This window comes from Neolamprologus brichardi, unplaced genomic scaffold (assembly GCF_056152115.1).
Source record: "Neolamprologus brichardi isolate AB-2024 unplaced genomic scaffold, ASM5615211v1 NODE_ptg000038l+_length_1369362_cov_1, whole genome shotgun sequence".
NCBI lineage: Eukaryota > Metazoa > Chordata > Actinopteri > Cichliformes > Cichlidae > Neolamprologus > Neolamprologus brichardi.
Genome location: NW_028270040.1, coordinates 812,501 through 921,107, shown reverse-complemented (window position 1 = coordinate 921,107; position 108,607 = coordinate 812,501). Strand labels below are relative to the sequence as shown.

Here is a 108,607-nt window from a genome sequence, read left to right as displayed (position 1 = left end):
TGATGTGCTGTGGAGACGCCAAGAGGGAGCAGCTGAAAGAAGACGCTTTCCTTTAGAAAAAGACTGCAGTGACATCTGTGGTCTGACAGCATGGAGGAATTTTATAGAGTCAACAAGTTGCCCTGCTGTGGTGTAACAAAAGCAATGAAGCTGATCATAAGGATCAACTTCTGTTCATCAGACAGGAAAACACAAAGACTTGTGTGTAAAACAGACATTTGTACTTTCTAAGGTTTATGTGACTTTCTGGGAATGCTGCTTTTATTTTACAGAGAACTGATGGATCATTAGGATTTTTTATCTCCTATAAGATGCTGTGGAGCGCCTATGATCGCAGGCGAAGGCACCATGGTGATGTACCCCAACAGGAAGTTGTTAGTCTGGTCGGAAATCTATCACAATAAAGTGTTCGGACCCAGTGGCACAGTGTTGTGTGCATGATGTGAGGACGGACTTATTATCTATTTACAAAAGACACACACACACACACACACACACACACACACACACACACACACACACACACACACACACACACACAGCGTGAATCCCCAGGTGTCTGTTTATTAACACATGAACACTTTACACTTCTGTCACTGTTCAACATCAACAGCACGTCTGATTTTTTCTCATCCAAATGGAAACACAAGTTCATCACAGCACTTCAAATACACGTTCCCATAAAACCAAACACAGGGATGATGAAAATCCAGCCCAATAACAGCTGTGGTGATCAAACCAACATGAATGCCGACTAACGGCTGACTAAACCTTAGATCTCAGACACACTCAGGAGTTGGAGATGCTGGACACTGATTTCAAACCATTAAATAAAAGGCTAAAGAAACAAAGGACGGTCCTGAAGTCTATATGTGATATTATCTTCCAAGCTTTGAAACAATCAGAGGTGACAGAGTTCCCTCTTTAACTGGTTTACAGCAGGAAACACAGACGGAGCAGGTTACAGCCACACACTAATTCAAACCAAACATTCACTTTAAAAGCTGCAATGAGATTCTAATTATAATGCTGATATCACATGTTAAAGATGCTTTAATCTTGAAATACGTGACCTGTGACTCATCACAGCTGAGGTGTTGTCACTGCACGAGCAGGATCTTCAGTGGGGTCCCAGAGAAAACTCTCCCAGTAATCACGGTCAGTTCCCACGCTGCGTGGAATCAGTCCTGAGAGTGCAACAGTGAAACGTGCTGTTTCATGTGCAGCAACAGCCTTAGTTTGTGATCTAAACTCTCAAAGATGTGCATAAAGTCTTCTCTGATATGTGAGCATGTGTGACTGGACTGGCAGAGTATGTGCCGATGCATCACAGGTGATGTACGGGGACGAAAAACAAATGCTTGTTTAAAAAGTTAGAATAAAACAGTGAGAACCTCGTCACTGTGTAGCAGGTGGACGCTGACAGGAATGATCAGAGTCGTGATCGAGCAAAGAAACATCGCAAAATATCTGGATGTTGTCTCACTGAGTCAAAGTTACAAAACCTGTATTTCCAGTCAGCCAAAGCATTTATCATGAGCTGTACCCTGTGATAAGACATCTGACACATGTACAGCGGAGTAGTGCTCCACCACTGGGGAAACCGAATATTCATGCTGAGCTTTATCAGTTTAGATTCATTTTGGGTGTAAACGAGCGATCGCAGCGCCGCCCGGTGTTAGGGCCAGATTTAATGCTAGTGTGAAAGCTTCTGCTGGGGTTCACCAAAGAGGGCGGAGCTCCACGTTCACATACGAAGCTGCCATCAGATCATTTCAATGACTACCTGCAAAGAGCAACACAGACGACTGCAGCGAGGTGTGTCCTCACAGAAATACTACAGTGCAAGCAGCACAGCAGCTGATGAATGAGAGCAGGTGGGGCTCGGGTGGAGCTCGGGTGCAGCTCGGGTGCAGCTCGTCTCCAGAGGAGAGAAAGATGATCCAGGGAGCAGTGAGCTGTAAGCAGCATGTGAGAACTGATGACGACACAGACAGACGACTTCATGTCCTTAAATCCAGCGAGACGCGATCATTTATTTACGTTTGATTATATATAAACTTGTGGGCGCGCCTGACCCATGATGCACCTCTGCACACACATAACTGCTGCATATGAAAGTATATTCAGCTTGATTTGACCTGAAAGTGTTTGGACTGATTGTGTGATATCTGTGTTTAAATGCAAAGACCAGGTTTGTGGGGATAAGCCCGGGAATGCGCTTCACTTCACAGGACTAAACTACAGCTCATACACAATAAAGTTTCACAAAGTGCCACCAGGGGGAGACAAACACTGCACTGGGGCTCATGCACGCCCACACAAACACAGAGGGACCACTGGAGACTGCTGGATGGGCCGAGGCCGATCACTCGTCGAATCTTCCCTCCAGGATGCTCTCGAACGAGAAGGGGACAAACTTGAAGCCCTGACCCGAGTAGAACTTGTTCTGGAACTCGACCCTGAAAGAAACAGAGAGAAGTTTGGTTAAATATCCACAAGCATGTTAAAGCCTTTTTAGACTAGTCAGAAGCTCCACATGTCTCCAGCGTGTGCACCCAGAGCTGGTTCCTGTCTGTATGCCGCTCGCTTTAGCCCCGCCCACAGAGGCTGTTTCTGTACTTGTGGCTTTAAATGAAACAAGCCGCTGCTGCCCACACCCTTCCCAGCGCTCTGCCTTTCCAGCCATTCCCAGCAACGGAAAAGAAGATAAAACTCAAATTGGGAGTTTGGATTGGATCTAAATGCAGACACAATGTTATTTATATAGCAACAGTGCACAGCAACAGGAGGGAGAAAGCCCCGGTGAAGGATAATTACCCACAAGCAGCTTTGTGATGTTGGTCAGCAGGAGGAAAGAAGTGTTTATGTTATTATCAAAGCAACCTCAGCAGGAGGAGAGTGGACGAGAAGCCATCTGAGTTTTGTTTGGGCTTTAAAGTCAGTGACAGTTTGGTCAGAGATGATGAACGACCCGACCAATCAGCTCTGAGGGCGTTCTCACAGCTACAGCTCCTTTACTTTGGTCCAAATCAGCTGATGAGCTGTAGTTGCACAGCGTACATTCACTTCCTGCCTAGCTGCAGTTTGGAGCCGTACCATTGTCACTTTGTACTCATTAATGTCTGTGTGTAGAGTTATTTTGAGGGGGCAGCGAGTTGACGCTGTTATACAAGCTGCACACGGACTACTTTACATTGTATCAAAGTGTCATATCAACAATGTTGTGATGAAAAGATAACAAAATACTTTTTCTCACTTTTGTGAGATACTGTGTGTAAAGCACGATCTGATATCCTCGTGTTGGTGTTGTTCCCAGATCATCATACTAAATGTTGTTCCAGGATCAACATTGCAAGTGACCAATCAGAATGTTGTGATGTCATACTTTTGCGACTTCGGGAAAAACCGGCGTAAAACAAAAAACTGTACTTAAGCTGCGAGAAACCGCCTTTGTCCGCCGATCAACGGACCCTAACCCTGACCCTGACCGTTTAATAAACGCTAAGCAGAATTGATATTGTCCTTGCAACATTGGAATTTCATAAATGCACGAATGGGTTGGTGCGCAAAAGAATAACGTCACAATAATGTGATTGGTCACTTGCAATGTTGAACCTGGAACAACATTTTCATGATGATCTGGGAACAACACCAACACGACGATATCAGATCATCCGCGTGTACAGGGACGTTTAAATGGAGGAACACGCCCTCAGATATTTATGATGAAGCAATCAGGTGCATCAATAAGCTGACAGCAAAGCTATTGTTCCAGAGACGACTCCTTCTCCAAACATATTCTTCATGCACATCTGCTCTGTTTTAATCTGGGACCTTCTGGTACCGGTACAATCGTTGCATTGCTCTGACTGTTGCAAACACTGCAAAGAAGTCTAGAAACCTGCAGCACGTGTATCGTATGACCTCAGAGCTTAAAACATCACTTCTGTTCAGCACAAAAACAAGTGAGGATGATAAAATTCATCTGTGTGTGAGGCAGCGCACATTCCAGTAAACCTTCCCACACAGCCGCTGAATTATTCCCTGACCAGCAATGTGAGGATGATCAAAAGTGTGTGTGTGTGTGTGTGTGTGTGTGTGTGTGTGTGCGCGCGCTCTACAGGCGTTAAAATAAAATGATGAAGCAGGTCAGTTTGAGACTTCATGTGTTTGATACGTGGAGTTCAGAACAATCAGCTTGTGAGCATTTGAAGGACCTGACGATTCGCTCCGTGTGACTCGTCACAGTATCCAACCAGCCGCTGTGTTTTTTCCACAGTTAGGATTCTGAAAGCCTGCGGCCCTGACAACCCGTGATGACTTCATTTAAGAGGAAAAGCTAAGATGGTTGCTGGCCTCGGTCAGCGAGGGAGTGCCCAGGAATGTTTCCCGGCTGTGGCAAATATTTGGCCTTCCAGAGATGTGAGAGGGCAACAGAGGAAAGAAACTCCTCTCGCCACTCTGCTGTGGAAACGGAGCAGATTCCTGAGCCTGACGTGCGCGGCGCTGTGTGGACTGTGGTGTGTGAGTGTGTTTGTGCAGCTCCATGTGTGTGTGAGGCGTGGACAGCACAGCACATGGAGGCTCACTTTGAACATCAGTATTTCCACTCAGTCACTCAGCTGTGTGAAAAACACTCCGGTGCTCCTTCTGAAGCTTACAGAGGTGTGCTGAGCCGACACACTGACGCTTCATCTGTGTGTCCCTGTGGGTGATCGAAGAAGAAATATCTGAAGCTGCTCCAGATACAAACAAAAGTGATGCACAGACACGGCCCAGGATGCAAGAGAAACACAAAACATCACAAACTCTGACTTCATCGCCCGTCTGTGGCTGAGCGTAGGGATGTGGCTCCAACGTTAAATCCACACTTTCACCTTCAGCTCTCTTCCACAACCTCCTGCTTCTTCCTTCTCTCACCTGTGAATAAAACCCTGACATACTTCAACTCCACTAGCAAACCCACTCAGTGGGCACTCCACTGAGGACCACAGCCTCACACGTGCTAACGCAGTACTCGGGTGTGAACCGCCCACTGTGACCAAGAGGTCATCAGTCAGAAACAAGTCGACTTACTGCAAATCAAACTAAGGACACCACACACTGCAGACAGCAGACGCTGTGACATCACCGTTACTGTCAACTCTTCTGGGGATGATGCTCGTGCACGACCGCCTTCAACACCTAAAGTAACTGAACATCATGATGTGATGAAAAACTAGTTCATGCATTTATTACTTCCAGGCTGGACGACTGTAATTCATTATTATCAGGATGTCCTAAAGACTCCCTGAAAAGCCTTCAGTTAATCCAAAATGCTGCAGCAAGAGTCCTGACAGGGACTAGAAAGAGAGAGCAGATTTCTCCTGTTTTGGCTTCCTGTTAAATCCAGAATTCAAAATCCTGCTCCTCACATACAAGGTCTTAAATAATCAGGCCCCATCTTATCTTAATGACCTTGTAGTACCATATCACCCTATTAGAGCACTTCGCTCCCGCTCTGCAGGCCTACTTGTTGTTCCTAGAGTATTTAAAAGTAGAATGGGAGGCAGAGCCTTCAGTTTTCAGGCCCCTCTTCTGTGGAACCAGCTTCCAGTTTGGATTCAGGAGACAGACACTATCTCTACTTTCAAGATTAGGCTTCAAACTTTCCTTTTTGCTAAAGCATATAGTTAGGGCTGGACCAGGTGACCCTGAATCCTCCCTTAGTTATGCTGCAATAGATGTAGGCTGCCGGGGATTCCCATGATGCATTGAGTTTTTCCTTTCCAGTCACCTTTCTCACTCACTATGTATTAACAGACCTCTCTGTATTGAATCATATCTGTTATTAACCTCTGTCTCTCTTCCACAGCATGTCTTTATCCTGTCTTCCTTCTCTCACCCCAACCAATCACAGCAGATGGCCCCGCCCCTCCCTGAGCCTGGTTCTGTTGGAGGTTTCTTCCTGTTAAAAGGGAGTTTTTCCTTCCCACTGTCGCCAAAGTGCTGCTCATAGGGGGTCATATGATTGTTGGGCTTTTCTCTGTATCTATGAAGCGCCTTGAGGCGACTTTTGTTGTGATTTGGCACTATATAAATAAAATTGAATTGAATTGAATGTGTACCGTTCAGACATGCTGGGAAACAACGTGTTTCTGTCACGTATCCTGTGGCCTGCTGAACAAACTCTCCGTGTACGAATCACGCAGCTCTCACAGATCATGACGCGACTGAAAAGCCAGAAGTGCCAACATGTAAGAAACATTCATTCATTGATGGACGAGGACCAACAGATGTTTCCTCCATAAGTGCAGATAATCATCATCTGTGACATCATAGCTTTGCTATAACAGGTCACACACACACACACACACACACACACGCACACACACACACACTTAGATTATGGGGATGACATAATATTGGAGGCTGCCAGTGCTGCCTCTCAGCTATGGTATGAATTTGAAAATCCTCAGTGGTTTTCAGAGAAGTTGACCTTTGACCTCTTTAGATTGTGGGGATTCAAAGTTGTCCCGTCACCTTCTTCTTAAGTTGTCATATTCACTTCAGGCTGCGCTCAGCAGGGGGTCGCCGTGGTGAGCGCCCCATGTGTGCGGTACACAGGTAGGACTAGACAACACAAGCCGAGTGTGGATAAAACACAGCTGTGCTGGAGCAGCGTCCACTTCAGCTTCTTATACAAATCAGCCTGAGAGGAAAGGCTGAGCATTAGCACTGAGCCTCCGTCCAACAGAAACACTCAGGCCATCCTCTGAACAATGACGTAAACTCTGTGAAAGCAGAAGGATTAAAGAAAATAAACACAAAGCTTTCACAGAGCGCTCCTCTGCCAGCCTGAGCGGTGCTTTGGTTCAGCCCATAAACGACTCTGTGAAGCTGACAATGATCTACCAGCTCAAACACGTGTGGACAGGAACTCAGCACCTGAGTCCTCCAGATCTCTGATGAGCTTAGTTTGACTCGGCTCACCTGTGTCTTGTTTCCACAGCTCCGCCCACTCTCGTTACCTTGTGTGTGCATTTAAGCCCTCAGTTTCCACACTTCCTTGTTGTAGTGCCAGTGTGTTACCCTGTGAGTTTTGCCCACTTGCTACCAGGACTTCTACCCGACACAGTAATGTAATTTCATCATTAGACGATGAGTTAAAGTTATCGTGCTGTCGTCTGTAAGTCTGACAGTTTTGTGCGACTCGTCCACGGAGCCGCCGCACTAAAACGCACCAGATCCTCCAGCACGCAGACGTCAGTGAGCATGACAGGAAAGACTAATCAGCCACAGCTGTCCAGCACTACAGTCCCCACATTACAATGCATGCTATCAGAGTACAGGTGAGCATCCACACAGTGCCCAGAGAGGATGCACTGAAGAGCTGCGGTGGATAAACTAAGTGGCGCCTCAGAGGTGCTTCCTGCTGCGCCCGCTCTACTCGACAGGACGAGACGTTCTGGAGACACCGGTGTCCATTTCCCTCACAGCCAATGATCACGGTTTCATGTCATGTGCTCTCTACTGGATCATCTGTCACTTCCACCACCTCCTCATAGGCCTCTGCAATATTCTGTGATTTTCAAAATAAGCTTCCTCACAATCAGCTGAACTACAGTACATTCATTTTTAGATTTATCACCGAAGCCCGGGGTCGGCAACCCGCGGCTCCGGAGCCGCATGCAGCTCTTTAGTCCTTACAGTGCGGCTCCGCGTGGTTTGGGAAAATAAATTAGAAGTATTTAGCTGAAGTGTATTTTATTTGTGTTTAGTTCTTTTTTAACTTGTAGTTCTAAATTGGAAGATTATTGTGATTTTGAAATATAAAAATAAAATTACATCTTATCATTTTTTCATCGCTCAAAATAAGCGTCACACTCGTGGAAGCCTAAACGCCGCATTTATCGAGACGTTCAACCCCAGGTAGGCCAGTTATGGATGTTCGGATCCACATTATGTCAGCAGCTCCACCGTGAACTATGTTAAAACAAACACGCTCACGCCTCACAGACGACAGCTTACAGTAAAGATAAAAGTGACTCGTACAGCCTGATCTGCAGGCGCTGTGCGCAGAGGTTCAGGAGCAGAAGTCTTATTGTAAACATATCACGGCAGACCCGACGATGTTTCCATGAACACGCTTTTCAGCATCTCTTTATTGACCACTGTTCACACACGGTTGCTGTACGCATACAGCCGGCTGTAGCTTTGCAGCTCACAGCCCGACACACAACAACACAACAGCATAGATGGCACGGACATTAAGGCAGCGAGGCGTGATTGCGGGTGCCGCTCAGGTGCGTCCGCCTCCCCTGCAGCGCCGCTGCAGACCACGCCCCACCACACACATTAACCAGCTAAAATACATATTTAAGCTGAATTTTGCAAATATCTATTTTTTTTAGCAGCATTGTGCTTTTTTTCAATTATTTTTTTTAAAGTCAGGTCAAGGCTCCAAAAGCCCAAAGGAGATATGAGGGCGGCTCACAACAGTTTTTGTTTGCTGGATCATTTTAGTTCAGCTTTCCTTTTGTTATATTTCTTTAAGAGTTCAAAATGTGTTAATTACATAAATAAAATGTAATTTTCTCTGTAACTTCATGGATTTAAGCAACACAGCTTAGTTGTTCTGTGGATTCTTTTAAAAAGCAGTTAAAAACTTTTCTGTTCAAACAAGCCTTTTGTTGATCTACGTATTTTATATTCTTTACATTATTTACATTTGATCTTTTACATTGTGTATAATGTCTGTTGATTGTATTGTTTATTTTAATATTTGCAGCGCTTTGTGACTGCCTGTCTGTGAAAAATGCTTAATAAATAAACTTTACTTACTTTAGTTGTTCACACAAAGCATAAAGGTAAAAACAATATATACAGTGTTATCTTCATTTTAGATTTCAACAAGTATTTGTGGCTCCCAGAGTTTTCTGTTTTCTTTTGCGTGGAAACAAACGGCTCCATGTGGCTCTTTGGGTGTTAAAGGTCGCTGACCCCTGACCTAAGCAACCATAGACGTGTGCTGCAGCGTGCAGCTGCCAGCCAAAGCACGATTACACTGCACAGCTGAAATATTTCACTGTTGTGTAATGTTTGACATTTGCTGTTTGTCAGTGTGGTTGGATTAGCAGGGCGGGGTGCGTGCTAGGAGGCGATGGAGCTGCAAGGTGTGTGAGGTCCTCTGGAGCTCTGTATGATAACAGTTCAGTTTGAGAAGGTCCGAGTCTGCTGGGATTCCTCATGAGTGTGTGTGTGTGTGTGTGTGTGTGTGTGTGTGTGTGTGTGTGTGTGTGTGTGTGTGTGTGTGTGTGTGTGTACGGGTATTAACATGTTCATGGGGACCACAAATTGGTGGTTTACTATACTTGTGGGGACAAACAGGCCTCGTGGGGACCAGGATTTGTTTGAAGCATTTTTGAGACTCAAAATGTGGTTTTAGTGTCAGGGTGACATGCATGGAGCTGCCTGTGAGTGGATATTGTAGAGTAATCATCTTATGATGGAGTCTGTGCTGATTCAAACACATAAACACTGGACTGGAGTCATTCTGCAGCTGGTACAGTTATCAGGCCTCAAACAGGAAACCTGGGAGACTTTTGTAAAGACGGCTCCAGCAGATTTTCAGAGACTTCTGACAGTAACACCGTGTGACTGTTGGTTTTGTCTTCATTCAATCATAAATCAGGGGTGGCAAACTTCCAGCCCAGCAAAGCTGCAGACAGACAACATTAGGAGCTAAACAAAGCGATGCTGGTTTTTCCTTTCAGCCGTTGTTCATCGTGGAGGACAAAAGCTCAAACTTGTCTCTGAGCTCATGTGTGTCCTCTGCTCGTAGCAAACACATCAAAATGGGGCTTTTATGCAAACACTGAATACAAAGTTACAGTTCAGTATCGAATAAAACAAAAACTGTGTGTGTCACACCGACACAGACGGAGCTTCGCTGGTCCAGATCACAAAGTGACAAAGTGACAAAGTGACTCCCCGTCACAGATTCTCTGTATTTGCGTGTAAGTGTGACTCTAACCAGTGCAGACGCAGGGCATGCAGGAAGGCTGACAGCCCCTCCATCACGAGCAGGATGGCGACCGTTAGCACGGCGAAGAAGGCGAAGATGATGGACAGGCCGAAGAACCCGCCCCCGCTCCGGGAGGAGAGGCCGAGGTGCATCACCATGGACCAGAGGACCTCTGAGAGCTCTGTGCAAACAGGTTCACAGTGAATATCCAGCAGCAAACAACATGACTCATAGTTCTGTTTCTCTGTGTGAGAGTCGTCACTCACGTGCATGAGCCAGGCTGAGGGCCCACAGGCGGAGGTAAGAGGCTGTGTTGGAGATGCACCCCAGGCAGTACTCTATGGTGTGGATAGCCTGGTGGACGGCTACATCGCCGAAATCAAACTGTGGTGAGAGAAGGAACAGCGTGAGCACAGGAGTGTGTGCATGCAGGAGGTCGAACCAAACGTTGGCCCAGTTTCTCTTCAGATGAACTTCCTGAACGTTTTCACGTGTGCTCTCACAGCAAATGTAAACTGTTTTCAGGCTTCAGGACTTCTTAGTGGGAGAACCATCAGGTGCATGCAGCCCCATACAAATAATCCTGTCTTCATGATGATGACGAACTCTCTGACCTTGTTCTTTGGATCAATGTTTCATGTTTCATTGTTTAGGATCGTAAATGTCGTTTAGGAAGCAGAGCATGCTGCAGGGTAACCTTTGTGTATGTAGCAAGAATCCCTCACACATGCTGTGTAGCATAACCCAGCGAGCATGCTAATCCAGAGAGCTGGGAAACAGCTACTTCTTTTATGCAGCTGAGAGCTGCTTTGACCTTTGACCTCTGCCTGTGACTTCTCTCATCAGCTTTAAAACAAAGTTCTTCGTCCACAGCCAGATCACAGCTCAGGGAGGTGTTTGTTTATTGTAAAGCCCGCGCACTTCCTCCATTCTCTCCATCCTGGAGCGAGGCTAGCCTTTCCTGTACGGAGCGAGCAGGGAGGGGGGAACACGGCAGTCAAACGCTCCGTGTAGCTTTTGTTCGGTTGTGCTTGGCGCTGGTCTGGTTTCCTCTTTCCATGCTCCCCTTTTGTTTTTGGATCAGACAAATGGAGTTCATGGAAGCAGGAGTCATTGTTCCCATTCAAAGGATCACTAATGAGAAACAGAAGAATGAATGCTAGCACGCCATAACGGCACAAAACACTGAGGCCAATGACTGAAAACATTTCCGCTGATAGTGGAAACAAAGGTAGACTTCTGCTCAGGTGACAGCTTGAAATTGAAGCTGTACCTGACTGACTGTGGACGCAGCTTCAGGGGCAAAGACTCCTGTGGTTGTGCAGAAGTACAACCAGATGGGTTTTAGTGAAAACTGACCCTTGACCTGTTGCTCTTTGATCTGGTCACAAAGTAACAACTGTTGCTTCATCTTTTCCCAGTTACTGGATATGGATAAGGTTGGTGGTTTGATCCCTGCCTGCTCCAGTCTGCACACCAAGTATCCTTATAAAGTGCTTTAGAATAGAAAAGCTCTACATAAGACACCTGTCACAGTGCGAGAGGCTTTTTCACTGTCATGCAAACAAACCTTCAGTCATGCACGCCTGGCAGCTCAGGACTAAAGCATATTTAAACAATTCAAACATGAAAAAAACAAATGAAGCAAGCCAGCATTCAGACATGCTCAGGAAACGTTAAACTCTGAATCTTACCGGCTCTTCCTCTGAGTGCTTGAAAGTAAGCAAAGGTGAAAGGTCAGTGGTGCGATCCACAATCAAATCTTTCAGAAGTTTCATCACCAGATTTAATGGGACATGATCCAAATGAGGAAGTGTGTGGAACTTATCAATAAGACGTCTCGCTCTGTAACCCGAACACAATCATTCAGTTCTGTCATGTTTATGATGTTTATGATGTGAATAAGAGCTCAGGTTTGTTCCCAGAATGCTTAGCTCTCATACACGACTGTTATTCTGTGCAGGTTTTTAAAAAGTGACGAGTCCCTGAACTAAAATTCAGATATTACAGTCATGGTAAAAAGAAGTGACACCTTTAACATCCCTGAATCCACCTCAGTGAAGAGCACGGGACACCTGCACCGTGTCATTACTCATCTAACCTGAAACACTCTTCCTCCCACTTCATGCACACATGTCTTAAGGTCCCACCACAGCATGTCCGTCACTGACTGGGCCATTACGACACCTCCAACACCTGCTGACCCTGTGTCATCTGAGCTCAGGCTGCAGAACAAGCTTTATGGTTTTTTGCTGTCTCTCTGAGCATTGCATGGACTTCCACTTTTAGGAAGACTGTGGCTTTGTGTTAACATACAGCGTAAAGCTTGAAGGCCAAGTTCTGCTTCACAGAGGTGGTCACACCTGCTGCTACTTCACCTGCTAAAGGCTGAACTTCCTCCACTCACTGCTTCTGCAATTTAGCTTCATTCTTGTCAAATAATGACACGGTGTAATATGTCACATGCTGAGGTTGTGTTTACCTGCTAAGGCCAGATGATTCTGTATCATATGGTGATGTGTAAAACCTTTAAAGTGGGTGTCCTGTCTTCTTACCATGACTCAGTTTCCCCAAAGTCCAGACTTTAACAGGAACCTCCCGTCTTTGTGTTTCCTGTCTGAGCCCTGGTGGAGTGATACGCAGAACCAGCTTCCACACTTCAACTTTAACTCGACTTCCAAACAGGAATGTGAGAGTTGCCTGGACCCACTGTGCTTTTCCACACGGTTCAGAGGTTTGATTCTCATTAAATCATCAGGATCTACAAGTAATCCTTTTAAGGAAGCCAGACGGACCTCCAGAGAAAGTCCCAGAACATCACATGTTTACTTTGTGAATGGATGATAAATGCAGCCTTGCTAACTGTGCAGTGTTAGCAAGGCAAAAACACTCAAGATTTATTATGAAGAGAAGCCAGAGACACCCGACCCCTGTGTCACTGACTGAAACAAAGAGGGTCGCTCATATTTATGTTTCTGAAATGGAAAAGCCATCTTTTTTCCCAGTGTCTAATATCTCTATAAAGGGATATTAGTGTGCTTATTTCATCCATTTGCACCTGAAATAAGCAGCCATTGCTCTGTATGTGCTATCTGAAACGTGGAGCTGCATCTGGTTAAATGGCAGTCATGCAACGTTTTGTGCTTTGTGACCTCTGTGGGAGCCCAGGGAATAGTCAGAGCCCGTATGACGCTGAAAGCATCATTCACATCACAATCCTACTAAAACATATATTCACAGCAGATTCTGAGAGAGGACAGCATGTGGCAGCGATGAGACTCACCTCGTCGCCTTCTTCTGAGTGCTGGGAGAGCTGGTCGTGGTCCATGATGCCAGCTTCGTCTTCTGTGGGCCCGTTGCCCACCCGCACCCCTCCAAACTTCTGCGTGCCCTGTTGAGTGAGTCCGGTGCATGATGAGGACACGCCTGTTTGCTCTAAAGACTGCTCTAGATTCTCTGCAGGGGTTTCTTCCCTCTTCTGTGACTAGATACAAAAGCCACAAGAGCTGTGTCTAGCTTAAAGCAAGCCTTAGGATGTTTCCTTCTTAATTTACTCCAATTTGTAAAACAGGACACCCAGAAACCGAGACAAAATAGATTTACCAGCTTATCAAGTATAACGGTTCAAATTTCAATAAGCAATCGTTCACTGGAGAGCAAAATAGTCTCACTGGTTCAATCACAGCTGAGCACAAAGACCTGAAGACCCGTCCAGCTAACTGTAGCTGCACAGATCTCATCATCATCTTATTCTAATAGCACTCGTGTGAGATTTACAACTGCTGGGAAACAAATACTGAAGCATGGCTAAAAGCGTTTTTGTGACCTTGAAGTTATCTTAAATTTGAAAAGCAAAACCTGCAGTTTCACCATGTGTCCAAAGGCTGTGTGATAGTATTAGCTAGCTGTAACATAGCTAACCCACATGAATCTGGGAAGGTGGTTTAATGTGACAGCACAGCAGTGCCAGTCACCTGGCAGCAAGGTTGTGGGTTTGAATCCACTGGTGCCTTCATGTTAGCTTCATAAGCTATTTTAAACTGGCTGTCTGTGTCAGCCCTTTGAGAGCTTGGCGAACCTCTTGGCCTCTGGGTCAAGAGGAAAACTACGGTGTCATTTGACTTAGACTTAGATCCTCCTGCGCCGATCGGCGCATCGGGCGACAAGAGAACGCCATCGAACTCGGTCTATCGCGGCAGTTGTTGCTTCATCCCATGACAGTTCGACTGAACATAAATCTTCAAGGAAAGTCCTCCTCCATGTTATTTTAGGTCTTCCTCGCCGTCTCTTTCCATTCTTCGGGTTCCACAGAACCGCGACACGGGCAGGTCTCGGATCCGGTAGCCGAAGGATGTGACCGGCAAATCTGAACCGACGCTTGGTGACTTGGACATGGAGCGGCTCTACTTCCGCACGGCGATATACTTCTTCATTGGTAACGCGATCCCGATATGTGATCTTGAGCAGCCATCGAAGACAACGTTGTTGGAAAACGTCAAGATGGCGGTTGATCTTTGCAGTTGATTTCCAAGTCTCCGCTGCACACAGTGCCGTCGGTATAACGATGGTCTTCAGGAGCCGCAGGTTCCTGAAGACCATCGTTATACCGACATGTCATTTGATAGTTGGGATTTTCTCTGAACGATTGTCTTTACCTTACAATATAACGAGGCGACTGTTATCCTGATTTGGAGCTATATAAAAAAATGAATTGAACAATGTGGCTGAATCATGTGACAGCTGTGTTCTGCTGATAATGACCACTGTTTTCCACTAATGGTCAAATGTCCCTTTGACCAGACTGATGGGAAAAAGTCCTTCTTGTGGCTAATTTGACCAAATTAACTGAAACATCAGAAACGAGCTGCAGAGACAGTCGAGTTTCTGATGAGCAGTTTGGATCATTTTGGCTCGTGCAAAACAAACAAACAAACAAACAAACAAACAAACAAACAAACAAACAGTGACTTATCTGTCAGAAAGCAGAGCTATCCACAGCGTGTGACTAACAGTCGTTAGTGAGCGACCGTGCACTCACGCCACACTTAGCCTGTCACGTCCACTTTGAATGGCGACAGTGAAAACACTTAGTCTGACACTTCATAACTGGGTTCACAGCCCGATGGCATCAGTCTTTATGATCTATGATTGCAGCTAGCTGGCTAATCTTTTCTCGTTAGCTTAAGTAGTCACAAGTGTTTGTTTAGCCCTCTTCAGACAGTTTGTGCTGTGCTGCTGTGCTGAGAGCCGACTGTTTGTTGGTGTTAATAAATAGAAACTCCTTTTCTAAACTAATGTTTGCCATAGTGTTGCTTATTGGCCGTCTTCTCCCAGAAGAGAAGCACTCAGGCAAAGTACTGTGTAGTGAGAAACAGCCCTGCTCCTAAACATAGCAATCAGTGCAAACTAAGCCAGTTAGGTCTGTTCAGACATTGTTGATAAAAACCTTTAAATACATGCAAAAGTCCACAGTCACCTCTCTTACAACGTGTGAGCATGTATAACACTGCTAAAGCTAATCTGCTCTGTAAAGATCAGGCCCCACATTTACAGTTATAAAGAGTCTTTGTGAGGTTTTAGCTCTGCTGATCTTCAGTGGAATAAGATCCATAACCAGTGAGAGATATGAAAGCTCCAGGTGGCATATCTACCAAGGTAGCACTCGGTAATGGTCGTCACCATTTTGGATAGAAAACTGCCAAATATACAGTTAAGACAACTGAATCAAAGTATCATCGAATTTTAGGGTGTCCTTTGTCTGTTGAGTCGTTATCGTACATTTCTCGCCAAAATATCAACGTTTCCAAAGCTGGCTTTAAGCAGTTTTCATGGCAGCACAACCAACCACGTTACACAATGTGCATTGAAATGAATGACAGGAGTAAGAAAACAAAAGGTTATATCAAAGGTAGTAACTTAACTTAACAGTAATGAAAGATAGAAGTAGGGTTCTAGTTGTGGTCAGATGCACATACCAGGTGCTTTTTCCACAGGTGCTGACGCCGAAGCACCATAGTTTTCACAATCAGCATACAGGGAACACATGCAAGGGCAATCAGCACCAACAAAACCTGGATCGCCATCTAAAGATTCAAAGAGAGAGGTTAATTAAGAAATGAGCAGTGTACAAACAGGTCTTGGTCTAAAACAGAACCTCAAACTGCAATTACAGAGCACAACATAACAGATTGACAATGAAACCCACAAGACTTCAACATACGAGCTCTGCTGTGCTTTAAATGATTAAAGACCCAACACGCTCTAATCGATCACATGTAACTAAAAATAACAGAAAAAACTACAACTGCTGCCAGATCTTCACCTTCATCTTGCAACAAGAACTGATAACTAACGAACAACTAATGTTGTTAAACAACAACTTGTAGTGGCAGATATCCAAGAAAGGGTCTCCAGTATGAAGAGTTGGACAGAACCAGGCCCCGACATGGTTCACGCCTACAGGCTGAAGAAGCTGACTGCACTCCACGAGCGCCTGGCAGCACAAATGAACCAGCTGCTAGTTAACGAGGGACACCCGGAATAGCTAACCGAAGGTCGGACGGTCCTGATCCTCAAGGACCCCCAGAAGGGAGCGGTCCCCTCCAACTACCGACCAATAACCTGCCTCAGCACCACGTGGACGCTCCTGTCAGGCATCATAGCGGCTAAGACGAACAGGCACATGGGTCAATACATGAGCACAGAAAGGGGCAAGAATACCAGAGGCACAAAACACCAGCTGCTGGCAGACCAAGCAGTCAGCCAAGACCAACTGGACTGATTACAAGGAGGCCCATGACTCAATGCCCCACTCCTGGATCCTGGAATGCCGAGAACTGTACAAGATCAACAGGACCTGAAGAGCCTTCATCAGGAACTCAACGGGGATGTGGCGGACAACACTAGAGGCCAACCTCAAGCCCATAGCACAAGTCACCATCAAGTGCGGGATCTGCCAAGGAGATGCTCCTCAGGCAGCAGAAACCTAAGAAAGAGGAGGAACCATCATGGAAGGACAGGTCTCTGCACGGTATGTACCACCGGCAGATAGAGGAGGTGGCTGATATCCAGAAATCCTACCAGTGGCTGGACAAAGCTGGACTGAAAGACAGCACAGAGGCTCTAATCATGGCAGCACAGGAACAAACTCTGAGCACAGATCCATAGAGGCTGGGGTCTATCACACCAGGCAAGACCCCAGGCTGTGTAAAGATGAGACAATCCAGCACAGAACAGCAGGGTGCAAGATGCTAGCAGGCAGGGCATACATGGAACGCCATAACCAAGTGGCCGGCATAGTGTACAGGAACATCTGTGCCGAGTATAACCTGGAAGTCCCGAGGTCACAATGGGAGATGCCCCCAAGGGTGGTGGAGATCGAGCAAGATCCTGTGGGACTTCCAGATACAGACGGACAAAATGGTGGTGGCTAACCAACCGGACATAGTGGTGGAGGACAAACAGAAGAAGACGGCCGTAGTGATCGATGTAGTGAACGACAGCAACATCAGGAAGAAGGAACACGAGAAGCTGCAGAAATACCAAGGACTCAGAGAAGAGCTCGAGAGGATGTGGAGGGTGAAGGTGACGGTGTCCCAGTGGTAATCAGAGCACTCAGTGCAGTGACTCCCAAACTAGGCGAGTGGCTCCAGCAGATCCCGGGAATAACATCGGAGATCTCTGTCCAGAAGTGCGCAGTCCTGGGAACAGCTAAGATACTGCAGACCCTCAAGCTCCCAGGCCTCTGGTGGAGGACCCGAGCTTGGAGGATAGAGCGCCCACAGAGGCGAGCTGGGAATTTAATGTTTTTGGTTTTTTTAAATGAGAAAATCCTGAATAAATTCAAACTTGTGCACTGAATGATTTTTTTAGTCATTAAAGATGTATCCCATGCTGAAAAAACAACTCAAAGGAATCATTAAAAGCCAAAATTACCATGATTTTAAGCCCCGTAATGAATGTATATACCTGACCCCAACTGTACCACTACAGAGTTTCACTAACAACAAAACATCCGTGCAGGTTGTCCATGTTTTAAGGTAGAACTGTTGTAAACTGTGTTATAGCCAACAAATGAACCCCACTAGGTGCCAGCAGCACAACCATCATACTGAGAGGTGAGAATGATAAAGAATTTCAAATTATACACACACACGAAACAGGAAATGAAAAATTATCACCTCGATTTAAAACTGCAAAAATCAACAATTTAAAACTAATTTAAATGGTAAACCTCGGCATACTGACAGAAGGACACGACCTGCACCTTTATGAGATGGTATCAATAAGCAAAGCTCAAACTGCTCCAAGCTGCTGTGTTTGTTTTGTTCTACAGTGAAGCTTGACCTCAAGTTTCTGAGGGAAAGTAAAGCACACTGAAATATCTGTTTGCTCTGCAGAACTGCACGACTCTAACATGTCAGTGTGACGGGCTATGTCAGGAGAGGGCGGGCAATGGGAGGAGCACCTGTCCCTCGTAGAGGCGTTTGTTGGTGGGGTCACCGTAGTTGAAGAGACACATGTTGATGAAGTGGATGAGCAGGCTGGGAGCATCCTTGGACGTCTGGGCGGTGTAGGCTGTCCACTTGTAGAAGATCAGCAGGGCAAGGTAGCCGAACAAGCTGGTCATGAAGACAATCTCTGGGATGAAGCCCAGGAAAATGTTCAGAGGCTTCTTGAAGTACCTGCAGCGCAGCGAGGTCACACATGAACAACAGAACAGCATGGTGCCTGTTTGAAAATGATCAGCTGTGTTTGAACATTCAGTATCAGCCCTCAGTGTGACTCTTACAGGTGGTTGAAGAGGCTGAGAGAAACTCCAAATATCATGTGGATGATGCCCAGGATGACGGACATCTTCATCTTAAAGGAGTTGAGGAAAGTCAGCTTGTTGGTGGCAATATTCCAGATCTGCAGAGAAAAATTTGCCGTAACGATATAACTTATGATATAATTGACACTAGACAAAATACTTTACAACTCCACAACTTTATTCGTGCAAAAATAAAAAACCATCAATGTATTTTCACTTAAACAAGCAGCTGTTTTTATCTGCATTAAAGTTACATAAACATGTAACAGTGCAAATTCTTTGCTGACAGTTTAACCAAAAAGCATTTCCAGTGGAAACTGGCCGACATATCCTCAGCATAACCATGTATAATATCCACAAAACTTAAAAAGAGGTTAAACACACACAATACGGTAATATTATGTTGAAGCACAGTACGTATCACTCCGCGAGGCTCCGCCTACGATAGCCGTAATGCTCCAACAATCCATCAAGCGGTGCGGCTTCGTAGCTTAGCAAAGTCGTACTAAAACATTTGACAGACTTTCGAGCGCCGTGCACATAAAATCGTCTCGAGGTCAGTAAACACAACCAGAGTTCATACATAAGGCACACGGGATTATAAGGGGCTCTGTCGACTTTCAGAAAAATCAAAGGATTAATTTTAAGTGCCGTATTTTCCAAACAACACGGTAATAACGACGGCCCGCTAGCATGCGCTACCAAAAATAGTGCTTTGTTTTGTATCTGACGGACGAAAGCTAAACCAGTTCCACACCAGTGAAGTTGCAGCATTTTTACAAACCAGTTCAGGTTCATCTGTTTCACTCAACGATCCACTTTCACCCTTCTCATTCTGTGTCGCCGCCATGCTTTTGCCGCCATGTGCGTATGTAAACAAAGGCACTGCGCATGTGTGTTTTACCCATATTCTATCGCCACATCTCATTTTCTTATCGTTGCCCAACATTATACTGGTATAATACAGTATAAACGGTATGATATGGCCCAGCCCTACTGGATACTGAAGTTTCCTCCGACAGGGTTCAGGGGCAGGTGACTCATTGTGTCACACGGTCTCACATCTGTGTGTTTAATCATCTCTGTAGCACAGTGAGGACCGACAGCTATGGAGCTCTGACAGCATCGATTGTTGCTTGGCTCACAAACTGGATTATTGGCATTCCTATCACTGATTTCACCAGCCCAAGATGAAATGAGCAGGTTGTCGTGCACTGGAGACAATTAGAGCCGGTAATTTGATTTAGTTGTGATAGTGAGTACATGCATTGTTTACCGGGTCAATTCCGAGTGGATAAGGTCCACCGAACACGCCGGGAATAGCAGGATCTAACTGGAGAACTGCATTTCCATCAAGAGTCTCAGACCTGGGACAGAGAGAAGGAGAAGAACTACAATACATGCTGCAAGATGAGAAACAGTTTAGAGCACGAACCTGCCACACACACACACTGGCCACTTCATTAGTTACACCTCGCTAGTAACAGGGTGGACCCATATGATGACGTTGGCTTCCCGTCTTACTTTGACAGTCAGTTATCTTGTGTTTTGTATAATTAGCTTTGCTGCATTTAAATTCTAACTCTTAAATATGAGAGTTTGTTCAGAGATGCTCTCCTGCATGTTATTAACTTACTTCCTATTAGCTCTGACATCAAACAGGCATTTTCACCAAAGAGCTGCTGCTCACTGAGATGATCTCAGCAGACCGTCTGACACAACCATGCCGTGTTCAAAGTGAGTGATTGGCTGATTAGATAACTGTTAACAAGCAGCTGAACAAGTGCTCCTGACTACAGAAGTCTCCTTTAGGTTCCTACAGGCTCACATGCTGAACTGGATTACATGCATCAGATTCGTTTTTTCCTCTGAGGCTGTGTTTGTGCCACTCGGTAATTTTAAAGGTTTAGCTGTCTAGCTGTTTAGCTACGTCCCAGCTATAGCCGGGTCGTAACAATAGCGTTTTCAGTTATTTCTTGGAGACTGAAGTAAGTTTAATCTTCGAGTTAGCTGCTTCGAGTTAGCTGCTTCGAGTTAGCTGCTTCGAGTTAGCTGCTTCGAGTTAGCTGCTTCGAGTTAGCTGCTTCGAGTTAGCTGCTTCGAGTTAGCGCTGGGGATGACATTCAGTACTGGTTTTGGTCTGGTAGTGGTCACAAACAGGAAAAGTGGAAATCTAAACTTCATTTGTGATGCAGAAAAACTGGAAGAGCCTGAACTCACGTCCAGTTGGCTCCTTTGGGGCCGAACATGGGCCTGACACTCCAGCCAGACCCAAACATGTTGAGTGACTTAGAGAAACAGTCGTTGTAAATGACGCCTGTGTAGACGGAGAAGATGCCCATCAGGAGGATGATGTAGCGCCCAGCAAAAATCATGTTGAACATCTACAGAAGCAAACAGAAAACACTGGAATATGATGCTTCTGCTCACCGATTGAACAACCAGGATTTACTATGTTGGATTACTTCTACGTGTTAACGTACCTCATTGTCACTCTTCTGGGCGAGGAGGCGACTCTCTCGAATGACCAGGTAGAGGGCAGCACAGGTCATCAGCAGGCCGTGGCCCATGTCACCAAACATGACAGCAAACAGGAAGGGGAAGGTGATGATGGTGTACGGAGCTGTAGGCACACAGGGATCCAACAACCATCATTCAACTCTGCTGCTGAAACTTGAAGCAAATAACACATTTTACACACAAAGTAACAAATCTTTGTAACAGAAGCAAACTCGCTCTGTTCGTTTGGTTGACACTCGATTAGTTTGGCCTGAACACTGAACTGCTGCAGAGTCCAGGAGAGCTTCACATTCACCGCAGTCACAATCACACGTTTGAATGAACAGTCATTTCAATATGACCTGGATTGATTTCCCGGTAACTTCCGATGCCGTAGGCGTCCACAATATTCTGGAAGCCTGATGTGAACTTGTTGGTCTTGTTGAAGGTGGGTGGAGTCTGTTTGGTCTGCATCCTGTTTAGGATGGAGGGCACTGTTGATCCGCTCCTCTCCTGTGAAATAAAGCCTCGTTTAGAAAACCTCTGACTGGACCTCAGACCTCAGTGAGCTCCTCATCCAAAGGTCCACAGACCAGTGAACTTTGTCTTTACAGCTAATCAAAGCATCTCTCAGATACTGTCCTCATCCAACTATCAGCGGTCCCCAACCCCCGGGGGCTCGTTTGGTACCGGGCGCGACAATTGAGGCTCGGGTGTGAAATTTATGGTTTTGATCATTAACTCGGTAACTTGGTCCTATCGTTTTATTTTGTTGCATTTATCCGCAACACCTTAAAGGCCGGTCCGTGAAAATATTGGTCTGTGGTGCAAAAAGGTTTGGGACCGCTGAGGTAACTTATTAGTCTAAACAGGGAGATTCCCCGTCAGCTGTTTGTTGGCCTGTGCCAACTTAAATGTAAAATATGACATAAAGAAGTGTTTTTCTAACATTTCTTTCCATTCTGCTCAGACATGTTTTATCTCTGCTATGCAGATGATATTCCGCTGTACACTTTGGATGGCAGACAGATTTCTTTAACTAAATCGAGACAAACTGAAATAACTGTGCAGCAGAAACGTGTGTCTGGGATAAAGGAGACACTTGTTGGTTCTGTGGATGCACATGTGAAGACTCAGCTCGTTCCTGTGTTTATCATCTACAACATAAGCTGCACTGTGTCACGTCCTGAACTGGAAACGATTATTCGCGCTGTTGTTTCCTCACATTTGGATTCCTGCAGTGCACGCGTGTGTTAGCAAAACCTCCGTAGAGCGTTTGCTCAGAACGATCCCGACAGGCTTCGACTAAATCCTTCACGTGATCCTGATGCAGCTGCACTGGCGTCTGGTTTATTTCAGCGTACAATATAAGATTCTTTTATTGACATGGAGAGCGTCTCATGTACAGGCGCTAGTTTATATCAGAGAGCTTCTGCACCCACGTGTCCCTCATGGTCCTGTGACCAGGGCTCACAGCGCCCCACACTGAGCTGAACACTCTGGAACTCTCTGTGGACTTCAGATCAGTCACCTCCAGTTAAAAACATATTGTTTTAAACCTGTTTTGTTTTCATGTTTCTTGTTTTTATGCATTGTTGTGAAGCACTTCGTGACTGTATTTCTTAAAAGGTGCAATAAAGTTTTACTTACTTATCGCTGGGTAGTAACTATGGGAACAACATCATCTGCTCTTTGCACGTCTGATTAGATGCAAACTGTACTTAGTTCACCCGTATTTATACATGTGTAATGACAATAAAGTTGACTCCTAACTAAGACACGATTCTCTTTGGAAACATCCTAGTTTGATCCCAACCTGAGTCCAGTTTGTGAGTGACCGTGGGTGTCTGTGGGCTCGGATGCACAGCACGAGCAGCAGAGCAGAGAAATGTGCGACAGGCTGCAGAGACGGGACCAAACTCACCGTTCCTCTGCGCAGAGCGAACTGGATCGAGTCCAGGTCTGAGACAGGACACCACACCTCAGCTATCAGACACTTCTGCGTGACGTCGATGTTGCAGAGGTTCAGCGTGTGGTAGATGGCCTTCATCTTCCTCACCTTGATGAACCACACCCGCATGGTCTTAGAAGCAGCCTGAAGCACTCGCTGACGGTGGTCCTCGGTTTGGTTCAGCACCTACAGCAGCAGCGTGGAGGGATGTTTCATCCTGTTAACCTCTTTGATTTTTCACGTTTTCTTGTTGAAGTTTGAAATGTGCAGAAAACCTACGTCACATTCATTCACACAACTTGTATTTCAGTGTAGTGCTAGGCTGTGCTGTGGTGTGCGTCTGGCAGGATCAGACCTTTCAAGCAGAACAGGCTTTTTCCTGTCTTAATAAGGAGAAACGGGGGAACCACAGCACATAAAGGACGCGGCTCTTTCAAAGATAAGACGTGTAGCACAATGAAGCCTGTCTACATACAAGGGCCTTTGTAATTTGACTGGAAATAAATGTTCTGAAGGAAAGGTGCAGGAGTGCACACTGCTGTGCAGAGCGTCTCATGATTTCATCTGGTTTAGTGAGCAAAAGACGTGCACCGCTCACAGCTCTGCGGCTTAGACGATAAATAGGCATCTGTCCGGGGTCGAGGTCGGGGTTTTACAAGACTGTAAGCGTTTGGCTGATGCCTGTAGAGACACATAACTTACCATTTGCAGGTCATCGATGCGGCTGTTGACTCCAGCCAGCATCTCCTTCCTCTCCTGCGGGGTCTCTGGGCAGGGGTAGAGCGACGCACGGAACCTGCAGGAACGCCACAGTCAGTCTGACCACACAGCGGTCGCAGCAGATGGCCCCGCCCCTCCCTGAGCCTCCCTGACTTCATCACAGGCCATGTTACGCTGGACATATCGTACATTTCACTAGAATCAGATCAAAGCCTTTCGTGATGACAGACGGGACGTGTGTGTCACTCTCCACAGAAAATGCTCCACGCTGTGGATTTACAGCCGTCACAGCGCTCATTCTTAACTAGCACTTAGCTGTGATGCTACTACGTGATCGTGAAACCGTGTCAGGACTAAACATAAGCATCACGCTGCGTGATTCTACATTTTAAAATGGAGACGGTCAATAAAACAGTGACAGCAGCAACGTTTTTTCATGCAGCACCCACCCCTCACAGATCTTCTTCACCCGGTTCTTCAGCTGGTCACCCTGGAAGAAGATGATGAACACCGACTTGTGGACTTGATCTCCCTGTTGGAAGAGAACGAAACATTAGTGCTCTGTGTCCCAGAGTCCCACATGTATTATTTATCTGCTTTATTCGATTCTTGTTTGAAATTCTGTTCTCATTACTACTCTGCACAACTCCACTATCACTCTACTCACTGTGGTGGGGTCCTCTAGTGGGTCCTCGATCTCTGCCTTCCTTAAAAAGACATTACCACGGCACACCCTCCACAGCATCCGCTCAAAGGTGGGAATCCTCTCCCTGCTGATCACTCCGGCCACAAAGCTGCACAGACACGAAACCAGCACGACAGAAACGCCGCAGCTTATAATCCATCACAGTTCACGAGTGACAAATGTGAGCTTGAGATCCACTAAGACACAGGTGTCCAACTCCAGGCCTCGAGGTTTGAGACGCGTCCTCGATCCAACACAGCTGATTGAAACGGCTCAATGATAATGGCTGTATCCCAATTCAGGGTCTGCAGCCTTAAAGGCCGCATTTTAAGGCCGATTACGTCACAGCGGCGCGACGAAGGCTGTCCCAATTCGAAGGCTGCTCGAAATGCGGCCCTCAAATGCGTCCTTCATTTCCCTGAATTTTAAGGATGTGGCGGTGTAGCCTTCGGGGCCCAACATATCCCAGAATGCATAGCGCGGCGGTGGGTGTGGATAATTTTGCCGGAAAAAAACGGTGGATGAGGGGCGCCCGAAGAGTAAACTTTAAGTAAGTACTGAATATTATGTCACTTATTTATGTGCAAATGTTTAATAAGGAAGAACATTAAAACATTCCTGTTGGCCACATGTCGGCAAAGTCATGTGACATTAGTGACGTTTGTACTAACTTGGTTTTAAAGCCTTTACTTTAAAATATACGCCGTTCAATAGCTGAGCTTAATCAGAGAATGATCAAAGCTCATGTAGAAACAAACAAATGAACAAAAGATTTTCTCCTTCATTTCTGTCAAACAAAGCTCAAGGCCCTTGAGGATCGTTGAGGCTGCGTACTTTAAGGATGCAGACCCTGAATTGGGATACAGCCAAAGTCTTGAAGTTCTCCAGAGGCCTGGTAACGAACTCATCATGTGATTCAGGTGTGTAGACCCAGGAGGAGATCTAAAACCTGCAGGACACCGGCCCTCGAGGCCTGGAGTTGCCTATCCCTGCACGAAGGCATCAGGATCATATATTTGATGAAATTCAAACGAGCAAACGAGCTAACGAGCTAAACATGCAAACTCCCAGAGAGCAGTTATAAGAGACAACAGTCTCAGTACTTCTTTAGTTCTGTGGTGAGCATCTAGCAAATCACAGCATCCAGCTCCACTTGCATCAGCAGATAAGGTATATGCAGCAAATGTTTTGTTCTGATGTTCAGACTGACTGCAGTTCAGCAGGTTCAGCAGGTTATCTACTGATTAGAAGGTTGATGGTTCGATCCCTGTCTGCTCCAGTCTGCCTGCCAAACACTGTTCAGCAAGATGCTAACCCCAAGTTTCTCTCTGATGCATCCAGTGGAGTGTGAGTGTTAGAGAGAAAGCACTTCTGCATAGAGGAAGTGCTTTCACCATTAACCGTTCCTTCACTGTGGAGTTTATAGTTCTCCAGGATCACTAACCGTGAGAGATCCAGAAGATAAATTGATGTTACTTTATACATTTATTATTATTTACCCTAGTCTGAGTGGGGCCCCGCGGCCCCCCTCGCTACCCTCCATCAGAGCCGATGACTCCTCCAGCAGGTTAGGATCCTCCATCTGCCAACAAAATAACAAACAGCACCTGATGAGGTGTAGGAAGTCAGCAGTTAGGCCCATGCATCACACAGACTTTTGCACTGCCGCTGCAAAGCCTGTAAGAGATGCACATGTGAAACATCACTGAAGTATCAGATAAAGAGTTTCTGCAGAGTGCTGTGGCTGCTAGAACCAATCTTTTACATTTTATGTTCGAAAGACGTTTTTAGGTCAGCTCGTCACACATTTGTTGACTCATGTGACCTGGGACACTCACAGAGCGCGTGCAGAGTGGGAAACTGAAGAAGCTATTTGTTCAACAGGAAAGTGATCCTAATAAAATAAAACAGCAAAAACATCACTGCCAGAGCGCACACAGTACAACAAGGACAAAGGCAGGACTGAGGCCATACAGCACAGACACACAAGGGAACAGGTGTGCAAACATACAGGTGAAAACAAGGCAGTGAAACTGAGTGCAACACACACTGGACTACCAAAATAAAACAGGAAGTAAGGTAACAGAGACACCGGGAAACAGGAGCTCCACACTAGAACCATGAACAGAACTGGGACCAGGCCAGGACAGAGAAGCTGGTTTGTGGGTCTGTCTCCACTCTGGTGCTCAGCAACAGAGAAGCTGGGCTCACATTAATGACTGACTATTGAAGTTTTCCCATCATTTCTTTACCTCCACAAACTCTTTGTGGCTTTTGCAGTTAGTTTTGGGTCCTTTGCACTGTGCTGTGTTATCAGTGTCTGAGCCCTTCACAGTAGCACTGGTCACTTTGGTTCCACCCGTCCCAGTATGTCCCAGTATGTCCCAGTATGTCTGTGTGCAGACTGTGAGAGTAATCAGTGCTCCTTGTTGTAAACTAGGCTAACGGTGGCGGTGGACTCTGACGGGGACACGCCTGCCTGAGTGTTTCTGTCCTGTTACATGTTATGAAAGGTTTTTTCCTAATCATGGAAATAATTCTGCCATCATGCACTTTGTCTTCTCTCAGGCCTGTTGGTGCATGCAGTCATCCATGCTGAGTTAACCACCTCCTTCCTGTCTGACGCTGCAGGTTTATCCAGCCTAATGATGCCCGCCCTCACCTGCACTAACATCTCTTTGAGCCTCGTATTTAAAATTACCTTTAAAAGCAGCGAAAGGCATAAAACACAAAGTCCAGACTTTAAACCAACTTCAGACGTCGTGTCTGCTTCCTCTGGCCTCACCAGGCCTGCACCACTGACAGCTGACTGATCTGCTGTCAGTCCCAGAAACCTGAAGGCCTGGGACTGTTTATGGACAAAGCTGCAGCTCTTAAATCAAATCTTTCACAAATGTCTTGAATTAAAGCCAAAAGTCTGAACTTCAATAAGATCCTCGATGTTCAGACGTAAAACTGCAAAACTGTGTTTGTCCCAAACCTTCTGGAGGCCCAGCAGGCGGCTCCAGACAATCCCTTTGACTGCAGTGTTGTAGCAGCAAAGCTGATGTCCTCGTCTGCTGTCTGACTGCTGCCTTAATCGACGCATAAACAAAGCCACTCTAACACCTTTGTTCTTCTGTGTCGTGCATGTGTGAGCAAACCTCGTTAAAAAACTGCTGCGTTCGATGGAGGATGTGTTTGAGCTCCGTCAGCTCCAGGAAGTTCTTCTTCAGGGCTTCCTGGTTGGTGTTTATCTCCTTCAGTTCATTCTCCAGCTTCTCAAATGTGGCCTGACAAACACACACAGTTGATTGTGATAATGTTGACACGTTATTTTGATAGATACAACAGTTTGTACCAACTCGATAAAAGCGATGGACAAGAAGGGAACACTGTTTTGGAAACGGCTGATTACCTCCAGATCAATCATGTCTCTGGGAAAAGGAACTTCCGGGTTCTCTCCAGTGTCCACTGTCGGGATGTTGGCTTTTTTGATCTCCTTCTCAACAAACCCTGTTCATCGAGGAAACTCAGTGATTACCTCGTTACCACAACAAGGGAGCAGAAAGTCAGACTCAGCACTCACTCAGCTTCCTGTCCATCTCCTCGCAGCGCCTCACTTCATTCACAAACTTGCGCTGGAACACGTTTACATCTGGATTCAGCTGTTGTTAGAAAAAGAAACACATGTTTCAAAATGGATTACTGGGATTTGTCCTTCACCAAAACCAGCTTACACCATGATGAGCAAAATGACTTTTACATGTCAGTCTGGCACCATTCATACTCACATCTCTAAACTGGACCATGCCCAGTTCTCCCAGCTCGCTCACACAGCAGTAGGCTGCCTCTGACTGGAGAAAGAGCTGGGCCAGAGTCATCTCCTCACTTCTGAACAGTTCCCCCATGATGACCTCTGACCTCCACCTCAGCTAGGATCAACAAACACTGCAGCAACGACAGGAAGATTCAATAACAAGCACACAGTGCACAATAACTAGATAATATAGCAAATATACCGTAGTCTCATTAAACTTGACTGCACTCTTCAGACTCTCCTATAATAAAGCGTAGCATGGTTTCAGGTTTATACAGGCTGCAGGTAATCATTTTCTTCAGTGTTTTATCTGTAAAACAATCAAATAGTTATTTATGTCTTTAAACTGTGTTTGAGCACAAGAAAGCTCCAGGTGAACACCCTGGGGGGGCATTTCTACACCTGTCCTCTCTGTGGGGGCTTCATCGGGGTCACCTCCCACACACCACAGACATAAGACGTAGTATTAGGACCAACAAAAAATATTGTTGGTCATTTGGTTGGAGCCACAACACTGATGCTCTGTACAGGAAGGGTCAGAGCAGACTCTACCTGCTGAGGTCATTTGGAGTCCAGGGAGCGCTTTTAAAGACCTTCTATGACTCTGGTGGCATCTGTCATTTTTTACAGTGTGGTATGTTGGAGCAGCAGTTTCTGCAGCTCCTTCCTCCCTGCAGCTGTCAGACTGTACAATCAGAACTGCTCCCAACAAACATGGAGGTTTACATCAGTGCTGTAACTGCAATAAGTTAATTAACCGATTCACACTACAACCTGGTTTGCCTCTTACCTGTAATTATTTTTATTTAATTTAATAACTGTACAGTACTCTCTGTTTATAGTAACCATTGTCCTTAATGTAAATATGTAAGAAAAATTGTGTATATTTCTGTTCTGTGTCCTGTGTACTGTTTGTAGTATATTTGTCCTTTTGGCTGCTGTTACAACCAAATTTCCCCTTGTGGGACAATTAAAGGATTATTCTATTCTATTCTATTCTATTCTATTTTGAGAATAAAGTGGGAAGTCTGTTTTGAGAAAAACACTGAAATGTTTGGCTGCTACAGCCTCGACACACAGTCTTGTTAGATGACTTGGTGACACTAATGCGACACAACATCCTCCTGGTTGCATGAGGGTGCAAACATCCATAATCTTGCATCTGTCCATCATCAGCTCATTTTGTACGAGCTCTCAGGGACACACTTTAAGCTGCACGGTGCTGATGGAAGCGCACAGCAGCAGGAAGTCAAATTAGACGAGTGCACTGTAAAAACCAAAAACCCCACTGACACGCCACAGACAGGAAACACCACACACACCTCATAAATCGCATAGAGGATGAATGCGCTGGCAGGAGTCTGGTTTTAGCAGGTCGTGTACTGTAAGTAAACGGATGATGCTAGAACAGGCTAAAGATGCTAATGCTCGTCTGTCAGAGCGGCTTTACGGGCACCAGGCCCCACGACAGGCTGGGCTCCACATCTCAGGACGATGAAAGCCACATAAGGAATCACCAGGATTAATAATCATCGACGTCATACATGTAGTTCCTGTTGGTGCATCAACAGAGGCTTACAGAGCATCGCTGACGTCACTGCATCCCTGCTGATGCAGCTCCGTCCTTCACTGCTCAAGGACGCTGCTGGCTCAGGCCTACAGCCGCTTCATTCATGCTCGTTTTAAATATGAATATCTATAAACAACGACGTAGCTCCGCTGTGTGGCAGGACACCAAGTGCCCCGCAGCCTCATCCTGCCACCTCTGTGAGAACACGAATCACTGCTCGTCAAACTAACCTTGAAATAAGCCTCACTGCAAACACAGAGGAGCTGACCACCGCCTCACAGCTCCCACGGACAAACGTGGACTGTGGTTCCTAATCCTCAAACATCCTCCACAGTATCCACACTCACCTCACAAGCTGCAGCTCAGCCCTCTCTGCACACTTCAGTCTCCTCCTGGATGCTGCGGTGGTCCTGCGCTGCGTCAAGTTACACTTCAGCAGGAAACGTGTGCGATGGAGGATTTCAAAGTAAAATGACTGCATCTTTATCTCAGATTTCTTTCGTTTTGACGATGGACATAGAAGTGAACTCGAACTTACACATCTCAGATGTGAAGGATGCGCAAAACACGCGAATACAGCAAATGGGGGAAATCAGTTCAATGGGGATATATTTAGAAAATGTTGAAGGTTTTTTTGGGGTTTTTTTTGTTTTTTTAATTAATTAATTAATTTATTTATTTATTTTGAAAATGTTGAAGGCGATTCACGGCTTTTCTGCGGGATACATCCCTTTGACCTATCACAGTGTGCGGGGTCGATTCTTACTGCTCCCACCGAGCCCTGATCTCTGAGCATTTTGCTGTTGGATGGATGCAAACTGCATTTCGTTGCCCTGTACCTGTGCATGTGCAATGACAATAAAGTTGAATTCTATTCTATTCTATTTTACATGAAGACACAGAAACACTGAAAGAGAGCAAAAGCATCAAGAAAACTTAGCTTTGCATCTACACGTCGTTTTAGCTCCCAAATCTTTCATGAAGAGCTGCATGTCAAGTTCTGATTAACTGTCATGTTCTTACTTGTGCCTATACGATGTTTATGATGCCTCCTTTCTTATTACTACCAGCTAAAGAGCAGAGCTGCCAGAGCCCCTCTTAAGGTCTAACAGATGCTGTGTGCACGACTAGCCAAATGTTGAGTCAGTACTAATGAGAACCTGTAGAAAGTTTCCTATTACGAAAGCCACAGTAGTAGTTTCAGCATCTCTCAGTTCCACATGGTGCAGGTTTAAATCAGGACACTGGGAAGCTGCCAGTGAGCAATTCTGGAGCAGGAATTCCCTTAATGTACATAAACGACCACAGCAGACGACGGGACGGAGCAGCTTCTGCCTCATTCTGTGTGCCATGTGTTTTTCATAACGTGTGCCATGGAGATGCCTTCAATAACCAAACATGACTGCATAACTGAACGATGTTGGCTGGATTTCCACAGAAATAAAATCTTTTAAAAATCATATGTTAAAAGCTTTTGTTCTCACAGCTTCTTGACTGTTATTATGAAGCAACTTATTTAAGTAAACAGCTTTCACCTTTGGGGTCGCTGTCATGGCGTAGAGCAGCGGTCCCCAACCCCCGGGCCTCGGACCGGTACCGGTCCGTGAGTCGTTTGGTACCGGGCCGCGAGAGTTGAGGCTCAGGTGTGAAATGAATAGTTTTCAGGGTTTTTATCGGTTTTCAGCGTTATTTTGTTATCGGTTTTATCGTTTTTCCTGGGTCTATTGACGTGTGTTATGAATAAATCTTCTTTTTTTCTGTAGTTTTATTTTGTTGTATTTATCTGCGACACCTTAAAGGCCGGTCCATGAAAATATTGTCGGGCATAAACTGGTCCCCGGCGCAAAAAAGGTTGGAGACCGCTGTTGTAGAGGGCAGAGGTATCCTGTCATCATTAACACTCAAAGTCAGTGCTTCAGTAAACTGTCTGTTCTTCACACTGACTCAGTCAGAGATATGTACATTTGCGAAGTTTTGTTGCTAAAATTATATTAGAAGAGATGAGAAATAATTTATTTATCCCAGAAGCTGAGAAATGATTGTGGCACAGCAGTTAAAGCATGAAAACATTTACCAACTCATTAAGATACAACATCAGAGAACTAAACAGGTCAGATGACAAAAACAAAAATAAAATACAGTAAAGAGTTTAATTAAATAAGCAATGAATGAAGTGTCTTAAATATGCAAATGAAGGTTAAATCTGAAATGAGTGCAGGTGTTGTTGCACGACGAGGTCGACCTGCATCTGTCCTGGTGGCAGTGGAGCCGAGGTGTTAAGGATCGTTCATAGCCACAGTCACTTGGTTGAGCTCTGTTCAAACTGTGCTTTGACTTAAACTGGGTTCAGACAACAACAGCAGTGATGAATTCTCTCTGCAAGGACTCACTGTAACAGCCAGCAGGTCAATAATTAGACCGCAGAAAGCTTCTTTGCAGTAACATGTCTACATTTCTTCTTACCATGTAGATCACTCACTGCAACGAGACACCTGACAGTCTGTGTTTGTATGTAAACACTCCAGTGTGTGTCTGCAGCAGTTTCTGGGTTGAGTGCACTGCTGGGGCAGGAACTGGAGAACAGAGCTGATCAGCTGATCACTCCATGGCTCTGAGAAAAAACACAAAGACATCATCTACAGAGACAGTGCCCCATAAGGAGACAGCTCTCCAGCAGGTCATGGCTGACTGGAGCTCCATCAGTAAGGACATGGTGATGGAGACGAGTCATCCTGCTGTATGTGAAGATGAAAATGAAGTAAGACTTGGAGCATACCTGCTGAAGCTGTTTCTGCTACTTTATAGTCCCAAATCAAAACAACAGTTACCTCAAAGCACTTCACATTGTAAGGTGAAGACCCTACAATCATACAGACAACAATCAGATGAGCCCCTGTGAGCATCACTTGGCAACAGGGGGAAGGGAAAACTCCCTTTGAACAGGAAGAAATCTCCTGGAGAACCAGGCCCATCTACAGTGACAGGAAGAGAACCAGAGATTAATAATAACTAACGATTAGATGTAGAGTGGTGTACAAACACAGGTGAGTGAAGAGGAAATGCTCAGTGCATCATGGGAAGCCTCCTGTAGCCCAGGCTGCCATCCTGATAATAACAAATGACAGTAGTCCAGCCTACAAGTAATAAAAGAGCCAAGCACCATAACCTGAGTTTTATCTGAATTTAGAAGCAAAAAATGGTCTTCATGACATTCCTACAGGTGCTTATCATCTGGCTTCATAGACAGATATCATCTGCATATAGGGATGGGAATCCACAACTGGTTCTTGTAGAGAACCTGCTCCCAGCAGTCCAGTTCCTTGGAAGCGTTAGTCTGCCTGCCTATCGATCAGTTTATCTGTTCTTGCACTACCATCAGCTGATTTCAGAGGAGGAAATAGTGGCGCAGTTTAGAGCATATGGACGAGACTTTTATTATTGTAGGAGAAAGGACTGCTGCAGGACAGAAACAGCTGCATCATACTGTTAACACAACTTTGGCTCTTAGCAAGCACCTGCACAAACAGCATGCTAACTCTAATAGCTAAGAACGCAGAGTGATGCTGAAGCTGAGGAAGTGACCCAGCCCAGCGATAACGTGAGCTGCTGCTGAACAGCAGTCAGGCTGCATCTTCTACCTGTTCATGTTTCTACAGTAGAATCACCGTGACAACCGTCATGAAGTCTCTTTGTTTTCATCTTTGCTTTGTGCTCCGACACACTCAGAGAAAGATCACGTGTGAGGTCATCAGGATTGTGTTGGTGTGTGTGACTGTAGCCTGTAGGTTTATATTGTTCACTGGTAATTATGTGACAGTGTTCAGATCATCTTACAGAGAAACATGAAAGTAACGAGTCGTACACGACTGTCTTTATCCTGAAGTAACTACTGCATTACTTTAAAGACAAGTGTTCTGGCGGCGCGTGAACAACGCGAGGCTCAGTGTCTCTCCAGAATCTGCTATTTAGCGTTTTTTTATATATTATTGCTAATATATATTGTAGTATATCTATATCACTAAAGCACTTCTGGATGGATGCAAACTGCATTTCGTTGCCCTGTACCTGTGCATGTGCAATGACAATAAAGTTGAATTCTATTCTATTCTAATATGTGTGTTCACTTTTTTAACATCACCGATCACAACAAAGTGGGAACACCTGCAACATGCACGGATGTTCGATCACACAGCATGTAGTTAATGTGCATGGATGTCTTTGATGATGATGGTGACCCTCAAACTGGAGCCAATGAGAATCGATAAGGAATCGAATCAATTAGTGATATTGATAATGAATTTATAATCACTAAATTCTTATCAGTTCCCATTTGCATAACTGTCACGATTACGAGTGCATGACTCAAACACAGGACTCTGAATGAGCTTATTTACACAGGTGTCACCAGGTGAGATATACACATATATACAGTGCTGGGGGGACGAAGCTGGGTCCAGGGCAGCCAGGGGAAGGTCCAAACTCCTCTTCACACGCTGACTCACGGCAATCCACACAATAATCCAGTCCAAACTCACTCTTACGCTTATCCACTCAGGGTCCACGGGGAAGGAAATCAGGCCAAGGTCCAGGGACTCTATACACAGAGAGAGGCTGACGTCAGCACCAGGAGAACACAAGGACATCACTGGGTTACACTGAGGAAGTAGCACAACGACCCAGGAGGAGACTCGTCTGAGCAGTCAGTGATGATGGATGCAGGTAAGTCATCATAATGTCCCGTGCCCTTTGCAAGCACCATCTGCACCTGTAATGTGATTGCTTTATTTCAGATTGATGATGTGAATAATCCTGCTGATCTGACCCAGTTGCAGATGCAGCGCTACTTCCTGTCACAAATTACACGACAGTGCTTGAAATGAGGAAGATTTACCAGACGGTAACCTGACTTTCAGAATATTTCCTTGAGACATGTTTGATATGTAACGTTTATTGCAGATGTGACTTCTTGGTTAGTAAAGACATCATACATTTCCTCCACAGCACCTCAGGGTAGTTTTCTTTTCTGTGGAGAGAAGTTTATACTTTATCAACGTCACGTGTAGAAAGAAATGTCTTTGGAGCCGACACAGCCAGCTGGCGCTGACTCACTCACTATGTGTTAACAGACCTCTCTGCATTGAATCATATCTGTTATTAACCTCTGTCTCTCTTCCACAGCATGTCTTTATCCTGTCTTCCTTCTCTCACCCCAACCAATCACAGCAGATGGCCCCGCCCCTCCCTGAGCCTGGTTCTGCTGGAGGTTTCTTCCTGTTAAAAGGGAGTTTTTCCTTCCCACTGTCGCCAAAGTGCTGCTCATAGGGGGTCATATGATTGTTGGGTTTTTCTCTGTATCTATGAAGCGCCTTGAGGCGACTTTTGTTGTGATTTGGCGCTATATAAATAAAATTGAATTGAATTGAATTGAATTGAATTGAATTGAATTGAATTGAATTGAATTGAATTGAATTGAATTGAATTGAATTGAATTGAATTGAATTGAATTGAATTGAATTAAGCCTCGGTCTAAAAAATAGTTGGTCTGAACTTGTGCTGCAGTCTAAACAAGCTCTCAATCTGAACCCCAAAAGGGCCTGATCGCTACGACTCAAGCTGTTGTTGAAAACTTTGGGACAACTTACCCTAATAGTATTAAATGTTAGACTGTAAGCTGGTAGCTTTTCCAAGCTGCTTTCTATTCTTTGTGTTTTTCATCCACTGCTGCTTTCCATGTCGTGGAGAGCAGGGAGACAGGAATGGAAACAAGAATAGCTCCAGCTCGGCATTCCTCCTCCGGCTGTGCCTCAGCTTGTATACGAGCAGATCAGTGCAGCTCTGCTAACTATTTCAGCCACGCTGATGGGACGGGGCTAGGCCATGTGGGTGTGCCGTCGAGTCATGAGGGGCTGGACTTAGGTGGAGTCATACTGAAATTTGTAAATTTAGGGAGGAGATAAAGGAGGGGTGTGAGGAGAGGAGGAGAGCCCAGTGGAAAAAAGGGAGGGTGGGTTGGAAAAAAAAAAGCGCTGCCGGCTGTAGCTTGACTGGAGGATCTCTCTGCCTGGTGAGCCATTTACATCCTAACGCTCATGTGGTCACATCCAGCATCGCTCGCCCTGATCACTGACTCCAGGAGCTTCAGACAGAACGGACAGATAGCGAGAAAGACGGGCTCTATGCATGTGTGCTGGAGAGGGATCAGAGAGTTTGTAAATAGGAAGTAAAAAAGCAGAGCAGAGGAAGACGCAGGTGGGAAGATAAGGAGGGAGAAAGTAATCCAGAAGAAACTGTGGTGAAAAAGGTTGATTACACTTTATAAAATCTACCAACATGGCAGCCATGGACGCACTGGAGTTTGGAAGTGCCCAGCTGGAGCCTCAAACGCTCACTGAGATCTCTGATGATGAGGTTAACCTTCCACCTTCAGATGATGAAGACAACGCCCTCGCCGCAGCCAAGAAAGAGCTGTCCACAATGGGCACAGAAGGGGACGCCGCCGAGGACAAAGATGACGGCGTTAAAGCCGATCCACAGGTTAACGGGGTCATGGTGCTCTCGCTGCTCGACAAGATCATCGGGGCGGTGGACCAGATCCAGCAGACCCAGAGCGGGCTGGAGGCCAGGCAGCAGGAGATGGAGCGTACGGTGACCAGCATCCAAGGCGAGCTCACGAAACTCACCAAGAGCCACAGCACCACCTCCAACAGCGTCAACAAGATGATGGAAAAGGTGCGCAAGGTGAGCGTCAACGTGAAGACAGTGCGCGCCACGCTGGAGAAGCAAGGAGGCCAGATCAAGAAGCTGGAGAACAACGAGGCGGAGCTGCTCAAGAGACGCAACTTCAAAGTCATGATTTATCAGGTGGGAGAGTGTTTGTGTTTCAGTATGTGTCAGTTTGATGTGGGAGAGAGGCGGGTGTGGTTCATGGATGGACCGAATAACCGAGCAGGGTTTTGGTTTGTGAGCCAAATCACTGAAAACTCCCACAAAGGTGGTTTAGTCTGGTGAAGGTGTTGCTGGGATGCTGAGGGAGTGGTTCTTACTGGAAGCTGCTTTCACTCTCAGACACACCAGTAAGACTTTCTCTGGACAGATGATAAGAAAGAAAGTCTGACCTTTGAACTACTCTGACAAACAAATGCAACGATAGTGTTTTTGTTGTACAGACGCGCCCTCGTGTTGCACTTCAAACACCACCCTGATCATCCACAGACTTTTAATTTCCTGAAAAACAAAACAATGATCTTTTAACAGAAACGTTTCTGCATGGAAATAAAAGCAGAGAACTGTAATTATTATGTAATAAAGGAGCCAAATGCTCGTGGAAGTGCATTAGAGTGAAGCGATCAACCAACGACAGCATTAGACTGAGGAGGATGAAGAGTTTGTAAATCATGAACCAAATGACTCCAAATCACACTTAATAATTAAAGTATGAGCCGACAGAACAAAGCTGGAGCGATGGTAACAATTACTGCACTCACACTTATTTATCAGAAAACACAGCGTCCTCTCTTTCTCCAATTTATGATCCATTTCCTGAGTTCCTGAGATCTTATCATTAATGTCCTACTGGCATTAAGTTATTAGACGACACAGGGAAGCAGAGATCGTGTGTGTGTGTGTGTGTGTGTGTGTGTGTGTGTGTGTGTGTGTGTGTCTGCAGCTCCACCTTCTCAACACCAAAACTACAGCAGCTTCAGTTTGCAGCACAGGTGGCCTGCAGGTATCTCTTCCATAGCATGCTGTATGTAGCACAAAGAGCCTTCACCTACTGGCAGCCAGAGTCAGACGGTTCAGAAAGTCATTTCAGTCTTTCCTCACTATTTCTAAAAAGATGGAAAATACCACGAGCATGCGTCAGGATTGAAGCAGAGGATTGGGGGCAGATGTTTCTTTTAAGAAGAGCATGTTTTTTTCTTTGAGGGGAGCTGAGGAGAGCCCTGTTTCTTTTTTTAGCTTGAGAGGCTGCACTGTGATGTGTAATAGCTTGCAGCTTTTTGCACAGTGGCGCGAGAACATTCAGAGTTTCCACCCTTGACTCAGACATCGTGGCTTGGACCCACCTCTCTCTGTTTCCCTCAGTCCAATGAGGCTCCATCTTAGGCGCTGCAGACTGCCTGACTGCACACGGTCGAACTCTGTGCTAACACACTTACACAACGCTGCTGGCTTCTGCGCCTCGCTGTACGAGTATGAGACTTTTTTAGCAGTCAGCAGATAAGCAGGGCAGGACTCTGAGTGCAAAACAAACTTATCTTTTCATCACATATGAAGGAATTCAATGACTGAACTGTTTCTCAATCTGAGAACATCGTAAATCTACATTTTAATTAGTCCCCGATAAATTGTTGAAGTTGAGGGCTGAAAGCTTCCAAAACAGTCTGTTTGGAATATCAGAGGTTGGGATTTTGCTAACGTTAGCCAAGCGCCCTGCCCCTGTGGCGAGAGAAACTCCCCCTGAAATGCCAATCACCGGCTCCCTCGCTAACTCGAAACACTGGCTTTGGCTACAGTTGCCAACTATGACATAAGATCAGATTCATCTTCATTAAACAAGCAAAGCCACAATGTGTTGTTCTGTTTTCAGTTTTCTCCTCTGTTGGCCTTTCAGGGCAGATTCTTTTTAAAAGTCAGACAGTAAACACTTGGCCAACACCCCAGCACGGGACACACACTGATACTTGGAAACATTAACACTGTCAACGTCTTCGTTCAGTCTGAACACAGAGGGCAAACAGATGTGTGACAAATTAGAGGAAAAAACATGTCTGAATAATGTTTTGGGCCATCGTGTGAAGAGTCTCCTGGTGGAAAACCAACACTGTTCATGTTCACAGTGTTTGGATGAAGGTGCTGTCTGTCATGCAGATCAAAGATCACAGGAGAAGAGGGCCCCGTCATGCTGGAGGTGACCGCACATATTCTAAACCGTTCTTTATTGTGTATGGGGGGGGGGGGGGGGGGCGGGGCAGCAACTAAACCTAAAGTAGAAGTGCATGGAACCACAAATGGATACATAGAGAACAATCACTCTTTTATCCTGTCTTCCTTCTCTCACCCCAACCAATCACAGCAGATGGCCCCGCCCCTCCCTGAGCCTGGTTCTGCCGGAGGTTTCTTCCTGTTAAAAGGGAGTTTTTCCTTCCCACTGTCGCCAAAGTGCTGCTCATAGGGGTTCATATGATTGTTGGGCTTTTCTCTGTATCTATGAAGCGCCTTGAGGCGACTTTTGTTGTGATTTGGCGCTATATAAATAAAATTGAATTGAATTGAATTGAATTGAATTGAATTGAATTGAATTGAATTGAATTGAATTGAATATGCATATTTTCAAACATCAAATGTGCAACATTGTTTCCACTACTTGTAAACCATTTGGGGAAAATTTAGGATATTGAATCTCAGCTGCAAACGCTGCAGTGTCTCAGGCGCTCACAGGAACACTGATCTTATATGGACTGCTTCTACCTGAGCACCCAAAACGCTTTACACAACCTCATTCACACAGGCACATCTAACATCACTGTCACACACTGAGAGATGCATCACAGAGCAACTTGGGGTTAGGATCTTGCCCAGGTAGAGAGAGTCTGGCATCCCAGGAATCAAACCACCGACCTTCCAGTTAGATCGGCTCCACCTCCTGAGCGTTAGCTCATCCTATAACAACATGTAAAAGTCTACATACTGATGGCTGTGCAGAAATATGTGCTGACGTGATTCCAGCATTAAGGTGACACGTGGAACATGCACCACATTTAAGCATCACCATGAGCCTAACACAATGCTGCTGTTCAAAACAATATACACAAAAGCAACATCTATTCAATTCAATTCAATTCAATTTTATTTATATAGCGCCAAATCACAACAGAAGTCGCCTCAAGGCGCTTCATAGATACAGAGAAAAACCCAACAATCATATGACCCCCTATGAGCAGCACTTTGGTGACAGTGGGAAGGAAAAACTCCCTTTTAACAGGAAGAAACCTCCAGCAGAACCAGGCTCAGGGAGGGGCGGGGCCATCTGCTGTGATTGGTTGGGGTGAGAGAAGGAAGACAGGATAAAGACATGCTGTGGAAGAGAGACAGAGATTAATAACAGATATGATTCAATGCAGAGAGGTCTGTTAATACATAGTGAGTGAGAAAGGTGACTGGAAAGGAAAAACTCAATGCATCATGGGAATCCCCCGGCAGCCTACGTCTATTGCAGCATAACTAAGGGAGGATTCAGGGTCACCTGGTCCAGCCCTAACTATATGCTTTAGCAAAAAGGAAAGTTTGAAGCCTGATCTTGAAAGTAGAGATAGTGTCTGTCTCCTGAATCCAAACTGGAAGCTGGTTCCACAGAAGGAAGCCAATGAAGGGAAGCCAAAACAGGAGAAATATGCTCTCTCTTTCTAGTCCCTGTCAGTACTCTTGCTGTAGCATTTTGGATTAGCTGAAGGCTTTTCAGTGAGTTTTTAGGACTTCCTGATAATAATGAATTACAGTCGTCCAGCCTGGAAGTAATAAATGCATGAACTAGTTTTTCAGCATCACTCTGAGACAGGATATTTCTAATTTTAGAGATGTTGCGCAGATGGAAGAACGCAGTCTTACATATTTGTTTAATATGTGCGTTGAAGGACATATCCTGGTCAAAAATGACTCCAAGGTTCCTCACAGTGTTACTGGAGGCCAAGGTAATGCCATCCAGAGTAAGAATCTGCTTAGATACCATATTTCTAAGCTTTTCAGCGCCGAGTACAATGAACTCAGTTTTATCTGAGTTAAGAAGCAGAAAGTTTCTCATTTCACATACTAACCAACTAACTAGCCATACTAACAGCATTAGTATTCATTTAAATGGCTTTACTGCAGTGCTGAGAATATATTTCCACAGCTTGGATTGCTTCACTGTGTTGAAACGTTATTACAAAATCAGGACGTAGTGGTCTAACCCCGAGGCTCTGAGTGTATCTGCAGCCTAGAAACACACAGTTTTCTGATGTCTCAGGTATTTCCCACTCTTCACTCAGACTGCTGGTTCCCTGAGGAAAGGCCCTGGCCTGGTGCTCTGCTGGTAATAAAAGCACAGGTGCTGTTACAGGGGCCGGCTCACACAGTGAGGAAACAGCACGAGGGCTTTGTAGTGAAGCACAGGGGCTGAATCTGTGCTGTAGTCCGATGCGTCCCTGCTAGGCCTCCCTCACAAGCTGAGATTGATATAAATGATGATTCCACCACGAGTGAAGGCTGCCGTTGACTTCAGGTGTCATGTATAGTTTAATATATATGTAAATGCACCCTGGAAGACTAATGATCACAGAGGATAGCAAGGTTGTGTCTTTCCTGGGTTTTATGACCTCAGTCATATTAAATTATATGTCGATTTACAACCAGTGATTACAGCCAATGAAAGTAACGCCACACCATGCTGTGTGACGCGCTACGATGTGTATGTGGAAACTAACCAGAGGGCGTTCTGTCAGCGCATGAAGCACCTGCCTCCCTGTTAGCATGAGCCGCTCTCCTCCTCCGGTGTGTGTTTGTGTCAGCCTGTGTGCGCTTGGCTCACTGAGCTGCTTGTCCAGCAAGCCTGAGATTTACTCTCTTACATCTGTGTTCAGATCCTGACAGCTGAGGCCGTACGCTGCCAGACGAGAGCTCACTGCACTCAGTGAGGATCTGGCCTGGAATGTGATCCTCTGCACCGCAGTAGCGTGTGGTAAACTTATCAGGTGCTTATATGTGTAAAGAGTTTACACGCAGTGAAAATGATCACCTTGCGTCTTGCATTGTTTTGGTTTCCTGGCTCGTATCTTTAAACGCCATCAGGTTTCGGATGCAGCTGACCACAGGAAACATCAGCACAGCTCGCAGCTCTACTCTCCCACCATCACCAAAGTACACAGCATGTTTTTCTTAGTCCACATCACACTTGTTACGTTTCACATCACTCTGGGATCAACAAAGTCTTTCTACAAGCTCCTCTCATCACTCCAGCTCTGCTCTCTTCCTTCAGCTTTAATCATCAGTCACATTTGTCTATTTTAACTTAAAGTAACCACAGGTAGCAAAACTCTGTTGACTTTAAACTTTTCTCAAACTCGAGGCAGCCAGTGAGCATAGAGGTTTAGGATAGGGATGCAACGATACCAATTTTTTCAAACCGATACGATACCGATACTTGGATCTGAGTACTTGCCGATACTGAGTACAAAAACCGATACTTCTACCACACACACACACTGCCCGTGGATTTTCTCTTGACATTTTTCATCGCTTTTCCAAAACCCGAGTTAAAGTTGGCTGTTCCACACTGCTGACATTTTGTTTAGCCTAGCTACAGCAGCCTCCAGTTTCTCTTTTTATCTGGAGCTGCCAGTCTCACTCGCCTAACCCTGTGCCTGTTTAGTGTGGGATGTCCCCCTAGTGGCCAATCTAAAAAACTACAACAGAAATGACAAGCCACCCTCTGATTAATGAAATAAGTTGGTATCGGTTCATGGTATCGGTTAACTTTTACGAGTATGAGTACACACACATTTTACAGTATCGGCCCCGATACCAGATACCAGTATCGGTATCGGTGCATCCCTAGTTTAGGAATATCTGCTACTGACAGCAACACAGTGACGTGCTGTGTGGACGCAGCTTTAGCTTTTATTATCTCGTTGCTGCAGATGTCCATGCTGTCACACTTAAACACACCATCAGCTCCACTGACCTGCAAAAAAATAACTCGACAGCCAATCAGTAGCTAAGAAAATGTGCACCCACTGATTACTGATTACTGATTACTGATTACTGATTACTTTGCCCTGCTAATAGCCGTTTCTTGTGTGAAGTTTAATTTTTGCAGTTTTTTAAAAGCTCAGTCAGACGTCTGTTCAGGTCGTGGTGCTGAGTGAGAAGCTTGTTTCCATTGGTGAACATCGCACTCCTCTGTGCACTGAACCATGAACACCTTTAAGGACAGACTGTTTTATAAAGTTCAGTGTGCTGATGTTTCGTTTACACCTGAACACATGTGGCTCTTTGACCTGAAGCCAGCTAGTGGCAGTATATCCAGGACAGTGCCTGCTGGTTTTTCCATCCCTGCACTTTAAGTCTAAATCTGCTACAACAATAAAGACTGTGGGCCCAGTGCAGCAGGTTGGCCTGAGGGGCTTCATTCCAGCACTGTGAGGAGGAATGATAGATAGCATGTCAAGAAGAGGAGGTGTGCATCCATACCTCCTCTTCTTGAGGGAGTGAATGGGTGTGTTACGATGAAGAGCAGGGATCATATTTAAACAGCTGATTCATTGCACAGGCATCCCCAACTCTCCACTCTAACCTCCACTCCTCCTGATGTGGAACCAGTCACGGCCCCATTCCTCCACCTCCCCTCACTCCACCCGCGTCACACCTCATTCCTTTTTCTCCCACTTCTGTCATTCAGATCAGCTCCTCTGATGAATAAAGCGCTCGTATTTAGTCCTGAAGATTCAAAGCTAATCATGGGAATGACAAATGATTCACGTGGAGGTTTGAACATGACCACGATCTGTAGCTTCATTTATACTCCAGTCTAAAGGTTCTAGTCTGTAAACTAAATCAAGAAGGTGTGGGTTTTTACTTAGGATATTAACACAAAGTAGCTCTCCAGGTGTTTAAAGTGTGTGTGTGTGTGTGTGTGTGTGTGTGTGTGTGTCTAATGTGCTAAAAACTGCAGCCCTTTAATGTAAATGTAAAAGGTCAGGCTTCAAAACTACAAACTGTCTAACTTTAGAACAAACTTTAAAGTATGTTTGAGCCTGCTACACGATTTAGTTTGACCTCTGTCCACATCTGTGGATACTTTCCATTTTATAACAACTCTAAGGGGAGGGCTTTTCATAACTGCACCAGCTGGATCGTGGTTATGTTCAGAATTAGGACTGTGGCTGTTTTGACTCCCAGGTGTGATGCCACAGGTAGCTGATAACTGTTGGTTGGTGCTCTGTTAATCAGGTTCACTCACCTGGACCTCTTGTTTGTGCTGCTGGTGCCCCAACCAAAGACGGATAATCTGGTTGAATAAAATGGGATTATATGATTTTAGGCTGTGTTATTTAAAATGCCTTTGATATTCATAAATCCAGGAGCGAGTGTTGGGCTCAGGTCTCCTGCTCAGTGTCCTGTTTGCTGTTTTTAGCTATTCTGGTAATAAAATGAGCATCCTCAGAGTCGAACGGTTTTCAGAACGAAGTCAGTTGGTCTCTGTGCAATGATGTATTAACATAGCTTTTTAATGGAAGTCCATGCATACAATAAGATGCATAGATCATCTGACTTTAGAGGATTTATTACCACAGCGCCGTACGTCTGTGGAAAGAACATCGCACAAACAATCTGTCAGAAGACATTTTGCTCATCCTCAACCTGTTTCAGCTCTACTTCCCTCTGCGTTTACAATTTGAAACACCTGTTTCTGCCACACTCAACATTTCAGTCAGGCATGTTTACATCTACCATCCTACTACGTGGGTCACAGCATCAGTCAGACGTTATCCTGAAAGTTTTGCTTTAACCGGGCCTGCAGCGCTGTAAAGTAAAAGTCTGAGCCTGGGAGCCTCTCGGCTCTGTTTTGCATGTAAATTCATCAAGTGAACCCATTCTTCTCACTCAGGTCGGTCCAGGTCCATATATGGACATGTGAGCCTCAGTGTTCCCTGCTCATTTTACAGGCTGGATCGTGTGTAACATTGTTTCAGCTGCACCAATGTTTTCAGGCTTTGGCACAGTAGGAGTGGCAGGAATGGGAGTATGGAGTCCCTGTGTAGGGGACATTATTGACTAACATGATAGGACAGGAAAGAGGGGATGAGGGTGAGAGCAGAGGAGACAGAATGGCAGAACAATCTAAAAATAGCAACTATCACATACTTGTTTGATTGTGAGAAGGAAAAGGCCTTTAGGAGATGTTCCTGTTTGTGTCGGAGACTGTGGCGTACTTGTTCAGATTTGGTTTCTGCCTGATTCTGAATGAGCCTTACACAAATAACATCATCCAATATTACAGTATAAATCATGAACTGCGTGTATAATCATCTGTCTTATTGTAGTGCTTTAGATATTTCAGTTTAATAAACTTCTTTGTTATTCTTTCAGCTATTTCAGAGCGGCTTGCTGTGTAAAGTCTGAGGCCTGAGTCGTTCTAGTATTTCTTTTTTACTAACATTTACTTTCCCATATAAGCAAACTGGATTCTTAGCTGACTGTTAAATGGAGACGTTTTACCTGTCGAGGGAATTCAGCACTGTTATCATCACAGCCGTGTGCAGCATAAACACAGAGGAGCCCCTGAGTACTCTTTGTCAGACCATCACTGAGCTGCGACACACACACACACACACACACACGTGATGCTAATACCTGCACATAGGCAATAGAAGCCTTACAGCACTGCTTTGAATGCACTGGGACATGTTCAGAGCTGCTGCCACTGATAATCAGCACACTAATGTGGACAAGTAGTATTGCAATGATATTTGCTGACATCCAGAAATGCACAGAAGACCACTGTGTCATGAATAACATCTCCACTAGCGCCAAAAAGAAACCATGGAGCAGGAGGTCGCTAAAAGCTAAAAGTGCAGAATACTGTTTTCAGATGTGGTGATGAGGCTGAGCTCAGAACAGCGAGAGCCGACCCTAACCGTCCCGTAAGAACAGCAAAGTGTGCCCGTACTGGAACGCATCAGACCCCAGTAACACCAGGTGCATGTGGCAGAGGACAGTGGTAACACTGTGTGACAACACCAGTGTTGGTCAAGTTACTCGAAACTTGACCAACTAATTACTGATTACTTCCCCAAAAAAGTAATCCCGTTACTTTACTGATTACTTATTTTCAAAAGTAATTAATTACTTAGTTACTTAGTTACTTTTTAAAAACACGATTTACAACCTCAATAGGTGATAAAGTGATAGATCTTTCAGCCCAATTCTACTTTTTCTACATAATCATCATACAAAATGTAATCAAATGGAAAAGTCTCTTTTTAAAACTTGTTTTATTAGTTTTAATCTTTTAACTTTATGCATCAAGCAAAAATTTAATTATCTGCAACATTCTCTGACTGGAAGAAATTAGTTTAACATTTAAACCTATTTTCTGCACATTCCAGCACATAAAATAAAATATTTTGTGTGTTTACACTCAGTCTTTCAAATAGATGCAAGTAAAACACAGCAGAAAATAAATAAAGTCAAAGACTAGCGGTCCTGTTGCTCTATTTTCACCTGTAAAGCAGGAGTGGGGTAGGCGGAGGGTTACCCTGGTGCAGGTGTGCAGCGGTCAGTGGAAGAATCCGCGAGTTTCTCTGTGAGTTTCCCATTACGTCGTAGCTACTCGGTGCTTGTTTGGAAGTTTAGGGTTTTTTTGCTGTAAAAAGAAGTTTTCTTCCCACGCACAACGGACACTAATGTTTTTGTCACTTTTTATGGAATCAAACTCAAAGTAAGGTCAGTACTTCCACGCTTTAAACGCTGCACGCTCATACTCTCTCTGCACTCGATATATGATCCACTGTTGATCTGCACACAGCTGTTGTCATGAACGTCGCACTCGCTTACGTCACTGTCATGAGACATTCTCGCAAAAAATCACGGTTTTAGTAACGCAGTAACGCAGCGTTCCTACGGGAAAGTAACGGTAATCTAATTACTGTTTTTGCAATAGTAATTACTTTACTCGTTACTTGAAAAAAGTAATCGGATTACGCGTTACTGCCCATCTCTGGACAACACAAACCTTCCCAACTAACTCAAAACCCATTCTTCACCCTGATGAGAAGGCACTGAATCTCAATGTGACTGATGTTCAAAAAACTCTGAGAAGAGTGAATGTACGGAAGGCAGTGGGCTCCGACACTTCAGCACTGATAATTAGAAAGTGTGCTGACCAGATGACATCCATCCTCACTGGAGCAAACTGTTGTTCATGTTTCTACCACTAGTCTGTTTCTAGTCTCCCAGTATCCCAGTAGCCCCACATGCTGACTACTGCCCTGTTGAAGTAACTCCCATAATGATGAAGTTCTTTGAGAGGCTGGTAAAGGACTACATCATCACTTGACCTGTTCCAGTTTGTTTCCCAGCCAGAGGATACCATTTCCTCTCTCCTACACTGAGCTTGGCACATCTGGAGGAGAAGAGTCACGTACGAATGCTGTTTAACTCTGCTCAGCATTCAGTACCATCATCCTCCAGCAGCTGGTGAGCAAATTGACCCCCCAGGTACCCGTACCCCAATGTGTAAATGGTTGCTGGACTTCCTCACTGGCAGACCTCAGTCAGTGAGAGTGGGAAACAACTCCATCTGCTCCCTTCAGGGCTGAGTCCACAGTCCACTGTTGTTCTGACAGCTGACTGCAGCCTGGCATCTCCTTCCAATCACATTATCAAGTATGCAGATTACACTACGGTGGTGGTACTCATCAGGACAACAACGACCTCTCCTACAGAGAGGAGGTGAAGCAATTGGTGGACTGGTCCAGTGTTAATAATTTGATCTTAAACATAGATAAGACCAAGTGGAACATTATCGACTTCAGGACAAAAGAGTCCAGTCATTCACCGCTCATCACTGAGAACAGTGCTGTGGAGGCTGACAGCAGCATCCAGTCAGATAACAGTTTGGGACAGGAACTGACATGACTGACAGCTACTGGCTGAAGAAGATAGCCAGTCTGGAGGGGTACCTCCTATCACAGGGCAGAAGAACCCTGACCATTAAAGATGGCGCGGCCACATCCAGACGCCTTCCTGACCGCTCCGCTCAGACTATGCACCTTTTTAGTGGTTTACTTATTTTTTGCTCTGGTTTACCTCCCAAAATCCTCTAGTTTTATAGTCTATGACAGCAGATCACTTGTAAACATCGGTGACAAGGTTGCACATTTAATCTTGGGCGCTTTTAAACCCGACCCATCCTGGCTGCCTGAGATACTACGCAGCGCAGACAACAACAAAGGACGGGCCACTCACCCCAGGTGCAGAACAAAGAAGCGCCGGGGGAAACGTGCTGGCGTTCGAAATAAACTAAGACAGCAGGCGCATCACGCACCACTGCCCAGCATCCTACTGGCCAAAGTACAATCACTGGAGAACAAGCTCGATGACCTAAGAGCAAGAGTCACCTTCCAATGGGACCGCAACATTCTGTGCTTCACAGAGACATGGCTGACCCCCACCGTGCCGGACCAGGCCATAACTCCGTCTGTTTCATTCTTTGTGCTCCGCACGGACAGAACGGCAGAGTCGAACAAAACCAAAGGTGGAGGAGTGTGTTTCATGGTAAACAGAAAGTGGTTTGATGCCAGGAGCATTTCTGCTCTCTCCAGCGGCTGCTCGCCACATCTGGAGTTCCTGAGCATTAAGTGCCGCCCTTTCTGTCTGCCCCGTGAGTTCACCTCGGTCATCGCCACAGTGGTCTACATCCCACCCCAAGCGGACACAGGTATGGCTTTGTCCGAACTACATGATGTGCTGAGTTGGTTTCAAAACAAGGACCCGGGCGTAGCCCTCATTGTAGCAGGAGACTAAAGCAAACCTTGGACAAGTCATGCCGAACTTTTACCAGCATGTCTCGTGTCCGCTGAGGGGGGATCGAATTTTGGACCACTGCTACACGCCATTCAAGCAGGGCTACAAAGCTGTCTCACACCCGGCTTTTGGGAAGTCTGACCACAACGTCATCTTCCTCATTCCCCAGTATAAACAAAACATACGGAGGGAAGAAGTAACCACGAGGGAGGTGAAACATTGGTCTGCCCAATCAGAAGCTCAGAATCAGAATCAGAAGAGCCACATTCCCAAACCAGAAACCGTGGGTGGACAGATCGGTCCGCACTGCAGTGAACGCCAGGACCGCCTCCTAGAACATGGGTCTCGCCACTGGCAATATGAGCGCCTCCTACGGCGTGCAGCGAGAGATACCAAATGCCGGTACCGGGAGCGCATGGAGTCTCGCTTCAACCGACACACGGAGTATGTGGCACGGACTATGCACCATTACGGACTACAAAACCAGGGACGCTGCACCGATCAATGCCAACTCTGCATTCACCAACAAGCTTTACCAGTTCTACACCTGTTTTGAGATTAGCCAGGCGGCTAATGGTAACTACCGCCTGACTACCGAGGACAGTGCCGTCATCAGCGAGAGACCGGTGATCAGCATCGTGGAGCATGGCGTCCGAGCTGCTGTGCTGACCAGCTAGCAGGTGTGTTCACTTCCAAAGTCTGTGGTCCCCACATGCTTCAAAAGATGCCCAAGAACAGCAAACCCCCATTCCCGAACGATTATTGCACTGACCTCGGTAGTAATGAAGGTGTTCGAGAGGCTGCTGAAGAACATCATCTCCTCCTCCATCGCAGACACCACAGATCCGCTCCAGTTTGCCTACTGACCCAACAGATCCACAGAGGACGCCATTGCCCACGTCCTGCACACCACCCTCAGCCACGTGGACAAGAAACAGGGTAACTCTGTGAGAATGCTGTTCGTTGATTACAGTTCAGCGTTTAACACAATAGTGCCTTGCAGACTGTTCACAAAGCTGAGGGATCTGAGACTCAACAGCCATCTGTGTGCATGGGTGTTGGACTTCCTCACTGGCAGAACTCAGGTGGTGAGGGTGGGTAGGTGCATCTCCGACAGCATCACCATCAGCACGGGAGCGCCATAGGGGAGTGTCCTCTTGCCACTGCTCTACTCCCTCTACACTTCAGACTGTGTGGCCACCCACGGCTCCAACACCATTGTGAAGTTTGCTGACGACACAGTGGTGTTGGGCGCCATCTCCAACAATGATGAGGCGGCCTACATGGACGAAGTGAAGAATCTGGCATCATGGTGCCAGGACAACCACCTCCAGCTGAACGTTGGCAAGACCAAGGAGCTGGTGGTGGACTTCAGAAGGAGTCAGCACAGAGACTACAAGCCCATTATCATCAATGGAGCTCCAGTGGAGAGGGTGCAGTCCTTCAAGTATCTTGGTGTCCACATCTCCTCAGACCTGACATGGTCTGCCCACATTCAGGTCCAGACCAAAAAGGCTAGGCAGCGCCTGTATCACCTACGACAACTGAGGAAGTTCAGGGTGTCTCCGGAGATCCTCAGGATTTTCTATACAGGCGCTGTGGAGAGCATCCTCACACAGAACATCACATCCTGGTTTGGGAACAGCTGTGTTAAGGAGTCACAGACCGCGATCCCATCCCTGTGTACTGCCCCAGTAAGCTGTGGAACCCCGGCCAATTTGTACCCAAAATAAGGGGATGCGACAGGCGCCGGCTAACCGCCGCCTTCACTCCATGCGTTTTGCCCTTGAATTTCAGCAACAGTGACACTACCGGGTACTTGTGAATATCCCCATGCGCACATTTAACCTCCACCCAGTCAGCCTCCAACAATGCCCTGGGGCGAACCAAACTTTGGTGGACCAGGGTCTGCGTGCAGCCCGTGTCCATCAAAGCATGGCGAATACCCCCTTGACACCTTACCGACACGCGGTACGCCCCTCCTGTACCGGGGCGGGTGCTGGAGTGCCGGCAACACGGAACACCTACCCCACCTCCATGAGTGGACATTCTCGGTGCAGGGCTCCACCCCGCTGCCTGCTCCGTTCCCACAGGGCCGCCGTCCCTCCGCTGTGACGCAGCGGAATATGGGCACTCCGCCGCGGCTCCTCTCGGCTGGGTCGCGGGTTGGCCGCCAGATGGTCCTCCGCCAGCATAACCGCCGTCAGATCTGCCAGGCGGTGGCAGCAGACCTAACGAGCCGTTGCCTCAGACAGGCCCCCCACGAACTGCTCGAGGCCCAGACAAGATCTCTGTCTAAATAAATAAATAAATCTGGGTAAATTCCTAGATGATTAAGAATGTAACTATTTTACTGGTAATACCTGAAATGAGTAAAGAAAATCAACAAACTATTTATGCAAGATAATTCATAATTTTATTTGGGGGGGTTATATTGGTAGGGTCTGATTATTGGGGGGGTCATAACCCCCCTAACCCCCCTGGAAATTACGCCCCTGCTTTAAGCGCACAGATAACTGGCATCAGTTTAAATTTGCGTGCCCGCTCAACCTTATTCACACATCACTGATTATGCATTTAAAAAGGGACTTTATCACTGACAGACCCTTCAGTGTTTGGTCATTTTACAAATACTGTCATATTTTTCAGCTGGATCTGCTCCAGTACTGGTCACTTGACATCAATAGAGTAATTGTCTTACTCTTAATTATTTGTGTTTCAAAGTAGGAATGTTTCCACATGAGTCAGATGCCAGTGACTCACAGTGAAAACATCAGTTTGTTCCTCATATGATCCACTCTGTCATATGATTCCAGGTTCGAAGACTTTCATGGCCAGTTACATTAGTGGCCCTGAACAGAAGAACATTTGTGATAAGTCACAGAGTCATCAACCTCTGTTATGACTTCAGTGTTGCTCTCGCTTTTTTAACACCTTACACTGACCAAAGTAAGCTCTATTGCCATTATTGTCTTACTTATTCTTCAGACCACTTTTGTATGAAATTGTGGATTTTTGGAAGCTTTGGGAGCATGAATGTTGCTTAGTAGTCACGTAAAGTCTTCATGTGACATGACAGTTTCGACCATCTGTTAACAGACGTCCAGGCAGGTGAAGCAAAGGTCTTGAAACCTCCTGGTAAGTTGACCCTGAAGTTTTTGTCTCATTACAGAGTTGGAGCCTGGCTCCATGGTGAGACAAATCCATTGCCTTTAAATCAGCGGGAGCCTTTCTGTGTTCTCCCTGTGAATGGCCAGTCAAACTGGGAAAGTGTAATGCCTGTCCCAGTTCCAGGGACCAGGATTCCTATCCTCCATATAGCTTGAAAAATTAATTTTTCTATACTCCATGAATGTCTGCATCAAATCTACACTAACAAAAAAGTTGGACAATTTAAACCAAACTATGTTGCTATTACTACCAAAGTTATTTTTAAAAAGCAAGCCTCAAAACAAAGTCACCCACAGACACATTCCCAGTATACATACCTGCTGTTAGCAGGGGTTCAGTTATTTTCATTAACAGGGTAATCAAGGATTTAGTGTGCTAAGAGCCAGTTTGTTCCACTACAGCATGGTATGGTCTGAGATAGACATGGGTGCTGAACTTGAGTGAGCTTTTATTTGTTTTGTTGCTCCAGCTCATCATCTGGACATTTTATATTTTAGTTTTTGAATGAATGGCTAAACATTTAAGATTAACCGTTTGAATTTGAAGGGTAAGGTAGCTATACTGTGTTTGCAGGAGAGAGTGGAAGGGAAGGCCAGGAGCATCGCAGATATATTCAAAGGGTTCTACCATGGTGTAGAAATGGAGTAGGGGTAATCTTGAAGGAAGAGTGTGGAGCTGAAGAGAGTGTCAGACAACTTAGACGGAGAGGAGTTCTTGAGAAAGTTGGAGGAAGTGGCAGAGAGTTTACCCAGGGTGTAGACAGTGGTGACATCTATGGACATGTAGGTGAAAGGAACAGATGTGAGGAGGTGTGTTTGAAGGAGAGCAATTCAAATGGTGGTAGACTTTGCTAAAAGCATGGCTGTGGTGAACATGTACTTCAAGAAGAGGGCGCACAGACGGTGTTTCTGAGTGAAGAGAGTGTTTAGAGAGGATGGAAGGAATACGCTGAAGAGCTGAATGTAGACAAAGACTCAGAGAAGGACAGTTAGTGAATCGAGAAGTGCAGAGGATTACCAAGGAGGAAGTGATGGCAGCGATCAGTGTAGGCCAGAATAAACTCTGCAAACAGATGCCACGAGACAGTCGCTGTACATTCACTGCTTAGTGGCTTTACTGCCCAGGGTGATGAAGCAAATGAAACAAGTATGGTTACCACGATGAAAGGGTCAGTCACCATCAGTCAACTTTTTCTTAGCTTTAAACCTGATCCACAGTCTATTCTACCTGACAACAGGTGACACACTGGTGTGTTGAAACAGATAAGGCTCTATCTCATCTAGAGTTTGGCGTTCATGTTTATAACAGAGTGGAGTCTGAAAGCCTACAGCGGGCAAAATTGTGGGAAGTATTTTCCAACATTTTTGGAGCTTGACTCATACCAAACAATAAAGCCAGGATGTGAAGTCATTAACAGTAATGACCAGTTGGTCGTACACCTCTGAAAACCAGCGTCCACCAGTGTGACTGTGCTCTTCTGTAGGCGGAGCAACAGCAGAGCACAGCCACAGCTGAGGCTGAGGAAGAAGTCAGTTGTTCTGCAGCTCCTCTCCTTACACACCAACCTCCTCATTGTTTTTGGAAACAGTAACACAGGGTGACCATGGAAACGACCGCTATCATCTCTGTCCGTCCAAGTGTGGGGACATGTACACAGAGAGGCTGCCAAGCTCCAGAATCTTGCCCCTTTCTTTTTACCGAGCTCGAGCTGAAGCTTGTAATTAGAAGCTCATCGCGTAAAAATGAAACATTTCTGAGTGGAAGGCTTATCTCAAGCTTTGCCTAAAGTACACAAACACAAAATTACAGTTAGATTCTTTGTATCCATTTGGCACAGGAGGAATTATGGTTTACTCATCACACTGGATTGTGTGTTTCTCTGGTTACCTTCATACACTGATATGTGCTTCTGCATGAAAGTACATGATCAGAATACTCACAAACCAAAGCACGCCATGAAAACAACCTCCAGTGATAGTCCACAATGGCAAGCTGTGTCTTGCAGTAAGAGTGAGAACAGCACCAGGCTGCCTCACACACACATGTCTGCAGCCTTGGAAACACTTCAAGAAAACTTTATTGGTTCATTTATGCAACTTTACAAAGCTCAGCTGGTTAAACAGACGAGAGCTTTATGGAAACTGTCGGGCTCTGAAGTCCCACGTAGGCTTAGAGACGCACTGCGGGCCTTTAAGAACTGTACAAAATGACATAAAACAGACACATCTGACCAAAGCAGCAAATGCATTTGAATGACTATTGTGTGTTATTTGTCTTTAAGAGACGTCACAGACTGGCTTATTATTTCAAAACCAGACAAGAACATTAAACAAGTACAGAAATATGCTCACATTTCACAATTATACTTGAAGGTGCCTTTCATGCAATTCTAATCACTTCAGTTATTAAAATAATGAGTTAAATTGTATTTGTTAAGGAGCTGTGAGGTGAAGAGCCTACAGGGAAAATCCTGAACATCTGCAAACCCAACATGAGCAGCACAAACAGAACCGCTCGTTATGACTAAACTTGTAGAACGTTTTTAAAATCATCATCATCATATCCAGTACATGATGGTGCATGAAACAAGCACTTATGTATCAGGAGTCTCTATTAATAACTACATGGTAACGACCAGCTGAGTATGATGGTGAGAGACGCCAGATATTTGATCACTGTCTTTGTTCTCTGCTGCATTTAGTCTATCCGGTTGTTAAGTCTGACGTCACTAGCCGTGTCTGGGCCTAAACTCCGCTGCAGGTCCATATATCAAACGATCACTGTGGCATTACTGAGAGTTGAAAAAGTCTAAAGTCTAAAGTCTTTCATCTTTAATAAAATGATCAGCGTTCTGCTCTACCAGGTGTAACAATTGAGTTTAACATCCAGGCATCCATGAAAACGGGATTTATGACATTTAACGGAGTTAGAAGTTAGCAGGAAGTTAGCTCGCTAGCTTCTATCTAAATACAATATAGCATGTCCTGACTGCGGGGTTTTGGAAACAAATTCAAACGTACAGCTCTGTTATCACTTCCAACATAAATGAAGACAGAAAACTAAACAGCAGTGACGTTTGTAGGGTTACTGAAGTTTGGCTAGCTGGTATATAATGATGTGCTACGTGACCGCTAGCGACACAGCTATGTTAGCATAATATAAACAAGCTAACTTTTTTTCCACTCGATAAAAGTTAACGTGAGTGTTCTCGGTGGTCAGGAACAAATGTAATCGCATGGCAGGATGCTGTAAAAGGACCAAACTTCAGCCAGGAGAACAACTGAGATAATCCATCCACAATACGAGGTTAGTCATTCATATACTGCTGCATGGGCTGGGCTGTAGTTACATCCTAAGGTTTTAAAAACTGAGCTTAAATAAATGATTAGCGGTAATAAAAGCCGAGGGAGGTCAACAGTGATCACTGACTGTTTTAGGAGCTTTTTGAGATTAAATAGAAGAAAATACAAAACATTAAACATGTTAACAACACAAAAGCATATTAAACACAGACTACTTTAGGCCCAGAAGCAGGATTCGTCACATCATCACTTAACGACCGGATAGGAAGACGAGACTTCAGTGATCTGGGCGATATTCACAATAAAGCTGAATGCTAGTGGGACGTTATGTGAACAACCTATATGAGAACAAAGCAGATTTAAGACAAATGCAGTGGACACAGCAGGAGCTGCCTTGTAAGAAGGCACCAGACAAAAAGAAAAACCAAACAAAGCACAGCTATTACACTTAATGTTCACTTAAACCACATTCAGCTACATTTACCTTTCAGCACAGTCCTTTACCTGCCTTACATCTGCACTTACAAACTGTTTATTTGATCTAATATGAACATGTGACTGATGAAAGCCAAAGACTGTGAAAATTAATCAGAAATAGAATAACTTGGCCAACAACTGGCACACAATATTTGTTCAGTTGCTCTGGAGCTGTTATGCCAATCTGACTCATTGCACAGTGATCCCCGTCTGACCATGTGGTACCTCAGGGAGGAACTACACTTTGGAAAGGACAGAGAGAAAGAAAAGAAAAGAAAAAAGGGAATTTGGAAAAGAAGGCTGCGCTCCAGTGCAACTCTAGGCCTGGTGACTCATCCCTCTTCTCCGCAGGGACCTGCGGCATGCCTTCACTTTATATAGCAATCTGTATTTCTCTCTCTTTGGTCCCACGTCTCTGATTAAAGGGGATGAGTGGAAAACAGGAGGAGGAGTTTTACTCTTTCTGAACATCACTTTTTCCCATGGCATTCAATAAGAAATACACACACGCACACGCACGCACACACACACAGTCTAACAGGGTGTTCATTAACATTAGACTGATGTGTGCATATATTGTTACATTCAATAGAAAAAGATATCAAGCTGTTACAGCATGTTAACTTAGAAATAACACCTCACTCTTTTATAAATGATGAACGCTGATTTATAAATAATGTTTTATGAAACTGCCAATGATGGTTGTGCTGCGTGCACAGAAACATTTCTCCTGCAGAGAAAATAAATGTATCGAACATATTCACCAACAGGTCACCAGTGTTCGGGCTCGTTGGCTGCTCCGGTCGCTTGGCTTGGTTTATCTCGGCTCCCCCGACTTTATGTTGCCACTTCACATTATTTCACTCCTAGTAGCTTCAATCTGCTTAAAGTCAGTCACTGTTGCCAAGTCAGTGCAAATTATTTGAGGTGTGGTGGGAAGGTGTCTGCTTGTATGGAGACAGTCTGTGTAAACTGATCCTCCTGTTATCTGAGGTGCTATTTTCCTGAGGACTGATAGGTCACAGGTGCTGGTTCTGTAAAGCTGATCTCTTTTCTTGAACATCTCATCCTCCAGAGCAGGTACAGTAGACGTTACCATGAAACAACTGAACATTTTTGTAACCTCAAAACTAACTCACGAGGCTGAAGCTGCTGGTCCTGCTGCACAGAACTATGCTCTGAGCTTTAAGCACTGCATTAAAGCTCCACAGAGCTCCATGACTGTTCCCATGCTTAGACAAACCTATTGTGAGTATAGCTATGAGCCACAGGCGACACGAGGTTAACGCTTCAATTCTCGACTTTAGAAGCTCGACAAAAATCATTTCTGTTTAATGGCTCCTCTAAAACATGTGATCTGAAAAAGTAGCAAGACAAAATGTGTATTTCCATGACAGTTGGCTTGTGAGTTGTTCTTTAAATGTCACTCAGACACACACAGTGTCCTCGCTTGCTTCTCAGCCTGCCCTCAGTTACTCTTTGCATCAGCAGCTGTATCACGAGGATTCCCCTTTTTCCTGGATTTACTGGAAAATCCCCTGAATGTGTGTGTGTGTGTGTGTGTGTGTGTGTGTGTGTGTGTGTGTGTGTAATGGAATGTGGACTCCTAGAGCTTCGTACAGTAGAGTATGCATGCTGCTCACACAGGTACACACACACATGCTTTTCCACAGCAGTAGGGGAACTGTCGGTGGTTAGAGTTTAAACAGGAAAGCAGAAACAGAGGAGGGTGTGTTATTGCCGGATTCCTCTCGCTCTGCATCAGCCTGATGAGTGGTTGCTGTGTGAGAGTGGAAAGCTTCCATGGTGTGCTCCTACCCCGCCCCCCCACCACACACACACACAAATTACGGCTCCTGACTAGTAAACATTGTTTTGCTTTTATCTGGAAACATTATAGTTCCAGTCAGCCTCGTCCCTGTTACCATGGAAACACAACCTCAATTCAGCACTTTGGTGGTGAAACTGGAAATCTTTGCTTCCAGAATGATTTTTGTTGTCATCGCAAACTACGACGCAACAATAGTGACATGAAGAGCACATGCACAGATTTAGCTCCGAGGATATAATGTTGTAACTGTATCCTCTGCAGCAGGAAGCTCACACACACACTTGGCAGATACTTGGCTGAGGTAGCTGTTCGGGCATTGTTATTGCTGCCATGGCTACCATGGACCCCGCTGGCTACACCCAGGAAACCCAACAATTTTTGGATTTAACACTGTCCTAGAAAAAAGGAAATCAGATCAGTTAAAGTCACATGGAAAAGCATGACAAAGGGAAATGCTTGACCAAAGAGCTGCACTGAGATGGACCGTGGCACAGGAGTCATCGTGCACACTCATCATGAAACAAAAACAGTTCTGCTGACAGCACAGAGCATTAGCCAGCTGATCTCAGCAGCACACACACACACACACACACACAGGCACACACACACACACACACATTGACAGGGTTAGTGTGAACTGCGGGCCTCTCATACTTCTGGGTTACCTCTTGACTTCATTGTAAAGTGTTAGTTTCATCTTACATAAAGGCATAACAAGAGATAAAGAGCAAAGAGTGCAGCCTCATAAATATAAAACCAATCGCAAGATGAGTCCCACTGCTTCAGGAGACACACACACACACACACACACACACGTTTTGCAACAAACGTCTCAACTCGCATTTTGTAATTTAACTAGATATGGAAATTATCATCTTGTGCATGTTCATGTTTTGCAATGTTAAAGGCAAAGTGTGGTCTTAGTGCAGCCACACACACACACACAAGCCCGTTCAGCTATCATAGTGAGGACCTTCATTGACATAATGCTTTCAGTAGCTCCTTACCCTAAACCTAACCATAACCTAACCATAACCTAACCATAATCTAACCATAACCTAATTGTAATCCTGACACAAGTATAGTAGAATGCAGATTTTGGTCCTCACAAAGATAGCTAGACAGGAACACACACACACAAACACACTCACACACACACACACACACTCACACACACACACAAACACACACACACACACACACTGAGAGGTTGCCAATCCTTACGTACCTCATTGGTCTATTTTCCGTGACTCTGAGTGTGCTTTCCTGTCTTTGGCACAGCATCCTCACGGAGAACAATGTCCCATTAAATTAGCAGAGTCAGGAAGTCAACACACCAAGGTGACTGCCTGAACTTCCTCCTGCGCTCTTTCCATGTACTTTAGACACACACGCACACATCTTTACCAAACTGATAGACTGACTTTGGGCTCCTTAAAGATAAGACAATCATCTACATCTCATTTTAAGCAGAACACTAACACTGAGTTTGTGCCACAACTATTTTTATAGTCTCTATAGTCCATCCATGCATCCACTTTCTTGTACTTATCTAAAACTAAACTGACTCCGTGGTCTAAGACAACATGCAGCATCTCCATGAGAAGCCTTTCAGTGATCATGTGACAGAAAACAAAGCAACCAGTGAGCAAAGAAGTCGCTTCAGTCTCCAGATCCTCCAAAACTCTGTTTTCCAGTTTTCTGAAATATTTATTTTGGATAACAGAAATATTTTTATAGAATATAAAACTGGTGTGTGAACCGTCCATCACAAAAAAGTATTGAAGTCAACATTATAAACTTATTGAAGGAGCTCAATAGCGCACAGGTTGCATATTCAAATATATTTAAGGTACAATTTTTAATGACACTTTTTCAGGGCAGCACGGTGGTTAGCACTGTTGCTAACAAGAGGGTCCTGAGTTCAATTCCACCATCAGGTCTTTCTGTGTGGAGTTTGCATGTTCTCCCCGTGGGTTCCCTCCGGGTACTCCGGCTTCCTCCCAAAGACATGCAGTTTGGAGGGAAAGGTTAACTGATTAATCCAAATTGCCCATAGGTGGGAGTCAATGGTTGTCTGTCCCTGTGTGTAACAGACTGGCCACCTGTCCAGGGCGTACCCCGCCTCTCGCCCTATGACAGCTGGGATAGGCTCCCGCCTATAAACGGAACCGAATGGATGGATTTTGAAATCATATAGGAGATGTCATTGGCTTATAATTATTGATTTATTGATGTGTATATCTCTTTCATGTTGATAACTGTCATTACTTGTATATCGCTCTGTGCAGTTAGATCTATAATGAATTTACAGAACAAAAATCTTTAGAAGAATTCGTTTGTACAAACTAGTGCTGCTGTCCTGTGATCGCTCAGATGGTGTCCTATCCACAGCAAACCTTCTCTGCTGGCTGAAAGGATCCTGATGTTTATTTATACGTCATTTCTTTAGGGGATTTAAAAATATTCTGATTCTGATAAAATATGTAAAAATGTCATTACAAAGATATGTGGAATGACACTTTTTTACTTAAGCACCTATTTGTGCTGTTGATGTATGTGATGAATATGGGTGCAAACGGCAGAAGAAGCTGTTGGTTTGTATAAAACAAAAGTCCATCCTGGAATCTGGAAAACCAAATCTACTGTTTACTGGGACATGCAAATTATTTCTGGAATAATAAATGGTGTGGTGTCATTGGAAGGAAGTGTTGGAAGTGTACCTGGGAGTATTTTAAGTGTGGAGAGATCCAGGCTCGAGGTTTAACCTGCTTAAGTGATTTTCAGCACCCACTGCATTGTCCTTGACTTCAACATAAGACACAATGAATTGTAACTAGGCAGGTATTTTCCAGCACCCCCGCCCGGCAGGAAAGCCAAACTCCCTCATCTAAGGTCAAGTTTACCCAAGATACTGCAGCACAATACCTCAATAAAACCACGAGAACAGAACACAATGGACGCAGACCCCCCCTCCTCTACATGCTCACACTTAGCTCTCAGTGCTAAGACTTTGATGCTATCATCTTCCTGCTGACCAGATGGTTTTCCACGACTCTTAGAATCATCCCATGTGTGCAATTACTCGCTTCATACGACAGCAGAAAAGCATCTCCACTTTCCTCACCTGACCATCCCCCATCCCTGCAGTCCTTTGTCCCGGCCCCACCGAGTTCCTGTTTTGACAATAAAGGCGGTGTAAGGGGAGACAAACACACAATACATACAGCAAGTACTACATTCAGTACACAAGGTACATGTCTGGAGCCCAGCTGGATTCAAAGTTGCCGTGATGGAAAGAGGAAGAGCCCCGCCCTCTCTTCCATCCCTGCATTTGCAGGCCTGAATTTATGGGAAAAGAGAAAGATAGGCTCCCTTGGCTGGAATGTTATTGAGAAAGGGAAGATATGGTGGGTGGAAGATGGAACAGAGAGGGGAATGAATGACTATGGAGGCGAGCGTGAAGTGTTTCTGTACAGGAATGCTTTACAGGGCGGGCCAGGGTCAGGCGAGGCAGGTCACACATACAAAATATTCCAAACAAGTAAAGTTCGGAAACTGCAACGCTCACTGCAGAGTGATGGGACCGCTATTCCAGAATGTCGCCAGCAGACAGCGTGCTAGAAGTCATGAGGTAATAAAAACACAATGGTTCAGAAGCAAATGAGCGCTGTGGTAGACGAGCTCGATATCAGAATGCAGAAATAATAATCCCACTGCCTTCCTGCTGCGACTGTTCCCGTCTCTGGAGGACGATGACGCAGAGTTTCCAGGTTAACACGATATGACAGCGAATGAGAGCGTGCAGCAGCCTGCAGAGACAAACACGGTTCAACCACAAATGTCCCGGAGCTCTCTCCTCCCCTCCGCATGTGTGTTAAGCACATCTTAATGATGGCAGCAGAAGGGTCAGAGCAGCTTTGTGCGCACACTGTAATTATGTTGTTTGCCCCTTTTGTCACAGCTGACATCCCACACAAACTTTTTCCTTTCATTCCTCGGAGACAGCTTCGTGTCTTTACTCAGAATCGTCTGTTTATGATGGCCTCTAATGGCTGCACTGTGTGGAAAACCTGAAGTGAGTCACACGGCTCGGCTTGGTTAGCCTGTGGGTACTTGCACACATCGACAGAAAGAGGAACAATGCACAAACACACATAAATCATTTCATGATAGCAGAGACATACCACTCCTTGTACCAATACTCCTAAAGCTAAAATTTGTGACTTCACCACATTCATCCTGTATGAATCTGGATACACCAACCAGCAGAACCACAACGCTGCTCTGGACTGTGATATGTAACAAGCAGTGTTGGTCAAGTTACTTGAAAAAAGTAATCAGTAACTAATTACTGATTACTTCCCCAAAAAAGTAATCCCATTACTTTACTGACTACTTATTTTCAAAAGTAATTAATTACTTAGTTACTTAGTTACTTTTTAAAAACACGATTTACAACCTGAATAGGTGATAAAGAAAAAGATCTTTCAGCCCAATTCTACTTTTTCTGCATAATCATCATACAAAATGTAATCAAATGGAAAAGTCTCTTTTTAAAACTTGTTTTATTAGTTTTAATCTTTTAACTTTATGCATCAAGCAAACATTTAATTATCTGCAACATTCTCTGACTGGAAGAAATTAGTTTAACATTTAAACCTATTTTCTGCACATTCCTGCACATAAAATAATTTTTTGTGTGTTTACACTCAGTCTTTCAAATAGATGCAAGTAAAACACAGCAGAAAATAAATAAGGTCAAAGACTAGCGGTCCTGTTGCTCTATTTTCACCTGTAAAGCAGGAGTGGGGCAGGCGGAGGTTTACCCTGGTGCAGGTGTGCAGCGGTCAGTGGAAGAATCTGCGAGTTTCTCTGTGAGTTTCCCATTACGTCGTAGCTACTCGGTGCTTGCTCGGAAGTTTAGGGTTTTTTTTCGCTGTAACAAGAAGTTTTCTTCCCACGCACAACGGACACTAATGTTTTTGTCACTTTTTATGGAATCAAACTCAAAGTAAGGTCAGTACTTCCACGCTTTAAACGCTGCACGCTCATACTCTCTCTGCACTCGATATATGATCCATTGTTGATCTGCACACAGCTGTTGTCACGAACGTCGCACTCGCTTACGTCACTGTCATGAGACATTCTCGCAAGAAAATCACGGTTTTAGTAACGCAGTAACGCAGCGTTCCTACGGGAAAGTAACGGTAATCTAATTACTGCTTTTGCAATAGTAATCCCTTACTTTACTCGTTACTTGAAAAAAGTAATCGGATTACAGTAACGCGTTACAAGTAGCGCGTTACTGCCCATCTCTGGTAACAAGACACACTATCAGCCTTAAAATGTGATAATATGTCAGTAATGTGTTCAGCTACGTTAACAAAACCTCTATCAGAAGAAATAATGTCAGGATTTATGCTCTTTCCTCCACAGGATGAAGTGAAAGTTCCCTCGAAACTCAGCATTTCAAAATCCATGAAGGTTTCCGAGTCTGTGTCGGGAAGCAGAGGAGGCAGTCTGCTCGAGCTCAAAGAAGCTGCGGAAGAGCCCGGAGAAGAGGGAGAAGAAGGAGAGAAGGCAGACAAGCCTCACGTGGACCTCTCATCGGACGAAGAGGGTTTGGAGATCGAGGAGGCCATCGAGGAGACTCGCGCCGAACGCATCAAGCGCAGCAGCCTGCAGCGTGTACAAACCCTGAAAACTGTTTTCTCAAAGGAGAAGATGGATAAGACCAGAGCAAAGACCAAAGAGAACCTGGAGAAGACCAGACAAAAAACCAAGGAGAACCTTGAGAAGACCAAGCAGAAGACAAAGGAGAACCTGGAAAAGACAAGGCAAAGAACCAAGGAGAATTTAGAAAAGACCAAGCAGAAGACCAAGGAAAACCTGGAGAAGACCCGCCACAACATTGAGAAGAAGATGGGAAAACTCGGGACACGCATGAGCGTCAACCCTGAGCGCAAGCAGAAGATGAAGACGTCCAGCGACAAGATGAAGAAAGCCTTCACACCAGACCACGTGGTTTATGCCCGGTCCAAGACCGCCGTGTACAAAGTGCCCCCCTTCACCTTCCACGTCAAAAAGATTCGCGAGGGTGCTGTTGAAGTGGTGCAAGGCACCGAGATGGTCGAGGTGTCACAGGATCCCGAGCCCTTCAGTGAAGTGGAGGCTGAGGAAGGAGGCGTGGAGGTGGAGATGGAAATGATGAATGGAGGTGGTGATGAGGAAGAGGCTGATGAGGACGAAGAGGAGGACAGCCACGATGCTTTGCAGGAGCACGAAGACAGAGACAGAGATAGCGATTAAAGATATAAAGCAGATGCTAACAAAATCATTGTTAGCATTAAGATCAAGATACCACAGAAAATTATGAGGCTAATTACAACCTGGGTATCATTATTATTATTATTATTTTGATTTCGGCCATTATTCCAGCCAGTTAAGACAACATCGTGTTCACAAAAATGCTTTCTGGGAACATGTAATTCCCAGATTATCCAACAGGTGGTGCCCAAGACAAGAATTCAGCCTAAAGAAAGTGAGCATTCAAACAGATGTAATCATGCTCTGCACAAAACAGAACCATTGTAAACACAACTAAACTAAGTCAGAGCTTTTGCAGGAGGCCGGTGATGTTTTTAACTGACCTTTGTTTGCATCTCACCTGCATGTCTGCCTGCTTCAAAGCTCACTGGCCCTGATTGCTCTGCACTCACAGTCAGAGTCAGTCTTTGTGTTTTTAAAAGTAGCACCTGAGAACAGAGAGGAAAGCCTGGGGCTATAACCATGAAGAGTGCTAACACATTTGGCTTTTCCGCTCTATAAGGTGATCTACAGAGGCCCCTCCCCCAAAAGGTCCTTTTTATGGACCACATGCTAAAAGCTGCAAGTTATATTTTTTCCTTTATTTGATTACATATTATGGCTTAAGAATCACTATCCAAAGGAATATGTGACATTCCTCTCAGATTTCCAAAGGTGGAGACGATCATGAGCAAAGACGAGGATAAAGGGGAGAAGATGAAAGTTTGTTGTGAGCAGGGCTGAATTATTCTTAGAAAGTGTCCCTTTTTCTCAGTCTGACTCACAGCTAGAGAAAAGTTTGTTTAAAGGATGTCGGGCCGCAGATTCCCGACTGATAAATGATAAATTCACAGAGTAAATATTCACGCTTATCCAGAAATATCAAGTATCACACATGCTATGCTAGTCCTTCCACCGTCTCTACTTACTAATGTTATAGTATTCTGCTTAATTTACTCTTTACTTAGAAGCACAATGATGCCAAGTTATTGTTGAGTATTTGTGTATTTGTATGTGATCACGTTTTATATCAGGCTAATGTTCTTACTGCTGACAGACTGTAGTAGACTCGCTGTGTCTTTGTTGTTTTTGCAGAACATTGTGCGGCCATTTCTCCCAAACAACAGCCGTTATGAAAATGAAGGTAGTTAGGTCCATTACATTTCTTTGAGTGATCGTCTCCTGTGTTGAAAAAAGTCTTCTGTCATTTTTTATTGTCTGATATGAGTTGGGTAAAGAAGCTGCCACAAGGACCAACGCATCCTCAGCTTTTACAATCACTGCGTGCTCTCTGGAGCTTTTATGTGACTGCTGCAGGCTGACACTGCCCCCTAGTGTCCGGTCATTTCATCATATTTTCCTCTACATGTGCGTTCACCAATAAAACCAACAGCTCTTTTTAAAAGTCAAGATGTTGATTTGCGTTTGAATGTTCTGCTCTGACTGCATCTCTGTAGCTCATTCATCATATATTTCTACAGGTGTTCTGTGGTAAGGGCAGGGGGCGTGGCCAGAAGCCAGAAGGCTACAAATACATGACAAATGATTCTAAGAGAGCTTCATGTAACTGTTCCCACAGGTTTCTGCTTAGTTCCTAGAGTCGTCACCATTTCCTGTTCATCTTTGTATATAATGTGAATCACAGCCAGTGCGCTGCTGCCTGCGCTTCTTCATTACATGTCAAACTATTGTGATGTTTGCACAGCTTGCAACAAATGACATTTATATGTAAGGACGGCTGAAATATTTTAGCATTGTCGATGTACAGCTGAGACCTTTGGTGATTTGATGCTCAAACCAGTAAAAGGGGAAACAATGCCATGTCTGTGAGAGCAGTAACAACATGCAGCTGCACTGACGCCTGTGCCAATGGAACAAATGTTCTTCACACTTAACCGTTTCCTTGCTTTTGTTTCCTTTGTAATGTTACTTTGCTTAACCACTAATGATTTCATTAAAAAGCTATTTGGTTCACAGCTTCTTTGTCTTTATTGAACAGTTTCTGCTGCTCTTGTATTTAAAAACGACTAAAACATCGATATTACAGAATTTGAAATGCAAGGGCACTATCATTTATTCATATATATTATATATATATTATATCCTGTGTGTGAAAACTGCACAATAAATTAGGACATTTGTTTGGTCAGTGACTTCTTTGTTGGGAGATGCTTCTTAGCCTGGTAATTTCTCCTTAAATGGCTCATTGAAGGGAGAATGCATTCGTGAGTTGAGCAGCAGAGGTGAGGATGTCGGTTGTGCCTATGAAAAACTAAATAGCCAAATCTGCCAAAACAGAACAGAACACATACATAAAAAGGCACATTTTTCTTTATACATGTACAATGACAATAAAGGTCTTTTCTATTCTGTTCTATTTTTCTGCTACTGGCTCTTGTTTGGTGTCGTTTTTTGGATTGAAAGATTGAAGTCTGAGGAAACAACACATATGAGTATTTTAACAGTTTATTCAGTAAACAGACAGAAGCGTGTAAAAGGAACCATCAACAGCTGCAACACACTCAAAAATAATCTGTTCTACTTCACTGAATGGGTTTTATTATGCCACCATATTTCCATCTAAAACTTAATCAGGATACATTAAAAACATTGTTTTCATGACAAACATTCACTGGTTACATTTTACAGAGTTCAGCTATTTAGCTCCAGTAACTCCAACAAGATTGATGCTAAATTAGCGCAATAAAATACTTCAGAGCAACATTTTACAGAACATTTTCTTTCTTGTATCAAATTTTATGTACTTTGTGTAACAAGTAGTGTTATTGTTAAATGAACCTATAGACAGAAAATATCACAAATATCAACATTGTAGTTTCAATTAGATTAGTTTACTCAGATAACAAAATTGACCACCGATGAATGACGTCAGAGTTAACAGCATCCAACGTTATTGTTATAACTACTTCTTCCCCTTTAATCTTTCAACCTGTTGGTTTTTATACTCAACTTTCTTCAGCTGTTGTCTACATGCCACAGAATTACTCGAGCATCACTTTGTGCTGAGGATGTCTGACACTGTTGTACAGGCGAATACAGATGTTGGTAAAGCAAAACACCTGGTTTCCAGTGCTGCTCTCTGTTCTGTAGAGAGGTGAGTTAAAGTGCTAAAAGGAGGTGAATCGGGATTAAACATTGAACATCTGACTTTGTGAGCATTGTAACAGACACTAAATGTATTTTTCCTTAACATCTGCCTCATTGCTATGAATGTATGAATGTTATAAAAAAAACCTAAGGGTAGTGACTTTTATACGTAGAAATTGCAAACTTTCATTGCTTATATTCGTCTTTTACAGTCAATATAAAAATATTGTTTAAAAATAACTGATATTTCAACATACAGTAAAGAGTCCCATTTTGAAACCTTGAGCTCAGCATCTGTGGTGTTCGAGTCTGACGTTTGCTAACATGTTAGTCGGTGAGATCCCAGATAGTCCTCGTTTCTGAAACATTTTGTTCTACTTTTTCACTCAATTTCAGTCCAAAGGACGAACCACAGACAACTTCTCTTCAACTTATTTATATTCCACTTTCAGACAGCTGAAAACAAAGTGCCCCCCCCCTCCCCCCCCCCATTGAAGCAGAAAAATATGGGCCAAAGTGTGTCACACACCAAGGAATAAAAAGGGGTTTTAAGATGCATTTTAAAAACTGGACAGTGAAGAGGCCTCTCTAATGTGCAGGGGCAGGTTATTCCAGAGGTTAGCAGCAGCAATAGAGAAGGCCCCGCCCCCTCTGAGCTTCCTCTTGGACCCGAGGAGGAGCTCATCAGCTGACCTGAAAACCCTGGGGTCTGAGTAAGGATGAAGCTCAGGTAAAAAACAACAGCAAAACAAACAAACCATACATACAGGCAGCAAATGGAGTCTGCCTGGAGGTAATCAGGCTTTGCCAAGCACCTTAAATGATAAGAACTTGGCAGTAGCCCTAATTTGAGTGTCCATCTTAAAACCCAAGTTATTAACAACAAGTTAAAAATACTCTGCCAGGGGTCCCAAATGAACAGAGGAGGAATCACAGGGGCTGTTCAGGGCCATCCAAGTGTAACAAGTGCAGCATGACGGTCAAATTCTACAAAATCATTAATACAATTATCCAGACATGAAGGCTAAAATAGTCCAGTGTCCTACTTGAGTACAGAATAAAAAGCACACAGTCCACTTTAACAGGGACCAGCAGGTGTCCCCCAAGACCCACCACCCTGTAAGTAGGAGGCCAGTGATCACTCCGGCCTCAGACACTCCACTCTGAGGGATACTGTAGGTGTTGGCCTGCACAGAGACAAACTATCCGCCATAAACAGATCAGGTCATATTTCATACCTGCACAGAGAGAAAAAATATCACAGTGCAGGCTGTAAGAAGACAGGGCATCAGTGTAATCAAATACACCTGCCTTCAACTAGTCCAACAACATCACAGCCAGTGACTCACAGCAAATGTGACACACAAAACCACTGCTAAACCAGTCGCACAAACAGAGATGAATTAATAAAGGCAACATCAGTCCACCATGTTAGGGAGTTAATACAGGAGGCAGCTTTCTGCTTCAGAGGCAGATAACTCTGGCAGTCGTCAGCATGACAGTGGAAGGATAGTCCATTCCCTGCGGGACCCCAAACAGGAGAGCAGCGGAGAAGGACTCGTACCCTAAAAAGTCAGAAAGTTCTGTCAGAAAAATGAGACCTAAACCGATTCAAAACAGTACCATGAATGCCTGCAAGATGGTGTAAATGAGACAGTAAAATCTTGTGTTCTACAGTGTCAAGAGCAGCTGTTAGGTCAGGGAAGACAAGAACAACATGATTACTAGAATCACAGGTAAGGAAGATATCATTAAAAACCGTTAAGAGTGCTGACTCAATTCAATTCAATTTTATTTATATAGCGCCAAATCACAACAAAAGTCGCCTCAAGGCGCTTCATAGATACAGAGAAAAACACAACAATCATATGACCCCCTATGAGCAGCACTTTGGTGACAGTGGGAAGGAAAAACTCCCTTTTAACAGGAAGAAACCTCCAACAGAACCAGGCTCAGGGAGGGGCGGGGCCATCTGCTGTGATTGGTTGGGGTGAGAGAAGGAAGACAGGATAAAGACATGCTGTGGAAGAGAGACAGAGGTTAATAACAGATATGATTCAATGCAGAGAGATCTGTTAACACATAGTGAGTGAGAAAGGTGACTGGAAAGGAAAAACTCAATGCATCATGGGAATCCCCGGCAGCCTACATCTATTGCAGCATAACTAAGGGAGGATTCAGGGTCACCTGGTCCAGCCCTAACTATATGCTTTAGCAAAAAGGAAAGTTTGAAGCCTAATCTTGAAAGTAGAGATAGTGTCTGTCTCCTGAATCCAAACTGGAAGCTGGTTCCACAGAAGGAAGCCAATGAAGGGAAGCCAAAACAGGAGAAATCTGCTCTCTCTTTCTAGTCCCTGTCAGGACAAGAAACAAGGTCCGCGTCAGGTGTTGAGGAACCAGGGCACCCTGATGAGAAGTGGGCTACTGGAACAAGAAGGCATCGGTGGGCAAGAGACGAAAACAGGGCGTTGTTGGAATGCTACTACGCAAGTAACCCTGGCGGAAGGGGCTACATGAATAGGATGAGGGACCTATGGATTCTTCGATACCCAACATCCACAATGACGGTGAAACAACTAGTAGCTCAGTGTTCCAACATTCGAAAGAAGGGACTGCTCTTACAGCTAGAGATTGACGAGGTACAACATAAATGCTACGGCAAGGAGGAGTCAGGACGCCAGGTCAGGGGGGAGATATCATCACCCCCACCCGAGATTGGGTACATAGCCCCAAGTGCGACAGGAGAAGGATTGTACCCCCCGTAGCCGGTTACCAAGATTACGTGAAGTACCCTCAGAAGGTCTGCTAGATGATGTTAATGCAGCACTACGGACGATACCTACAGCCACGATACCGACACTAACAAGCTGATCTACAATACGGCAGCAGTGATCAGTGAGATGCTTGGCTACAAGTTGAACAGCCACAAGGGGCAGTACCCTCCATGGAGAAGGAGGCTAGAGGGCAAGATCAAAGTAGCACGGAGGGAGGTTAGCCAACTAACGGAGTTGCAGAAAGGTGCGACAAAGAAGGTGCATAAGAAATACAGCAAGCTGTCCATACCTGAGGCCTTGGAAACTGCCAAGCAAAGACTCACAGCCTTGGCCAGCCGCTTGAGGAGGTACACCAGAGAGATAGAAGGCAGGAGAATAAACCAGCTGTTCTCTACAGAACCAGCAAAGGTGTACTCTCAGGGGCAAGGGAACAGCACCACCAAGGCTGCAGACGGAGCAATACTGGAAGAGCATATGGGAGAAGGACGCAACCCATAACGGCAATGCTCAGTGGCTAGTGGATCTGAGGGCAGACCATAGCGACCTCCCTGAACAGGGTCCAGTAACCATCACAGTAGCAGATATCCAAGAAAGGGTCTCCAGTATGAAGAGTTGGACAGCACCAGGGCCCGACATGGTTCACGCCTACTGGCTGAAGAAGCTGACTGCACTCCACGAACCTCTGGCAGCACAAATGAACCAGCTGCTAGTTAACGAGGGACACCCGGAATGGCTAACCGAAGGTCGGACGGTCCTGATCCCCAAGGACCCCAAGAAGGGACCAGTCCCCTCCAACTACCGACCAATAACCTGCCTCAGTACTACATGGAAGCTCCTGTCAGGCATCATATCGGCTAAGATGAACAGGCACATGGGTCAATACATGAGCGGAACACAGAAAGGAATTGGCAAGAATACCAGAGGCGCAAAACACCAGCTACTGGTAGACAGAACAGTCAGCCGAGACTGCAGGACCAGACTAACCAACCTGTGCACTGCCTGGATTGATTACAAGAAGGCCTATGACTCAATGCCCCACAGCTGGATACTGGAATGCCTAGAATTGTACAAGATCAATGGGACCCTAAGAGCCTTCATCAGGAACTCAATGGGGATGTGGCGTACAACACTAGAGGCCAACTCCAACCCCATAGCACAAGTCACCATCAAGTGCGGGATCTACCAGGGAGATGCTCTGTCCCCACTGCTGTTCTGCATAGGCCTGAACCCCCTCAGTGAGATCATTAACAAGACTGGCTACGGATACTGGCTACGGATACCGACTACGGAACGGAGCAGTTGTCAGCCACCTCCTGTACATGGATGACATCAAGCTGTATGCCAAGAGTGAACGAGACATCGATTCACTGATCCACACTACCAGGCTATACAGCAATGACATTGGGATGTCGTTCGGGCTGGAGAAGTGTAGTTGGATGGTAACAAAGAGAGGAAAGGTAGTCAGAACTGAGGGGATTGAACTACCAGAAGGCAACATTGCAGACATAGAGGACAGTTACAAGTACCTGGGGATCCCGCAGGCGAATGGGAACCATGAAGAGGCCGCTAGGAAAGCTGCAACCACCAAGTACCTGCAGAGGGTCAGACAAGTCCTGAGGAGTCAGTTGAACGGTAAGAACAAGATCCGGGCCATCAACACGTACGCCCTGCCCGTGATCAGGTACCCTGCTGGGGTAATAGGCTGGCCAAAGGAGGAGATAGAAGCCACTGACATAAAGACAAGAAAGCTCCTTACCATGCATGGAGGGTTTCACCCCAAGTCCAGCACCCTGAGGCTGTACGCTAAGCGGAAGCTGTCATGGTCGGACGGTCCTTCCCGGGGGCGACCTGCCTGTGTGTGTGTGTGTGTGTCTCTCTCTCTCCTCCTCCCCTACCCAGTGGCTGACACACCTGCACCTAATCTGCCACCCAGCTGTCACTGATCATCTTTCGTTGTGGGCTGAGGTATTTAACTGTGTGTCCAGATGGCAGTCGACGCTGGATTGTACTGGAAGCTCGGTAGTGAAGTGTTTTTTGACTTGTAGCTTAGCCTTAGCCGGCTAGCCCCCTCACTTGGTGTTTTTGCTCATTTGTAGGAAGAAAAGATACAGAGCTGGAGGTTGACGAGAAGGAGCCCGCGGGGTTAAGCTGTTGGAGGAGAACACACACTTGGATGTCACTTTGGGAACTCACCTGCACACCACTGGGAGTTTGGAGAAGATCACCGTTGGACTTTGCACTTCACTTTGTGTTTTGAAACTGTTTTTTGGGCACTGTAAATAAACGCACTGTGTACGTTGCACCCAGAGCTCCGCGACTGAGTCTGCATCATTCCATTATCCGTGACAGAAGGAAGGGGGTCGGGGACTGGTGAGTGTCAGCACCACAGTCCAGGATGAGACGATGAACATCCAAGAATACATCACGAAGATGGCCCCAACTGACAGCGTGCTCAGTGAATACCTCAGGCAGCAGAAACCCAAGAAAGAGGAGGGAGACGAGGAACCATCATGGAAGGACAGGCCCCTGCACGGTATGTACCACCGGCAGATAGAGGAGGTGGCTGATATCCAGAAATCCTACCAGTGGCTGGACAAAGCTGGACTGAAAGATAGCACAGAGGCACTAATCATGGTAGCACAAGAACAAGCTCTGAGTACAAGATCCATAGAGGCTGGGGTCTATCACACCAGGCAAGACCCCAGGTGCAGGCTGTGTAAAGATGCCCCAGAGACAATCCAGCACATAACAGCAGGGTGCAAGATGCTAGCAGGCAAGGCATACATGGAACGCCATAACCAAGTGGCCGGCATAGTGTACAGGAACATCTGTGCCGAGTATAACCTGGAAGTCCCGAGGTCAAAATGGGAAATGCCCCCAAGGGTGGTGGAGAATGACCGAGCTAAGATCCTGTGGGACTTCCAGATACAGACGAACAAAATGGTGGTGGCTAACCAACCGGACATAGTGGTAGTAGACAAACAGAAGAAGACGGCCGTAGTGATCGATGTAGCGGTTCCGAATGACAGCAATATCAGGAAGAAGGAACACGAGAAGCTGGAGAAATACCAAGGGCTCAGAGAAGAGCTCGAGAGGATGTGGAGGGTGAAGGTATCGGTGGTCCCCGTGGTAATCGGAGCACTAGGTGCGGTGACTCCCAAGCTAGGCGAGTGGCTCCAGCAGTTCCCGGGAATAACATCGGAGATCTCTGTCCAGAAGAGCGCAGTCCTGGGAACAGCTAAGATACTGCGCAGGACCCTCAAGCTCCCAGGCCTCTGGTAGAGGACCCGAGCTTGAAGGATAAACCGCCCGCAGGGGCGTGCTGGGTGTTTTTATATATATATGTATATTAGTGCTGTTTCTTAAATGTGTAAAATCTGTAACATAATGTATTGTTTGGAGTTTAGTCTGTTACTGTTGCTATTTTTACCATTTCTTCTTGGACCAACTGTAATCCACATAATTTCCTTAGGGATTAATAAAGTATTCTGATTCTGATTGTTTCAGGATGACCTGCCATTATCCAATGACACATCTGCTTACCTGCATCTTTTGCTCGTTTCTCCTCCTCTTCTTTTCTCTTTTTTCTAAACTGAGCACCTGATGGCTTTGAACTTTTCTTGTCCATCTTGGTTTTAATTTTGCACTCCAGCATGAACACAAATGCCCCAACTCGAGAATCACCACAACATGATCTAACAGACCTACAGCTTAGTTCACAGATATGAATATCATGAATACATGGTGGGCTAAGGACCTGAGCGCTACAACCTCAAGAAAACCAAACGTAAAACACTCAAAGAGTTTAACTCAGCATACTATTAAACCCAGAAACAGAACATAAACAGGCCATGACACCTATTTATCATTTCACTCACAAAAACAAGGAAATGGGTGGTTCAAGACTTTCGCACAACTCTGTTTACAAGAGGAAACGTGTTTTTAAAAATTTCAAGCAAACTGAATTATTACCTCTCTTTTTATAAGCGTCTAAAACCTGCTGGCTCCCGTTGGCTTGTTCAACTTATCCAAAGCTTGTTTTTCAGAGTTTGTGCCTTGGATGAGAGTTTTTTAAATTAAAGATTCCAAAATATCTTCAAACATGTATTTGAGCTCTGGTGGATATCTTAGGTCCAGACAGGAGGCCACACGCCTGTGCAGGGTTGGCCAAGCCAGAGAGGGCCATCCCTGCTTGAATGAAGACATCCAGCTGGGTCTCTGTCACATATAGCACCAACATTGTCTTCTTTATCATTAACAAAATCCTGATTTGTATTGTAATATAGAACACAATTGGGAAATCTTAAGTAATATATCATTTATAAATTGCACAAACGCACACACACACACTGCATACTGTATACCTGTTAGGGAGGATTTTACCGACGTCTAAAGAGTCAAGATTCAGTGTGCAGGGCTCTAGAGTGCGACTAAAAAAAAAATCCTAGGTTGCACCGGTGCGACCAACCTTTCGAGCAAAAAAAATTAAATAAAATTCTCTGCAACTCTGAAAGTCTCTGTGTGGTCAACAACTGACACACATTATGCCCCTATCGTGGTCTAAACCAATCAGAGATAGTCAGGGGCGGGACCTCTCTGATTGGCCGTGGTCCAGATATTCCCGTAGTCCTTCGTGTATGTTTGAAAGTGCAGGTGGATAGAGAGAGGTGAGTAGCTTGAATAAAGCGACATCGATTCATTAAATCCTGAATCGACTTTTAAATATAAATGTATTTACCAGAAACGCCAGAATCTCAGGTTCACGCTCTCTAAACTATTTCAACAACCACCAAGCAGTAAATGAGAGCAGGTAACCGACTCCACACAAAGACGTAAACACAGACCTGACGCATCAGAATCAGCTTTCTCTTTCTCGGCTTTCAGCCCCGACAGCCGTTACACGGACACGCAGTCGGGGCTGAAAACCGACAGCTCACCGACTCTGATGTGTTGGGTCCGCGCTGTGTTTACTTCTTTTTTGCGCTCGATTCTGATGGTTTTATCTCTCTCCAATCAAAATTCACTGAACCAGCAGCAAAAGAAGATCCAAACTACGTTTCACATTTGATAAACATCGTCATGAACTCCCTCTGACTTTGGCTGTTTTACTTCCAGCACGATAAAAATCACACTTCATGCACAGCTCTCTCTCTCTGTACTTCAAGAACAGTTTCTCATCTCAAAACTCTGTTTTCTGCATTAATCATTCACTTATTACCCATCAGTCTACCGTTGTTTACAGTGCTGTCGGCCGCTGTCTTTTTTTTAGCTTTACTTAAATGACCTCGGACAAGAAAGCCTAATTTCTGCCGTTCAATACTGATGAAATTTAAACTTTTTTAAGGTTACCTGCTATAAAAAGCCAGACCTGGAAAATCTCCTTCATGTTTTTCTGTTTTATCCTCAGTCACTTGTGATATAAAGGCCTCTGCTGTGATGCTCACACCTCTGATGAAGTCTCACAGTGTCAGTACTGATAAATGATCACAATTATAATATTTCTGACTGTCTGAGGCAAAATCAAATCGAATCGGGACCTCGTGAATTGGAATCAAATGGATTATAGAAATCAGTGACGATACCCAGCCCTCATGAGCAGCCTAGGCCCGACAGAGTGGATGTAGCTGTGGGTAACAGTAAAGATGAAAAGAACTACTGATAACTTTTTGTTAAGGCCTGATCCGTCTGAAGTTCATAGCCAGCTCTGACACGGAGCCATCAATCTCTGAGTGCTGAAAAAGCAGCAGTGTATCCAGAAAACACATTATATGCTGCGATAACTGCCCAAGTGTCCCCTCTAACACTGCCTTTCAGCAGCAGGCAGCAGCAAACAGGGCGTCAGAGGAGCCGATGTGATGATTAAGTTTAACATTGTCTACAATATTGCCAAAGAGTGCCAACGCTCTTTAAGCACAAGCACTTTTTCAGTAAATGGCCTAAATGGTAAATGGCCTGTATTTGTATAGCGCTTTTACTAGTCCCACCTAGGGACCCCAAAGCGCTTTACACATCCAGTCATCCACCCATTCACTCTCACATTCACACACTGGTGGAGGCAAGCTACAGTTGTAGCCACAGCTGCCCTGGGGCAGACTGACAGAAGCGAGGCTGCCACATTGCGCCATCGGCCCTTCTGGCCAACGCCAGTAGGCGGTAGGTGAAGTGTCTTGCCCAAGGACACAACGACCGAGACTGTCCGAGCCGGGGCTCGAACCGGCAACCTTCCGATTACAAGGCGAACTCCCAACTCTTGAGCCACAATCGCCCTTTATAACTAACTTTATAAGTAACTTATCTTTCTTGTAGAAATGTGCTCCAAATAAAGAACTTTGTGTTGACAAGATTGTTAGTTAACCATTTACAAATTAATAGTGTCTGTATGGACAGCAATTCCCCCCCAAAAAGTGCACATGTAAAACTGTGGTTTTAAGCAATGTGGTTGAAAAATTTGGGTGCGCCTAACTGGTGCGTCTCAGAAAAAAAGAAAGACGCACCAGTGCAAACACAGCAAAAGGTCAGTCTAGAGCCCTGGTGTGGCAGATAAGTTAGACAGAAATTACAGGACTCTTTGCTTTCTGAGAACTGCAGTTTGCTCCACCTTCTGAAATGATGAAATAAGCCGTCTCTCAGGTGATTTGAGACTGCAGACAGTTGTCTGTGGGCACTGAGGACTGGCTAACATCTGCTAAATGAATTTAGAATATAACACTCATGGGGAGTGTAATAGTCTAGCTTAGTTATAGCACAGAGGCTAACAGTAGCCTGGCTAACAATCCGGTCGTTAAGTGATGACGTGACGAATCCTACTTCCTAAAGTAGTCTGCGTTTAATATGGCTTTTGTGTTGTTAACATGTTTAATGTTTTGTATTTTCTTCTATTTAATCTCAAAAGGCTCCTAAAACAGTCAGTGATCACTGTTGACCTCCCTCGGCTTTTATTACCGCTAATCATTTATTTAAGCTCAGTTTTTAAAACCTTAGGATGTAACTACAGCCCAGCCCATGCAGCAGTATATGAATGACTAACCTCGTATTGTGGATGGATTATCTCAGTTGTTCTCCTGGCTGAAGTTTGGTCCTTTTACAGCATCCTGCCATGCGATTACATTTGTTCCTGACCACCGAGAACACTCACGTTAACTTTTATCCAGTGGAAAAAACGTTAGCTTGTTTATATTATGCTAACATAGCTGTGTCGCTAGTGGTCACGTAGCACATCATTATATACCAGCTAGCCAAACTTCAGTAACCCTACAAACGTCACTGCTGTTTAGTTTTGTGTCTTCATTTATGTTGGAAGTGATAACAGAGCTGTACGTTTTAATTTGTTTCCAAAACCCCGCAGTCAGGACATGCTATATTGTATTTAGATAGAAGCTAGCGAGCTAATTTCCTGCTAACTTCTAACTCCGTTAAATGTCATAAATTCCGTTTTCATGGATGCCTGGATGTTAAACTCAATTGTTACACCTGGTAGAGCAGAACGCTGATCATTTTATTAAAGATGAAAGACTTTAGACAGTTTTTCAACTCTCAGTAATGCCACAGTGATCGTTTGATATATGGACCTGCAGCGGAGTTTAGGCCCAGACACGGCTAGTGACGTCAGACTTAACTACCGGATAGAACCCAAGCAGATTTCCACACATAGTCAGACCCTCTCTGCACGCTCACTTTGAGACAGCAAAATGTACCTGAAGTATTCTAGAAAACAAAAGCACAGCACAGGGTTGAGGCAGCTTTGTTAAGAATAAACTTATAAAAGTTTAATAACTAGATTAACTCATCACTCCTACAGAAATAAATACATTCTGGTCTATATTTACACACATGTATTGCTTAATCTGTGTGGCGGACCACCAGGGGACTCCACTCACACCCAGCGAGAAGGGGAATGGGAAGAATGATGTTTCTGGGTTCTAAGGGATGTTTTGCCTCCTTGTGAAATCAGTTTAGTAAGCTGAGGATAAAGTTGGAGAGAAATGTGACGAGCACTTGTGTCGTCCTTACATACCTCCACACCTGGATATTAGGGATGCAAAAAAAGTAGTTCTGAGTATCTCTAAAGATTTGTTAGCTTAACAACCTTCAATGTTTGTTCCTGCTTGCTTTGATTTGACCTTTCGCTGTTGTGTGGAGAGTGCACAATAGGTAGGCAGAATCTGGGCTCAGTGCTGAACATAACATCCCTCCAGTTTTTCAGCTTCCAGTGACATGTTGCTGACACCAGTGCAAACAGGCCTGACTAGGAAGGGCAGTCATGGCAGGCCTCCTGGCAGCCCTGTGAGGCCAAAGATTGGCTCCGTGTGTTCTGGATTGTCTGACTGTGGGCCATATTGTCCTGCAATCCTTGACTGCAAATCTGTAGAAGACTGCCTACAGGTCCCAAGTACTGACACAGGGAGGAAATTATCTTCTTGGGACGCAAACGTCACGGTCTGTCCCTGACATCTCCCATTGGAACTTGACCTTCAATTTGTAGATGGCACTAGGGCTCACTCCAAATAATGCAGCAACGTATTTGTTGGAAGAAAATTGTTGCCCTGTGGCATTCGCCCTATCCACATCAGTCAAACGTGGCATCCACCAGCAGACACCACCTGACCGCTGTAGCAGGGTCCATGCTCACAGATCCTGACAGTCAGACACCTGATTGTCAGCCCATGAGGTACTAGAAGCTCAAAACATGAGCCAAAAATGAGCTGTTTTGTACTGGCAGAGAAGAGCTGGCAATTTTTTATGGGACCAACCCACAAATGTGTCCCTGTTAAAAAATAAACAGGCTTTCCAACAGTGTAAGATTTAATGCCAAGAAGCATCGTTACAGCAAAGACATAAAACAAACACACCTTATTTTTACATGTCAAAAATGATGTCAGGAGGAGGACGTTCAGTACTAAAGGTCACGGAGTAAAAATAAACATCACAATCAGGTATTTACATAATCTGCCATTAATCAAATAACAGCATGAAAGGTAATAATTTCAGACTCTACATGGCCACACAAAAGCCCGAGCAGCGGTGGAAAACATTTCTTTTGAACATTTATACACGTAACCAGGTGCCTCAGCTTACTGGCTAACAAGGATTGTTTATGTTCTGCATGTCCCAGTCTCGGTAATGGAACTAATAGACTAACTGCAGCTTCCTTATAAGAGGTATTTATGTACAATTAGCTCACCTTAAATAAAGGTGAATATTAACGTACATTCACGCCACTGCCCCAAAGTGCCGCCTTCCTCTTTTCCATTTACAGATTTCTTTCTTCTTTCTTTCTTTCTTACATTTGTATTGGCGGTTGGCAAACAATTGAAAGGTGCACGTTTACAGATTTAATCCTTAAGACCATTTTTAAGGCTCGCGCAGCCGTGTTTGCACCTGACCGCGTGCGGGACGCAGGTGGGACTGTTCTTGGAAATGGCAGGAGTTGGCAAATATGTTTGAAGTTAGCATAAATACAACCGGAAATGATGAATGTTGTAGCTGTATTTAGGCTTAAAATGAATTGTTGACTTAATGATAAACTACAGCAGGAAATACAATGAAATCTGAAATTTTTATTAGACTTATTACTATGGACTTTCTTATTTTGAAACACGACACCGGAAGTTGTTTTAAATGCGTATTCGTTTATTATACGGGTCAACAACTGCTGCTTTACCAGAAAGCAGAAGGTGATAAAGTAACGTAATTTGGCGATGTGACATGTATGTCAGCCAACCTGCGTACGGTTGAAAAGTTTTCAGTGTGTGTTGTCCGCTGTTTTAAATGGTGCTGCGGTAAGGAGTGCGGCAGTCTTGTAAAAGGTGAGTTATAGTCGGAGCGGTTAACTACTTGTAGAGCATGAGAGCGAAGTTTTGGTGGAGCGGCAAGCTTCCCTACTTTGCTAGCTAGTAGCTTACCTTTTCTAGCTAGCTAGCTAAAGTAATAGCCACACCGAAATAACGAAGCCAACGTAAACTCAACACCTTTTCATTCACTATAGTCACATCCGTTCAGCAACACTCGCGCCATATTTACGGTTTCAGGCTTTCAGCGAGCCGCTTTGAATGTACACTGAAGTTAGCAAGCTAAGCTATCTGTTAAACTTCCCTGTTCCGCTCGCTAGTCAAGTGCCAAGGATGTAAACATATGGCTCTGTCGATACCACCGCTGTTCTCCGCTCAGTTTGACTCTTGTTTTTATTTTTTAAACACACGCTTTTGTTCATTAGCGTGTCGTCCACGTCACATTGGTTGGTAATACAAGGCAATGCCTCAGTGATAAATTAGTCATATGTTTCTTAGAAAGTTCCAGTCAGACTGATTTGGGGGTGTGAGCTGATATTGTTTACATCAAAGAGGTTTTTGTTTTTTAATGTTGTCATTTTCTTTGAGGAAAATTGGAATCGTAGTTTTTACTTATTTTTCGGGAATGCATGCCCCAGAGTTGTTAACAGCTCATCTGCAAAGCTCATAAAAACTGTCTGATTAGCAGTTTCATGGTCAGATAAGGCCTGCTCCTTTGTTGTGCCAAAAACTGATTTCCAACGTTTTTTTCCCATGTGTGATGACTTTACTTATGTTGGTAGACTTAAGTGAACAGGATTTACAAAGCAGTTATATATAAAAATATAGAAATTACCTGTTCTTCAAGTGTTTTTATGTATTATTTCACCCATATTATACATTTGGCCACCTAAAATATCTTTATAGAAGTGTTGTTATACTTGTTGCAATTTCTGCCAGACCAATATTGGAAAAGTCATTTTTAATGTCAATGAGACTTTTTTTTTTTTTTTAACTGAGTAAATAAAGGATATATAAAAGCCAGTCTGCTAAAAACTGATCGTGCCTACTTCATATTATTCATGAGGGATACATTTGACACATATTTCATATGTTGTAGGCCAACAAAATATTTTTAGCTGTTTAAATATGGGCAGTCACTTACCAGGAATCAGTTTTTGGCAGTAGATCACTTTTTGACACAACGCCTTCATTTGGTCGCTATATAAGGAAACCCATATCTGGAGCTGAATGCACTTTTGAACTTGCTTTTAGTATCTTTACATTGGATCTTTCAATATGAAGTCCAAGCAGTTGTCAGTGCAAGTGAAGGAGCCCATCATTAGGGAGGAAGAAGAACAGATAAACCTAATCAAAGGCAGATAAAACTTTAAGAGTGGCCAAATCAGCGATCTGGTAAATTCTTAAAAAGAATAAATGCATCTGGAAGGCCTGTGTGGAAAATCATCATGTATTTTTTTTTTTACATAAAAAAAATCATAATTTCTGTCACACTTAAAGGTCCCTTTTTACTCCTGAGATGGGAAGATCTAAGATTAATTTTGGTTTAAACATTATTTATTTTCTGTCAGAGGTTGAACATGAACATACATAAATCAACTGTAATGTTGTACTACTGTATTTTAAATAAATAACAGCGGTGTATATATAATAAACAAAATTATTTATTGTGATTAGCCAAAAGTTTCATGTGTTTCAGAAGAACACCAATGAACCGGAAAACAGAGTATTTTGGTCTGTTCCAATAAAATAAAGTAGCTATTAAAACAAAAAACCTGATAGTGTATTGTTTTAGTGTAAAAACAGCTGGTTTGAAGTTGCTGGGAACAATTCCACAAATAGATGAAGGAGGAAAAAGAACATATTTTGTCTCCTCAGTAGAAAATCAATAACTCTTTAAACATGAACAAAACAGACACTCCAGTTATTCTCCAAGGGGAACATAAAGTGTGGTTAATGACGTGGGCAGTGAGACTCTCATATGGATCCAATGTTGTAGTGAAAGCAGCTGTTCAGCAGCGTCTCTAGCCTCCACGTGTGTGGGAAAAGCCCAGTGAGAGAAATGTTAATGATCACAGAGCTTCGCAGGTCAGTTACTTTAATGAGCTGCATAAAGCCGATGTTTGCGATTCTTGTCTTATAACGGCGTTACCTGGCTTTGGGGAAACAAACTTCAGTCACTCAGTCCTAACACTGTGTAGCAGCCCAAACATTAGCAACATTAGCTGCCGGTTGCTCCTCCTCCGCTCTCACAGGGCTCCAATTCTACTTCAAACACATGAATGATTTGTGCAGCACTATTGTCGTTGGGCTTTCATGTTGTCTGTGAAAACAGGGATGGGATGGGCTCTATTGACTATATATATTGACCATGTTTTCTGAATAATTATTTGGTTTTATCACCCAGGTCTAGACACTGGCATGAATGTGAATATAGAGCATTTACAACAAGGTGCAACCCACTGGTTACACTCAAGAACAGGAAGGGTGGATGCTACTAGATTAGTTGTATAATGCAAATGGATAAGCATAGCAAAGCATACCACAACAGCAACGTAAGAGTGTCTAAGAAATGTGATATTCTCCCATGGCCAAGTCAGCCACCTGATCTCAACCCAGTAGAGCATACTTTTCAGTTACTGTGGTCCAAAGTGAGGGCAGAGAGACCTACAGACAAGCACAGACTGAACGTGGCTGCAGGCCTGACAGAGCATCTCAGAGACTAAGCACTTGATGTCCATGGGTCTTAGGGTAGTCACTGACTGCTTGTTCACCCAAGTAATGACCCTCATCTTCAGTATTAGCGTGCGTGTTTGTCAAAGCGTTTTACTTTTTATCCTCTGGAAGTTGGAACTCTTATAAAAATACTTTTGTCAAACCCCCCTGAGTGACTCAAGTGCAGTCTTTCAGTCTGCACTTGAGTCGCGTCATAATTGTTTGATTTAAAGTCCACTGCTACATACAGAGGCAAAATAACATGGAGTGTATTATTGTCCAACTTATGGACTTAACTCATATTATTTGTAGGATATATTTTTTGCATTTCATTGTGTGAAAATCAGTAATGTATCTGTCATATGGCATCAGCTGATATTGTTTGCATAGTGTTGCTCGCCCGCTCCTCTTCTGTCATTATTGTGTGAATGCCGTGATCACCAGTTTTGCTTGCCGGACTGAGCCATGTTTTAGCTCAGTGAGATGAGCAGCTGTTCTCAGAGCAGGAGGGCCGGGTTCGAATCCCGCTTATGGCAACATTTTCTTCAGTTAACACTTCAACTGTTTAAACTCTTTTCCACACATTTTTCAGCTTTTTCACCTCTTTTTAGCAAAATTTTCAATTTTTCACTACTTTTCAGCACAAATTCCACCTTCTTCAACTGTTCTTAGCACAAACTTCAGGTTCTTTACCTCTTTTCAGCAAAAAAGTCTGCTGGTTCACCTCTTTTCAGCACAATTTTCAGGTTCCTTATCTCCTTATCTTTTTGCTGAACATTGAGCATTTTCACCTCTTTTCAGCACAAATTCCACCTTCTTCAACTGTTCTCAGCACAAACTTCAGGTTCTTTACCTCTTTTCAGCAAAATTTTTTTGCTGGTTCACCTCTTTTCAGAACAATTTTCAGCATTTTCACCTCTTTTCAGCACAATTTAGCGTCTTCTGCACAGTGCACATTTTTTTCTCTCATCATGTCTTTGGTTGCGACCAGAACTGGTTTGGCGCAGTGGGATGCGCAGCTGCCGTGAGATCTGGTAGCAAGGTTTCGAGTCCTACATGTGACAGATGCTGCACATCTTCCCTGCTTGCATGTAATCTGCTTTCTTGACACTCTTCAGTGTACCCTTTCACATACAGCCATCTTCAGCAAGCACTTCTGCTTCTACGCCTCTTTTCAGCAGATAATTCTGCTTTTCAGCTGTTTTCAGCAGATTCCACTACACGGCATTCACACTGCATTTTCGCAGGAAATGCAACTTTTTCTAGTTGCTAATTGCTGTTCTTTTCACTCTGTCTAATCTGCTGACCTGGCCTTTTTCCCTCCTGTTTTCCTGGATTCACAGGATAACCATGGCAATGTGGATCCAGGCCCAGCAGCTGCAGGGTGATGCCTTGCACCAGATGCAGGCCTTGTACGGCCAGCACTTCCCCATTGAGGTGCGGCACTACCTGGCCCAATGGATTGAAAGCCAACTCTGGTATGCAGAATTACACCAGTCTCTTTCCTGCCCAACTTTATTTAGATGGCACATTTAAAACGTCAATATTAACGAACGTCATGTACATAAAATAGGGTCACACACACGATACTCAATAAATAAACTAACTGCAATCAGTGTGTTTCTGTGTGTGTTTATATAACAAACCAGACCTGGATCAGTGAGTGGTGTTGGTGAAGGCTGTGCAGTTTAAAAACAACGGTACTGTTCACAGGGACTCCGTGGAGTTGGATAACCCAGCAGAGGAAACCAAAGCCAAGCGTCTGTTGGATAATCTGGTGGCCGAGCTCCAAAAGAAAGCCCAGGTCCAGGGAGGAGAGGACGGCTTTCTGCTCAAGATCAAGCTAGGTCACTACGCTAGCCAGCTAAAGGTACGTGTTGGCTACAAGAAAAATGATCGTGTGTAACTACTGGAACCTTTGTCCCAACATTTCCCTCGTATATTTTGTGTAAACTTGTGCTGATGTTGTTTAGTTTTTATACAAGCACATCTCCACAGCTCGGGTCATGACCCTGGGTCATGTTTATTAACTTCAGTCTTTTCTAATACGGCTGAGAAGCCCTCAGATTTTCTTGTCTACATGTGTTTGGGTTGCAGAATATTTCGCTTCTTTCCTGTCGGTTTGTCTTTTTTCATTAATGTAAATCTAATGTTCTGATGTTTAATAGAGGTGGGAATCACCACACATCCCACGATACGATATTATCACAATACTTAACGCACGATACGATATTATTGCAATTTTAAAATATTTTGCGATATTCAGATTCTGTACATAAAGGTAAACTTTATCAATATTCATTTTCTCTAATATCAAAGTCTCACACTCAGTCTTTCTCTCATTTCAGTTTTATTGTTGACAAACTGAACGGTTTGTATTACAGTCTAGTCCAACTTAACTGAATCAACCATCTGGTACAATTATAGCTATTCTGAACTATGCAGTTTATGAAAACTATGCAGCCCCTTCAGCAACTGAAGAATTTGAAAGTAAATTAAAACAAAATATAATTTTACATGAAATAAAAAAGTTTTAAACTTAATTAAAATAAAACATGTCTTAAATTAAAATAAGTAAACTGTCATGTTTATTAAACACATTTGGACAGTGAAGGAATGTCAGGATTCTTGCTCAGAAAAAGGATCAACATGCTCTGAAGTCAGAGCACAAAAACCTTTTTGTAACAAAATATCGATTTCTGCTGTATCGATACATTATTAGCAAACAAAATATCACCATGCTACACAGTATCCATTTTTCCCCCCACCCCTAATGTTTAATAGATGATTGTGTTTAAGTGCACACTGACTGTTTTCTGGCTTCTTACCTCTTAAGTTACAATGTGTATATTTCTTACTACAATACAACATCTTTATGAAATTGGCAAGAACAACAGCTGCTTTAGTTTTAGGTTCCAAAGCCTTCTTGGAGACTATATATGAATTGTAGTCAGGAAGTTCCAGGAACAGCCCTTAAAATAATCAAAAGCGTGACCTGAATAAAAGTAAAGACCTTCTTCTTCTTCACCTCCTCACAACTTTCAGTACAGCTGTGGTTTTATCTGTGTACAAGTCTCATCATGCCCAGTTGTCCTTGTGTCTGATGGCTGCTCGATGTTCTACGGTCTGTCAAACCGTTATTCCTGAGCTTGCACTTCATTTTCAGGAAGTATTAGAAAGAATGACCTAAAAACAGCTGATGATGGAGTTATCTGAACATATACAAATGTCCTCAACATAATCAGTACCATGGATCGCCAGTGTTAATGCTTTATACTGTGGAGGCTGTCCCTTTCCTATTGGTGGAACAATGCACCACGCCACGAGGCATTTGGTTACTGAGAAAAAGGGGAAGTTGTGGGAGCGATGGCAAAAGTAAGAGTGGCGACATCAGCAGCGAGTAAGACATTTGGCACGTTTGGGATGTTGTGTAGTCATTTTTGTGTGTCAACACAATAAGACGACTGTGGAGTGTCAACAAAAGCAGACTGCAGTGTGAACGCTTCCTTCAGGTAGACACAGGAGTGAGACGCCCTCACGTTTGTCAGACATGTGATGTGCTTTTGTCTTTAGTTGACAGGAGCGACTCCTGATTGATCTGCACATAGTTGTGCAGAAACCACAGAGGCGTCCTCTGCATCTTAATGTAAACAGTTTTTAAAGGTGAAATAGTCAAAACGGTCAGTTATACCCTTGACCCCACGTTGTCTGGATGGTAGTATCTGTACATACCTTTCATCACTGATTAATAGAATAACTTTACCTCCATTTAAGAGATGCAGGCTTTTGAACTGAGCACGAATAACAAGCTAGCTGGTGTCTTTCCTGTTTAGTCCGGACGACGCTGCAGCCGTGTTTGTCAGTAAGAACATCAAATTTCATTTTGACGTCAAATTTCAGAACAGTTTCCCACTTTGCCTCAGTCTGTTTTAAATGAACTTTGGTCCAGAGAGGACAGCAGAGTGTCTGCATCGTGTTCACATGTGACTACTTCTGAAATTCAATTCAATATTGAGTTTCAGCCTTGACCCTTGCACACAGAGATTTCTAAGATTTCTATAAGTTGTGACACCTGTTATCTTGTTATCTCTGACTCGAGCGTCAGGTTTTGTCAAACCAGTTAATTCAAAGAAACCGTGCACGTGTTGTTCTCAGAATGAAAGATGTGTGTAATAACTATTGTAATAAACTCAATTTGGGTTCATGCATATAACATTAAATTACATCAACAACCACATAAAGAGGCTTTATGCTGTCAGGTAAAGACCCAACAGCAGAAAACAGTCCCACAGTCTGAGACTCTGACCTGTCCTCCAGCAGAGCCAGGCCCAGGGAAGGGCAGCTATCTGCCACCACCATGGAGGGTTGAAGGAGGTTGAACTTGGATTAGTTTGTTGAGTTTGTATGCTTGACTCTGTGTCTGAGTTTTTTGTTTTGTTTTTGGTGGGTTTTAATGTGTAGTTAAAAGATTTTGGATCTTTCATGCTTTGGAAATAAAATATTTAAACGATGATGTCAAAAATCAAGCCTGTATTACTTTAATATAAGCAAAGGCATGAATCAACTGCACATAAAGAAAGTTGCATCCTGCTGTGATTAAGTGTGTGTGTCTGTTTTGTAGAGCACCTACGATCGTTGTCCTCTGGAACTGGTGCGCTGCATTAAACACATCCTGCAGTCAGAGCAGAGGCTCGTTCAAGAAGCTACAAATGTAAGTCGAAGAAATTGCTGCGTTAATACTGCAGAAATCAGGGCTGTGGGTAGGTTAGGAACCATAACAGCTACAGCTTTGTCTATCTGGCCTGTTGCAGCTTGCTAGGCTGCATATACCAACAACTCGGAGCACAAGAAGAAACAAGTCCTCCTGAGTAGTAAGAGGATACGTATCCCCATTTGTTCTAGATATAGGGGCAGGTTGATAACCACGGTGGAGCCCAGAGGGAGCAGGAGGATGGGAGAAGCTCAAAGTCTGGAGAGCCTAAGCTCAGTCTTTAAACCAGCATGTTTGAAGTTACCAGGTTAATGCACAGTTCAGTTGCCAACTAATAATATGTGAAAGCGCTTCTCGCTTTGTTTTGGTCATTAGTGTGTTCAAGATGGAAATCACGCCAAAAGACAGAGCAGAATGATACACGTGCAGACAGTTTGACTGTGATACTTGACAGTCCAGGGGTCGATTGATCCGATTAACAAGGTGTTTTCAGTTTGAAGCATACGTCCCCAAACAGAAACACAGAGGAGGACAGAGACAGAAACATCTGTATGTGCTCTGCAGGAGCAACATTAAGTTAATATGTAGAGCAGTAAACAATAGCATCATACTGACTGCATTATATTTCATGCAAAATAAATAAATAGGAAATTTATGGGGAAAGGTTTGTAGTTGGTACACACAGTTTCACCAGAAAGCACGCCATCCCACATCCTACTCACCCCACTCAATGTGTCTTCCTTAGTTATTGTCATACACAGAAGGTGTAAATAAGAGTTTTGGGAGCAGGTTTTGTCCTGATTTTGTTTTAACCCTCATCATCTGTTTGGTGTCTAGGCCAGCAGTGGAAGTGGGAGCCAGGCCATGGACACGCTATCACAGCGCCACCAGCAGATCAACCAGGCCTTTGAGGAGCTCCGACTAGCCACACAGGAAACTGAGAATGAACTGAGGAAGCTGCAGCAGAGCCAGGAGTACTTCATCATCCAGTACCAGGAGAACATGCGCATTCAAGGTAAGCAGGAGAGAGAAACACAAGTGGTAAGATAGTAGAAGCAAATAAGCCCACCATAAGTACCAGTAGATTTGAATCTATTCTTTAAATTCTGCTGGTTTTCCCACCAGAACACAACAGGCTGTAACTGTTTGCATCACACTCGGAGCTCTTTCTCCATATCCCTGTCTCTCTCTCTGTAGACAATATGCACAAAACGTTAATTTACTGAAGACAAAAGAAAACTACACATTTCTCAATCAAACAAACAGCATATCAGATGTTTAAACGGAGAAAATGTGTAATTTAAAAAAAATCAGTTCATTTTAATTAGACTCTTTGGACTTGAACCTTGACCTTTCCTGGACCATCGCTCTGACCTCCGTGAATAACAGGAGGGCCCAAAGTCTGTCTTTCACATCAGTGATAAATTTAGTTATTCTAGTTCTAAAATGTAATATATGATCCTAAAACAGGACACCTACAGTGTACTTGCTGACCTCATGTTAAATTTGTGCTAAGCTGAAATTCTTAAAGTTGAGAGAATCAGAATCAGATCTTGGAAGCTCCACGCCAAAAAACCCGTCAAAAATAGTCCTCAGTGTAAAATTGTAAAGACTTTCATATCTCATCATCTACAGCAGGGCTGTCAGGATTTACACTGAGAGCCACATACAGCTCGATTTGATCTGAAGCGGGCCGGACTCGTGTAAAGAAGTCACATATGTAACTGTTTTTCTACATGATGAAGGTAAATCTGTCAGCACGACTCTGGACTGTACGAAACAAACCTGTAAAATTACAGAAAATGACGATAGCTCATTGACTGTCCAGTTTTTTTGTTTTTGTAGTTGTAAAAAAACTGAAATTTCAATAGAAACTTTTCTCTTTTTCACAAAGTTACATTGTTTTTATTAGAGACAGAGCTAAGTGTTGCAATTTGGCATTATTTTGTGAAAGTTGAAATTTCTTCGGTGTTGAATAGCAGAAATGAGCCTTTCTTGTCAGAGGTACCGTATTTTTTGGACCATAAGGCGCATTAAGCAAAACAAAGCAGTCAGTCATTCTTCGTGCTTCCTCCACTTCTGTACCATTGATTCATTAATGCTGTATTCTATCACAGCGGCTCTATTCTCATGTTGTTGCAGTATATTAATGTCTAACCTCGTATTGTGGATGGATTATCTCAGTTGTTCTCCTGACTGAAGTTTGGTCCGTTTACAGCATCCTGCCATGCGATTACATTTGTTCCTGACCATCAGGAACCTTCACGTTAACTTTTATCGAGTGGAAAAGTGTTAGCGTTCATCCTCCAGCTTCACTGTTTATGTTATGCTAACATAGCTGTGTCGCTAGCGGTCACGTAGCACATCATTATCTACCAGCTAGCCCAACTTCAGTAACCTTACAAACGTCACTGTTGTTTAGTTTCTGTCTTCATTTATGTTGGAAGTGATAACAGAGCTGTACGTTTGAATTTTTTCACAAACCTCTCAGTCAGAACATGCTATATCATGTTGGAAGCTAGCGAGCTAACTTCCTGCTAACTTCTAACTCCGTTAAATGTAATAAATTCTGTTTTCATGGATGCCTGGATGTTAAACTTACTTGTTACACCTGGTAAAGCAGCAACGCTGATCATTTTATTAAGGTAAAATAATTTAGACCGTTTTTAACTCTCAGTGATGCCGCAGTGTTCGTTTGACTTTGGGACCTGAATCTTACAGAGTTTAGGACCCAGATTCCTCCGCGAGGCTCCTGACTACCTCCTGACTATGGCAGCCGTAATGCTCCAACAAGCGGTGCGGCTTCGTAGCAACCAAAGTCGTACTAAAACATTTTTGGCAGATATTTGAGCGCCGTGTAGCACATGAAATTGGTTCAAGGTCAGTAAGCACAACCAGAATTCATACATAAGGTGCACTGTCGATTTTTGAGAAAACTAACAGATTTTAAGTGCGCATTATAGTGCGGAAAATACGGTAATTTGGGGGGAAAGAAACCGCGACCGACAACACTGCACACAGCAGTGGATTGGTACGTGTTAAGCAAGTAAATAATGCAGAAAAAAGAGATTTTTGATGGAAATTAAAACAAACTGAGAGAGAGAGCTGTGCAGGAATTTATTGAGCTGAAAGGAAGACAGCCAAGGAAAGATTGAATTCATTACAGTGGGTTTCAAAGGCAAAATGAGGCTTTGGTCTTCTTTGGCTGCTGGTTCAGTGAGTTTTGATCATTGTGATGAAATCTGCAGTTTCAGAATCTGTCAAATGTCGGCTCTCAGAGCCTGACTGCACCTTTGTGTTTACATCTTCTTGTGGAGTCTGTACATGGTTTTGTGGGCTTTTAGCTGAGATTCTGATGTTTCTGTGGATATCACACGTCTATATGGGAATAACAGATCTGACGGTTCATCCTGTTAAGTTAATTGTTTAATTACTTTGTGTGGTATGAATGTTTCATAAGACACTCAGAGGCCCATCTGCATCTAAAGCAGCGGTCTCCAACCTTTTTTGCACCACGGACCAGTTTATGTCTAACAATATTTTCACGGACCGGCCTTTAAGGTGTCGTGGATAAATACGACAAAATAAAACCAGCACCGGTACCAACAAAAGAAGATTTATTCGTGACCCAGTGAAACCGAGTTAACGATAAAAATGATTCAAAACAAAACAGCAACGATAAAAACCCTGAAAAACGTAAATTTCATACCTGAGCCTCAACTCTCTACCAAACGACTCTTTCCATGGTCCGATGGTTGGGGACCGCTGATCTAAAGGTCAAAGGTCACTCTTTCGAGGATGCCAATGTTCACATTTTGGACAGAGAGGACAGATGTTTGAAAGAGGAGTGAAAGAAGCATCTATGTCCACTGTGAGCGACCATCTTTGAACAGAGGGCGGGGCTTATGACACCAACTGTCTGCCATCTATAATCCAGTTCTGAGATCCTTCACAGACGCCTTAACGCCCACTCACATCCTGGACCATCTGACCTCAGAAAATCACATGATAGGGTGGGGCCAGGTTTCACAATGAGCTCACCTGAAACCCTGGCTGATTGTGACCCACACCCAGTTTCACACCTTGGCTCAGGTGATTAGGTAGACGATCATTAGGGGGTCCTTTGTCCCTCTTGGTGGGGGGAAACTCCCACAGGGCTTAAATCTGGGACTCTCCACCATTTGACACTAGAACTGAAGAAGCTTCTCAGATGAGAGGTGAAACGTCTTCAAGCAACTTAAAGAATTCAGATGCTTTTCTTTCCAAGCTCCGTAGGTCATAAGTGATGTGTTTATCGCTATGTTATCACCCAAACAGTCTCCATTATCACAGAAATGCAGCCAGATGCTGCTCATTTTACATTTTCGTTTCTTCACTTTTTCCGACACGCGAGCATTTAAATCTGGCTCTGTGTGCCTGGCCCGTACCGCTACACTTGCTTTCTTGACATGTCTGCCACCTTTCCTTCTTTCACATAATGGTATGATCCCAGTCTGTCTTTGCGTGTGATTGGCTGCATGGTGTGACCATGAAAATGAAGTCCCGTCCCTGTTTGCATGGATTCTCAGCAGGGCTGAAGATGAGGTTCTGACATCACATGCCGTATATTAAAAATGGACATATAAGATTATCTCGCGGGCCGCACGTCTGACAGCCCTGATCTACAGTAATAATTAGAGATGGACGATCCGATATTACGTATCGGTATCGGTCCGATACTGACCTAAATTACTGGATCGGATATCGGAGAGAAATAAAAACTGTAATCCGATCCGAAATATCACAAAATCATCTCACAAAACGCGCTACTTGGCGTAACCCGGCTCGGCGCATCGGAGCAGTATGTGTCACGTGACAGAGCGGCTGTTGTCTGCGAGACGGCGTCTGTTGGAGCGTTTGGAGCCTCGCTACATGCTTCCTAACCGCGGCATTTCATCTCGGCAAAAACTATCCCTGAGAAGTAAAGCAAGTGTGTAAGTTCATCCCTGAATGTTTGCAGAGTATTTCCACGTTAAGCTTAACAACTGATATATGGAGCCACAGCTGGACTCGCCATCGGAGCTCCATGTTGAGGTGAAAAGGAAGCGATTTGTCCCGGACTTCAGCTAGAATTAAAAAATGGACACAAAGCGCGAGTTATTCTGTCTTTGCTGCCCAGTACATCTACTTCTCTCATTCTCTCCTCTCTCTCTCCTGTTGCTACTTCAAACATGAAACTGATCAATGATCAGCTGATCGTCTCTCTTGTTTATCACTTTGCGCCAGAAACAGGAAACCAGCAGATGTCGCGCTAAACAACAGCAGCAGGTTTAAGCTTGATCAGCTGTTGTTAGAATTTATTTAATATTAATTTCTAGTATCAGCTGATGTTTGCTGGAGCCACAGCTGTAAAGCTGCTGGTCATGATGGTTTGGATATGTGGTGAGAGGGAAACATGAAGATAAAACCAGGAGATGTCCTTACTGAATCATCAGAGCTGAACAGCTGATGGAGAAACAGGTTTACCTTTTAGGTGACATGAATGAGTTGAAGTTATGAACTGTTTCTGAGAGACAAATAACACCAGGATCCTTTTTATGTAGCTGACAGCTGGTAACTGTGCAGGGGCGGGTCTAGCAAACATTTGCCAGGAGCCCAGGCGAAGCATCAACAGGGAGAGGGGGGCACAAAGACATACTTTTCTCTGTTATGTCATTTAAAAACTGTGGTCATCTGATTAAATGTATAGAAGTCCATTACTGTATATAGTAACTGTTAAGTCTAATATAGTAAGCTGTAGTACTTCTGTTGAAGAAAGATGTTGAATCTATTTAATTATTGTAGGAAAATAATTGATTTCTGTGCAATTTTTTTATACTTGCATTAAATTAAAGTTGATTACATGGATTGGGGGGGGGGGGTCCCTAATATTCTTGCTGGGAGTTGGCAACCCTCTTAGTTAGGTAGGTAAGTGCTCTTTAAAATACTAGAATAGGGAGGATGGAGCAGGTTTAAGTTTATTAGATTGATCAGTGTTGCTGAACTATGAAATGTTTTGGGTGCAGTGTGTTTTTTGCATACAGGTGTAACAGAACAGCTTCAGACTCTTGTTTTTTAAAACTTGAGTATGAACTTATACAAAATGCAGCGAGATATTTATAAAAATAGTTTTATTGATCACAAAATATATCGGATTCATATCGGTATCGGCAGATATCCAAATTTATGATATCGATATCAAGACATTAAAAAGTGGTATCGTGCCATCTCTAGTAATATTGTCAATGATTCGGCTCAGGTGGTAGAACAGGTTGTCTACCAATCAGACGGGTGGTGGATCTTCAGACAGCACTGAAGTAAAAACAGACATGATTCTGTCATAAAACTGTCATTCACTCAGGAACACTTGCAGAAGTTGTCTGTGTGTTGTTGTCTCTGACTCTGTTGACTGTTTCTTATATAGCATGTTTAAACCCCAACCCATCGCCGGCGACAGGTTAGGGTTTAAAGCAGGAGTGAGCAACTCCAGGCCTCGAGGGCCGGTGTCCTGCAGGTTTAGATCCTGGGTCAACACACCTGAATCACATGATGAGTTCATTACCAGGCCTCTGGAGAACTGCAAGGCATCACACATTCACACATGTCCTGAAGTGCTAACATCTGCACACATTCAGTGATGGGTACATTGAAGTATCTTGCCTAAGGATATTATAGGATATTAGATATACAGACTGAAGCAGCCAGGAGTTGAACCACCAACCTTTGATTAGTAGATGAGCTGCTCTACCGAGGCCTTTGAAATAATATTGACAATACTAAACCACATACTGCAGCTGTTCCAGCAGCACAGCTTCATGGAAGAGTGCAGGTGTTGAACTGCCTGCATCCAGACCTTTGACTGACCCGAAACATCTGATACACCATGAAATGAAAAATATGGCAAAGCAGCGAAAAGCCTCTGTCAGAGAAGAAAGGGACAACAGTCCTCTCTCTAGCATCCAGCTCATTCTTTCATAGATTTGCTCAGTTGAAACATTTGATTTATATTCTTTGTTCTATTTGTAATAAATGTGGATTTAGATTTCCAAAACATTGCATTCTGTTTTATTTAAATTTGATAAAGTGTCCTAACATTTGTTCTATGATTTGTGGTTATAAATTGACTTAAATCTTAATCAGCTAATCTTAAGTAGCAGCAGGTTTATGGAAACAGATGCTGCGTCACACAGACATTTGTACAAAGCTGCATGTGTTGATTAATTGTGATCGTGTTTAACATCTCCTACGTCTTGCTTTGTCAGCCCAGCTGAGCAGCTTGTCTTCGCTGCCTCCAACTGAGCGCACCCAACGGGAAACAACGCTGCAGAGCAAGCGAGCCACTGTGGAGGCCTGGCTCGCCAGAGAGGCCAGCACACTACAGAAATACAGGCTTGTATGGAGACGCATCACACATACACTTCAGAATGGGTATCAGAAGATCTCCCTCCCTCCCTCCCTCCATTTCTTGTTGCTCTTGGTATCTAATCAAGCAATCATTTGGCAGCAGCTCAGTGCATTTAGTTGTGTAAGCTAGGGTCGTGCTGTGTCACATCCACGGTAATGCCAGTATGAAAATACCCCTGATATAAAACGTTATACCATGATATCGTTGATATACCTAGTGGTGCAAGGAGACGAGCTGGGGCGCGTCTGAAAGAGCTGCAGCAGCCACATGTCAGCCTGCAGTGACGTTTACTTCCTGAAACAGCTTCTGCTTCAGCAGCCTGTAGCAAAGCACAAGAAACACATGCAGATAAAATGCAGTTTTTTCTATACAGGTTGTGTAGGTGCTGTGATGATCTCTACAGTTAAAAAATAACAACAATGAAAAAAAATGCTGTCTCTGGTTTGAAGACGACTCCCACGGATCTGTGCGTAGATCTGACCACGTGCGCTCAGCGCTGTCATACTCCTCAACCATTGTGGGCTAGAAGGAAAACTCCAGTGTTCCTGAAAGGAACAATTATCTTTTAAATTATCCAAAATTACAAACTAACTCCATTAGGCCTGTGTGACTCTACATCAATAAATATCAGCTGAATACAATTTATAAGGCAAAAACTGAGTTTATACAGTTTTACGGTGCTTGAGATTTGGTAGGACCACCTTTGGCTGCCAGTAGCAAAGCACCTACAGAAAGAACTTAACACTGTTTGTCTGTTACATGTAGAGACAACACTTGTTCATCTCTCATGTTAGGAGTGTTTCTGAATGATGCAGATAAGTGAAAAAACAGCCTAAAGAACAGGTTTAAAGACCTTTCAGAGTCTGCTTCCTAATAAGCAAAACAGGGGAATAATGAAGGCTCAAGCTTTTAGCACACAACTATAAAAGACACACTGGCGCCATGTTAATCTGTCATTTACAGAGTTATATTTTTCACATGCACCTGTTTCTCAGTGTGTGGCTTACTTTGGCAGGACCTGGCAGAACAGCACCAGAAGACCTTGGGCCTGCTGAGGAAGCAGCAGACTGTGATCCTGGATGAGGAGCTCATTCAGTGGAAGAGGAGGCAACAGCTGGCTGGCAATGGGGGTCCTAATGAGGGGGGGCTGGATGTTCTGCAGTCCTGGTAATTGTTGTTTTACATTCACGGATTAAACATATAGTTTTACCAACTCCAACAGCTGTTTTTGTAATAGTGCAAACATGTGGAGAGTTGTTGTTCAGTGAAGACGGTGATTAGGACGTAACACACGAGTTTAGGATTTTCCCCCTTTTACTTTGTTTGTTTTATGCATGTTTGTCACATAAATGTTTCAGGTCATCAAACAAATGTTGATGTTGGACAAATATAATCAGATATCAGAAAATAAGTACAAAATAGAGCCGTTGTCCAAACTGACCTGACCCTGTAGGAAAAGAGTAGCTGAAAGCTAATAACTGGTTGTCCAGCCTCTGCAGCAACATCTGCAGTTAAGCGTCTGTGCTGCCAATCAACCTTTCACATCTCTGTGGAGGAGTTTTGGAGTTATTTTAATACAGACACACTGGAGGGTTTCTTCAGCATGAATGGCTGAATGGTTCGTGCTAAAGACTGGATTTTATTTATTGGGCCACTCCAACTCAGCGCAGTCTCTTATTGTTGAGCTCTAACCTTCACTGAGACCAGTGAGTCCCGCCGTTCTGTAGATGATGTTCTTCTGTAACCTCCTGGATAAGTCATTGGTGTGCTCTTTGGTTAGCCAACCATTCCTGGGAATGTTTACACCTGCTCCAAGGTTTCTCCATGTGTGGATAATGGCTCTATCCATGGTTCAGTGAAGTACCAGAGCCTCAGAGACGGCTTTTCCAGACTCATCGATTGGCTCTCATCTGTTTCTTTGGATCGTGGTGTGATGTGTTGCTTTCTGAGATATTTTACCCTGTTTCATTGTGTCAGGCAGGTCTTTCAGGTCATCATATAAAAAAGTCATTCTGTCCATATTAACTCAAGTTGCTCTGTAGTGCATCTGTTGGAGTGTGGCTGTGTGTGAATGTTAAAGCACTTAAACTTGCATGGGTGAATGTTGTGCAAAGCTCTTTGAGGTGGAGTAGAATATGTTTTATAAGATTCTGCATATTTACAGTTACCAATAAATCTGTGAATCTACAAAAACGTATGAATGAATACAGGACAGTCTCAGACTTTTTACACATTTATCATGAAAGAAACTGTTGAAATTGATCTTATTTTTCTGATATTACAAACATCTGTTAAATGTAATGATAAATGCCTTTATGCTGATATAAAGGACGGTATCAGTGGTTCGATGTATGTGGCCGGTGATCTCTGGTGATCCTTCTGTTTCCTTGTTGCTCAGGTGTGAGAAGCTGGCTGATCTGATCTGGCAGAACCGACAGCAGATCCGACGCTGTGAACATCTCACCCAGCAGCTCCCTCTGCCGGGGCCAATGGTGGAGCTGCTGAGCAAACTGAACGCTGACATCACTGACATCATCTCCGCCCTGGTTACCAGGTGAGGAAAATTCAAACCAGATCACAGAGGCTCCATCCTCTTCAGACGTGGTCAGGAGAAACTTAAGAGCTTGATATGGTGACAGTTGTAGGAGGTGGAGACTTGGCGTTACAGACTCTTAACACCACTTTCAAACTAATTAAAGTAAAATAAAATGTCCAAGTCTACTGTGTAAAGAGTGTTTGCAGAGAGCTGTCCATGGAGAAAAAGGCTGGTAGGCAAGATGAAGCAATGGTAAATGGACTGTTTCCTCTGTAGTGGTGCTCTACTAGGAGCACTCCACACGGTTTCTCAGCGCTTCCTAGCTAACATTCATACGCCGATGTTTGCGTCGGAGAGCAACATGGGCTTAGTATCTTGCCCAAAGATATTTGACATGCAGACTGGAGTAGACTGGGATCGTACCACCAGCCTTCCAGTTAGTGGGTGACCTCACTAACAGGTGTAGAAAGGCAGTTTGACAGAGAGGTCCTGGATGGAAAAGATGTACAACAGGACGCCTGAAACTAATGATCTAGAAACTGAAAATGATAACAAAGAATCCTAACAGTGAAGGATCCACACAAACATCTGCTGACTGCTGGAGAGTTATACGTATGCGCTGTGACAGACATGCCAACGTCAGCTTCAGTAAGGAGCTGGGTAATCTGAGGCTGGAAGACCTGAAGCAGAGTGTAGCCCAGAGTGGTCGTCATGTTCAGAGCAGCGTCACGAGCCTTAAGGCCCAAAGAGGAAGAGGCTCAGCTTGACTCCAGGAGCAACGCAGCACGTCTCAGAAGACTGACGCGTGTTTGGGACCTTCGTACTAGTGCTGCTCAATTAATCGAATTTTAATCTCGATTACGATCTGGGCTTTCAACCATCATTAGAAATGACTGAGCCGATTATTAGCCCCTCCCTCGTGCTTTACTCTCGCGCTGCTCCGTGTGGCAAATCGAGCGCACCTCTCTGCATTTCCAACACGTGTCACAACAATTAAGAGCAGCGGTCTCCAACCTTTTTTGCGCCACGGACCGGTTTATGCCCGACAATATTTTCATGGACCGGCCTTTAAGGTGTCGCGGATAAATACAACAAAATAAAACTAGTACTGGTACCAAAAAAAGAAGATTTATTCATAACACACGTGAAAAGACCCAGGAAAACCGAGTTAACAATAACAAAATAAGGCTGTAAACCGATAAAAACCCTGAAAACTATACATTTCACACCTGAGCCTCAACTCTCGCGGCCCGATACCAAACGACTCACGGACCGGTACCGGTCCGAGGCCCGGGGGTTGGGGACCGCTGATTAAGAGGACCCGAGGGAAGCTCGGAAAGCTGAGCAGAAGTTATTTGGAGAGGAGAGAGATGCTGTTGGTTGAAAAGAGGTAAAAAAAACTTGAGTGGTGTGGAAACATTATGGGTTCAGTCAGACGTGGATCAAGTAGACACAGTGTGTAAACTTTGCTACAGAGTCGTAGCTGCACCACAGAGCAACACTGCAAAGTTCACTAAACATGTTTACATTTATTTCTTATATTGCAAACATTTGCACTGTTATCAGCATTTGCACTATACTAGCCCTACTTCTTACTTCACCATCTGTCAGTGACTCAGTGACTTTCTGAACATAACCCACGTTTACTGAGTTTGTGTCACTTAATGCCTTTGCCTGTCCTACATGGTGTCTGTAATGTCATTATCGCTCTTCTTCACAGCACCTTCATCATCGAAAAGCAGCCGCCCCAAGTGTTAAAAACCCAGACCAAATTCGCAGCCACAGTTCGCCTGCTGGTGGGCGGGAAGCTCAACGTCCACATGAACCCACCTCAGGTCAAAGCTGTCATTGTTAGCGAGCAGCAGGCCAAGGCTTTGCTGAAGAATGAGAGCACACACAGGTGAGGCTGTGCAGGTGACACAAACATGTTGTTTTAACGTCATCATTGCTTTGAAGAACAGTCAGTGAGAATATGTTCAATCCTAAACAGTGAGAGCAGCGGAGAAATCCTCAATAACAACTGTGTGATGGAGTATCACCAGGCCACGGGCACCCTCAGTGCTCACTTCAGAAACATGGTGAGTCTCTTTAGATAACGCTGTTACACTTGTGCGTTTATCGGGCATTTTTGTACGTTTTTGTTCAAGCTTTTAACTTTGGTAAAAATAATGCAGTAGTTCAAATGTTTAATCTGGCACTTAAAGGGTTAAAGTCCTGAAAATAATTCAACGTTTGATCGTGTTGAGAAAGACGCTCGTTGGTTAAGTGATTTATGAAAAGAAGCAGACATGATTTTATATTTACAGCAGGTAAAATAAGTATTGAACACGTCAGCAGGTCTCTAAGTAAATATATTTCTGAAGGTGCTTTGATGTGAAATTATCAGCAGATGTCGGTAACAACACTTCCAATCCAGACGTGCAAAGGAATCGAACCACAGATGAAGTTAATAACACAAAGTGACACACGGACATTTATTATTTATACACATGTTGGTGATGACAGTTCATGACAGCTTCTGTTTGGAGAAACCAGTCCCATCATTGCTCATGACTTTGACCACCACACAAACAGTCTATAAATCCCGAATGCTCCGTGGATCCTTCCCACAGATTCGGCTCAGGTGATTGGCTGGGCCGTTCCAGCAGCTTGATTTCTCTGAAACCGTTTCCATCGGCTGTTTGTGATCATGGTCTTGCTGAAACATCCATCCTTGTTTCATCTTCATCATCCTGGTAGATGGCAGCAGATTGTAATCAACAATGTCTCCATTCATCCTTCCTGGAGTTATACTGAATGTCTCAGTGCGCTGAATAAACAGCCCCCCCAGGATGCTCCCACCTCCAGACTTCAGTGTTGCTGTGGTGTTTTTGGGGTGAAGCCACCCAAACTGTGTGTTTACAGTAGAGCTGGGCGACATGAGATTTTTTCATATCACGATATGTTTTCTTCATTTCAGGCGATAACGATATATATCACGATATCAGCCAAATAACGATATTTGTAAGATTTAAATGTGCCGTTGCTCACAAGTAAAATGTGAAATAATCAGCAGCTTGTTTTGACTTAAATATTTATTTCCCATAATAAGTTCAACAGGGTAGATGTACTTAAGGAGACTTTTTCAGATAAATAAAGGCAAATATTTCAAACGACACAAAAGGCAGCCGCTAAAGTGTTTAAGTTTCAAAACAGAACAAACAAAACAGACTAAATTGTCAATTCCACTTAGAAACAAAATATTAATTCTAAAAATAAATCTTAGTTTGTTTCACAGAAGAACAAAATTGACTAACTTTTGTCAACATCAAATAAACTGAGAACTAAAAGGAAATTCTCGATCTCTCCTTGTTGTATAGCTGAGCTTTTCAAACAGTTTAACAGTTACTTTAGTCTGACAGAAGCCGGATGACGAATTAGCGCTTCCAGTCAGAGATTGAGCATGCACCGCTTTATTGTATTTCCAGACTTGCTTTCCGCACAATTTACAGTGCGCGCTACTCGTTTTCTCTTCGGTAACCTTCGGTCACGCTCGGTTGATTGTTCTCTAGTCGGCGCACTCATTTCCTCCATTACCCGGGCGGCACGGTGGCTGGCTGCTTCCCAAACAAATACACATGTGCGGCTTGGCACTTGTGCTGTACGTAACAAGTCACGTGACGTGATGCTGTGGCTGTGATTGGTTCGGCTCTGCACTACTTAATTTGGATTGGCTGCTGTTCTTTTTTTTTTTTTTAAAGAGGACAAGCGAGATGAGGTCTATCACAATAGTTTAACTTTTCTATCGAGAAAAAGTTATTTCGCAATACATATCGTTATCGTTCTATCGCCCAGCTCTAGTTGCCTTCAAAGAGTTCAGTTTTGCTCTCATGTGACCAAATATATTCTCCCAGCATCACACAGACTTGTTTTAATGTTGTTCAGCAAACTTTAAACACACTTCAACATGTTTGTCTTCAGCAGTGGAGTCTTGGTGGCCGAGTGCCTCACTGCAGCGGTCCCCAACCCCCGGGCCTCGGACCGGTCCGTGAGTCGTTTGGTACCGGGCCGCGAGAGTTGAGGCTCAGGTGTGAAATGTATCGTTTTCAGGGTTTTTATCGGTTTTCAGCGTTATTTTGTTATCGTTTTTATCGTTTACTCGGTTTTCCTGGGTCTTTTCACGTGTGTTATGAATAAATCTCCTTTTTTTCAGTACCGGTACTAGTTTTATTTTGTTGTATTTATCCGCGACACCTTAAAGGCCGGTCCATGAAAATATTGTCGGGCATAAACCGGTCCGTGGCACAAAAAAGGTTGGAGACCGCTGCCTTACTGCACTTTAAAACAATTGTAGCTGATTCCCGGTGATGTGTAGCTCTCCATCAGCAGCAGTTTTTTCACCTGTCGGTCTGAAATCTTGTGGGGAGCAACCACAGCGACACAGCACAGATTAAAGATGGTGCACGTCTCCTTTTCTTGACCAATGTTACTCTCAAACTAAACACGGTTTCTATGGCACAGTGGAGTTATGCATAAATGCTGATGACTGTTAGGACACAACAGAAGATGTAAATGTGATACATGCATGTTTTTATTTTTGTCTCTTCAGTGTGACTGCATAGAGGAAATCATCTGTAACAGATCCACTTTGACAAAATAAATGATGACGATTATTATGAGTCACAACATTTATTATAGTCAGATAATCTGGTTAAATGTTCGTGTGTGTCACAGTCACTGAAGCGGATCAAACGCTCGGACCGTCGAGGTGCAGAGTCCGTGACAGAGGAGAAGTTTACAGTTCTGTTCGAGTCCCAGTTTAGCATCGGGGGCAACGAGCTGGTCTTCCACGTCAAAGTAAACGCCGTGTCTGATCTTTTATATTTAAACATGAGCAGCCACCTTTACTAGAGCAGCCTGGAGTTCAGCTTTTCTAATTGAGTTGTGGTGTTTCTGTAACCTGCAGACTCTGTCCCTGCCTGTGGTCGTCATCGTGCACGGCAGCCAGGACAACAACGCAACAGCTACGGTCCTGTGGGACAACGCCTTTGCTGAGCCGGTAGGTTGGTCGTTGGCTGGTGACCTCAGTGCCCTCTTTAATGTTCGAGCACAATTTATGTTTTTCCTCTGCAGGCCACGGCAGATTGACGAGCAGGCTTTGAGCTGTGATCAAATGAATTTTACAAAAAATTCACATGAACAGCTTAAGAATTACAGCCTGTTTATTAAATAAGATTTAGCTGAAATACCAACAAACTGGCAAAGGTTCTGCTGCTGTTCTGTACAGACTAATGATGCTATGGAACCAGGCTGACCATTAACCCGTCTCGTCCTGTTTCTCTCTGCCATAGAGCTCCACTGCTGTCCAAATACTCGGACGTGTCCTCACGCAGCCTCAGTGTTGTTCTGTGACCTGGAATAAATCCACATGTTTTGAAATAAACAGTGAATGTGTGGAGACAAATAAAATGTTCCTCCTCTCATCAGGGCAGAGTGCCGTTCATTGTGCCAGAGAAGGTGCTGTGGCCCCAGCTGTGCGAGGCCCTCGATATGAAATACAAGGCAGAGATGCACAGTGGGCGTGGCCTGTCGGACGACAACCTGGTGTTTCTGGCACAGAAGGCTTTTTCAAGCAGCAGCAACAACTCTGACGACTACCGCAGCATGACCATATCCTGGGCCCAGTTCAACAGGGTGAGTCCCTCCTCTGACTCTTATTATTTTTTCATTTTTAAACAAACAAAACAAACAAACAGAAAGCTCACAACTATGGGACAGAGCAAGTATCAACAAATAACCACAACATGGCCATTGTGACCACAGAAGCAGTCCCAATAATAACAATAATAACAATAATAATAATAATAATAATAATAATAACATAACAACATTGATAATTACAGAAAGAATTTTAAAAACAAACAAAAAAGTGAGCAAAACAGAAAACACATCGTGTGAACCCCTCCCACCATCCCCCCACCCCTCTACCCCTGTGTGGCTCTCAACCTCATCACATTCGTGTATCCAGACAGCCCATATTTACACCTATCTACAGAAACTCTCATGCACAGGAATCAACACCCCCACGATAAAACTGCAGCTTTCAGGAAATCGAGTCAGGAGGGCCCAACCGGGGGTCAGCTCAAGGCAGACCCAGGATTTGCGTCACCTCCATGATCTGTTAGGTCCAAAGCAGAGAGCCAGAATCCTGGTGCTCACAGCTTTGAGCCACCTGTGCTAATTACTTAACATCTCCCATGTGCACAAAGTAAGAAACGTTTTTACATAGAATTCAGTGCAGTTTGTTAACTTGTCAGCCACAGACCTCAGTAAGGCGTATTTGTTTGAGACACTGAGGACATAGGTTGCAGGCATCAGCAGTGATATGCAGGTGTTCCCCACTCTGTCCACAAGGGCAGTGCTGATGGGCGATGGGGGTCAAAGGTAATGGTGGTTGCTCAGCAATGAAGGTGATTCTTTTTTTTTTGGCCATTTATTCTAATAAATGAACGTCATTATAAATGTAATCTGTAGTTTCATGTTGCAACACACGTGTCATGCCATGCATGGGTCTGCAGACAACCTCGTCTGTGCACAGACTTCAGCGTGCTTTAAAGTGCTTTTGTGGAACTGCCTCAATCCATCATCATGATTCAAGGATACGAGGATTTTTATTATAATTGCAGCACACGTGCTCACACAAGGTGAAACACTCAGGTTCTGTTTAGAAGCCAAAACCAATGAGAACAACCGAGCAAAATCACAGAGTAAAAGTATATTTACAGTGTAAACTACGTGTAAATAAAAGAGTTGGAGCAACAAGCTGACGGACACGTAGCTCTGGGTTTATTTTGTTTTTGTGATTCTTGCGTGGTCTGCTGTGAATGTGATTGGACGTCCACTCCTGGGGAGATTGTGTTTGTATTAGCACACACCCTGATGCTCCAGACCAGCATACGTCCAAATCCTCTGCTTTTGTCGAGGTGCTCACACTTTCTGATCATCACTTAATCACTAGGGGTGAACAAAATGTTCATGCCTTTTTAATTTGTCATTTATTAAAATTATAAATATATATTTTAACTCAAAAGTACAGTTTTTAGAATTTAATGTTGCTGAAACAACAAAGGAATAAAATAAATCTATCTGATTGAGGAATCACTCATCTTTGGAAAAGAGAGTTTATTACAGAGAAATGTCTCTTTCCAAAATAAAAGCTATACTATACGCTTCTTCTGGGCTATATTCTCAGCAGCATATTAAACATATCAGGTCCCCATAAGGAGAATCATGTGCTAACGGCTGTCTAAATGACTCGGGTAAAGTTTGTAGCATGCGTGCTTGTTGTTTTTGTCTGCTTCCACTTGTCTTTGCACGAGGATGATGTCGGAGTAAATGTGCAGTCATATTCGTTGTGTTCCCACTAGTGCTGTCAGCGTTAATCTGAAATGACGTTAACGACACAACACGGCAAATCTCCGTTAACGACTTTTATGTCGTTAACTTCTATGGACTTTTCCATAGCTTTGGAGAGTTTTCCTTGTTTACAGCTGCAGAGACATGGAAAATCAGGAAGCAGCATCATATCATTGGAAACATAAAGGTCATAAGCGGTGTGCGTATGAACCCACTGAAGAAATGTGTTTTGCACAGGAAAGCTTACCTGGACGCAACTTCACCTTCTGGCAGTGGTTTGATGGAGTAGTAGAGCTTATGAAGAAACACCTGAAGCCTCACTGGAATGATGGGTAATCACTTTTATTTATGTCCCGAGTATCTGGAATGAAGATTTATTTGTCTTGTATGATAGATTGAAAAATGACCGTCACCTTTAAACAAGCTGCTGGGGTGAGGGTGGTGTTTTACGTGTATCTGTGTGTTCGCAGGGCCATTCTGGGCTTTGTAAACAAGCAGCAGGCACAGGACATGCTGATGTCCAAACCCAACGGCACCTTCCTGCTGCGATTCAGCGACTCTGAGATCGGAGGCATCACCATCGCCTGGGTGGCAGAAAACCCCAACAAATCAGGTACGCAGGTCTGCGTTATGGCTCTGTGACATACACAATGCACTGCTGCCACACAAAACACACTTTTAAAAAGTCCACAAAGCTTTTGCTCTGCTGGAGACACAGGTTGATTTTCAGCCTGTGAACTTGTCCTTGAGTGACACGTCCACACAGAAACACAGCGTGGCACAAAGCCCACTGATGATTACGAGACGCTGTCCTTTTGCATGCGATCACTGCAATCCTCGGGTCTTTCATGTAGGTGAGAGGCTGGTCTGGAATCTGCTGCCTTACACAACCAAAGACTTCTCCATTCGCTCGCTGGCCGACCGCATCAGTGACCTGAACCATCTTCTGTACCTGTATCCTGACCGGCCCAAAGACGAAGTCTTCGCCAAGTACTACACCCCCCCGCTTTGTATGTGTCCGCTCATTTTTAACATCAACACTGTCATAACATATATCTACTGTTTATTTAATGTGTCTTTTGTTTTGTTTTTACCAGCAAAAGCAGTTGATGGATATGTGAAACCACAGATCAAACAAGTCGTGCCAGAGTAAGTGTCTCTGTGTCAAACAGGAAATCTGCCTTTGTGTCACCCACATGTGAAGCTTTATGTTTCTGCACCTTTGGTTTTCCTTATTTTTGTTGAGCAGGATTAAAATTTCAAGCTGCTTCTGAGTATTTCTGTGTTAGTCACAACTTTACTAGCAGCTATAAAGATCACTAACACTTAGTGCTGCTCAATTAATCAAATTTTAATCACGACTACGATCTGGGCTTTCAACCATCATTAAAAATGACTGAGCCGATTATTAGCCCCTCCCTCGTGCTTTACTCTCGCGCTGCTCCGTGTGGCAAATCGAGCGCACCTCTCTGCATTTCGAACACGTGTCACAACAATTAAGAGCAGCGGTCTCCAACCTTTTTTGTGCCACGGACCGGTTTATGCCCGACAATATTTTCACGGACCGGCCTTTAAGGTGTCGCGGATAAATACAACAAAATAAAACTAGTACCGGTACCGAAAAAAAGAAGATTTATTCATAACACACGTGAAAAGACCCAGGAAAACCGAGTAAACGATAAAAACGATAACAAAATAACGCTGAAAACTGATAAAAACCCTGAAAACTATACATTTCACACCTGAGCCTCAACTCTCGCGGCCCGGTACCAAACGACTCACGGACCGGTACCGGTCCGAGGCCCGGGGGTTGGGGACCGCTGATTAAGAGGACCCGAGGGAAGCTCGGAAAGCTGAGCAGAAGTTATTTGGAGAGGAGAGTGATGCTGTTGGTTGAAAAGAGGTAAAAAACTTGAGTGGTGTGGAAACATTATGGGTTCAGTCAGACGTGGATCAAGTAGACACAGTGTGTAAACTTTGCTACAGTGTCGTAGCTGCACCACAGAGCAACACTGCAAAGTTCACTAAACATACATGTTTACATTTATTTCTTATATTGCAAACATTTGCACTGTTATCAGCATTTGCACTATTTTATATTATTTTTTAAAGTCATTATTCAACACATTGTTATTGTTAAATAAATATCGTCAAATAATCGAGATCTCAGTGAAAATAATCGTGATTATCATTTTTGCCATAATCGAGCAGCCCTACTAACACTATGATTTAATGTAAAACGAATCTTCTTAAACATTCCTGTAATGCATTACGTTACTTAACTAGGTTTAAATATAAGTTATAGTTCTGCACAAATCCCAGTGATCGTTATGACATCATGTGTCTGTGTTCCTCACCTCCACCTGCCTTCTCTCTCACTGACACCTCCGTGTTACTCCTGCCTACCTGAGGCTCTAACACATGAAACAGCTGCTGGCGACGAGACAATGATTACATTCACCTCGTATGAGGGTTTGTTGTTTAAGTGTCCAAGCCAAACTATGTTAGATCAAAAAAAGTTGCATTAACGGCAAAATGTGACCTTAGAGCAAGGTTAGAGAGGTTGTCATGTTCAACAGAAGCAAGAACAGCAGCACCTGAAGTTCAGGATTTCCTCAGCAGCTCACCTCAGTATCAAACTTCTTGCATTAACAGCGTCCACCACAGTAAACAGGATATATGCTGACAGCTGACTGACAGCCTGCACTCACTACAGCAGCTGCAGCAGCTGGATTGTAGTCTGCTGACATCTAGTGGTGAAAATGTCTCTTTGTACACTGCACCAGTAACATCACTGGTTTCCTAGCTTGGCGTTAGCTTGCTGGCTGGGAAGATGGTGGAAGAGAGTTGATGTGCAGCAGCTGTTTCTTAACCATCTCTCTCTGTTCTCCAATCGCTCTTTTTCTGCAAATAAGAATAATGTTGATATCTGCACTCAAAACCTGTCAACCACTCAACTCAATATTACCTGAATATAAATATATTAGTAATATAAATAAAAATATCATTGTAAAATGTGCTCTTTTAGTAATGCTGCAGTAGGCTAAAGTGAAGTGTGGCATGTCTCTGATAGATTCACCACCCCGAACCCTGAACCCAGTGCAGGAGCCACTGCATTCATGGACCAGACGGCTTCTCCCTCTGTGACCCACCCCAACAACTTCAATGTCTACCCTCCCATGTAAGCAGCTTTCTTTTTGCACGCGTGCATATGTTTAATAAAACTCTTATAAACATGTGAAAACACAAAATTAGTCAGAATGCCTTTGACATTTGTGCACCAAGAACACATGTACACACATGATCATTGCTTCATGTAACAAAACTCTGTGGTAATAATCATCACGCTCATATTTAAAACAATAATATTTATAATATGTAATGGATATATTTTACATGATCAATATTCAGTAAATGCATCAGGGGAAAGCTGGTGCTCGGTATCATGTCCAAAGATATTGCAACGTGCAGACTGGAGCAGCTGGGATTGAACCAACAACCTGTGTGGCAGAACCAGGCTCCGGGAGGAGCGCCATCTACAGGAAGACGGGAGAAAGACACGCTGTGGAAAAGAGCCAGTGATTGTTAATGGTGATGATTAAATGCAGAGTGGCATGTAACGACGTAGTGAGTGAAAAAGGTGACTGAAGAAGAAACAGCCTGCACATACTGCAGCGTAACTCAGGCAGGAGTGCAAACTGGAAGCTGGTTCCACAGAAGAGGGGCCTGAAAACTGAAGGCTCTGCCTCCCATTCTACTTTTAAATACTCTAGGAACAACAAGTAGGCCTGCAGAGCAAGAGTGAAGTGCTCTAATAGGGTGATATGGTACTACAAGGTCATTAAGATAAGATCGGGCCTGATTATTTAAGACCTTGTATGTGAGGAGCAGGATTTTAAATTCTGGATTTAACAGGAAGCCAAAACAGGAGAAATCTGCTCTCTCTTTCTAGTCCCTGTCAGGACTCTTGCTGCAGCATTTTGGATTAGCTGAAGGCTTTTCAGGGAGTTTTTAGGACTTCCTGATAATAATGAATTACAGCCTGCAGCCCAGTCCAGACAGTTTGTAAACAATGCAAACCATCAATACTGGTTTTGTGTGTCTTTGTTGCTTCATTCAGGAATGTAAACATGAAGAAGCTTTAACATTGTTTTCCACTGACCATCTTCGCTGCTGTCCTGTCAGGGCTGACGGCATGTTGGATCCCGACGGGGACTTCGATCTCGAGGACACCATGGATGTGGCTCGTCATGTGGAGGAGCTGCTCCGCAGGCCGATGGCCAACCAGTGGAACAGCCAGCAGTCCTAAACTGGATACCTGCGGCACACCCCGAGGTCATCTCCATCTGGAAACACTCACACCTGCAAAACCAACTGGACTGCAACCAGGGCAAGTGGGGCAGTCGGGCAGATCTGCGTCACATTTTGTTCTTCAGGTTTCTCTTTGTCCAAACTGAG

The 108,607-nt window shown here is 44.2% G+C and overlaps 3 protein-coding genes across 6 annotated transcripts in view; 2 read left to right on the top strand and 1 right to left on the bottom strand.

Annotated features, from left to right (window-relative positions):
- Positions 1–544: 544 nt before the first annotated feature.
- Positions 545–30,483, bottom strand: atp6v0a1b (ATPase H+ transporting V0 subunit a1b). 4 transcript variants are annotated; one of them, XM_087837002.1, is made up of 22 exons: positions 30,393–30,483; positions 28,450–28,606; positions 28,245–28,323; positions 28,074–28,171; positions 27,820–27,948; positions 26,176–26,258; positions 24,659–24,785; positions 24,441–24,523; positions 23,974–24,067; positions 23,245–23,457; positions 21,683–21,833; positions 21,305–21,444; positions 21,042–21,205; positions 20,098–20,188; positions 18,801–18,919; positions 18,477–18,693; positions 15,985–16,092; positions 13,293–13,493; positions 11,704–11,721; positions 10,276–10,393; positions 10,019–10,190; positions 545–2,462 (listed from the first exon to the last, which is right to left on the bottom strand). In XM_087837002.1, the coding sequence occupies exons 2-22, from the start codon at positions 28,564–28,566 to the stop codon at positions 2,369–2,371; spliced, it is 2,616 nt and encodes an 871-aa protein (XP_087693128.1). In that variant the 5' UTR covers positions 28,567–28,606; positions 30,393–30,483; the 3' UTR covers positions 545–2,368. The 4 variants fall into 4 exon arrangements, with proteins under 4 accessions (XP_087693128.1, XP_087693130.1, XP_087693129.1 ...); XM_087837004.1 differs by having other exon boundaries at positions 13,293–13,400; XM_087837003.1 differs by lacking the exon at positions 11,704–11,721.
- Positions 30,484–36,078: 5,595 nt separating this feature from the next.
- Positions 36,079–65,675, top strand: cavin1b (caveolae associated protein 1b). The gene is made up of 2 exons (XM_006801637.3): positions 36,079–36,906; positions 62,830–65,675. Exons 1-2 carry the CDS (start codon positions 36,376–36,378, stop codon positions 63,700–63,702), a joined length of 1,404 nt encoding a protein of 467 aa, XP_006801700.1. The 5' UTR covers positions 36,079–36,375; the 3' UTR covers positions 63,703–65,675.
- Positions 65,676–79,214: 13,539 nt separating this feature from the next.
- The window catches only part of LOC102787188 (signal transducer and activator of transcription 5B-like), a 32,674-nt gene continuing 3,281 nt past the window's right edge, over positions 79,215–108,607 (top strand). Inside the window, exons 1-19 of the mRNA XM_087837015.1 lie at positions 79,215–79,387; positions 83,428–83,562; positions 83,798–83,954; positions 86,706–86,795; positions 87,633–87,810; positions 94,076–94,206; positions 95,234–95,385; positions 96,617–96,772; positions 98,475–98,654; positions 98,745–98,832; positions 101,468–101,590; positions 101,700–101,792; positions 102,221–102,427; positions 104,387–104,481; positions 104,620–104,762; positions 105,004–105,159; positions 105,247–105,298; positions 107,223–107,330; positions 108,335–108,607. The exon at positions 108,335–108,607 is cut by the window's right edge and continues 3,281 nt beyond it. Coding sequence (XP_087693141.1) covers positions 83,435–83,562; positions 83,798–83,954; positions 86,706–86,795; positions 87,633–87,810; positions 94,076–94,206; positions 95,234–95,385; positions 96,617–96,772; positions 98,475–98,654; positions 98,745–98,832; positions 101,468–101,590; positions 101,700–101,792; positions 102,221–102,427; positions 104,387–104,481; positions 104,620–104,762; positions 105,004–105,159; positions 105,247–105,298; positions 107,223–107,330; positions 108,335–108,458 — 2,361 coding nt within the window. The 5' untranslated portion in view covers positions 79,215–79,387; positions 83,428–83,434 and the 3' untranslated portion in view covers positions 108,459–108,607. The remainder of the gene's footprint in view (positions 79,388–83,427; positions 83,563–83,797; positions 83,955–86,705; positions 86,796–87,632; positions 87,811–94,075; positions 94,207–95,233; positions 95,386–96,616; positions 96,773–98,474; positions 98,655–98,744; positions 98,833–101,467; positions 101,591–101,699; positions 101,793–102,220; positions 102,428–104,386; positions 104,482–104,619; positions 104,763–105,003; positions 105,160–105,246; positions 105,299–107,222; positions 107,331–108,334) is intronic.

Bases quoted from the DNA above. Each gene is read 5' to 3' on its own strand.
- atp6v0a1b (XM_087837002.1), bottom strand. From the start codon at position 28,566: ATGGGGGAACTGTTCAGAAGTGAGGAGATGACTCTGGCCCAGCTCTTT. The intron at 18,694-18,800 runs GTAAGAGTCACA...GCTGCGCTGCAG, and splicing joins CTCAGCCTCTTCAACCACCT to GTACTTCAAGAAGCCTCTGA. The intron at 2,463-10,018 runs GTTAGAGTCACA...TGTTTCTTTCAG, and splicing joins CATGCCCTGCGTCTGCACTG to GGTCGAGTTCCAGAACAAGT.
- cavin1b (XM_006801637.3), top strand. From the start codon at position 36,376: ATGGCAGCCATGGACGCACTGGAGTTTGGAAGTGCCCAGCTGGAGCCT. The intron at 36,907-62,829 runs GTGGGAGAGTGT...TTTCCTCCACAG, and splicing joins TCAAAGTCATGATTTATCAG to GATGAAGTGAAAGTTCCCTC.